The sequence below is a fragment of the Bombina bombina genome, chromosome 3 (genome assembly GCF_027579735.1).
Source record: "Bombina bombina isolate aBomBom1 chromosome 3, aBomBom1.pri, whole genome shotgun sequence".
Classification (NCBI taxonomy): Eukaryota; Metazoa; Chordata; class Amphibia; order Anura; family Bombinatoridae; genus Bombina; species Bombina bombina.
Genome location: NC_069501.1, coordinates 741,382,983 through 741,527,161, shown reverse-complemented (window position 1 = coordinate 741,527,161; position 144,179 = coordinate 741,382,983).

Below are 144,179 nucleotides of genomic sequence, written 5' to 3'. Positions count from 1 at the left end.
TTTTCACTCGAGTTACAGGTTGAAAGTAAACGCGATAGCTTGAGCGTAATTGAAGTCAATTGTAATCTGAAATATTCATATTTTCATGAAGGGTTATAGCACTTGAGAATATGCAGTCGTGTGCGTGAATAGGGTGTTAGGTTTTTGTTCCAATTTTTTGCTCCATTGACCTCTATGAAGGAATAAGTTATAGAGCGGGTGATATTTTAAGTTTGGCTTTTTTATGTTCCGCGGGTTAGTGCGCAATTGAAAATTGTTTACTTTTAATACAAGTGCTACCCGACGTGCGCAAAAAGCTTACTTCTAGCACAGTTAACGCTTGAGCGGGAGCGTTAAATAACGCTTCACTTGTAATCTGACCCTGAGTGTGGTATCTTTGTAGCTGAATCTTTTAATGAAAGTAAGATTTAAACATATCTAGATGTGGAGAATAGTAATACCTAAACTCATCTTAGATAAAGGGAATTAAATTATCCATTAACTTATTTATTAGTCTTTTAGTCTTCACTAACTAGTTGATTTATATTTCATTTTAATATGAAACTAGTAATCTTATAGCTTCACATCTAGCTGTGAGCTTCTGTGTGTGTGACTGCAACAAGCGTACCAATATCTGTTTAGCAGGCATTTAAGCCTTTACCTTATGCATTCTCTTTGACAGATTTGATTTTTAACACTAATCGCTATTTCTTCTTTGCATACGTTGCAAGTATAGTTCTTTTTTTATATATATATATTTTTCTGTTTAAGAAATGCAAAAATAGGAAAAGAAAAGGGAACGTACTATACTCTGTTATATCCAAAAAGAGGAACATAATGTAACTGTTAATACGGTATATGAATATCTCTAGCTTGCTTTATAAATCTATGTATGTAAAAAGCAATTGAAAATAATTATACGAGTAAACTGAACTAAAGGGCTATATTACTAGTGGAACACTATTTTCCGCTCACTTGTTTACTTCGCTAGACAGAGGATTTTTGTTGCACATGTTGGGTAGCACTTGTATTATGAGTTGAAAGTAAAAAGTTAGCACCCAAGTGAATAATCCGGTGTGCAAAAAAAGTATTCTCCTATAAACTTCAATGGAGCATGCAAACTGCAAAAAAAAAAAAAAACTAACACCAATACTCACACGCTAACCCGATCGCTTTTATTTAAAGGCGCTAAACCAGACATGAATTATGAAAATTCCCCATTCCAATGTTTTTCCCATAGAAGAAAAATAGCAATGAAATGCACTCTCAGGATTTTTGGACAAAGAAAAGGTCAAATATTTATTATTCTATTATTATTTATTTTCTTTGTCCAAAAATCCTGAGTGTGCATTTCATTGCTATTATTTATTTATTTCATAATTGCACCCAGGTAGATGACACTTATTGAGTAGATCTGCTAATTGGATATATATATATATATATATATATATATATATATATATATATATATATATATATATATATATATATATATATATATATATATCTTAGGGGGTTTAGATGTTAGTAGATTACTTTGTGATGGGGGTGTGGTGGTTTAGGGGTTAATATTAAGTGGGTTACTTTGAGATGGGGTGTTTGACCCAGAGTGTGTTATCATTCATCTTAAATCTCCCAGTCACTTGTGAGAAGTTGTTTTCCAAAGATCTTCATTATTTTTTATAGGATTCAGTTGGAGGGGAACCAGAATGGAGTTGGAGGTCCTGTCCCCTTTTCAATTACATTGCATGGTGAGTGGCTTTGAAGTCTGTATTGTATTTGTATTGCAGGTTGGCTATGATATCAAGTTGAGGAATGGTTATACATAAGGATTTTATTTTATTTTATTAATTTGAGGTAGACATTAATATCACTTGCAAGTGATCAGGGGCCAGTGTTAAACCTTAACTAGATTACTTCCTGATCATAGCAGGAAACAAAAACATAAAATTAAATAGTAAATGATAAGGCAAACTTTAAAATGAACTTCCAAATGCATGTAATGAATAATGTAAGAGAGAAACACCAAGGGTATACAGGGACTGTTTGAAAATAGTCCCTGCAAAATGTAAATAAAATGCACTGAAAGTCTAATATATTTACTCATCTGCAAAGGAATCAGCACTTTGTAACTAGAACCAAAATAAAAATAAAAGGTTAGATATAATCTAAATAGTGAACCCAGCTTGAAACAACAAAGAGAAAACATTAAGTAAAACATTAAGAAGTATGTAGCTGTAACCCGCTAAAAATATAGGAATAGGTTTAAATGGAGCGCATTCGATAGCACAGGGTCTTGCTCTATGTACAATGTAATTATTGTATTACAAGTAGATGGTTAAATAATTTAACCAGAGCAACTTAACGCAACTGAAGATTTTTTTTAGTGAACCCTATACTGTTCATGGATAGTGGCTGAAGCACTATTAACTTACAAAGGGCTATATTATGAGTGGAACACTTTTTAGCACTCCCGCTCGGGCACTGTGTTTGACTTCAGCTTTTTGCGTGCGTCAGATAATGCATGTTTTACAAGTTGAAAGGGACCCATGGTTAGGTTCCCAGAGGCGGTTGCGGTGCCCAAGGCTCTAATTATAACAGAGCACTCTGGAGCATATCTGTCCTCGGCCAACCTCGGGAAACACAGTCTCTTGGACATATGTCTGACGGACAAATGGGCTTTGGCATTCTGTCCATCGGCATTCTGTCTGTCTGCATTTTGGCCGAGCACCGGAAATTGCATGCTCTAGTGAACGTACATCATGTAATAATAGGCATAAAAATATCCCTTTGTATTACATAAATCATTATAAGAGAACTTATCGTGCTATTGGAATATGTGTGTGAATACGAAAATGTGTGAGAATGCACACAGATATTATCATTGTATATTCACTGGAGAACATAAATGACATTGAAAGGCTTCCTTATTTTATTTGAGGATGCACCCAAGGAGGGCCCATCAAACACTCCCTTTAAGCCCTACAAAATGTAAAGCAAACAGCATGAAAAATTGATAATAGGAGTCAATTAGAAAGTTGCTTAAAATGCTCTATTTAAATCATGAAAGAAACAAATTGGGTTTCATATCCCTTTAAAGGGACATGAAATCCAAAAATCTTCTTTTATGGTTCAGACACAACATATAATTAAAACTTAAAAAAACATTTACTTTTATGATCTAATTTGCTTAGTTCTTTTGGTATATTTTGTTGCAAATCATACCTAGCCTCAGGAGCTTGCACCTAGCTGCTGATGGTTGGCTGCACATATATGCCTCATGTTATTGGCTTATCAATGTGTTCAGCTAGCTCCCTGTAGTGCATTGATCCTACTAATGGTACCAAATGAATGATTGATAATAGAAATAAATTGGAAAGTTGTTAACAAATGCCTGCTCTATCTGAATCATAAAGGTAAAATTGTGGGGTTCATGTTCCTTTAAGTTAATGTTCAGCCTGAATTCTTATGTTACTGTTAGAAAACATTGTGCAAATCTGTAATATTTATTATTGCTATTATTATTATTATTATTATTATTATTATAACCATGTTTAATAAAATAACATTAACTAGAAAAAAAAGTAACACATTAAATAACAGATAAAATTACATTTGTGGCACAACGTAACTAAACTGTGAAAAAAGTTTGTTTCCAGATCTAAAGTTAATTTACTTTGCACATGTTATAAAGAGATATGTTGTTTTTTAACCCCATAAAAACGGTGTTACACCCTTACGTCTGCCATCTGTGGCACTTCCTAAGCTATTGATTCACAGGTCACACTAGCAGCTGCAAGAGGTTTGCCAAAATAGAGCAGTCATACAGCCCTGGAAGCTCTATAGATGGCCATTGTACAGTGTACTTCAGTCGTCTATAAGGGGTTAATTTAGTCATGTTTATTCTTTTCAATTTAAAAATTTTTCCTCTAAGAAGTGAATTTTAAAAAAAGTATGTGGGAGAAATCACCATAAAATTGTTTATAAAATTAAGTTATGAAATTAAATACATTTTAAAAAAAAATGTTTTACATGCAAAGTTTATTTCATAAGGAAGGTGCCAAAATCAAAATTAAAATACTTATGACAATTAGTGATGTCGCGAACTGTTCGCTGGAGAACAGTTCCCGGCGATCTTAGCTTGTTCGCGTTCGCCGCGGCGGGCGAACATATGCGATGTTCGATCCGCCCCCTATTCGTCATAATTGAGGAAACTTTGACCCTGTATCTCACAGCCTGCAGATACATTTGAGCCAATCAGCAGCAGACACTCCCTCACAGACCCTCCCATCTCCTGGGCAGCAGCCATTTTAGATTCATTACGATCCTGCTTTCTTAGTGAGAGGAGGGTTAGTGCTGCTGCTCGTGATTTTATAGGGAAATAGATAGCTAGGCTAATGTATTTAGTGTCCACTACAGTCCAGAAGGACTCATCTAATCTCTGCTGTAAGGACAGCACCCCAAAAAGCCCTTTTTAGGGCTAGAACTTCAGCCCAAAAAGCCCTTTTTAGGGCTAGAACTTCAGTCTTTTTTTTTTTTTTTAATTTGTAATTTTATTTGCATTTGCCTGGCTGTCAGCCTGTGTGTGAGGCTCACAGCATATACTGTGATTAGTGCCATCACTGATATCTGCTTAACATTAGTGTAAATTTTTTAAAAAAACTTTTAAATCATTTTGCTAGTGTAATCTAATTTAATTTTCTATCAGGCCTGTGTGTCAGGCCCACATCATATACTGTGATTAATTGCTCTGTGCCACCACTGATATCTGGTGTAATATTAGTGTAAAATTAAAAAAATAAAACTTTTACTTTTTTTTGCTAGTATAATCTAATTTCATTTTCTATCAGGCCTGTGTGTCAGGCTCACAGCATATACTGTGGTTAATTGCTCTGTGCCACCACTGATATCTGCTTAACAATTATTAGTGTAAAATTAAAAAAAAAACTTTTACATCATTTTGCTAGTGTAATCTAATTTCATTTTCTATCAGGCCTGTGTGTCAGGCCCACATCATATACTGTGATTAATTGCTCTGTGCCACCACTGATATCTGGTGTAACATTAGTGTAAAATTAAAAAAATAAACTTTTACATCATTTTGCTAGTGTAATCTAATTTCATTTTATATCAGGCCTGTGTGTCAGGCTCACATCATATACTGTGATTAATTCTTCTGTGCCACCACTGATATCTGGTTAACATTATTTTAAATTTAAAAAAAAACAAACTTTTATATCATTTTGCTAGTGTAATCTAATTTCATTTTCCATCAGGCCTGTGTGTCAGGCCCACATCATATAATGTGATTAATAGCTCTCGTGGGTGGGCAAATGGACTGTTTGCAGTTGTTTGTGGTGTGTTACACGGGGAGTTTGGTCTGTCACTGTGAAGTGGGCGTAACCCTTACACTACCTGATCGATACAACATCATACCTGATGTTTTAAAGCACGTTATTCAAAAAAATTTTAGGAATGTTAGGTGATTAAGGCCCTTTATGGGTTAAAACCAGACTCTGCATCAACTATGTAATTTTCCTTGGGAGTTTTGCCATGGATCCCCCTCCGGCATGCCACAGTCCAGGTGTTAGTCCCCTTGAAACAACTTTTCCATCACTATTGTGGCCAGAAAGAGTACTTGTGGGTTTTAAAGTTCACCTGCCTATTGAAGTCAATGGCGGTTCGCGCAGTTCGCCGGTTCGCGAACAGTCGCGGAAGTTCGAGTCCGCCGTTCGCAAACTGAAATTTTAAGGTTCGCGACATCACTAATGACAATTTATGACAGTTGAGCGGTATTTAATGCTCCTGCTCAAGCGCTAACTCCGCTAGAAGTAAGCTTTTTGTGCTTGTCAGTAGCTCCTATTACAAGTTGAAAGTAAACAGTTTTCACTTGTGTGCTAACCCGATGTGCGTAAAAAGCTGAGTTTAGAATACTGTGAGTGCAATAACGTATTCTCCCATAGTAGTCAATGGAGTAACACAAGTGGGAAAAAACTAGCATGAATATTTCACATTCCAGTGTTCTTCTAGAAGAATATATTCTATTTATTCCTAAATACATATTTCTACAAATATCTGAAGGTATTTTGGTACATGGTTATAAATAGGTATAGATATATAAATACATAGAACATATTCTGCTATGTGCAGAACATTGGAATGTGAAATATTTACAGTAAATACATAGGTGCCGATTTATTAAGCTGTTAACCAGCTTATTCTGTGTGAGCCTTCAAGCTCATCGGAATCAGGAATTAAGAAGCAGCGGTCATAAGACTTGTCCTCCACCTCTAAGGCGGTGGGCAGCATTCAGCCCGATCGGGCTAATGGCTGATTGGCTGCGAATGTGCAGGGGCGGCATTGCACAAGCATTTAACTAGAAATGCTTGTGCAATGATAAATGCAGACAGCGTATGCTGTCGGCATTTATCGATCTGCAGTGGACATATACTGCTACATTTGATAAATCTACCCCATAATTAACACCTTTCTTAAATATGAATATTGCATAATTATGCTTTTTAATGTTTCATCTACTTAACTGCAAAGGGCTCCAATGCACTTGTACATATGTGTATTTATATCTATAAATACATAACTATATATATATATATATATATATATATATATATATATATATATATATATATATATATATATATACATAAATACATATTTACATACTTGTAAACATGTATCTATACATACATATACATATTTAGAGATTAATATGTATGCATATCTATGTTAAAGTCCTTTGCCTGTTTTGTTTTTTTCTAACATCGAAGACCTCATATCTTTGAGCCCTTATAACTTTTTTGCGCTATATGTTTTTAAAATAATTTTTATTAGATAGTGTTATTTTAAGTGTAACTGTACTATGTTATATATTTTTTATGTGAAAACAGAAAAAGTGCTGCGCTAGACTGTACACCCACTGCCTCTCCTAGGGGATCCCTCCACAGGGATAACCAGAATTTTAATATAGAACAGAAGAAAGAAGGGCGCTCTAGCGGAGTGTAATAGAGAACACTTAAAGGGACAGTAAACCTTAAAAATAATGTTATATAATTCTGCACATATTTAAGTGCTATAGCTATAAATGGCTTTTTTACCTTTTAATATGTTAAAAATATGGTGCTTTTACAGACCCGCTCTCTGCTCTCTGCTGAGCGGGTCTGTTATATTTAGTCAGCGCATCGGGCCAGCTGTCACAGGAGCGAGCTGCACTTAGTCTTATGGTGCGGTCGGGTCGGGCTGTGGCTATACAGCTGGCCCGATGCTCTGACTAAATATAACAGACCCGCTCAGCAGAGAGCAGAGAGCGGGTCTGTAAAAGCGCCATATTTTTAACATATTAAAAGGTAAAAAAGGCATTTATAACTATAGCACTTAAAGTGAATGTCAAGTTTTCAAATCCTGAAGCCTCCTAACACTAGTTTAGCACTTCGCTATTCCAACCGCTAACTTTTTAAAATAAATAAATAAACAATTTGTATAATAGTTTAAAAAACAACTTATCTCCGGTTTGAGATTGAACTCCTCCCATCCGGCACTTCCTTGAAAGCGCGCACCCGTGGAGCTCTTACTATGCGGCCTTACTATACGCATGCGTTCCAAACTTATGTATGCTTTTAACGCATGCGCATATTGTGTACAACAAACCCGAAGTATGTGTTTCCGACGTTTCCAGGGCAACAGGCAGCTGCAGCTTTGTGCTGACGTCACCAGAATTCCTCAACATGACAGCGCTGCCATGCTCAAAATGACAGCGCTGCCATGTCTGCCGATGAGATCTCCTTATCTGACAGGGAGCCCTACACCTGGGAGCGCTGGGCTCCGGTTGGTGCAGTGGCTGAAGATGCCGAGGAGCAGGCCTCAAACCTGGCAGATGTGCTGAAGGGTGAAGTCGGTGGTAGGTCTGTTGGTCTGCTAGCGGTGACCGGGGAGATGGCGGAGAAGCTGAGAAAGCTGGAGGAAGAGCAGGACCTGCTCAACTCGTCGCTGCTGGCCCTAACATCTCACTTCGCTCAGGTACAGATCTCGGGCGGAGGGCAGCGAGAAAGAGTCTGCTGGCTGAGCTGGAGGATTTTGCATTCAAGGGTAGCCCTCTTCTGTATATCCCCCATAACAGGCAGCCTACTGTGTTAAATCCCCCGGCAGGCAGAGCTGAAAGTATACTCTATGAGACACGCATGCTCTATCGATACAACATAGACTATGTTGTATCGATAGAGCATGCGTGTCTCGTGGACACGCATTGCTTCCAAAAAGGAGATTCCCATGTAACGCATGCGCAGAAGAAGTGCATGACGTTGTAAAAAAGGGGCTGGACGCCACAGGGTGGGAAACACTATTGGAAATCCTTGATGTCAATCAACCACAAAAAAAGGAACTAAATGGCGGGTGGAGGAAGCGCGATTGAAAAAACAATAGTATAAGGTATTTTTCAACTTACAATTTTAAGACCTGCAAAAACGATGAATGAAAGTCCCCCTAAATTGTTTTGATTAAACATATGGCGTAAACAGGTATGGTTGAGTTGACATTCACTTTAAATAATGTTATATAATTCTGCACTATGTGCAGAATTATATAACATTATTTTTAAGGTTTACTGTCCCTTAAATGTAATGTGAAGTGTACGCACAATATGCTTGAGTGTTATAATTGAAAGTTAAGAAAGAAAATACGAGTGTATATAGTACTCAGTAGTGGTCTGCTATTGAACAGTGATTTGCACAGATCGGAAACCGAAACTCTGTGTATATATAAACAGTGTTTTAATAGTTACAAGTAACATAAAAACATAAAATCTTAATGAAAGCTAATAATCTGAATTAGATAAAAAAAAACTGTTGCGTATAGATACTTCTTAGCATACTAAATATGGAATAAACTTGGTTACATATAGGTTGAGAAGACGCTAAATTGGATCATAGAAAGCAATATTTTCTTTCTTTTTTTTCCAACAACTTTATTGAAAATAATGAAGTAACATACAAGAAATGGGAGACGCAGCTCCTCCAGTATACATGTTCAATAGTTGTCTTATATTTTCATAAATTTGCATAAACGAACAAAAACTTCTGGTCATATGAATTTATAACATTAGTTTAAAGGGGAAAGGAAAAAGGAATAAAGGGATTTTCAAAAAAAAGGTAAAGGAAGAGATAGTGATGGACGAGTCCTGTCCCGCCCGCAACCAGTTGGAGGTATATTTATAGGATTACTTTGTGTGTATGTAAGTTTCCCAGGTTTGGGATATTTCTGCATAAGTGTCCATTTTTGCATTCTTGAGGTAATAATATTCTTCAAGCTCTAAAAGGTCTGTAACTTTTTCAACCCACATACCCAATGAAGGGCCTTTATTACTTTTCCAATTTTTGGCTATTAGTAGTTTCGCTCCGTTTGTCATTATCGTAAATAATCTTAAATAAGGTTTATGTTTAATGTTTGGGGGTTTATTTAGAAGCCATATCATGGGGTCCAGAGGGAGCACAATCTCCAGAATGGTTTCTATTTCTTTAATTACGTGTCGCCAGAAATTTTGAATGTCATTACACCACCACCACATATGTGCATCATTACTATTTACGTGTCCGCATCTCCAACATGTGTTTGGATGGGAGCGAAATAACCTGTGTAGCTTCTTTGGGGTAAAATACCATCTATGTAGTAGTTTGAAATTGAGTTCTAGGATAGAGGATGAAACAGAGGATTTTCTAGTGGCCTGTAGAATGGAGTAGAAAGCAATATTTTCTAAGCATATATGGAAGGAACTATTGGTGCAGCTGCAAAAATTAAATCTTAGAGAAATCAAACTCAGATATCGAACATAAAAAAAGAATAAAATCTACAATTAAAATAAATACATAGACAGCTTAAATGTAATAAATTGTAGGACCATTGTCATCAAAAGTCCACAATAATCCAAAATAATGAAAATGTCCAAAAGAGAGAGAAAAAATTCCAGGTTAGTCTCCCAAAAGCGCCAAAACAAATACCACCTTAAAAATACGGCCTAAAAATACTCTAATTAAAAAGATAGCCTTGAGAATAAAGCCAAAAGTTTAAGGGATAATACTATGTGTTCAAACTGAAAAAAGGTGTTGATTATTGGCGATATTGCAGTTGATATTGAATCACCTAAATATATCTGAATAGACAGCGTCACTATACATGTTACTCCTGGTACACAAAACAGGTTACAACTGCAGTTGCATATGTGGTTAGTGGTAACAACCCTTACTCACTATTCTGTGACAGATGGAAAGTCTCCTCCGGACAACATGATGTAAACCCACACAGTGCAATATTGCACGCAGGTAGCATTTTACTTTTTAGCCGCCTCAGGCAGATGATATTACCGATTGGCGTTCAGGTCAAAATGGGCAGTTTCCTCCCGATTTCAGATACGGTCCTGCACTTAGTGCAATTTGCACGCAGGTAACTTGTCAGTTCACAGGTAGATCTTTTTCTCAGAAGTGGATATTATTAATATGTGACATACAAGTCACGAGTTTGGCCAAATTCTTATAACAAAGTTGCAACCCACTATTAGCTCTTCTATAAATAATTTGTTTTAAAGGTGTTATTTTTGTCCCCAATAATGGGGTCAGATTTGATGAGGTGCCAATGTCTACTGATAATTTTTCTTATTGTTCTACAATCACTATTGTATTGTGTAATAAAGGGTACATTTATGGTTTCTTGATTGTCTCTAATAGGGGGGTCTTTTTATAATTTATGAGAGTATCTCTCTCTATCTGACCTGCCCTTGTTTTTGCTATATCTATATTATTTTGTTCATAACTTCTTTCTTGAAATCTTTTTTCAAGTATTGCTACTTGAGTATCATAGTCACTTATTTTTTAACAATTTTTCTTAATCCTAAGGAATTGACCGAAGGGAATATTGTCAATCCATTTCTTTAAATGGCCACTTTTTGCATGTATGTGATTGTTTGAATCAACAGGTTTAAAAAACATTTTTGTTTCAAATTTATTTTCTTCTATAGAAATTTCCAAATCTAAAAATGTGAAAGTATTAGCACTATACTGATAGGTAAATTTAAGGCCTCTATTGCTCATGTTTATGGTATCAAATAGGTTTATGAGTTCTAACTCACTCCCCTGCCATACAATAAGGATATCGTCTATATATCTCTTAAATAGGACACAATTCGCGCCAAGCTCAACCAACGGGATGAAACTTTCTTCCCAATAACCCATAAATAGGTTGGCATAGCTTGGTGTGAATCTCGTCCCCATAGTGGTTCCCTCTATTTGGAGGAAATGGTTTCCATTAAATGAGAAATAATTATGTTCCAGTATAAAAAAGTATACTATCAAGTAGGAACTTTTTCTGATCTGTGTGGTTATCTGGATCTTTTTCTGGATAGCTATTTATTGCCTCAATACCTAATTTATGATCAATAGAGGTATAAATAGAGGAGCCAGGATGCCAAAATAATATTTTCACTAATTGGGATACCTTTTAGTATTCTTAATACGTGTGTGGAATGCCTGAAATGATTGGCCTTCCTGGGGGGTTGTTTAGATCTTTGTGTATCTTAGGCAAAAAATAGAATATTGGCATTTTGGGATATTCTGGGACTAAGAAAGACTATTCTTTTTTATTTAAGATATCATTGTTTTGCCTATATATAATAATTTAGTCAATTTTGAAGAAAAAGCATTGGTAGGATCAAGACTAAGTTTTTTATAAGCTCTCTTTTCTCCCAACAATCTATCTGCTTCTTTGACATATTTATCTTTGTGCATTACCACAATACCTTATCAGCTGGTTTTATGATGATCTTATCTTTCCTCTTTAGGGTATCTAGAGTATCTCTCTCTTTTTATTTAAATTATAGTGTACTTTCCTGACAGTGTTATCTTTTTGGATGTCTCTTAATACAGCTCTTTCAAAAATATCTAGATTACTACCCTTATCTTGGATGGGGTAAAACTTAGACCTAGTTTTAAGATCAGTATGTTTTATTATCCCAGTGGAATTGGGGTGTGTATAGGTTGGGTATAGATTAAGTTGAGTTGGATGCTTCAAAAAATATATTTTTAATGTAAGTTTCCTTACGAATTGTTTTACATTAATATGTGTTTTGAATTTATTGAGCCTAGTAGTAGGTGCAAAAGTTAGACCTAGGCCAAGTACTCTTGATTCATCCTCACTGAGGGGTTCTGAACTTATATTAAAAACTCCTGATTTTACTATAGCTATTTGTGTCTTTTGGGCTCTTGTCCTAGTTCTTCCTCCTCTCTTCCCTCAAATCTTCTTTTTCTTCCATTCACCCCTTTTCTCTCTGATCCTTTGAGATCTCTGGATGTGCCCTCTTTGAGAGGGCTGTTGGCAGAAACAGAATTCTCTTCTGTTGTAAGTTATCTTTTCTCTGAATCAAGCAGTAGAAATCTATTCTGTGTATCAATATGCCACTCATTAATTTCTCTTTCTGTATGTCTATTGTTTATGAATTCATTATGGTGTCAGTATATGCATTCATCTGATATCTATTGGACTGGTATTTATTATTAAAATGATCAGTTGAATGAAATCTGTTTGGTTGGGACCTATGATTATAATAATAATCATTCGATTGATACCCGAATTGATTAGGATAATTTGATCTTTGTTGTTTGTTATATTGTTGGTCACGTCTATAAGATATTGGTCTATCTTCATATCTTGAGTTGTAAGATGGATTCCCATCTCTAAATCTATCCTGTTGGTTGAATCTTCCTATATCATGTTTTTTGTAAGTCCTATTTGTATTCTCACTACCATATCTATCACCTAATGGTTGTCTAAAACCTCCTTGTCTATTGAAACTTGGGGTTTCATCATACTGTTGGTAATTCCTATGTTCTATTTTGTTCCAATCTTGGTTTCTTTCCTGTCTATGATTATAGTTATAATTATAGTTCTTTCTTTTGTGATTAACATTAGTACCATTAGCCTCTCGTGTGTTTCCTATATGGTCACTCTTGTCCATATTATCATTATTCTCTATGTTATCATTATGTCTTTTTCATCTCTCTATAATTTCTTCCATTTAGTGGCTAGAATATCTTTTTTGAGATTATCAAGTCTCGCAATCATAAGTTTTTGTCTTTCTTTAAATTCCTTTTCTTCTCTTTTTTTTCCATTAGTTATTGGATATTTATGCATTAATTTCTTGTATTGTTTCCTTTCTGGATTTTTTCAAAATTTCTATAAATCCCTCTGAGGCTTTTTGTAATACCCCTTCCCATTGTTTTTGTAGAGCCGAGCTCAAATTAAAAGTACAGTTTTTCTTAAATTTTAGCCCACGTGGTATGAGCCCTTTATTGTATATTTATCTAAAAATGCTAACTCTATATTTTGTTTGACTTCTTTAGTCATAGCCTTCTCCAATTCTGAAACTAAGATATTAATATTTATCATGTAATTTGTGATAATATGTGAAGTAGAGATTTTAAGTTCATCAGATAACTCTGCAGAAATGATATCTCTAAAAGAGAATGATAAGATCATCATAAAACCAGCTAATAAGGGAGGGGGGTGGTGGTTGTGGTAATGGACAAAAATAAATATGTCAAAGAAGCAGATAGATTGTTGGGAGAGAAGAGAACATATAAAAAACTTACGGCTAGATTACGAGTTTTGCTTTATGAGTGAAAAAGCCTCATAACGTTGCTTTTTCACTACAGCTGCTATTATGAGTCTTGTAGGTATAGGTGTACCGCACACTTTTTTGGCCATCACGCAACGTAACTACCGCACTTTTATAAAGTCCTTTTTCAATGGGACATCCACAGTGCCGGTATTATGAGTTTGCCTGTCCAGCCAAAAAGTGAGCGGTACAGCCTATAACTACAACATTCATACCGTAAACTGAAAGTCAGTAGTTATGAGTTTTACGTTACAAAGCTGTACCATAAAACTCATAACTAAAGTGTTACAAAGTACACTAACACCCATAAAGTACCTATTAACCCCTAAACCAAAGCCCTCCAGCATTGCTAACACTAAAATAAACTCATTAACCCCTAATCTGCCACTCCAGACATCGCCACCACTATAATAAACATATTAACCCCTAAACCGCCGCACTCCCGCATCATAAACACTAGTTAAATATTATTAACCCCTAATCTGCTGCCCACAAAATTGCCACCACCTAACTACACTTATTAACCCCTAATCTGCTGCCCCCAATGTCGCCGCCACTATACTAAAGTTATTAACCCATAAACCTCTGGCTTCCCACATCACTAACACTAAAAAAATATATTAACTCCTAAACCTAACCCTAAGTCTAACCCTAACCCTAACACCCCTAACTTTAATATAATTAAAATAAATCTAAATACAAATTACTATTATTAGCTAAATAATACCTATTTAAGACTAAATACTTACCTGTAAAATAAACCCTAAGCTAGCTACAATACAACTAATAGTTATATTGTAGCTATCTTATGTTTTATTTTTATTTTACAGGCAAGTTTGAATTTATTTTAACTAGGTAGACTAGTTAGTAAATAGTTATTAACTATTTACTAGCTACCTAGTTAAAATAAATACAAATTTACCTGTAAAGTAAAACCTAACTTGCCTTACACTAAAACCTAACATTTCACTAAAATTAAATAAATTAAATTAACAAAATACATTTATCTAAATTACAAAAAATAATAAACACTAAATTGCACAAAATAAAAAAAGAAATTATAAAATAGTTAAACTAATTACACCTAATCTAATAGCCCTATAAAAATAAAAAAGCCCTCCAAAATAAAAATAAAAAACCCTAGCCTACACTAAACTGCCAATGGCCGTTAAAAGGGCCTTTTTGTGGGGTATTGCCCCAAAGAAATCAGCTCTTTTATTTGTAAAATAAAATAGAAACACCCCTCCAACAGTAAAACCCACCACCCACACAACCAAACCCCCCAAATAAAAACATATCTAAAAAAACCTAAGCTCCCCATTGCCCTGAAAAGGGCATTTGGATGGACATTGCCCTTAAAAGGGCATTTAGCTCTTTTACGTTGCCCAAAGTCCCTAATCTAAAAATAAAACCCACCCAATAAACCCTTAAAAAAACCTAACACTAACCCCAGAAGATCCACTTACAGTTTTTGAAGACCGGACATCCATCCTCATCCAGTAGGGAGAAGTCTTCATCCAAGCGGCATGAAGTCCTCAATGAAGCCGGGAGAAGTTTTCATCCAAGCGGTAAGAAGTCATCCTCCGGATGGGCAGAAGTCTTCATCCAGATGGCATCTTCTATCTTCATCATTTCCGATGCGGAGCGGCTCTATCTTCAAGACATCCGGCGCGAAGCATCCTCTTCTTTCGATGGGTCTTGAAGAATGAAGTTTCCTTTAAATGACGTCATCCAAGATGGTGTCCCTTAAATTCTGATAGAACTCTATCAGCCAATCGGAATTAAAGGGTAAAAAATCCTATTGGCTGATGCAATCAGCCAATAGGATTGAGCTCACATTCTATTGGCTGTTCCAATCAGCCAATAGAATGCAAGCTCAATCCTATTGGCTGATTGGATGAAGACTTCTGCCCACCTTGAGGACGTCTTCTTGCCGCTTGGATGAAGACTTCTCCCGACTTCGTTGAAGACTTCTGCCCACTTGGATGAAGACTTCTTCCGACTGGATGAGGATGGATATCCGGTCCTTACAAATTGTAAGTGGATCTTCGGGGGTGTTATTAAGGGTTTATTGGGTGGGCTTTATTTTTAGATTAGGGTTTTGGGCACAGAAAAAGAGCTAAATGCCCTTTTAATGGCAATGCCCATCCAAATGCCCTTTTCAGGGCAATGGGGAGCTTAGGTTTTTTAGGTAGGTTTTTTTTGCGTGGGTTTTACTGTTGGGGGTTGTTTGTATTTGTTTGTTTTACAGGTAAAAGAGCTGATTTCTTTGGGGCAATGCCCCGCAAAAGGCCCTTTTAAGGGTCATTGGCAGTTTAGTGTAGGCAAGAGTTTTTTTTATTTTGGGGGGGCTTTTTATTTTGATAGGGCTATTAGATTAGGTGTAATTAGTTTAAATATTTGATAATTTCCTTATTATTTTGTGTAATTTAGTGTTTATTTTTTTGTAATTTAGTTAATTGTATTTAATTAATGTAATTTATTTTATTTTATGTAAGCTTAGGTGTTAGTGTAACTTAGGTTAGGTTTTATTTTACAGGTAAATTTGTACTTATTTTGACTAGGTTGCTAGTAAATAGTTAATAACTATTTACTAACTAGTCTACCTAGTTAAAATAAATACAAACTTAGCTGTGAAATAAAAATAAAACCAAAGATAGCTACAATGTAACTATTAGTTATATTGTAACTAGCTTAGGGTTTATTTTATAGGTAAGTATTTAGTTTTAAATAGGAATTATTTAGGTAATAATAGTAAGTTTTATTTTGATTTATTTTAATTATATTAAAGTTAGGGGTGTTAGGGTTAGGGTTAGACTTAGGGTTATTTTTAGGGGTTAATATATTTATTTAGTGTTAGTGATGTGGGAGGCCAGAGGTTTAGGGGTTAATAACTTTAGTATAGTGGTGGCGGCAACATTGGGGCGGCAGATTAGGGGTTAATAAATTTATGTAGATGGCGATAACATTGGGGCAGCAGATTAGGGGTTAATACATTTATGTAGGTGGTGACAACATTGGGGGCAGCAGATTAGGGGTTAATAAGTGTAATATAGGTGTTGGCGATGTCGGGGGCAGCAGATTAGGGGTGTTTAGACTCAGGGTTTATGTTAGGGTGTTAGGTTTAAACATAAATTTTCTTTCCCCATAGGAATCAATGGGACTGCATTACGGAGCTTTACGGTCCTTTATTGCAGGTGTTAGGCTTTTTTTCAGCCGGCACAAGCATGTAAAACCAGCTCAAAGCAGCGCTGGTATTTGTGTGCGGTATGGAGCTCAACGCTGCCATATTGCCCGCTAACGCAGGTTTTTGGAAAACCTGTAATAGCAGCACTATTAAAGGTGAGCAGTGGCAATAACTTGCAAGTTATTACCGAGTCGCTCATAACGCAAAACTCGCAATCTGGCCGTTAGTCTTGATCCTACCAATGCTTTTTCTTCAAAATTGACTAAATTATTAGATATAGGCAAAAACAATATCTTAAATAAAAAAGAATACTCTTTCTTAGTCCCAGAATATCTCAAAATTCCAATGTTCTATTTTTTACCTAAGATACACAAAGATCTAAACAACCCCTCAGGAAGGCCAATCATATCAGGCATTAACTCTTTAACATCAAACCTGTCGCAATATGTTGACCGGTTTTTGCAAAAATATGTACAGAAACTCAATTTCTCTCAATTAAAGATTCCACACACATATTAAGAATACTAAAAGATATCCCAATTAGTGAAAATATTATTTTGGCATCCTGTGATGTCTCCTCTATTTATACCTCTATTGATCATAAATTAGGTATTGAAGCAATAAATAGCTATCTAGAAAAAGATCCAAATAACCACACAGATCAGAAGAAGTTCCTACTTGATAGTATACTTTATATTCTGGAACATAATAATTTCTCATTTAATGGAAACTATTTCCTCCAAATAGTGGGAACCGCTATGGGGACGAGATTCGAACCAAGCTATGCCAACCTTTTTATGGGCTATTGGGAAGAAAGTTTCTTCCCATTGATCGAGCTTGGCACGAATCGCATCCTATTTAAGAGATATATAGACGATATCCTTATTGTATGGCAGGGGAGTGAGTTAGAACACATAAACCTATTTGATACCATGAACATGAACAATAGGGCCTTAAATTCACCTACCAGTATAGTGCTAATACTAACAATTTTTTAGATTTGGAAATTTCTATAGAAGAAAATAAATTTGAAACAAAAACGTTTTTTAAACCTGTTGATTCAACCAATTACATTCATGGAAAATTGTGCCATTTAAAGAAATGGATTGACAATATTCCCTTCGGTCGATTCCTTAGGATTAAGAAAAATTGTTAAAAAATAAGTGACTATGATACTCAAGTAGCAATACTTGAAAAAAGATTTCAAGAAAGAAGTTATGAACAAAATAATATTGATATAGCAAAAACAAGTGCAGGTCAGATAGAGAGAGATACTCTCATAAATTATAAAAGACCCGCTATTAGAGACAATTAAGAAACCTTAAATGCACCCTTTATTAATCAATACAATAGTGATTATAGAACAATAAGAAAAATTATCAGTAGACTGGCACCTCATCAAATCTGACCCCATTATTGGGGACAAAATAACACCTTTTCCACAAATTATTTATCGAATGGCTAATAATCTATAGTCAAATTTAGCACCCAGTGAGTTTAAAAAGAGTCAAAATAGACTAAGAGATGTTGATCTAAATGGACATGATGTAAGAGGTTTTTACCCTTGCATAACATGTAGAGCATGTAGATTTAGTACGAAACGTAAGAAATTCCTGGTCATGTAACCTTATTTATTTTGGCGAAACCACCAGAAGCCTCAGAGACAGAATTCGCAAGCACCTCTACTGTATAGAGAAGGGGAATCTTGATACACATTTATATAGTCACTTCCAGGAGTGGTCCATAAAAATAATCCTAAAGACCTACAATATTGGGGTATTTGTATAGTATGCCCAGATTGGAGAGGGGGGATTACAAATTAAAATTATTAAGAAAAGAAGCTGAGTTGATTTATTACATGGATACATTGTACCCAAATGGGCTCTACTCCAAGTTAGATCTCTCACCTTTTCTTTGAGGCTAAACTAGAAGTTGCTTTCCTAATTAAGATCTAACACGAAAATATTTTGAATAACAGAATCATTCTCTGTATATTAAATAATTATAGGTGCAGACCCAGCCTTCATATTATATATGGTAGTATAATCAACCTGTTTGCTCCCATGTATTTCTATTATATTCAGTATATAATTATATAATTATGAAATATACGGTGACATTTTATTTATTTTGAAAAAATAGTTTATTATAAACTTTAAGAGTGTATGAAGAAGACCAATATGAGTCTCATTCAAAACTCAAAAATATAAATTATTAAGACACAGAAAATTCTTATATTTTCAGTTTTTTAAATATGTTCTCTAAATTAAAACTGGTAGAATATGCAGTGCAAATATATTAATTAGACCATTAACACCGAAGTTGTCTATTCAATTTTTGAATTTTGACTGAAAAACTATCTTCCAAATAAATTTATAACATCTCAGAGTTTGGATATTGACAGTGTAATTCTTACACAAACTAATGTATTGAAAATATTCAGATATATAACTTTAATTTTAGAAATTATTGTAGAATAATATAGTTTTTTTCTATATATTTATATTATCTGTATTTTATACATTACTATACTCTATTTACTGTATGCCAAAACCACCTATAAGTGAAAATACCACCTTTAGATTGTATACTCTAATAACCAAGGATTACAAGTGCCGAAAATAAAGAAACAATTCAAATGGGATCATTTTGATTACCTCCTTAAACCACTCAAGTAAAATACCACCTTTATCCTCTGTATTTGAGATCAACCAATAGAAAGAAGAGCACAGGTACAAGAGAACAATCATGGACAGCTGGTTAAACTATCTTGAGTAAGCCCAACAGAAGGGTGAAACGCATTGAAGCTTAGCAGCTTGTTTGTATCCATATATACCCTGTCCCGCGAGCATAGTGGGTTGCAGCTTTGTTATAAGAGTTTGGCCAAACTCGTGACTTGTATGTCACCTATTAATAATATCCACTTCAGAAAAAAAGCTACCTGTGAACTGACAAGTTACCTGCGTGCAAATTGCACTAAGTGCAGGATAACCACACAGATCAGAAGAAGTTCCTACTTGATAGTATACTTTATATTCTGGAACATAATAATTTCTCATTTAATGGAAACTATTTCCTCCAAATAGAGGGAACCACTATGGGGACGAGATTCGAACCAAGCTATGCCAACCTTTTTATGGGCTATTGGGAAGAAAGTAAATTTATAACATCTCAGAGTTTGGATATTGACAGTGTAATTCTTACACAAACTAATGTATTGAAAATATTCAGATATATAACTTTAATTTTAGAAATTATTGTAGAATAATATAGTTTTTTTCTATATATTTATATTATCTGTATTTTATACATTACTATACTCTATTTACCGTATGCCAAAACCACCTATAAGTGAAAATACCACCTTTAGATTGTATACTCTAATAAACAAGTATTACAAGTGCCGAAAATAAAGAAACAATTCAAATGGGATCATTTTGATTACCTCCTTAAACCACTCAAGTAAAATACCACCTTTATCCTCTGTATTTGAGATCAACCAATAGAAAGAAGAGCACAGGTACAAGAGAACAATCATGGACAGCTGGTTAAACTATCTTGAGAAAGCCCAACAGAAGGGTGAAACGCATTGAAGCTTACCAGCTTATTAGTATCCATATATACCCTGTCCCGCGAGCATAGTGGGTTGCAGCTTTGTTATAAGAGTTTGGCCAAACTCGTGACTTGTATGTCACCAATTAATAATATCCACTTCAGAAAAAGAGCTACCTGTGAACTGACAAGTTACCTGCGTGCAAATTGCACTAAGTGCAGGACCGTATCTGGAATCTGGAGGAAACCGCCCATTGTGACCTGAACGCCAATCGGTAATATCATCTTCCTGAGGCAGCTAAGAAGTAACAGGTTACCTGCGTTCAATATTGCACTAGGTGCAGGTTTGAATCATCTTGTCCGGAGGAGACTTTCCATCTGTTACAGAATAGTGAGTACGGGTTGTTACCACTAGCCACTTATGCAACTGCAAAAGTGCTTTCATCTTTATGAACATTATACACACTTGTAACCTGTTTTGTGTACCAGGAGTAACATATGTATAGTGACGCTGTCTATTCACATATATTTAGGAGGTGATTCAATATCAACTGCGATATCGCCAATAATCAACACCTTTTTTCAGCTTGAACACATAATATTATCCCTTAAAGGTTTGGCTTTATTCTCAAGGCTATCTTTTTAAATAGAGTATTTTTTAGGCAATATTTTTAAGGTGGTATTTGTTTTGGCGCTTTAGGGAGACGTCCCTGGAATTTTTTCTCTCTTTTGGACATTTTCATTATTTTGGATTATTGTGGACTTTTGATGACAATGGTCCTACAATTTATTACATTTAAGTTGTCTATGTTATGTATTTTAATTGTAGATTTTATTATTTTTTATGTTCGATATCCGAGTTTGATTTCTCTAAGATTTAATTTTTGCAGCTGCAACAATAGTTCCTTCCATATATGCTTAGAAAATATTGCTTTAATATATCTGTTACAAAGTAATTTCATGCTACCAGCTTTCTATGATCCAATTTAGCGTCTTCTCAACCTATATGTAATCAAGTTTATTCCATATTTAGTATGCTTAGAAGTATCTATACGCAACAGGTTTTTTTTTATCAAATTCAGATTATTAGCTTTCATTAAGATTTTATGTTTTTTTCTAAAAACAAAGTGACAATTACTTGCAAGGATGGCAAAATTGTACATATTATATGATCAATACTAATGTGTTGGCAATTAATACCAATAGTGTAACAATATACTTTATATGATAGAAGTTCCAAAATAATATCTTTCTCTAACATCTGTATAATTGCGTATAAATAGAGTCAGCTTTTTATGCTGACCAATACTATTAGTCTAAGGGCATTATTACAGGTAACACTCAATGATGTGGCTTCTAAGTAACTTGTAATATTGTATAAATCGAAGGACTAATTTATCCTGACTGAAGTATATATAATAGTGTGCTATTATTGTTATTCTTATTATTCCACATAATACCGCATGTCCCATTCTAAATTCATGCCTAACGGTGATTTGGTTCTTAATTTATAGATCCAAAAAAGTTCTTTTTTTATCAAGTATTTTAACTAAATCACCTCCTCTCTGTTGGATTCTAGATAGGTCAATGATTTTTATTTTAAAATTAGGAACATTGGTAAAATGGAATAGATTAAAATGTTTAGCCACAGCTGAATCCTTATTGTAATTTATTAAGTTTCTCAGATGTTCTCTGGCACGTGATCTAAGGGCCCTGGTTGATTGTCCTACATATTGTGCTGCACAGAGTTGTCAATCCAACAGATACACAATGTGATCCGTGAGACAGGTTGCATAGAAATCAATGTTGAAATTTTCCCCTGTAACTTTACTAACAAATATACTAGTGAAGTCCATACTGTAACACGTTATGCAATTAGTTAAATGTGATCTAAAATTTCCTTTGCCTCTAAGCCATGTATCTTTGGCTTTATCTTTTGAGGTAACCATACTGGGAGAAAGTTTTGTAGCCAAAGTAGGTGGTTTTCTGGCTACAAACTCTACAATTCTTTACATATACTTGTAGAGTGTCATCACCTTTTAGTACACTAATATGCTTCTTAATAATATTACAAATTGTGTTGTAGTGTAAGGAGTATTATGTTGAAAAAAACAATGCTGTTTTCATCAAGATACTCTTTAGCCTTACCCCTATTAAATGTGTCATCCTTGGCTTCCCACACTTTTATTTCCTCAAAAGTCTTTTGTAGAGCACTCTCACTATGGCCTCTGGCTTTAAGCCTACCTATTAGTTCTTGACCCCCCTGTATATAGTTTTGTAATGTACTGGCATTACGCCTTAGTCTGATGAATTGACTTCTTGGGATTGACCTGACTAGGTCCTTTGGGTGGCAGGAAGTGGCGTGCAATATAGTGTTGCCAGCCGTGTCTTTTCTATAAGTTCTAGAGATGATCCTATGCGTGATGGGATCTCCCTGTAGGTTTAAATCCAGAAAATTGACCTCATCATGATGTGATTCACCAGTAAATCTAAGATTTATATAATTATTATTGATATGGATTAAAAAAAATTCAAATGAAAAGGTGTCTTTCACAATGAAAATGAGATTGTCAATATACCTCATGTACATAAGTATATCAGACCTGAAGATCTCATCTATGATGTGGTGGAGCTCCCACTCACCCACAAACAAATTTGCATAAGAGGGGGTGAATTTTGCCCCCATTGCTGTACCTTGGTTTTGTAAATAAAACTCTGAATCAAAAATAAAATAATTGTGGGTAAGTAAGAACTCCACCACATCCAGGATGAGTTATTTAATATCATAACCAAATGTGGTTTCATTAGTCATACAAAACTCCAGGGCCCGACAACCATGCACATGAGGTATTGAGGAAAAGAGTGAAAAGAGTGAAATCATGTCAACCACTACCCATTTATATCCCTCCTGCCATTGAAAATCTTTCAAAATATCTAAAAGATTATTTGAATCTCTCAGATAGCTATATAAGTTTTTCACCATGTCAATCCATTCGGACACAGGCTCCAAAAGTTAACCTATGCCCAAAATGATTGGTCACCCAGGTGGAGATACAAGGCTCTTGTGTGTTTTAGGCAGGTAGTGAAAAAGGGAATAGTGACATGTGTGGATAAAAGTTGTCTGGACTGTTCCATGGTCATAATTCCCAAGGTGACGGCTCCATCAAGAAATTTACTGAGTTGTTTAGTAAATGTAATTGTGGGGTCACTTAGTAATTTACGATATATAGTATTATCCGATAATTGTCTGTTGGCTTCAGCCAGGTGATCTATCTTATTGAGAACAACAACATTGCCACCCTTGTCAGAGTCCCTAATGACAATGTTGTTGTTCTCAGCAAGTTCCCTTAGTGCCAGTCTCTCTGTTCCAGTAAGATTGTCTTTATGCTTTACAGTTATAGTTGTCTCTTTCAATTTTAGTATATCTTCCTCCACATTATGGAAGGAATTAATAAAACTCCCTCTGAAATGTCTTGGGTAAAAATTAGATCCCAATCTCTTAATTGGGGGAATTCAGGTTTTTAATAGTTTCAACTAAACATAAATCTTAAAAGCAGAATATCTTATTCCAATCAGTGACATGGCTATTATCATGTACCATAGGATCATATGTATCATAGGTAACATTACGCTCTGTGGAGTGAAAAAATCTTTTTAAAGTCAGTTTTCTAACAAACTTATTTATATCTATTAGTGTCCTGAAAGCAGAAAACTTATGAGTAGGGGCAAACCCTAAACCTTTTTTCAGGACTTTTTCATGTGTAGGTGTCAAATCAAAGTCCGACAAATTAATGATATTTAATGTCCCTTCTTCTTGTATGATTTCAGCTGTTTCACCGGTACCCCTTCTCTTCTTCCTTCTTGATCTTCTGGTACATCTTCTAAAGGGACACTCGATTGATTACGTGTTTTAGGTCGCACTGACATCTGTGCTTCTCCTTTATTTCTCTTGGATGTAACCTGTAAAGATAAGGAAACAGAAGAGGGAGGGGGAGACACTGGAGCCAGTGGATCATCGCTGGATCCTAATGAATCAGAGTCATGGTCTGATTATATACATATATATTTATGTGTTAATTTATGTATATACACATATTAATAAAATGAAAGAACGGGGATATGCCAGAATAGGACCTCTACTATAAACTTGGGTCCAGTATATAATAAGAATATAGTACAATGCATACCCAGCTGTAGTGGTTTATATCAAATGTAAAGACATCCGTCAACTCTACTCCCCACCAGCCTGTCAAAGTGTATCAGTCTTTCATAAATGATTTACAAATCAAAGTAAACAGGAGTACATCAACCCCAGGAGTACATCAACCCCAACATACTATGCGTCTGCTTCAGGTGGGAAACAGCCGGCTAAAAGGATTACCCCAACGCTATCTCAGAGTATACCGATAAGCCAGGTACACTTACCACATTAAGGCCGCATGCTGTCTCGCTGCACCACAAATAAAATGTTCCATAGTCCGTAGTCCTGAGCCGTGGCTGGCCAAATAAGGGGAGGAGGTTTGTCAGGAAATGTAAACAGAAAAGCCTGTCCGACAAGCCAAATATATTCCAAACTACTTCGGTATACAAAGCTTTGATAGTGCAATATGCCAATGATCTGTCCTGCTGGTGTGTAGCAAGATAATGAAAGAGGTTTGGACAGTCCATTTATAAAAAATCTAAATCTTTATTTTTCCAGTTTAAAATGAGAACAAGTAGTGTCCAAAGGGAGCAGGCATAACACCTAGACTGGCTTACGCGTTTCAGCGTTTGCCATAATCATAGCCATAGGTGTCAGGACTCCTCCCAATCCTTATAAAGCACACACTAAAAACCAATTGGTCAATATTAACTTAATTAATAAAAAATCACGCCTACTCTGTATATATTAGACCATGTATACCTCACGCTACCTATTAATGTTAAAGAATATATATCGAAAGAAAGGACACCTACAAAATAATTCAAAACGAATAACTCAAAGAATATGTTAGGAAAATAACAGGACATGCTATTACTTATACAAATATTTACAGGTGAATAGAAAAATAGCGTAAAACGTATGTATAAATGCATACAAAATGTTTATACTGTGTTATGTAAAAGTTTATTACAAACTGTAACAATGTACTTGATACACATAATTGTTTCTCGATGTTACATATGTATCATATATTAATTAATGCACAAAGTGCACTTGTATATTACAATATGCAAATATACTAATACGTAAAACACTACTTTCCTGTACAAAGAACCAGATATCACTTTTTCATGTAAAGAGAGAGTAAAATAAGGAAAGCAGATGCAATGAATGCATGAATAATCACCAACTTATCACGATATCGCATTATTTACAGAAAACTCACCACATTAAGTAGAATGAAATACAAAATATCCTATAAAGTTAATATGAAAATATATGCAAAAAACAGGATAATGTAATATGCGGTGCTTATACAAAACATATAAAAAACCATTCAAAAAATCTATAAAGAGCCAAACATTTGTAAAGGGAGGAGAGATGGACTGAGTTAATAGATAGAGGATAGAGTATCAGGTAGTATAGACCAATTAAATACTCTATTCCCAGTAATTAATAAGGTCATATTTAGAATTAAAACCTCTAGGGATCCGCGTCCCCAATCTAAAAATGCAGTCCATCTCTCGTTTTGCCAAAATCTGTTCTAAATCTCCACCTAAAGTTACGTGATGTACACTGCACTAAAAGAGCACAGTACTGGCCAACTCACTAATTGCACTACTCACAATGTGCAATCAAAGATACAAGGGAATACTACAATGGTCTGTGGGTGGCACCTCGGGGCTGACTGTGTGTTGTGAAATTGAATTTCAAACCTAAATGTCTGAAAATGAAATACAGACCTAAATAATTAAATACTTAATAATATTAATATTAAGATTATATAGTCTCAAATAAGTTGTTCCAAAGAGCTTCAAACTTCAATTAAATGGCTATCTCAATAAAATAATCACTATTAGTGTGGTCCAAATAAATGATTTTAATTAATATGATGCAAAATACATATGATATAAAAACATTGCCTAAATCTAAAACATATATTATAAATTGATATAAAAATTGATATAAAAATTAATGACACCGGTGTCCTAATACATTCTAGTACCTATAATAAATAAAACAAGATTCTATGAGTACACTTGATGCAATTAAACAAACTTATAGTGATAAAACACCTCTAATGATAATAGCGGCTAGTACTGTCTATGCAAATATAAGTTACTGCAGGCAAATAATATAGTACACAATTAACATATTTGTTGATCTCAAATATAGAATCTAAGCGTTGGTGGATTCATCCTTTAGCAGAGGCAGTTCTTAATAAGTGTAAGTTTGTCAAGGTAACTGCATAATTTTGTATACAAAGTTTATATCCGGAACATATAAGTTAGACACTGCTGATACAAATTGCATCAAGTGTACACATAGAATCTTGTTTTATTTATTATAGGTACTAGAATGTATTAGGACACCGGTGTCATTAATTTTTATATAAATTTTTATATAAATTTATAATATATGTTTTAGATTTAGGCAGTGTTTTTATATCATATGTTTTTTGCATCATATTAATTAAAATCATTTATTTGGACTGTACTAATAGTGATTATTTTATTGAGATAGACATTTAATTGAATTTTGAAGCTCTTTGGGACAACTTATTTGAGACTATATAATCTTAATATTAATATTATTATGTATTTGATTATTTAGGTCTGTATTTCATTTTCAGACATTTAGGTTTGAAATTCAGTTTCACAACACACAGTCAGCCCCGAGGCACCACCCACATCCCATTGTAGTATTCCCTAAATCTCCACCTCTCTTGGGTGGCTTGACTTTTTCTATAGCAAACCATATAAGCGAATCTATCTTACTCTAATGCTTAATGGCAAAATGCTGCACTAATGGAGTAGTCACTTTTCCCTGTGAAAGTGTGGAAAGATGCTCTTGAATCCGTGAATTCACATCTCTGCTAGTGAGACCAACATATTGAACTCGGCAAAGTGTACACTCCAATAGATATATAACTGAGTTTGCAGTACAATTTAAACAAGATTGGATGTCAAAAGTCTCTCCTGTCACATACGAAGTGAAATTATTGGTGATAAAAACATGGGCCTGCATTTCCTATGCCTACATCTAAACATACCAAGGTGCTTTAACCACGAACTAGAAGAATTTCCAGTCGGCTTGAGTTGGGTAGGTGATAGCCGTGACCCCAATGTATGACTTTTACGGTAAGAACATCTAATGCCTTTTTTGACTATATCCTGAAACCCATCATCAGCTGCCAAAAGGGCAAAATGTTTTTGACAATTGCACAAATTTACGAATATTAGGAGCTATAGCCAGTTACAATATATAAACCCTCAGTTTGTGAGTGATTATCTTTTGGTTTATTATCAGTAATTTACAGCTGCCTATCCGTGGAGTCTACATCTTTGCGGGCTCTTTTAATCTCTCTCTTCGGATATTTCCTATCAAGTAACCTCCTTTCAAGATCATCAGCTGCCAACGAGTAGTCAGAAGATACACTGCAATTACGTTTAAGTCTAGTAAACTGGCCTTTGGCCACTGCAAATCTGACATGCTCCGGGTGGCAGCTGGTGGCATGTAGGAGGGTATTTCCTGATATGGGTTTACGGTACACACCCGAGACAATTGTACCATCCTCATTACCCGTTAGGGTCAAATCCAAGAAATTTATGGATTTGGGATTGTACTCAAATGTAAAACGCAAACCCATATCATTGTTATTGAGATAGCAAACAAAGTCAGGGATCAAATGTTCCAGTCCGGACCGTATCAATAACAGATCATCAATGAAACGCTTAAAGATCCTAATATAAGGCCCTTTAGATACTACTTGTTCTCATTTTAAACTGAAAAAATAAAGATTTAGTTTTTTATAAACGGACTGTCCGAACCTCTTTCATTATCTTTATACACATATTAACACATAAATTTATACGTATATATTCATATACATATATATTAAAAAATGCTGCCCATCGCTGGGATACATACCTCCTCTGATGTGCGAGGTTCTGATGCCGTCTGTCCTATAGAAGCCTATGGAAGCATGCTCTCATGAGCGCAATGCTTCCTAGAAATGCAAATGCGAGCTCACATTCGCATTGCGATTAATTTGTAATACCAGCGCACATTATTGTGCGCTTGTCTTACAAAGTGGAGCTCTAATATCTCTTGCATTTAAGCGATATTTAGTGCTCCACTTGTAATCTGGCCCAAAGTGATTAACCTTGGTAATTCACATGTTAGTAAACTTGGTTTCAGTCATGAAGAACATTTTGCTTCTAATTTTATATTTGTGTTACTATGTTCATCTCATATGCTGTATGTCCCTGCTTTAAAAACTAACCAATTGATAAATATAAAAAATAATATATTGTATATGCAAACATTAACCTATTTTTCATTAGACTTTATTATAATTGACTGGATTATTTATTATAATTTAAGATTACTTTAAGATTAATAGGTGTTATCAAATTGATACTAAGATTAATATATAAGGAAAATTCAAATGTATACAGGGATTCTAATAAATTGATTATTGCAAAAATAATTGTAAATGTGTTGAATAATTGTGTTTACAGTTGAAAAATAAGAATAGTAGTATGAATTATATTTGTTAATTTGGGTTGAAAAACTAATATGCATTTATGAATTATTCCTTGTATTTATATATTAGTTTGGAAGATTGATGACTAGATTATGAGTATTGCACTACAGTTTGCATGCAATTTAAATTCCTCTTGTATTACAAATTAAAAGTAAATGCGAACGCCTGAGCACAATCACGATTTACGCTAGAATGATTACCGCGACTTCAGAGCTCTGTTTAACTGTTCCACGAGTCAAATAAGTGTCACAAAACACATCAAAAATACATTTAAAAGTACAGTTACACTCATTATAACACTATTTACTAAAAAATATTTTTTAAAAATTGCAATAAAATATTATATCCCTTTTCAGCCATATCAGTCTTTTTAGTTGCAATATTTCCCAGTGTGACAAATCTAGTGAATTTTTATTTTTTTATTTTGATAAACGCACAGTTTTTTTTTGTGTAAACACGCTTTAATGACAGAGATCCCGCCTACATTGCAGATGTACAGCAAAAGTCTGTCAATATCGACAGACTTTTGCTGTAATTGTGAACCCCATTATATCCTATGGGAGTCACATTGCCATTTGTCAGCTTATTGAGGTTCAGCCCAATATATTTAGAAAACGAGTCAGGCGAACCAAACAGGCAATTTCTCGTCGGTCTGACGATGTTTAAATTTCAGGGCCAAAGTCTCTTAGATCTTTATTTACATGATTTAAAAATATATTTCACTTTGGTGAAAATTGTTTGTCTGGATTCATAATGACACTATCTCAAGCCATATTAATAACATTAATTTGGTTGGCCAGATATTAACACAATAGGCTTTTTTTTAAATAATTATCATGTTTCTGACTTCCCTGCACATAATGATTTAAAAAATATGGGAGAAGAGAGACATTTTTTTTTGATCCAAGTAAATAGAGAAAATAAAATAATCTCACTAGCAGTATATGTATCTGTGTAATCTCAAGCTATACAAGAAATGTACCATTCATTCATGTACTGTACATTCTGTACACATTTACAATCAACTCAATTAAAACTGTATTATGCTGCTTTATTTATGAAGTGCCAGTATATTCTGCTGCTGTATGAATGAGTGACAAAAAACACATTTTGTGTTATTTGTACACCACCTACTAAAAATGTGAAAAGGTGATTATAATGTAAAGTAACAAATGGCATTAAGGTTATAAACACATGAAGCCAATTAGTAAGGAATGCCGGTGACATGTACCTAATGTTTCCTGATAGCATTAGCATTTGAATATAAAAAATTCGTATTTAAAGAGATATGGAAGTAATAAAATGTCTTGAGCAGCAACAATGTTATGTATATAGTGTTCGAGACAGATGCACACTTCTGAGCATACCACAGTATGCTCTGATGGAAACAAGCTGTTTTAGCAAATTATACAGAGAAAAATAGGTAAATTGGGCAATAAAAGTAAACTGTAAAGCCTTTTTTTAAATTAATAAATATTAATCATAAAATGTAATATTTAATTCTATTTCCCACCGTTGAATACAAATTTTATTGGCATTTTTTTCTAGTTGATGGGAAAATTCAAATATAGCAGAGAAAAATTATTAAATAGGGCATTCTACTTGTAAAGTTATTACTGCTTCAGTAATACATTTCACTATGCACTAAGCAGAATTACATATGCACCCTAGTTCATAGATTATTCACCTGTTCAGAGATTCAGTGGTAGTTGTCAGTAATGATGAAAATTAAACTAGTATATACTTTCTGAGCACTCCTGGTGTTTGATGGCTGTTGCACTATTTTTTTGCCTTTAACTATATATTTAACCCCTCAAAGATAAAGATAGTTCAAGACCAGCAACTCATTGCTGTTCCTGAGCCAATTAGCTAACTTTAACTATGTGTTTAACCCTGTTTGTGGGGCCACAACATAACTAATAATACAATAAGAATATACTATAACGCATTAGAGTATTTGTTTGTTCCTTTATGTCCCTTTAAGTTTAAAGGATAGAAAGACAATTTATTACTGCAACTTCCGCCCCTATTCATTTTGACTCTGAGCCACAGAGAATCACCAGTTAAATGAAACCCTGGATCGTCATGTTCCCTGACCCTGCAGGCTTTATTGCATAGGCCATTGATTTTGTCATAAACTTGATTGATTTAATGCATAATGAATAAAACGCTGTATCCAGATCTGCTACAATTGTTTCTGATAATTATTTTGACCAGATATTTTCCTGTTAAGTGGGTCTCTAAACATTGCGGGTTGCCAAAAAGCAATCTACAAGGAAATGAGTTTCCTGCAGCCACACCATGTCAATCAATGTGAAATAGTTACATTTACATATAGAGTCAGCACATTATCTTGTTACTATATAAATCCTGCATTGGTGAGATATGTAACGTATTAAAAGAGCTGGGTTCCTGAACCCCCAAAAGCTAAACAAATAAGCCATAAATAGTATTATGCTTTATATATAATGGCTGATGGAACAGGATTAGAATTAAAAGTGCCAGTAATTTTCATACTTTGGGTAAATTTATTTCTTACACATTAATAAATATCTGTTTTAAATTTTGTATTTTATTGCCCCCTTAGTGAATGACACTACCCCTGAGAAAGCAGCCACTTGTTTTAAATGCTTATTCGTCTCACTCCAAACCTGTGTTTCCTGGCTTAATGTGTTTTTAATTTAGTCATTATTAATTTGTTTTGTGTATATAATAAGGCTAATAAAATCAATCAAAAAAGTCCCCTTTAATAACTTGCATTTATTGTTTCGAGTAAAAAAAGGGGTTTCTTTCACTGTAAAAGTTCCTTATAAAAACTGTCCCATTAAAATCTAATAAATAAAAATCTTTTACCATTTTGCTTCCAAAATGGCTTTTGGCTTTTCGACCAAATTGGTCATCGAGTTTCTTGGGTAATCACAATGCAAAATGGTTTAGTATGTTAAACGCCTACAGCCTCAAATGCCTTTTCAGCCTAAAATCCTTATCATTGTTTCACAGTCTCGAAGGAGCATTACAGTTTAAAAATAGTGATGTCATGAATTGTTTGACGGCGAATAGTTCCCAGCGAACATAGCATGTTCGCGTTCGCCTCTGCGGGCAAACATATGCGATGTTCGATCCGCCCCCTATTCGTCATCATTGAGTAAACTTTGACCCTGTACCTCACAGTCAGAATACACATTACAGCCAATCAGCAGCAGACCCTTTCTCCCAGACCCTCCCACCTCCTAGACAGCATCCATTTTAGATTCATTTGGAAGCTGCATTCTTAGTGAGAGGAGGGACAGTGTAGCTGCTGCTGATTTAATAGGGAAATCGATAGCTAGGCTAGTGTATTCAGTGTCCACTACAGTCCTGAAGGACTCATCTGATCTCTGCTGTAAGGACAGCACCCCAAAAAGCCCTTTTTAGGGCTAGAACATCAGTCTGCTTTTTTTTTTTTTCCTGTGTAATCTAATTGCAGTTGCCTGCCTGCCAGCGTGTGTGTCAGACGCAGCGTATACTGTGCCCACTTGCCCAGTGCCACCACTCATATCTGGTGTAACAGTAGTGTACATTTAAAAAAAAAAACTTTTTTGACTGTGAAATAATAGCAGACAGCTGCCAGTACCCAAGATGGCCGCCAATAAGGCAGATGGGGAGGGTTAGAGAGCTGTTTTGGGGGGGATCAGGGAGGTTGGGGGCTAAGGGGGGATGCTACACCACAGCATATGTAAATATGCTAAAAAAAATAAAAAAATGTATTTTAGTACTGGCAGACTTTCTGCCAGTACTTAAGATGGCGGGGACAATTGTGGGGTGGGGGAGGGAAGGGAGCTGTTTGGGAGGGATCAGGGGGTCTGGTGTGTCAGGTGGGAGGCTGATCTCTACACTAAAGCTAAAATTAACTCTGCAAGCTCCCTACAAACTACCTAATTAACCCCTTTACTGCTAGCCATAATACACGTGTGATGCGCAGCAGCATTTAGCGGCCTTCTAATTACCAGAAAGCAACGCCAAAGTCATATATGTCAGCTATTTCTGAACAAAGGGGATCCCAGAGAAGCATTTACAACCATTTGTGCCATAAATGCACAAGCTGTTTGTAAATAATTTCTGTGAGAAACCTAAAATTGCGAAAAAATTTAAGTTTTTTTTAAATTTGATCGCATTTGGCGGTGAAATGGTGGCATGAAATATACCAAAATGTGCCTAGATCAATACTTTGGGTTGTCTACTACACTACACTTAAGCTAAAATTAACTCTACAAGCTGCCTACATGCTCCCTTATTAACCCCTTCACTGCTGGGCATAAAACACGTGTGGTGCGCAGTGGCATTTAGCAGCATTCTAATTACCAAAAAGCAACGCCAAAGCCATATAAGTTTGCTATTTCTGAACAAAGGGGATCCCACAGAAGCATTTACAACCATTTATCCCATAATTGCATAAGTTGTTTGTAAATAATTTCTGTGAGAAACCTAAAGTTTGTGAAAAAGTGAACAATTTTTTTTTATTTGATCGCATTTGGCGGTGAAATGGTGGCATGAAATATACCAAAATGGGCCCAAGATCAATACTTTGGGTTGTCTACTACACTACACTTAAGCTAAAATTAACTCTAGAAGCTCCCTACCTGCTCCCTAATTAACCCCTTCACTGTTGGGCATAAAACACGTGTGGTGCGCAGTGGCATTTAGCAGCCTTCTAATTACCAAAAAGCAACGCCAAAGCCATATAAGTCTGCTATAATGGCATGTCTGGCACACAGTGTTGAGGCAAGGGTCCATCTGACCACTGATACCTGGTCTGCAAAGCATGGTCACAGGGCAGGTATATCACCTACACTGAGCACTGTGAAGTGGGCGTAACCCTTATGCTACCTGATCGATACAACATCATACCTGATGTTTTAAAGCACGTTATTCCAAACAATTTAGCAATGTTAGGTGATTTATGCCCTTTATGGATTAAAACCAGACTCTGCATCAACTATTTAATTTTCCATGGGAGTTTTGCCATGGATCCCCATCCGGCATGCCAGAGTCCAGGTGTTAGTGCCCTTGAAACAACTTTTCCATCACTATTGTGGCCAGAAAGAGTCCCTGTGGGTTTTTATTGAAGTCTATGGCGGTTCGCCCGGTTCACCGGTTCGCAAACTTTTGTTGAAGTTCGAGTTCTCTGTTCGCGAACCCAAATTTTTAGGTTTGCAACATCACTATTTAAAAATGTGCAGGCACTTAGAAAGCACTCTCATGACATAGCATATATGGTAGCACGTACCCCATAACAATTTGTTCACAAAGACATACCTATAAATACTAAAACCAGAGAAACTGATAATTTTGCAGTGGTCACTATATATATATATATATATATATATATATATATATATATATATATATATATATATATATATATATATATATAAATAAAACAAAAATATATATATTATATATATATTTAACAACTATATATATATATATATATATATATATGCAAAAAGTCCCGGGAAGCCAGCACATGCTCATCAATACAGCCTCCAGGGTGCCTGCCATATATTCATACAGCCAAGTTCCAAAAAGGCAAGCACTCTCTGGTTTTTTGCAAAAACAGATTTTACTGTGTATAACACATACAGTAGTTAACGTTTTTGGGCAAACGTCCGTCCTCAGACATGCCATGGTTAACTACTGTATGTGTTATACACAGTAAAATCTGTTTTTGCAAAAAACAGAGAGTGCTTGCCTTTTTGGAACTTGGCTATATATATATATATATATATATATATATATATATATATATATATATATATATATATATATATATTTAAAAACTAAATAGAACATTTGTTGTGAAGAACTTTGGAATATAAAATGTTCATAATTACCTCTAGTTTGAGCTCTCCATTGAAGTCTACGGGGAGAAGAAGTTAGCACAGTCTCAATATCCAAAGTTCTGAAGTTAGCGTGCATTGATTTTCGCTCACGTGCAAACATTTACTTTCAACTTGTAATACAAACGATAACCTGCATGCATTAAAAGTTTACTTCTGGCGGTATATGCGTGAGAGTGAAAGCGCTAAATAGAGCTCTATTTGTAATCAAGCCCAGTGTTAGAAAAATGATGTACAGTCTGCTCTTCATGACAACAGTAAAAAGCATTCTGGTCGTTTAGCAGTAGTGTGGAAGGAAACTCATTACAATAGTTTCATATTAAATTTGCAATTGCATGATCCCCTTTAAAAACTCAATTTTAAAGATGCCAGTAGTTAGTAACAATCACTACTGTGTGAGTATAACTTTCAATCAAATATTAATATACAAAAATAAAACACATCATTTGTGGATGTTAGGGTACTGAAATGGCTTTTCATGCAGATCCCCTTATCTGTACAGGATATCACGTAGTCAACACATAGACATATGTATATGTACCTATACTTATGTAAATGTGTGCCTTGCCCTCTGTATACAGCTTCTACACTAGGGATAGATGGAGCATTAATGATTCGATACCATTTATGAGTTTTGCACATGTGTGAAATAATAAACTGTTTCCAAATAGCTTTAAAATATTTTAACGATGTCCAAAAAGTCCTTTTGCAGACTATTGGTGTTGAATTTGAAAAAGTTAAAACTGGCCTCGAAAAGGTGTTGAAAGGTGAATGAAAAATGGATTATTTGATTTATATATAACTACAATTTTATGCAAAACTCACAATTCATTTTTATTCACCCCAGATAATTCATAACACCAAATCCAAATAATTTTAACCATTTTTCAGTCATTATTCTTAAACATGTTTCTAGAGCACAGGTATAAAAAAATGTAAGATTTTTAAGTATAATGTTCTTGATTAGTTTTTTTCAATGCAATACAGAAAAAAACTAATAAGGATTAGGCTTTGTTTAAGAGTGTGCAAATACTGTAACTTAAGAACAAGGACATTGTCAAAGTAGGCCCATAATCATACAAGAAAAGAAATTCACTGGTGTACTATACAATAGCAACGCATCTGGGTATTTGAAATCTAAAAATTTATATTAAAATATTGGAGTATAGAAAATGTGGTTTGGGGCATTCATAATGTTACCAATAATATTTTTATTTAAAGGGACACTGAACCCAAATTTTTTTCTTTTATGATTCAGATAGAGCATGACATTTTAAGTAACTTTCTAATTTACTCCTATTATCAAATTTTCTTCATTCTCTTGGTATCTTTATTTGAAATGCAAGAATGTAAGTTTAGATGCTGGTCCATTTTTGGTGAACAACCTGGGTTGTTCTTGTTGATTGGTGGATAAATTCATCCACCAATATAAAGTGCTGTCCAGAGTTCTGAACACCCCAAAAAAGCTTAGATGCCTTCTTTTTCAAATAAAGATAGCAAGAGATCGAAAAAAAAAATGATAATAGGAGTAAATTAGAAAGTTGCTTAAAATTTCTTGCTCTGTCTGAATCACAAAAGAAAAAAATGTTGGTTTAGTGTCTCTTTAAGTTACATAAAGTTTTAACATCAACAGAGATAATTAACTACATTGACCTCTTTAACATATTTTTTATTTTATGTAACGGTTAGAAGTTAATGCAACCAAAGAAAATATACAAAAAATCATGACATACAGTGACAATATCAAGTTCCCTATCAAATTGACATACGTTTACCTTTTATTACAAAGAAAGAGAGAAAATAATATTACTTTCCTTAGCTTCAAATTGATCACATTGTTCTATGTCTAGCATTGGCCAGATATTCCAAATTTACATAAGGCAAAAGAATCTGGCGTGGAACAGATAAAGTTGGACATTTTTGAATAAAAGATTGTACTCCTTTCCTATCCTGTAGTATATGTGTCAAATTGGTCAATTAGTATTCGTGTTAGGGTTTTATATGTCATAGTTGTTATTTTTTATAATAGAACCAAATATATCTGACGAATCAGTCAATAATGTTTTAACTATAATTTTTGAGGTAGGCCTTATCAACGTCTTCTAACTGTTACAAACTAGGGGTGAGGCTTTTTCTAAAAAAAAGAAAAAAAGATACACGGGAAAGGAAATATTACAGAGCTTTAAAAAAAAAAAGTCCAAGATTTTAGCTAATGATATAACTTGAAAAACAACTTAAAATAAATATATTTAACTTTCCACTGCAGCATTATAATGTTTACATTAAAGGGACACTAAACCCCATTTTTCCTTTATTGATTCAGATAGAGCATGCAATTTTAAGCAGCTTTCTAATTTACTCCTATTATCAATTTTTCTTTGTTCTCTTGCTATCTTATTTTAAAAAGCAAGAATTTAGAGCTTAGGAGCTGGCCCATTTTTGGCTAAGAACCTGGGTTACGCTTGCTTATTGGTGAATAAATGTAGCCACCAATAAGCAAGCGCTATCCAGGGTGCTGAGCTTAAAATGGGTCAGGTCCTAAGCTTACATTCTTGCTTTTTAAATAAAGATAGCAAGAGAACGTAGAAAATTTGAAAATAGGAGAAAATTAGAAAGTTGCTTAAAATTGCCTGCTCTATCTAAATCATGAAAGAAAACAAATTGGTTTAGTAAACTCTGACTGCTACTGGTTCATCCCAGATTATCTGAAGTTAAACTAATGTAATGTAATATTCTTACAAATTTTAAGGAATTCCCTGCAGCTTTTTCTAAATTCTGTTTAATTAAAAAGTATTTTGAGAAAACCATCCATTTGTTTTGTTTTTCTGCTTTAGTTTTAAAGCCTTGTGTGCTGTTTATTATACATTCAACATTACATATGGTCAATTTTAATGATTCTCAATAGCTATAGCTACTGTACAAGAGGTACCTAATAAGGCAGTTTTATTGTGCTGGGAAATCAGTCAATCTCAATTATTACAATAGATTGAAAAGATCTGTACGTGGAAGATCATAACTTATCTGGTACATTATTGCAAGCTACTTATAATGGCAGATGGTCAATGCCTTTCTTTAGCCTCCCATGAAAAAGATAGCTTTTTTCTCACACACTGGCTCGATAAAAATTGGGTTTGTCACCCCATGTGAAATAGACTGAAAACTTTTCTTTAAGCTCTTCCCAGTTATTTCAATATTAGCATATCAGAGGTGGAACTCTTGTGGGAAATGTCAAAGGCAACAATAGGCTTTACTTGGTTTCATTGTCTCATTAGAACACGGAAAAGCAGAAAGAATGATGATTGCATTGTGTCTACACACTAACAGGCAGATGTTCATATTTCTCAATAGCCCCTGCCTAATGTGTTAGTGGAGGCTTCAGCAAGGGTGATCCTTGTGTTCAAATTACGTAGAAGAATTTAAATCTAAAGACACTAAACTGATAAAGGAAAGAGAAAAATAAAATTAAAACTATTTTTTTTAACATTTACGTAATAAACACTAATCTGTAGAATTAATTCAGTTTCTTTATTCTACAAAGCTTAATAAAAAAAAGTATCAAGCCACAAAATGTTAAACTTGTTGAGTTATTTACCAAACAAAAGGTAATGTATTATAATAAATGTGACAAATTGCAAGAGTGCAGACAATTTAATTATTTAAACAGAAAACAAAATTAAATTTTAAAAAAAAAAGTTTACTAAAAGATTTTTGATTTGGCGAAAAGAACTAGAGAATAGCAATTATACAATGTTCCAAAATTGGAAATTCTAGGATATTTGTGTTGCTCTTCCCAGATATGATTGTTTAACATGAACATCTTCTTGTAGTTGCAATATGAAACCCACATTTTTCTTTAATAATTCAGACAGAGCCTACAATTTTAGGTGCATTTCCTATTTACTTCTATTATCACATTTGTATGATTTGTTAAAGGAGCACCAATGCAATACTGAGAGCTCACTGAATACATTGGCCTCTATTTATCAAGGTCTGTCGGACCTGATCCGACAGTGCGGATCAGGTCCGACAGACCTCGCTGAATACGGCGAGCAATACGCTCGCCGTATTCAGCATTGCACCAGCAGCTCACAAGAGCCAATGGGCCGCCAGCAGGGGGGTGTCAATCAACCCGATCGTACTTGATCAGGTTGATTTCCGGCGATGTCTGTCCGCCTGCTCAGAGCAGACAGACAGGTTATGGAGCAGCGGTCTTTGTGACCGCTGCTTCATAACTGCTGTTTCTGGCAAGCCTACAGGCTCGCCAGAAACACGGGGCATCAAGCTCCATTCGGAGCTTGATAGAAAGGCCCCAGTGAGTGAGCTAATGATAACAGGTATATGTGTGCAGCTACCAATCAGCAGCTAGCTACCAGTAATGCATTGCTTTTCCAGAGCCTACCTAGGTATGCTTTTCAACAAAGGATACCAAGAGAACAAAGCAAATTAGATGGTCAATTCTATTTATTTTCAGCTTGTTAGTTTATTATCAAGGAATTATTAACAAGAAATGCTCATATTACTATAGGTTGATATCTTTATAAACAATTTATATGAAAACTCTAATGCAATGGCAAAGTAGAACAAAGAGTAACATCACATCATCAAGATATAAATACTGATGTTTCTATACTCCTTTTAAAAGCTGTTTTATTTAATAGTGCACTGCTAGTGAATACATTTCGTCCCCGGATTACTAGTGGCTCGTTAATGTTAGCGTGGGTTGTGCCACGCATTTGAATTTAACGTGATAGTACAAGTCCAAGGAAAATGCCATTTACCAGAGAAGGTTTAGTGCAACCTATACTTTCAATGGATATTTTGACCGTGCTAATTAGCGTACATATTATAAAGCTGAAAGTTATAGTTTGCCCTCAAGTGAAAGCTGAAACTGCACTGGAAGAAATTGGGTTAAAAAAAACCCCAGAAAGAACATCTAAAACATATCAAAATAAACTATTACACTTTCTAATAAAAAAAATATCATTTTAATATTATTAAAAATATTTTAAAAGGGAAATGGTATATGGCAATGTGTATATATATATATATATAATATATATGTCTAAATTTGTGCATGTGTTTATATATGCATGTGAATATATATATATATATATATATATATATATATATATATATATATATACAGGGAGTGCAGAATTATTAGGCAAGTTGTATTTTTGAGGATTAATTTTATTATTGAACAACAACCATGTTCTCAATGAACCCAAAAAACTAATTAATATCAAAGCTGAATATTTTTGGAAGTAGTTTTTAGTTTGTTTTTAGTTTTAGCTATTTTAGGGGGATATCTGTGTGTGCAGGTGACTATTACTGTGCATAATTATTAGGCAACTTAACAAAAAACAAATATATACCCATTTCAATTATTTATTTTTACCAGTGAAACCAATATAACATCTCAACATTCACAAATATACATTTCTGACATTCAAAAACAAAACAAAAACAAATCAGTGACCAATATAGCCACCTTTCTTTGCAAGGACACTCAAAAGCCTGCCATCCATGGATTCTGTCAGTGTTTTGATCTGTTCACCATCAACATTGCGTGCAGCAGCAACCACAGCCTCCCAGACACTGTTCAGAGAGGTGTACGGTTTTCCCTCCTTGTAAATCTCACATTTGATGATGGACCACAGGTTCTCAATGGGGTTCAGATCAGGTGAACAAGGAGGCCATGTCATTAGATTTTCTTCTTTTATACCCTTTCTTGCCAGCCACGCTGTGGAGTACTTGGACGCATGTGATGGAGCATTGTCCTGCATGAAAATCATGTTTTTCTTGAAGGATGCAGACTTCTTCCTGTACCACTGCTTGAAGAAGGTGTCTTCCAGAAACTGGCAGTAGGACTGGGAGTTGAGCTTGACTCCATCCTCAACCCGAAAAGGCCCCACAAGCTCATCTTTCATGATACCAGCCCAAACCAGTACTCCACCTCCACCTTGCTGGCGTCTGGGTCGGACTGGAGCTCTCTGCCCTTTACCAATCCAGCCACGGGCCCATCCATCTGGCCCATCAAGACTCACTCTCATTTCATCAGTCCATAAAACCTTAGAAAAATCAGTCTTGAGATATTTCTTGGCCCAGTCTTGACGTTTCAGCTTGTGTGTCTTGTTCAGTGGTGGTCGTCTTTCAGCCTTTCTTACCTTGGCCATGTCTCTGAGTATTGCACACCTTGTGCTTTTGGGCACTCCAGTGATGTTGCAGCTCTGAAATATGGCCAAACTGGTGGCAAGTGGCATCTTGGCAGCTGCACGCTTGACTTTTCTCAGTTCATGGGCAGTTATTTTGCGCCTTGGTTTTTCCACACGCTTCTTGCGACCCTGTTGACTATTTTGAATGAAACACTTGATTGTTTGATGATCACGCTTCAGAAGCTTTGCAATTTTAAGAGTGCTGCATCCCTCTGCAAGATATCTCACTATTTTTGACTTTTCTGAGCCTGTCAAGTCCTTCTTTTGACCCATTTTGCCAAAGGAAAGGAAGTTGCCTAATAATTATGCACACCTGATATAGGGTGTTGATGTCATTAGACCACACCCCTTCTCATTACAGAGATGCACATCACCTAATATGCTTAATTGGTAGTAGGCTTTCGAGCCTATACAGCTTGGAGTAAGACAACATGCATAAAGAGGATGATGTGGTCAAAATACTCATTTGCCTAATAATTCTGCACTCCCTGTATATATATATGTGTGTGTGTGTGTGTATGTAAGTAATTGGAAACCTAAAAGGAAAAAACTATTTTACAGTATACTGTCCCTTTAAAGGGACAGTCCCACAGCTCGGCCCACATATTGCATGTATGTTTTGGTATGTTAAGTTTCTCCAATCACAATCGATTCTTAAATGCATTTTCCTAATTGCACATGTACAATTTGAAATAGCTAACTGAAACATATTAAACGAGCACTGCTAAACTCTCATACAATAAAAAAGCTAATTGGACTAGCAATTCCCTGAGGTTGTGGCATTGACGGATAATGACCAGTCACCACAGAATAGGGAGGGCCGGAGCAGGAGTGGCAGCAGCAGGCAGCATACTAGGTAGGTAGGCCTGACAGTACATAATCCATAAAAATACACCTCCATAAGAGGAGGAGGGCAACATGTTCCTAGAGCCCCTTGGACATAGTGGCAAGCAGTTCCCTAAGGGTTTTGCACTGATGGAAAATGACCACCACAGAGCAAGGAGGGTAAGAGCAGGAGTGGCACCAGCAGGCAGCAGCAGCAGACTTACTGAACTAGGTAGTTAGGCCTGACAGTACATAAAGCTCATATATACACCACCATGGGAGGAAGAGGTCAACATGTTCCTAGAGCCCCTCGGACAAAGCAACCAGCAGTTCCCTGAGTATTTGTCATTTACAAATGATGATCACCACAGAGCAGGAGAGGGAGTGGCAGCTGCAGTTGAGTTACAGAACTAGGTTGATAGGCCTGAAAGTGCATAAACCTCACAAATACACCTTCAGGAGAGGAGGAGGCCTAGAGCCCCCTTGGATACAGCAACCAACAGTTCCATGAGAATTTTGCATTGATGGATGATGACCACTGCAGAGCAAGTAGGGCAGGAGCAGGAGTGACAGCAGTTAATGCCAGAGCTGGTAAGATTACCCAACACCCATGGCTAACCTCTTTGCCACACAATTTGCACTTAGCAATGCGGCCACATCCAATGCAAACAAAGTTTTTCCACACCTTTTGAGTGACATGAAAAAGTTACTGGGTCTGCCTTCCCTTCCAGGGAGGGTAGAGAGAATTAGGGTTACCAAACCTCAAAGTTCCAACTCTGAGACCTCAACACCTTTTAAGCAATGTGAAGAAGTCGCTGCCTCTGCCTTCCTTTCTACCCCTGTTGAGGTATTCCTGCTAGAATTTTTAGATATGTTAATGCTAATTCTCTCTGCCCTCCCTGGCACACTTTTTCCTGTCCTGTTGGTGGTGGTTGTGGTAGTGTTGGTGGTGGAACTGCCAGCGACTCTACTACTGACAGAGATTGCACTACTACTGGAACTAGCAACATAGGTAGTAGATGAGGTTGTAGGAACCTGCTACTCCACAATAAAGGATAATGGTGGTGATGGAGAGGGAGAGAATACAGGAGAAGATTGTTGGTCTAAAAGTGGGGAAGAAGTTATGCTGCTGCCACCCATCGCACATGGATTCTGTAATGTAATATCTTTCGCATCCACCATCTCTTCAGATGGTTCATAATCAAGTTCTGGGCTAGAGTAAAGGCTATAGTAGACATGCTGGGAGTTGCACTAAGATCCTAAGCACCTGAAACACAGACTGTGGAAGAACATGTTCAATACTTCCCTCTTCTCCCTGACTACTTAGAACAATGATATCATCTACATCTACCCCTAGCCCTAATGCTGCTGCACTTGCTGAGAGATAGCCTATAAAACATAAAGGGAATCAGGAAAGTGGCAGAACTGGCAGTGGTAGAACTGATGGTGGCATTGGAGTGTGCACTGGTGCAGGTGGTTTCAGGAGTAGACTGTGAAAAAAGCTGACATATACACGGAGACTGCTTGGTTACCTCAGACCCATCCCAATCCTAGTACTAGACTTTGAGCCAAATTATGTCAATTCAGCACCTTCAGTCCCTCTCACTGTCCACTTCTGTTTTAGGGGTGGGCTTACACAACCCTTACTGATACTCATGCTGCTGCTGCTACTAGTAGTGGTAGCGGTGGGCACTTATCTCCTACTCCTGTTGGACATGGGAATGCATGCTACAGCTAATGCTGAAGAAGATAACCCTGTTGCTTCTGCAACTGCCACTGCTCCTTTAGTTGATTGAGCTGGAGGAGAAGACAATGGCCTTTAAAATGGTATTTGACTCTGTGAAACAGAACCAAAAGTGCTTGTCCCACTTACAGAAGTAAAAGCAGACATGAGCAAGCCCAACCCAGGTGCTGAGCCAAAAATGGGCCGGCTCCTAAGCTTACATTACTGCTTTTAAAATAAAAGATACCAAGAGAATGAAGAAAAATTGATAATAGGAGTAACTTAGAAAGTTGCTTAAAATTGCATGTTCTATCTGAAACATGAAATAAAAAATGGAGTTTCCTTTCCCTTTAAACTGGAAGTAAGAAAATAGGAATATTTCTGCACACAAAGAGACAAACTTTAATAGAACAGTCAAAATTAAACTTACATGATTCAGATAGGGCATGCAATTTTAAATAACTTTCAAATGTACTTTTATCCTCAAATTTGCTTGGTTCTCTTGGTATTCATTGTTGAAAACTAAACCTAGGTAGACTCATATGCTAATTTCTAAGCCCTTGAAGGCTGCCTCTTATCTCAGTGCATTTTGACAGTTTTTCACAGCTATACAGCTATAAAAGAACTAAAATAAGGGGGCTTAGATAAAAGGTAATCACAGAATTAAAAAGTGTATTAATATAACAGAGTTGGTTATGCAAAACTGAGGAATGGGTATTAAGGGGATTATCTATCTTTTTAAATAATAAAAAATTCTGGAGTAGACTGTCCTTTTAATGTAAATTTGTTTTTGCCCAAATAAAGGCAGCAGGCCTACCTATTTGTCACATTTGTCTTACATCAATCATTTAGTGATGCTCTGTGAGAATTGGATAGGGGAAGTTGTACACATGAATGGTCAGACCCCATATACATCACTGCAAATGAAGAAGTTTATTTCTCAAACGATCTCAGCTCCTTCCCACTCTCCTGTGTTCTCTGCCCCTTTCTTTGACGCCAAAAATGCCAAACTAAAAATAAAACAAATGTCACTAATGGACATGTAAAATTGTGTTGCTGTTCAAATTTGGGCCTTTTTCTATTTCACTTGGTATATCGCCGAATGAACGAATTGGCCATAATATGTATTCATACAAAAATGGATGCATATCTGGATATTATATATATATATATATATATATATATATATATATATATATATATATATATATATATATATATATATATATATATATATATATATATATATATATATATATATATATATATAAGATGCTCAAAAAACAAAGTATTGCAGTATGCAGTGATACCTGTTTTATTGGACTAACATAATATTTCAAAGACAAGCTTTCGAGAGTTTTCCTCTCTTCCTCAGGTCTGAAACAATACTGATCAATCTGATATAGATACACATCACATACAACAAATGGAAGGGAGGGAGGGGGGTGAGAGGGGTGTCATAAAAAGCAGAGAATGTGTCTGAAGGAGAAAATAGCTGAGAATAGCCAGAAAGCATAAATAAACAGAGGAGAGTAAATAGGCAAGATGAGAGGAAAAACAAAAGGAAAAAGATGTGTGGCAGCAACCAGGTGAGGAGTACAAAGACAAGTGTGTCTTGCCTACAGTCAAGCATGGTGGTGGGAGTGTCATGGTCTAGGCCTGCATGAGTGCTGCCAGCACTGGGGAGCTACTCTTCATTGAGGGAACCATGAATGCCAACATGTACTGTGACATACTGAAGCAGAGCATGATCCCTTCCCTTTGGAGACTGGGCCGCAGGGCAGTATTCAAACATGATAATGACCCCAAACACACCTCTAAGACGACCACTGCCTTGCTAAAGAAGCTGATGGTAAAGGTGATGGACTGGCCAAGCATGTCTCCAGACCTAAACCCTATTTAGCATCTGTGGGGCATAAACAAACGGAAGGTGGGGGAGTGCAAGGTCTATATCATCCACCAGCTCCTTGATGTCATCATGGAGGAGTAGAAGAGGACTCCAGTGGCAACCTGTGAAGCTTTGGTGAACTCCATGCCCAAGAGGGTTAAGGCAGTGTTGGAAAATAATGGTGGCCACACAAAATATTGATACTTTGGGCCCTATTTGGACATTTTCACTTAGGAGTGTACTTACTTTTGTTGCCAACGATTTAGACATTAATGGCTGTGTGTTGAGTTATTTTGAGGGGACAGCAAATTTACACTGTCATACAGGCTGTACACTCACTACTTTACATTGTAGCAAAGTGTAATTTGTTCAGTTTTGTCACATAAAAAGATATAATAAAATATTTACAAAAATGTGAAGGGTGTACTCACATTTGTGAGATACTGTATAAATTTAAAAATAAAAAGAACATTTTCTTCTATATGAAGAATATTGGAATGTAATTTATTCCTAACTCATTTTTCGGCTTTAGCACGATTGGTCTAGTGCAGTATCGGGTTTTGTAACGCACCCCACAGAAGAGCTGATTATCATTTTTTTGCTCATTCTAAATATGATAGATACATACATAGAAGTTTTGAGAATTTTTGTTTCCATGGTTACTTTATATTAAAATAAAGACGAGAACTTTTTATTCTTATTTAAAATGTTGCTGTTATTGTTTTTTTATTTCTTTATTTTTTTACCATAAATACGCAAATATTTATTTCTTCAGTTTGTAACACAAATAATAAATGCTGAACAAGTAGCCTACTTATTTTTCTTTTTTAAAAGTTTTTAGGCTCACAGTATGCAAAGAGCAGATAAGCAGCAGGATAGATTGTAAGGAACTTCAGCAACACTTGCAGTACAGATACAGTATTTTGAATGAAGGAATTTTTAAATCAGAAATTGCTTGTCATAAAACAACATGGGAGTTAGATATATGAGTCCAGTATGTACTAGACAAGTAGATATCACTTGCATATACTGTTGTTGTACCTAAAAGCAATTGTATGAAAACTAAAGCAGCTGAAATACTGCTCTTAGGACTCTCTATGGAAGAGGAGTCAGTTGTACACTATACCAACAGTCTTAGGATATTGTCACTATTACGTCATAGAAATTAAAAGCCATAATTTTTATGTTGCTTTTCAACCTGCTACACTGTTGCAAAACTGTTGTTATTAATAAGGGTCCTGAATCTATCCAACTCTAAGCCTGGGTTAAAAAAAGAGTTTATGAGGCCTATTTCTCAAGCTCTGTATGGAGCTTGTGGTCCCGTGTTTCTGGCAAGTCTTCCGACTCGCCAGAAATTGTAGCGATTGTAGGAATTGCTACAATTCAACCCGATCGAGTACGATTGGGTTGATTGACACCTCCCTGCTGGCGGTCCATTGGCAGCGAGTCTGCTCTTGTGAGCTGCTGGTGCAATGCTTAATACGGAGAGCGTATTGCTCTCCGCATTCAGTGAGGTCTTGCAGACCTGATCCGAACTGTCGGATCAGGTCTGCAAGACCGTTGTTAAATAGGCCTCTATGCATTTATTTATTTATGCTTTTAAACCATAAATGTAGTCTAGAGCTTCCCTACATAAATAATTCACTGGAAGCAGCATATACTGAAAGTGTATATTATTGGGTACTTATTTGTCTGATATTTCCTCTTTCTCCATATGTTATCTGTTAACATATAGCCAAGCTTGGAACTTGGAAGAGAAAGAAAGAGAATTTGCCCAGTAATGACTCATGAAAAAGTTTACAAATATTATAATGCTTGTCTTGTACACATTTCCATTCATATGCTTTCAGTTTAAATAAATATATATATTGGGCTTCATGTACAAGACAAGGACACAGCTTTACACAGCCACAAGTTAAAAAGCAGCAATATGTTGCTTCCTATACTCTTCAGCACCTCGGAGGTTGCAGACTTAAAACATCCTGGAGTGTCTGCAATGTTTGACAAGCTCTGCTCTCTCAATTGGTTGCATTATACAGCAGGGGGTGGGGCTGCATTAGTGATTGCTGATGAACAAGGGTGGGGAGCTCATTGATTGATCTTATATATAAACACTGGGCCCCATTTGCTATCTGAAAGATGCACAATTCCCCCAAGAAGGCAAGCTGTCTGCCTGTCATTCTGCTGGGCCACCAGATGATGTACAGCTGCTCATTCACTGCCAGCAGTTATCATTGTATCATTGCAGAAGGATTTTATTGTACAGTGCTGCCCCCTTGCATGACCACCACCTCATACAACTGCTGTTTTTTTTAACTTGTGGTAAGTAGGCTCACTGCAAGGGTGCAAAACATCCTCTGCAGTTTAGCGCATGTCTTTTCTCATATTCTTGTCACTATATATATATATATATATATATATATATATATATATATATATATATATATATATATATATATATATATATACTGTATATATATATATATATATATATATATATAAAAGAAAAGAGAGAGACGCACTCAGCTGAGACAGAACAAAAGCTAGAATAACTTCCATGCCTTTTTATTTTCATTGCCACTCAAGGTGCATACTCTTTTAGCACACAATGGGGTATATTTAACAATGTGCGAGCGGACATGATACGAAGTAGCGTATCATGTCCGCTGCATATTGATAAATGCCGACAGCATACGCTGTTGTCATTTATCATTGCACCAGCAGTTCTTGTGAACTGCTCGTGCAATGCTGCCCCCTGCAGATTCACGGCCAATCGGCCTCTAGCAGGGGGTATCAATCAAACTGATCTTATTCGGTCTGACCCTATTTATGTATACAGTCCCTGATTATCACTATTATGTTTACATACACAGTAATAATAATGTTGTTATAAATACATGTTGATCTATTTGTTTGGTTGCTATGAGAACCTTTTTGGTGTTTTTTTTTCTACATGGGTTTGGGGTTACTTACTATAACATTTTCACTTGTTCATTGTATGAGTTGGTCTGGTGATTGGGTGAATGCCCCAAAACCTCATTAATAAATAAGGATTATCACCTTTATGTTAAATCCAGTGAGTACAGTCTTCTATTTGATATATATATATATATATATATATATATATATATATATATATATATATATATATATATATAAACATCTTTTAATCCTCTTCAGAAGAAAAAATGCTGCACTCACCGGTCTTGAGAATGATACATTTTATTCAAAATCTCATCAGCTCATAGCCACATGAATACCCCCAGACGTTTCGGTACCAAGCTGGTACCTTTTTCAATGGGTAGTGTCAAAGTCTGCAAATGTTCCCTAACAATAAAACACACCCGTTCCCTATTTATACCCTAATGTGCTCTACATTTCCGGGTCAGCCAAACCCATGTGATTACACCACATAGACTCTGACGTACATCCGATACTTCTCTGCCAATCACATGGCTAATTATCATAGCCTCTCCCACTCATGACGAGTAGCTGCTACGTCACCATTGGAGTAATCCAGCAGTGAAACCGGACTGGTTTAAAAACATTACACCTCCACTATACAATCAAGTCACTAAAAAAATACTTAATGCCTGTCCCTATATCACGGACAAGACTACAAAACCTATAACATGCACTAATCGAATTAGAACAAAAAATTTCATCGTGCCTGACACCGCATGGTAGAAACTTATAAAGGTGGATAACACACTCATCTGTTGCAATCACATATTCTGGTATATATGAATTCTGTAGTTGTCCATCTTCAACCAGGGATCATATTCACTTTATGTTCAATTAGGATGAGACCTAGATGGTCCAAACATAGCCACATTGGGCTAAAGGAACACTTTATAATCCAGCTGGACATTTAAACCTCTTGGGGCTACAGTATCCAAATGATAGATTCATGAAGCCTCCAACTGAAAGAGCTTCTTGTGCCTATACCCACCTCGACTCAGTGGTGGCACATAGTCAATTAACATGGTCCTTAGGCTGGCTGCTATATGTCCTGCTAGCATAAAATGCCTAGCTACAGGTTGATCTGATTCTTGTTTGTTGATAGCCACCCTTATCACGTGGCAATGATTGTCCATCCTCTCCCTAAATGTAGTAGTGGTCTATCCTACATATACTAAGGAGCACAGACACGGCAAAATATAAACCACAAAGCTGGTTGTACAGGTCAATCTATGGAAGATTTTATAGCTTCTCCCCATTTGGGGGTGGTTGAATTGGGTACCAGTCAACATTCTGTTGCAAGTGGTACAATCCCCACACTTAAAACAACCCATTTTTCTTCTGGTATCCATCCAGGTATCCTTATGATAACATTTCACTGGATCGTTGTGGACCAGAATATCCTTTGGGTTCGGAGCCTTCTTGTAGACAATGCGGGGTGCATCTGTCTGTGTAAAAGGGAGTGACCTATCAGTCTTCACTAAATCCCAATTGGTCCAAATGTATTTCTCAAGTACCTTATGCAGGGGGGTAAATGTAGTAATGAGATTAACTTTATTGGTGTTATCATTCTCATTTTTTGTTTTAGTAAAGAGTGCCCTTTGATCGTGTAGTGACATTTGTTCTTGTATCTTATCAATGTCCAAAGTTCTATAGCCTCTCTCCTTCAGTTTCAACTTCATTTCAATTTCTTGGGTGTCTCTAGTCTCTGTGAGTGTGTTGTTGCGTGCTACTCGCATGAGCTGTGAGAAGATCACACTCCTTTTCTGATGTTCAGGATGAAAACTAATTGATAAGAGTAAAGAATTCTTATCAGTTGGTTTAGAATACAAACAAGAATCAGATCAACCTGTAGCTAGGCATTTTATGCTAGCAGGACATACTGCAGCCATCCTCTGGACCATGTTTATTGACTATGTGCCACCACTGAGTCGAGGTGGGGATAGGCACAAGAAGCTCCTTCAGTTGGAGGCTTCATGGATCTATCGTTTGGATACTGTAGCCCCAAGAGGTTTAAATGTCCAGCTGTATTATAAGGTGTTCCTTTAGCCTGATGTGGCTATGATTGGATGATCTAGGTCTCATCCTAATTGAACATAAAGTGAATATGATCCCTGGTTGAAGATGGACAACTACAGAATTCATATATACCAGAATATGTGATTACAACAGATGAGTGTGTTATCGGCCTTTATAAGTTTCTACCATTCTGTGTCAGGCACGATGACATTTTTTGTTCTAATTCGATTAGTGTATGTTTTATGTTTTGTAGCCTTGTCCATGATATAGGGACAGGCTTTAAGTATTTTTTTAGTGACTTGATTGTATAGTGGAGGTGTAATGTTTTTAAACCAGTCCGGTTTCACTGCTGGATTACTCCAATGGTGACGTAGCAGCTACTCGTCATGAGTGGGAGAGGCTATGATAATTAGCCATGTGATTGGCAGAGAAGTATCGGATGTACGTCGGAGTCTACGTGGTGTAATCACATGGGTTTGGCTGACCCGGAAATGTAGAGCACATTAGGGTATAAATAGGGAACGGGTGTGTTTTATTGTTAGGGAACATTTGCAGACTTTGACACTACCCATTGAAAATGGTACCAGCTTGGTACCGAAACGTCTGGGGGTATTCATGTGGCTATGAGTTGATGAGATTTTAAATAAAATGTTTCATTCTCAAGACCGGTGAGTGCAGCGTTTTTTCTTTTGAAGAGGATTAAAGGATTTTTGTATGCTTTGTACGCAGCACCTAGGCCGTTGCTAAATAAGTTATAGGGAGTGCACCTGGAATTGGACTTAAATATAACATGCTGAGGTGGCACCCTTCATATTTACTATGAATTGAAGATATCGTGATGAAGATGTTTGAAATTATATTGTGACTAACAACATAGACTTGCCTTTTTTTTCTCTCCTTAAAGTGTACAATTTTGTTTTCGTTTACTAATGTAGACTTGTTTGTTTGTATGCAACATTAAAGTGTGGATTTTAAAGTGGAAATTTGGCAATCCTAATACACTGATTTTGAAGCAGGACTTAGATGTTTTTGTGGTCTGATTACAGCAGCTGAATTATATCATCATAATGGATGCTCAACAGATTCAGTTCAATACTTATGATGACTCTTTTAACAAGGAATCTTTCATGTTCACAGAGGAGGACACGGAGAGGATTTGTGTAATGGTGGACTTACATGAGCTGAGAGGGGACATACCCCTAGATGTGTATCATAAGCTCCTAAACTTACAAAAGAGGGAGATTGACCATCATTTACATACAGTTTACTTGTCCAACTACCATAAAAACAAATTTATACCGAGAGGTTTCCGCATTAAAAATATCCCTACAATAGGGAGATCCAATCCTGATTTCTGCAGGAAATGGTGTTCAGTTTTGAACACGTGCTCGTATGATTTGATTTTATTGGTGGTGGAGGAATCAAATAGATTGTATAATTTGATCAAATTAGAAATAAATGAGGTTAAAGAACAGAGTTATAATGTCTTGGTCAATGATGTGAGTGAGAATTGGATTGAGAAACTGGAGACGCAAGTGAATAAATACTGCAATGATTTACTTTCATTCAAAAATAACAAACTGATTACAGTTGAGGCAGATTATAGGGAGAAAGGGGTATATAGGTGGCTATATGGGAAAGACGACTCTAATTTTCCATCTAGACGTAGAAGACAATTTAGAAACAGATGTAACCTTGACACAGTGGACAGTGGTGGTGGGGATTCTTCAGAAGTAGATACAGAGATACCTAGTGGCGCAATTGGTAGTGAACTCCCTTTAGGAGGTGTTATAACAAGGTCTACAAACAAACTCCCCCTACCAAGTGTAAAAAAGAAACGACACCGGAAATATATCAGAAGGGGAGGGTAAAAAGGGAAATCCCCCCAAAAAGAAATAGACATCATATATAACCTCAGTGACCATCCCCTAAGTGAAATGGAAAATAAGTTGCTAAATAAGGGCTTGTCTTTTGTCCCGACTCCTAAAGTTGACAAATTCCACATGAATGTGGATGTTTATAAATTGCAGAGACAATTAAGGATAAGGGATTTTTTTAAGGACAAACCACAAGCCATTACTGGCAAGTTCAAATCCCCAAGTAATTTTGATCCAGTTAACCATAATCCTTCCATCAAGAGTTTCACTAGAATGGTCACAAATTCTTTTGAACAAACTATACCTGATAGACATTTCTCTAATCTTAGCAATGAAGAAAAAAAGAGCCCTACAAAGTTTAAAGGATGAATATTCCATTATCATCCACGCTGCTGATAAAGGGGGATCAATAGTAATTCAGAATTATTCTGATTATCACAATGAAGCCTACAGGCAGTTATATGATAGTACCACCTACTGTAGACCTATGAGGTAATCCTACAATGTCTTTTAAAAAATCTTTAGACCTCATTTTAAAATGTGGTTTTGAGGCAAGTATGATTAATGATGGTGAATATGAATTTTTGACTGTTTCCTTTCCTGTCACTCCAGTTCTATATCTACTCCCCAAAATTCACAAGACTCTGATCAATCCCCCGGGCAGACCTATTGTGTCTGCCAGGGGCTTACTATGTTCGAAAGTGGCAGAATTTATCGATAACCATCTACAACCTGTAGTCAAGGAATCATTTTCCTATCTCTTAGATTTCCCCTCCCTCATTGAAAGGTTGTTGGATCTGGATTAGTTTGATGAGAGTGATCTATTGGTTACCATGGACGTTGACAGCCTGTATGCCGTTATCCCACACGTCGGAGGTGTGCAGGCTGTTACGTCCATGGTAGTCTTATCATTGGCATATGCGGGACCCCCCCATAGAGTTCCTGCTTGAATTACTTACCTTTTGCTTGGAGAAGAATTATTTTAAATTTGAAAAGGAATATTTTCTTCAAATAGCAGGGACTGCTATGGGATCAAATATGGCTCCCGCATATGCCAACATCTATATGTTGTGGTATGAAACATTTATCATGATGACCTTGTCTGTACCTAACATAAAGTTTTATGTTAGATACATTGATGATGTGTTTTTGGTATGGAGGGGCACACCAGACTCACTTAGGAATTGGATTGACAATTTAAATAAGTTGGAATCACCAATTCGCTTTAAATATGAGTTCAACACTACAACCATACCTTTTTTAGACTTAAATAGTACCAAATATACAGTTGATGATGGTTTTAGATTTGCTACATCATTGTATTCTAAACCAACTGATAAGAATTCTTTACTCTTATCAACTAGTTTTCATCCTGAACATCAGAAAAGGAGTGTGAGCTCCTCACAGCTCATGCGAGTAGCACGCATTTACACACTCACAGAGACTAGAGACACCCAAGAAATTGAAATGAAGTTGAAACTGAAGGAGAGAGGCTATAGAACTTTGGACATTGATAAGAAAAAATGTCACTACATGATCAAAGGGCACTTTTAACTAAAACAAAAAATGAGAATGATAACACCAATAAAGTTAATCTCATTACTACATTTACCCCCATACATAAGGTACTTGAGAAATCCATTCAGACCAATTGGGATTTAGTGAAGACTGATAGGTCACTCCCATTTACACAGACAGATGCACCCCGCATTGTCTACAAGAAGGCTCCGAACCTAAAGGATATTCTGGTCCACAACGATCCAGCGAAATGTTATCATAAGGATACCTGGATGGATAAATGTTATCATAAGGATACCTGGATGGATACCAGAAGAAAAATGGGCTGTTTTAAGTGTGGGGATTGTACCACTTGCAACAGCATGTTGATGGGTACCCAAATCCACCACCCCCGAACGGGGAGAAGCTATAAAATTTTCCATAGATTGACCTGTACAACCAGCTTTGTGGTTTATATTTTGCCGTGTCTGTGCTCCTTAGTATATGTAGGAAAGACCACTACTACATTTAGGGAGAGGATGGCCAATCATCGCCACGCGATAAGAGTGGCTATCAACAAACAAGAATCAGATCAACCTAGGAATTTTATGCTAACAGGACATACTGCAGCCAGCGTAAGGACCATGTTAATTGACTATGTGTCACCACTGAGTCGAGGTGGGGATAGGCACAAGAAGCTCCTTCAGTTGGAGGCTTCATGGATCTATCGTTTGGATACTGTAGCCCCAAGAAGTTTAAATGTCCAGCTGGATTATAAGGTGTTCCTTTAGCCTGATGTGGCTATGATTGGATGATCTAGGTCTCATTCTAATTGAACATATAGTGAATATGATCCCTGGTTGAAGATGGACAACTGCAGAATTCATATATACCAGAATATGTGATTGCAACAGATGAGTGTGTTATCCACCTTTATAAGTTTCTACCATGCTGTGTCAGGCACGATAACATTTTTTGTTCTAATTCGATTAGTGTATGTTTTAGATTTTGTAGCCTTGTCCATGATATAGGGACAGGCTTTAAGTATTTTTTTAGTGACTTGATTGTATAGTGGAGGTGTAATGTTTTTAAACCAGTCCGGGTTCAGTCACTCCATTGTGTTTCACTGCTGGATTACTCCAATGGTGACGTAGCAGCTACTCGTCATGAGTGGGAGAGGCTATGATAATTAGCTATGTGTTTGGCGGAGAAGTATTGGAAGTACGTCGGAGTCTACGTGGTGTAATCACATGAGTTTGGCTGTCCTGGAAATGTAGAGCACATTAGGGTATAAATAGGGAACGGGTGTGTTTTATTGTTAGGGAACATTTGCAAACTTTGACACTACCCATTGAAAAAGGTACCAGCTTGGTATCGAAACGTCTGGGGGTATTCATGTGGCTATGAGCTGATGAGATTTTGAATAAAATGTATCATTCTCAAGACCGGTGAGTGCAGCGTTTTTTCTTCTGAAGAGGATTAAAGGATGTTTGTATGTTTTGTACGCAGCACCCTGGCCGTTGCTAAATAAGTTATAGGGAGTGCACCTGGAATTGGACTTATATATATATATAGGGCTTAAAATTTCCAGTCCTAACCTACTAGCCAGGCCAAAATGTCATTCGCAACTTTTGATCCCACCCACACCACCTCATCTTTGAATATGTTTAGCCATTGTAGAACACCTTATTGTGCAGTCATTTTTATTTTATTCCATAACAAATTAAATAATGCCACTGAGAGAGTGTAGAAAGAGAGTACTGACAGTCATTGAAGGTCACAGTAGAGATGGAGATTTTGTTCTTATAATTTCTTATAATTATCATCTCTCCCTTCCCTCTCTTAACTCTCTCCACTCCCTCCTCTCTTCATTTTCTCTTTTTATCCTTTCCCTTCTCTATCATGCCATATCTTCTATTTACATTCTTTTTTTCACCACTTTTCCTAAAATTGAAGTCTGGAAATTTGGGGTTTTCCCATTCTGATAAATTACTGTGCACATTGTAGACTTCACAAGCTTAACCCTGTTACACATCTGTCCCTAACTGACCTCAACAGGAAAATAGATAAGATGCTGACAAACAACGTATATTTTTCTAAAAAAAAATGACACTCCACTAACAAGTCTAGATTGGCTGGATTAGCTCCTCCCAAAAATTTAAATTGTAGGTGGGGCTTAGCCATTAAAAACAAATTGCATTTATGCTGGCATTCTGTATTAACTTACTATAATACAGCACAAAATATTTTATATACAAGATGTTTTATGTCCCTTTAAAGTGCCATGAAACTCTAAACATCTATTATGCACATAAAAAAGCACTATTTACACACGTGAAAAAAAAGGTTAGGTGAATGCTGATTATTTTCATTTAGAATATCGAATAGAATAGTAGCTTAATAGCTGATAAGCAAAACTCTCACAGCCCTATCGGTGGATTTTGACACATCAACAGACTTAAAAACAAAAATGTGTTTTTTCAGTACAGGAACATTTGCTTTGCAAATATAAATAAATGCCTTTTCTTAAAGGGACATTAAAGACTAAATAAATGCTAGACAGAATGATGTATTCAAAGGAAAGATTAGTCTGAAAATAACATGTAGATGTCGGCTGTCGGCATTTAACATTGCAGAAGCATTTCTTGTGAAATGCTTGTGCAATGCCGCCCCCTGCTCATTGCACAATCATCCCGATCGGGGGGGGGGGGGGGTCAATCATCCCTAAAAGGTGGTGAAGTTAAAGGGACATGAAACCCAATTTTTTTCTTTCATGATTTAGAAAGTGCATGCAATTTTATACAACTTTCTAATTTACTTCTATTATCTAATTTGCTTCATTTTCTTGATATTCTTTGCTGAAAAGCATATCTAGATAGACTCAATAGCTGCTGATTGGTGACTGCACATAGATGCCTTGTCTGATTGGCTCACCCATGTGCATTGCCATTTCTTCAACAAAAGAAATTTAACAAATGAAGCAAATTAGATAATAGAAGTAAATTGGAATGTTCTTTAAAATTGTATTCTCTATCGGAATCATGAAAGAAAAAAATTGGGTTTAGTGTCCCTTTAAGGAGCAGCGGTCTTACAACTGCTGCTTCTTAACTTACGTTTCAGTGAGACTGAGACAATGGGCGTAGAAAGCAGCATCAGCTGCTTATTAAACTTACCCCAAAGGGGCATACGCTGTCGGCATTTATCATTGCACCAGCAGTTCGGAGCTTGATAAATTGACCCCTTAGTGTCTATAAAACAATGGGAGCTGCAATTGTAACTTAGGTTACCTTTTCTGCTGTGGCCAATTAGGGACAGTTATAAATAGGTCACTAGTGTGTGCATCCAAAGGCTGTGGGGAATATAACCATGTTCTGCACTTTCATTTCCAACAGGAAATTAAAAAAAACTCACAATTTCAGAATGGAATTACAGGAAAAGAGGACAAAATAAATAATGATTCATCATTTTATATTACCATCTCAAAGTGATTAATTTGTTGACAGCACATAAATAAGGAATATTTGTAAATGATAATTCAAGGGCCATTGCTCTTTTCAAAGTACTGGTTTAATTTTTATTGGAATAGCTTTTTCATAAAACAGACTTATTTCAATGTAAATTTCAACCCCAATATTCTGTTTCAGTTTGATACATTTGGGCAACAGTGCACTGAAATAAGATGCTTTAGATTATGAGACATTTATAGTGATCGCCTATTGCGCTGTTCACGTTATGCAGCTGCATGCAAAATGCATAAATTATTTTCTTTAGAGAGAAAGAGTGAAAATTAAAAGCTATTGTACAGTGTACAGCCAGGTTAATGTTCTATAAAGAAAACAGAGCCCCAGACATGACAGCTCCACTTAAACAATTCATCTAAAAGCTAAGGTGATCTAACAGATGAAACAACCACTGACCTGTTATTATCAAACAAGGCATGAGCAAAATGTGTCTCTTGGTCTAGCATGTGTTTAGCCAAGCATGCTATTAACTGCAATACGTGTTAGGACAGGGAGCATATTATTGTGTTTAGTCCACTGTCTACAATTATATATAAGTACCGTCTTCCCTCTCGGCTAGTATAGTAACTTGTAACCTCTGAATAGTAAATCATAGTGATATTTGTCAACCCCTGTATGTATATATATATATATATATATATATACAGTATATATATATATATATATATATATATATATATATATATATATATATATTCAAGTTATAACACAAGCACTCACTGGACTTGATACAGGTGAAATACAAAGTGTTTTATTCCTTATAAACCAGTGACGTTTCGGGGTGTTCACCCCTTCATCAGACTAGGGTGAAATTTACTGTTCGTGGGAGTGCACTTATTTTAGTGGATTATATACAGTATATAATGATTCCAATATATATTCTGATTCTGGTTTGAACTTCAGCAAGTCGTCTTCACCTTGTCTAGATGGCTAAATGCATTAAGTTGCTGCCATGTGATTGGCTGATTAGCTATTTGCGTTACCAAGCAATTGAACAGGTGTACCTAATAAAGTGGCCGGTAAGTGTGTGTGTGTCTATATATATATTAGACCTTATTTATCATCTGAGGTTAAAAATGGACTTAAAGGGACAGTAAACACCTTATAATTACAAGACATTTCTGTTATGTTGCTATAGAATAACATATCAGCCATGTCAACATTTTTAAAAAGAAAATAACATCATTTTTACTGCAATTGTTTATAAATAGCCTAACTCCACCTACCATTTGACTTTATTTGGAGGAATCAGTCTGGGCTTTAGTCTGCAGACAATAAGGCTAATTACAGTAATTAAAGGGACACTGAACCCAATTTTTTTCTTTCGTGATTCAGATAGAGCATGAAATTTTAAGCAACTTTCTAATCTACTTCTATTATAACATTTTCTTGATTCTCTTGGTATCTTTATTTGAAATGCAAGAATGTAAGTTTAGATGCCGGTCCATTTTTGGTGAACAACTTGTGTTGTTCTTGCTGATTGGTCGATAAATTCATCCAATAATAAAAAGAGTGCTGTCCAGAGTACTGAACCAAAAAAAAAAAAAAAAGCTTAGATGCCTTCTTTTTCAAATAAAGATAGCAAGAGAAAGAAGAAAAATTGATAATAGGAGTAAATTAGAAAGTTGCTTAAAATTGCTTGCTCCATCTGAATTACGAAAGAAAAATTTGGGTTCAGTGTTTCTTTAAGTTAGTAAAAAAAAATTGTTTTGAACTTACTAGTTAAAACAAATTATGGAAAGATATCTAGAAGGGTTGTCCTTCAAAAGTCAGCAGGTCACAGGTGCATTTCCAACCTTTATTTTTTTTTATTTATGTTTTTTATTTTAATATTGGACATGGTCTTGCTTCATTTTACCATATTTATTCTGCTGTTTTCTAAATTAACCTCTTGCCATGCTGTTGATCATTATGAGAGTAATGTTCTGGAATTATCTTCATATATACTTGTATATGCTTGAATTGAATGTTATATACAGTATATTCTGTTCTTTTTTATTATAAATGTTTAACAGCTTTGTATCAACATACATCTAAATGTTGATACATATTATATTATATTTATAGACTGCTAACCATTTCTCTATATTTCATAGCACTATGTTAAATATGCAAGTGTGGTCTATTGTATCTCTTTTGCAATACCTTTATATATTAGCTCACTGAATGGTTTTTAATGGTCTGTTTTGTTTCATTTAACCAGAAGTTCTCAACTTTTGGAAATAAAGTACCACGTGGAACCAAGTACTGCTTCAAAAAAAATCAAGACTAACAAACACTGAAAGCTCCTGCTATGATTTTACTGAGGCCGCATTTGACAAAATGCAATGATAGGGATTGAGGTTGCACAGTTTGGCAAAGGCACATGGAAGGTAAAAAGACTGGGGGCTGATATTCAAAAGCTTGCGGGCATGGAGAGAGATCATGCAAAATCTTTGGGATTTTATTTTTAGAACTTATATTGTAATGTAGGTGTCTTTCCTTCACATATAAAACCCTGTATAGTGAGATAAACATCTTTCAAATTCAAATTTATGTTTCTAACATTTTTTAGGGACCTCTTCATACTGACGAGAAGTCTTTGATCATCTCACCTGAGCGGCGAGATTTTGAATATTATGCCCTGGTTGACAGCTAATGATGTCAAGCCAGTTGAAGTAGAAAAAAGCCACTTTCTGAATAAAGTCACAATAAACTGGTTTGTTTTAATTATTTAGTATATGTTTGTGTGCTTACAGATTTTCTGCCAAAAAAGAAATTTTGTGACCAGTGTCAGCATTATTGCTGTATTTCCCTTTTTTGTCTTTTTGAAGAGGGAGGAGAAAAGGAATTGCTGTTTTATTTCATTCCTTCTTTATTTTCAATGTATTAGTAACTAAATGCTACCTGTTAATTACATTTTATGCAGAGCACATAAGCAATTTAAATTAGTAGATCACTACTACCAACTGGAAAATGGAAGCTTATTTGTGTCTGGAGCAAAACACATGCACATTCTTTTTTCTTGTTAGCCTGTGGCACAACAATGTTTATGAAAGTGCTTACTATAGTCATCTGTTTGTGTTAACTTTATTTTTGTTAATCTTAAATATTTATAATTTAATATGGTTACCATTACAATATGTATGGGAATTTACAAAATAATTTTGGTAGCCACTGGGTATAAGCCCACTCTGATTTAATTTTTTTTTTAACAAGACAATTTTTGTGTAGTATTGCAAGTAAGCTATATACCAATTAAGGGCTAGATTACAATTGATGCGCCACTGGTAGCGTGGGACACGATGACTAATATGCATATTACAAGTTGAAAGTAAATGGTTGCCCTCAAGCACTAACAAAATCTATGCTCAAAGTATTAGCGCGATTGGAGACCATTTGACATATAGTAAATCGAACCCCAAGTGTTAAGTGTACGGGTTAAAAAAAAGTTGCTTAAAACACATCACAAACACATTAAAATAAACTAGATATGTGCATGTATATATTTTATATGTGTGTGTGTGTGCGTGTGTTTTTTTGTGTTTATATGTGTACACATATACACATACTGTATATACACGTGTGTGTATATATGTGTAGTGTATATATATATATATATATATATATATATATATATATAGTGTATATATATATATATATACAGTATATATATATCAATACATTATTTTTGCATAGGAAATTAGCACATTTAGGCAAGTATCCCGCCTGCTGTTCCCAATTTAAACTCCATATACATTGTTATCAATTCACAAGAGGATTCTGGGTACGATATGCAAATTAGATATGCAAAATCTCAGACTTTTTGCTTCAAATACTGTTTTAACACAGCAATCCCTTAATAGGATGATTGCAACAAATACAGAAATCACTGCTAGACAGCCTGTTTTGTTCTTATTAGAACTTTTCAGTAGCAGATAGATTTCTGATTGCTGCTTAGGTAAAGCTCATTTCAGGGTTAAATCAAAATTCATTAAAATTATGGTGGAGATAAAAGCAATCAGAAATCTATCTGCTACTGAAGAGTTCTAATAAGAACAAACTTTTTTTTTTAATAGTGAGCCCGATTAAAATCTATCAGGAGAAGAAGTTAATATAGTCCCTATATCTGTAGTCCTTAACTTAACACTCGTCATTTCGCTTGCGTGCTAACTTTGAGTGCGAGTGAAAATATTCTTTAGCGAGCCACTTGTAATCTGGCCATAAATGTGAAAATAGTTTCAACTTTTTGCTGCAATTTTTTTTCTTCAATGGCCAAACTCCCCAATCACTTGTAATGAGGAACCAATCGGAACTTGTAAACGGAGTAGACAAGGCTTGGAAATGTTATTTTATTAGCAAAACGTCATCTCTGCTGAGGCCAATTAGGTGCAGATAAGCAGGTGATTAGACTAGTGAAGTCTGCAAGTCATTTCTAGAACATAATGTCCAGATTTTAATTACATGGAAAAAAACAAATAAATAAAGTATATTACAAACTTTCTTTTTTGTTCCAATGCCTAATTAAACATTTTCTATTACAATCTCAAAATGTTTCATATGGATTTCCCAAGATGCATGCCACCAGTTAGTGATGAAGCTGCACATGTGAAATAACGCACAGTATTTCTTCTTTCTGGTGGCCACCTGTAGCAGTATTTGTTGAGGGATGGGGCGATGGTTCAGCACGAAGAAGGGAAGACAAGTAAGAAACATTACCAGTAGAATAGTGTGGGCATAAAATCTGTTACTGGAGCACACACAGATAACTCAATGCTGTGTTATCTGCTCAAAAAAGAGAAAGCATGACTCCATGTGTGCCACTGGCTCAAAGGGATTGAATTGAAGTTCTCTTAATGTCTTTTTATGTATTATTACATGAATAAAATTAAAGGGACATAAAACCCAACATTTTTCTTTTTTGAATGAGATAGAGGATACAAATTTAAACAACATTACAATTTACTTCTATTATTTAATTTGCTTCATTCTTCAGATATCTTTTGTTGAAGAAATAGCAATGCACATGGGTGAGCCAATCACACAACACATCTATTTGAAGCCTCCAATCAGCAGTTACTTAGCATATTTAGATATGCTTTTGAACAAAGTATATCAAGAAAATGAAGCAAATTAGATAATAGAAGTAAATTAGAAAGTAAATTGCATGCTCAATCTGAATCATGAAAGAGAATTTTTGGGTTTCATGTCCCTTTAAGACAATCACTATTAGTTGGATGTTATTGGGACAAATGAGTTAAACCAATGTTCTGTGTGTTACTAGCCACCCTATCTTCTGTCTGATGAGTGTGCACTTATTTGTGAATTCCAAGACAACAAGCTATTTGTAGATCTTTTGTGCAGATATGCAATTGACAGCCAATCAGATAAAAGTACTTATTGATACCCACCTAAAGTCATTACCATCAGTCACACTCCATCACACTGTATTAAACATTTCAGATTTTGTTATTAATTGTTTATGAAAATGTTAGGAATACTAGCGATATTCGGTAAAACAGTTGATACCATTGATTTATTTTTGGGCCATTCTAGGATAACACACTTTTTTATATATTTCAAATTAACCTATAACTATGTAGTGAAGTCATATGACTGCTAAGCATTATATTTAATTTACTTCTAGGAATGGTATCATCATTAGGGATATATTGAGTTAGAAAGTGGAAAATGATTTTTTTTTTTCTAGCTTAGCAATCAATCCTAAACACCAGTTTAGCTGTCTGAACACCAAGCTGTGTATCACAGGAAATTAAGTCTGGAGGTGGTTAAAGAGGATAGAGGACCTTAAGGGGCTACAGTTTATGAATAAATGAAGAGTGATAATGGCTGATCAACAACTGGACAAACAGCATGTGATTAAAAAACGGTAGGTGTAGTCATGATTAGATGTAGATTAGATTCTATGGCCTTACATCTCCTTCCAGAGTAACTGAGGCCTCATATTATACCTATTTGCCTGCAGTCAGGGCCACCACTAGAAATTTTGGGGCCCCTAACTTAACCAATGATCAGGGCCCCCCCCACCACCTTTGACGTGTGCAATTTTCGACCAAGTGACTAAAACGTATATGCACTTTATTCTTAAGTGTAGTCAAACTTGGAAATGTTATGAAGGTAGTAACACACAAACACAGGACTCAGTAGTAAGGTTAAAATGTTCTAAAAAGGAACAGACAATGGACACACACAAACTCAAACACAAACTTGCACATACACCCAAGGAAACACCCACATAGACAGCCTCAGAAAACACACAAAGTCATACACACTCACAAGACACCCACAGAAAACACACAAATACATACCTACACACACACACACACCCTCACAGAGACTTCCACAGAAAATGCACAAAGACAGACACATAAACCCTCACAGAGAGACCAACAGAAAATAAATAGATGCACACTCATAGAGACACCAACAAAAGCACAAAGACATAAACACACACACCCACAGAAACACTCACAGGAGGTAAAATGTCTGCACATTGCTATCCCCTAAATCAACAGTGTGTGACATGCATGATAAAAAAATAGCAGATATTAAGAAATCACTTTTTAAAGAATCATATTTGTAAATGAGCAAACAAAAATACTTATGTGAATTCAAAATCGTACATTATTGATTTTTTAGAAGGGGTAGATGAAGAAAAGTACTTTTGAAAGGTTGACATATGTTTGGGTTTCCACCCCCCGCCCTATTTTTCCCAACGAAGAGCACCACTTAAAATCTGTCAGCTGTACTTATGGATTTTGAAAATGCTGTACTCTATTAGGTCTTAGTGGAATCATAAGCTGTGGTACTCAGTCTCATACCATTAGATCTAGTTAATTGCAGGATTTAGGCATGTTTGTATATATTTCAAAATTAAGTCAGCTGTAGTGTAAATTGAACAATGTTAAGTTAACCTGTCTCATTTCAAACACTGAGCAATCTTAGCCTGAGAGTACAATATTTTATGCAGATGTAAAAATCTTAGATAAAATGACTCATGGCATTTGGAAAGTCCTCGCATAAAGGGGCAGTAAACTGGAATGTAATTAAAATATATATATAAATATAAAAAATCATATCTGCCGAAAGGGCACCTACCATTTGTGTATTTAGGAGCAAACATTTTAGCATAGTTTTAAATATATAATTTCGACAGCATTGTCGAATAATCATAAATACACTGCTGCATATTGCTAAAAAAAAAGTGTTTTTATCGACCCCTGGCCACACCATACAACTACCACACTGAATTTACAATCTGAAATTGCACAAATAAATAAAAAAAACATATACTAAGTAAGTCCTACTTACTCTGCAAATGAAAGTGATCTGCCATCTGACTCAGGCACACACTGTACAAACTGAAGTGCCAAGTCTGTCTCACACTGTGCATAGTGGTTTAGTGCACACTCAGAAATCCTCTCAAATGCTAATGCTTTACTCCTTGTAATGATATTTGCCCATGCTTGACAGCACTCTGCTGTATTTTTTAAATAATAGTTGTGCTTGCCTCATGGGGCCCCCCTGGCCCACTGGGCCCCTGACAGGAGTCACCCTATTCACCCCCTGATGGCGGCCCTGCCTGATTAGTCTGACGTATATCCACATGGGATCTCATATTGGATCCCATCGCATGCAGTGCAATTCATATTACCATATTGTACCTTATCAGACACCCAATCAATTTAGTGTCCAGTTTCTTTATATTAAATTTACTTACCAAGCCGATAAACTATTGGACACCTGGAAACTCTAACAATGTATACAATCTGGGAGGAATTTTACAGTATTTAAAGTGTTTTTCAAGCAATGAAAGATAGCAAAAACATAATGATGGACAGTTTTGTTAAAAGACAAAGCCAACAATTATTAAAAAATAAACTAGCAAATTAAGCCTTGCACTATTTGTAGAATGATAATTTAATCCATTTATTACAAAACTTGGTCAACTAGACTAATGAAAACAATATCTTTCACTGGTGTATTCCAATCTTCATAATGAGTTTTTTTCTGTGTGATTTGAGATTTTCAAATTTTGAGACATTTTAAAAAAATTACTTTTTAATGATTGTCAAATGAATTTGCTCTTGGTTAATTTCTCATGTAAATATATCCACAGCCCCACACATTCTACAAGAGTATTGGAAACCCATTTTGATTATTAGAGCATTTCACATATATGCTTATTTCCCCCTTCCTCTTATTTTGGTTTGTCTCACAATTTCACCCATGCTCAGTCTATTTCACAGCATCAATAGCACATTAATAGTGAACACATTTAATCTATGCAACATAGGACCAATACAATATTTACATGTGAATGTTTATTCATTATTGAAATAAAGTAGATGCTATAAATTTAAGCAAATATTGATGCAAAATAGATATGTTCAGTGAATAATCTATTGCGGCCAAATTAATCGTAATAAATATTGTGAAAAATTAGTTTTCCGAATTTTTATTTTCTGCCCAATTTGTACTTGTTAAGTTTAAAACTAAATAAATACTAAATATTCGGTTACATTTACATTCATTTTGTTTAAAATGAATGTAAATGTTACTTTGTGGCCGGCTTATACTTACCTCTAGCTCACTGCACTAATCCTGAGCCTTCTTCACTGAGCCCAGGGCCGCAGTAATAGGAGACAGGGCGGAGGATCCAAGAGACTGCACTAAAGGACCCTCTCATTTACCACAGGCTCTGGGATCTGCCACACTAAGCCTGTAGCATTAAAATGACCCTTCACTGGAACTAAGGGTCCTTGCCCAAACCCTTAAAAACAGCTCCAAACTAATATCCCTCCTCTATTAAACCTTAAAGAATGTGCATTCCAGTAGGTAGTATTCTCCTGGCATTTGCCACACCCAGTGGTTTACACCTTTCAATGATGCTTGGTATTACCCTTGTTGATGTGAGGATTGTGTACAGCTGCTAGGCTATAGAAACCCATATCATGAAGCTCCTGACATACAATTCTTGTACTGATGTTGCTACTAGAGGTAGTTTACAATTCTGTAGTGATTGATGCAACAGATGATAGGCATTTTTACACACCACATGCTTCAGCACATGGCAGCCCTGCTCTGTGAGTTTCCATGGTCTTCACTTCACGGCTTGGCTCCTAGACCCTTCCACTTCACAATAATATCACATACAGTTGATCCAGTGGTGCAGCTAGTGCTGCTGATTGGATCAGCTGCAGTTTCCTCTCTGGACCAGCAGTGTTCTGATATCTTGAAGGACTGCTACTATTAAAGGGTCACTTAATTAAAAGATTCTTCTGCTGTCTTGCAATAGCTTAACTTACACAATCAGTGTGAAAATGTTCAAATACGTTTACACCTTGTTTGCTACAATTGTTTTTCAATAACTAAACTCCACCCACCACTTGCCTTATTAAAGGGAGTCAATCCAAATTTGTTGAAAAGACAAGGCTAGTCACTTTTTGTTAACAAAATAAATATTGTTTTGCCGTTCCCTATCTTATACCTCTAATGGGGGCAATTATGGCCTATTATGTAGCTCAGTGGCTTGTGATTTCTGCCGTCCGCACTTCTGATCCTCAGAACTAAAAATCCAGGAAAAGGGGGCAAAATAAACAAGAAAGTAAATTCCAAAGATTCTTTACTATGCATAATTTAACATTTTAGCTCACAACTCAAAATGTTTCATGTCTCTTCAAATACAAGGAGCTGAATGGCTAACTTCTTAGTAATATGACCCAGAAGTGAAACTAGCACTGATAATTTTATCAGCCGCGGTTTCGGCTCAGGAACAGCAGTGCTCCACAGGTCCCAAGCAGCACCTTTTGTGGGGGTTAAACACACACTTTTTTAGTGTCAATAGTCTAAAAATTACATGCTGTAATCTAGACCATGTCATTTTTTAACTATTATGGCCATTTGACCAACCCCTTTAACATGAAGCTTTCCTAACCATGATTAACCCTGATAGCTTTAGCTGTGAATAACCAAGGGCCCCCTAATTGCAAGTATTACAGTTTTGTTACCTAAATTAAACATACCTCCTGGTTATGTGAGACAAAGGGGCCGATTTAGCAATTTGTGTCCTACATTATACGCTGTAGCGTATCATGTGCGACAGACACCGCTGAATGCCGACAGCATACGCTGTTGGCATTTAACATTGCACAAGCAGTTCACCAGAACTGCTTGTGCAATGCCGCCCTCTGCAGATTTGCGGCCAATCACCCGCTAGCAGGGGGTGTCAATCAGCCCGATGGAGCAGCGGAAACAGGGGCATCAAGCTCCATTCATAGCTTGATAATTCGGCCCCTATAACTCAAACTACAAGCCATAATGAACTCTGGGTATCCTTAACCCCCTTGCAGATAGACTAATCTCATCTCCCTAACCACAATATCCCAAAATCATTACTTGCAAACAATATAATGCAGAAAATCCCATAATTAAAAGGACATAATAGTCAAAACTGAAATGCACCTGAGTATTATTCAAATTCTTTAACTCTTTTATTTTTTGTATTTTCTTTGCTGGAATAATAATTCTTACCTTTCACTCTTGAATCTGTTTCAGGGTTCGATATTTTTGTATGTACACAGGAAATGAAACTCAGCTAAAAATAATTTTTCCATTAACAGTGACAGCCTGTTTTATAGGTCACTTTAATCTTTTATGCAGACACAAATATTTATTTGCCTAAAATGGGTATTGGCTTTATCGTGTGAAATGCAACTGTATAAAAAAAAAAATTTCAGTCAAGTAATACAAAAAAGACATAATAATGTGTGCACATCAATGACAGGAAACCAGTAAAATTAAAGGAATTTAGGGCTAGATTACAAGTGGAGCGCTAATTTATTGTGTGCCAGCAGACACAAGCAAGCTTGCGGTAGCAGTTAGCAGATCTCTGGTTAATTTTCTAAAATTATGAGTGGTTAAAGTGAGCAGGTGTGGGGTTGAAAAAAAAAACAGCACTGAAAAGTGCCTTTACATTGCGGTCTATGTGTATTGTCTATAAATAAATATGTATATGCTTATATACCTATATATTTATATGTTCACATATACACATATTAGTATATAAATATATATTTATATAAACATATAAATATATATTTAAATCTCCTGCCCATCGCTGAGGGATTACCCCTTTGCTGATCTAGGTTCTCATGCCGCGTCTGACGGAATTAGAATGAGGCTTCCATTGAAGCCTATGGAAGTGAGCTCTTGTGAGTGCAAAGCTTCTGTGCAATGCAAATCAGGGGCGCGATCCGATATAGATCGCAGTTTGCGGCGCAAGCGAGGGAACCGGTGTCGCCCGCAGTTTCAGCTCGCAACTCGAGCTATCCCATATATGGCGCCGTCAGATGCTAACGTGCCGTAAGTCTGACAAACCAGCGATGTCCAGAAATCTGCGCAAGTACAAATTTCTGGCGTCGCCAGTGACTTGCGGCACGTTAGAAACTGCCGGCGCCTATAAAACCTGACTAAAGTCTAAATCACCCGCACTGTCTAACACGCCTCCCTAACATAGCCCGACACGTCTAACACGCCTCCCTAACATAGCCCGACACGTCTAACCCTCTATCCGCTATCCCCCCTCACTAGCCTAACAATAAAATATGTATTAACCCCTAAACCGCCGCTACCTAATAAAGTTATTAACCCCTAAACCGGCGCCAGCTATATTAAATCTAAAACCCCCTAAAGTGAGCCAATCAGATTCAAGTTCAATCCGATTGGCTGATTGGTTCAGCCAATCGGATTGAACTTGAATCTGATTGGCTGATTCAATCAGCCAATCAGATTTTTCTAACTTAATTCCGATTGGCTGATAGAATCCTATCAGCCAATCGGAATTCGGCGGACGCCATCTTGGATGACGTCATTTAAAGGTACCTCATTCGTCGTTCAGTCGTCGGCCGGGATGGATGCTCCGCGGTGGCGGAGCGAAGAAAGAAGATTGAAGATGCTGCTTCATGGAAGATGCTGCAGGAAGGAAGAAGACTTTGCTGCCGCTTGGAGGAAGACGTCGCCGGAGGAAGAATTCTTCTTTGCCGCTTGGAGCAAGACATCGCCCGAATCGGATGAGGAGTTCGGCCCGGTGTGGTGAAGACAAGGTAGGGAGATCTTCAGGGGGGTAGTGTTAGGCTTTTTTAAGGGGGGTTTGGGTGGGTTTAGAATAGGGGTATGTGGGTGGTGGGTTGTAATGGGGGGGGTATTGTATATGTTTTTAAATGCAAAAGTGCTGAATTCTTAGGGGCATGCCCCACAAAAGGCCCTTTTAAGGGCCGGTAAGGTAAAGAGCTTTGAACTTTTTTTAATTTAGAATAGGGCAGGGAATTTTTTTTATTTTGGGGGGCTTTATTATTTTATTAGGGGGCTTAGAATAGGTGTAATTAGCTTAAACATCTTGTAATCTTTTTTTTATTTTTTGTAATTTAGTCTTTGTTTTTTTTTGTAATTTAGTTTAGTTTATTTAATTGTATTTTTAGATAGATATTTGTAGTTTATTTAATTTATTGATAGTGTAGGTGTATTTGTAACTTAGGTTAGGATTTATTTTACAGGTAAATTGGTAATTATTTTAACTAGGTAGATATTAAATAGGTAATAACTATTTAATAGCTATTAGACCTAGTTAAAATAATTAACAATTTACCTGTAAAATAAATATTAACCCTAACATAGCTACAATGTAATTATTAATTATATTGTAGCTATCTTAGGGTTTATTTTATAGGTAAGTATTTAGATTTAAATAGGAATATTTTAGTTTATAATATGAATTAGATTAATTTAATATAAATTTAGTTAGGGGTGTTAGGGTTAGATAGAGTTAATATAGTTAATATAAATACTATAGTAACTATATTAACTATATTAACCCTAATATAATTAGGGTTAATATAGTTAATATATATAATGTAATAACTATATTAACTATAATATACTTAGGGTTAATATAGATAATATAGCTGGCGGCGGGGGTAGGTAGATTAAATTAGGGGTTAATAATTTTAATATAGATGGCGGCGGTGTAAGGGGCTTACATTAGGGGTTAATAATATTAATATAGCTGGCGGCGGTATAGGGGGATTAGATTAGTGGTTAATAATTTTTATATAGGTGGCGGCGGTGTAAGGGGTCAGATTAGGGGATAGATAAGGTAGATGGCTGCGGTTTTAGGGGTTCACATTAGGCGATAGATAAGGTAGATTGCGGCGGTTTTAGGGGCTCACAGTAGGGGGTTAGTTTATGTAGATGGCGGCGGGGTCCGGGAGCGGCGGTTTAGGGGTTAATAAGTTTATTAGGGATTTCGGGGGGGGGGGGGGGGGATCTCGGTTGACAGGTAGCTAGACATTGCACATGCGTTAGGTGTTAGGTTTTATTTAGCAGATCGCGGTTGACAGGTAGAAAGACATTGCGCATGCGTTAGGTGTTAGGTTTCTTTTCTAGTTAGTTTAGGGAGTTACGGGGCTCCAATAGTCAGCGTAAGGCTTCTTACGGCTGCTTTTTGTGGCGAGGTGAAAATGGAGTAAGATTTCTCCATTTTCGCCACGTAAATCCTTACGCTGCATATTGGATACCAAACTGCGCTGGTTTGGTATACCTGCCTATGGCCCAAAAAACTACGGGCGACGGCAGAAATATACGGGCGTAACTTCTAGGTTACGCCGTATATGTGATACCAAACCAGCGTAAATATTGGCGTCGCCGGCTTTTGCGGGCGACGATTTTTATCGGATCGACCCCCAGAGGTCTCAGTCACGTTGCACCTAATTTGTAATGCCAGCGCACGTTTGCCCTCGCAAAAGCGATATTTTGCACTTCACTAGTAATCTAGCACTTAGTTGAGTATTTTTGACAATATTTTTAAGTATTAAAAAAGCTACTTTTCCCTATATCTTAACATTGAATTATTAGTCTAACCTACAGCAAAAACTGTTGTACCAATATTAATGAAATTAGGTATGCAGATAGATTTTATTGTCAGACTGTGTTTTTTATGTGTGAGTCAAAAAAATCATCAGTGGTTGCTGAGATATAAATGTTTAGAATCCTTTATTTTAATATATATTTAATGCATGCTCAGCAGAAGCAAACAGCTAAAAAAAGAACTGCAGACATGCTCAGTAGAGATTTGACAGCAGAGGGTAGAGGGCAGTAAAATCCTACAAAGGACCAGATTATAACTGACGTGGTATTGTTAGCACAAACCTGACACACACTACATTTGTTTGCACTTATGTGAATACCTTTAATTTCAACTTGTAATATGCATGCAACTTACCACCACCCTAACTTGCGTGCATATTACAAGTTGAAAGTAAAGGTGTTCACTCAAGTGCAAACACATTAAGTTTATTTCGACCACTCTAACTTGTGTGCATATTACAAGTTGAAAGTAAAGGTGTTCACTCAAGTGCAAACACATTTAGTTTATTGCGACCACACTAGCTTGTGTGCATATTACAAGTTGAAAGTAAAGGCGTTTGCTCAAGTGCAAACAAATTCGGGTTTGCACAAGTGGGGACATGGGGGTCTATTTATGAAGCAGCAAAGGCTGCCTTAGATGATAGATCCACTCCGCTTCAGTTCCGGCTGAAGCGGAAGTTAAGAAGCAGCGGTCCTAAGACCGCTGCTCCTTAAATCGTACGCCACCTCTGAGGTGGCGGACAGCAATCCGCCCGATCAGATACGATCGGGCTGATTGACATCCCCTGCTAGCGGCTGATTGGCCGCGAATCTGCAGGGGGTAGTATTGCACCAGCAGTTGATAAAAATTATTCATATAAATATTAATATTAAATGAATATAAGGGATTAAAGGTATATGGTATATGACAAGGTATTTGAATGGAAAGGGCTATAATGCATGTATATACAGTATATATACATATATATATAAAATTCTTTGCACCCGAAAAGTCACCTATGAAATAAACAACAGTTTTTTTTTGTTTGCTAAATCCAGTGAGTGCGGTCAGTCTGTTTCCTGCATTATTCTATTAACTTCACCTTGGTTGCGGTCGCATTTGTTTCTGAGAGTGCAGATGAACCCACTAATGATATATATACTGTCTAAATATGTATATGGGTGTTTTTATATATATATATATATATATATATATATATATATATATATATATATATATATACATACACATATATATATGTGTATTTATGTAATTATATACTTATGTATATACATCAATATATACACATATAAACACATATAGACACATGTATACATACACACACACACATATATATATATACAGCCACCTGTGCACCCCTTCTTTGTTCTCAGTTTGTTTGGCTTTGTGAGCTTGCATGATGGTGTGGCTGTGTTAGGGACTCAGGCAATGGAAAGGACCTTGACGTGGTGCCTGAGCTTTCCCATTTGGCCAGATGCGGTGACTAACCTTTCCAGTTGTGATTTTATCTTAGCTGTGAGCTAGCCGGTGAGTGCTGGGTGTTTTTATGTGTTGTATTACTTTTTATTTATAATCTCCCTTGTTTCTTGCACCCATTCCAGACTGGGATTAACTGCCTGTGGCTCTGGTGACATCACAGCTTTTTTGGAGTGCTATTTAGCACCCAGGGCTGGATGTTGCTGAGTCACAGGATGTGTACCTGATCCGGTCTTGGAGTGCAGTTCCCTTCCATGTTTTGTATTTTCTATGGGTGATTACAGCCACCTGTGCACCCCTTCTTTGTTCTCAGTTTGTTTGGCTTTGTGAGCTCGCATGATGGTGTGGCTGTGTTAGGGACTCAGGCAATGGAAAGGACCTTGACGTGGTGCCTGAGCTTTCCCATTTGGCCAGATGCGGTGACTAACCTTTCCAGTTGTGATTTTATCTTAGCTGTGAGCTAGCTGGTGAGTGCTGGGTGTTTTTATGTGTTCTATTACTTTTTATTTGTAATCTCCCTTGTTTCTTGCACCCATTCCGGACTGGGGTTAATTGCCTGTGGCTCTGGTGACATCACAGCTTTTTTGGAGTGCTATTTAGCACCCAGGGCTGGATGTTGCTGAGTCACAGGATGCGTACCTGATCCGGTCTTGGAGTGCAGTTCCCTTCCATGTTTTGTATTTTCTATGGGTGATTACAGCCACCTGTGCACCCCTTCTTTGTTTTCAGTTTGTTTGGCTTTGTGAGCTCGCATGATGGTGTGGCTGTGTTAGGGACTCAGGCAATGGAAAGGACCTTGACGTGGTGACTGAGCTTTCCCATTTGGCCAGATGCGGTGATTAACCTTTCCAGTTGTGATTTTATCTTAGCTGTGAGCTAGCTGATGAGTGCTGGGTGTTTTTATGTGTTGTATTACTTTTTATTTGTAATCTCCCTTGTTTCTTGCACCAATTCCGGACTGGGGTTAACTGCCTGTGGCTCTGGTGACATCACAGCTTTTTTGGAGTGCTATTTAGCACCCAGGGCTGGATGTTGCTGAGTCACAGGATGTGTACCTGATCCGGTCTTGGAGTGCAGTTCCCTTCCATGTTTTGTATTTTCTATGGGTGATTATAGCCACCTGTGCACCCCTTCTTTGTTCTCAGTTTGTTTGGCTTTGTGAGCTCGCATGATGGTGTGGCTGTGTTAGGGACTCAGGCAATGGAAAGGACCTTGACGTGGTGCCTGAGCTTTCCCATTTGGCCAGATGCGGTGACTAACCTTTCCAGTTGTGATTTTATCTTAGCTGTGAGCTAGCTGGTGAGTGCTGGGTGTTTTTATGTGTTGTATTACTTTTTATTTGTAATCTCCCTTGTTTCTTGCACCCATTCCGGACTGGGGTTAACTGCCTGTGGCTCTGGTGACATCACAGCTTTTTTGGAATGCTATTTAGCACCCAGGGCTGGATGTTCCTGAGTCACAGGATGTGTACCTGATCTGGTCTTGGAGTGCACTTCCCTTCCATGTTTTGTATTTTCTATGGGTGATTATAGCCACCTGTGCACCCCTTCTTTGTTCTCAGTTTGTTTGGCTTTGTGAGCTCGCATGATGGTGTGGCTGTGTTAGGGACTCAGGCAATGGAAAGGACCTTGACGTGGTGCCTGAGCTTTCCCATTTGGCCAGATGCGGTGACTAACCTTTCCAGTTGTGATTTTATCTTAGCTGTGAGCTAGCTGGTGAGTGCTGGGTGTTTTTATGTGTTGTATTACTTTTTATTTGTAATCTCCCTTGTTTCTTGCACCCATTCCGGACTGGGGTTAACTGCCTGTGGCTCTGGTGACATCACAGCTTTTTTGGAGTGCTATTTAGCACCCAGGGCTGGATGTTGCTGAGTCACAGGATGTGTACCTGATCCGGTCTTGGAGTGCAGTTCCCTTCCATGTTTTGTATTTTCTATGGGTGATTACATCCACCTGTGCACCCCTTCTTTGTTCTCAGTTTGTTTGGCTTTGTGAGCTCGCATGATGGTGTGGCTGTGTTAGGGACTCAGGCAATGGAAAGGACCTTGACGTGGTGCCTGAGCTTTCCCATTTGGCCAGATGCGGTGACTAACCTTTCCAGTTGTGATTTTATCTTAGCTGTGAGCTAGCTGGTGAGTGCTGGGTGTTTTTTATGTGTTGTATTACTTTTTATTTGTAATCTCCCTTGTTTCTTGCACCCATTCCGGACTGGGGTTAACTGCCTGTGGCTCTGGTGACATCACAGCTTTTTTGGAATGCTATTTAGCACCCAGGGCTGGATGTTCCTGAGTCACAGGATGTGTACCTGATCCGGTCTTGGAGTGCACTTCCCTTCCATGTTTTGTATTTTCTATGGGTGATTATAGCCACCTGTGCACCCCTTCTTTGTTCTCAGTTTGTTTGGCTTTGTGAGCTCGCATGATGGTGTGGCTGTGTTAGGGACTCAGGCAATGGAAAGGACCTTGACGTGGTGCCTGAGCTTTCCCATTTGGCCAGATGCGGTGACTAACTTTTCCAGTTGTGATTTTATCTTAGCTGTGAGCTAGCTGGTGAGTGCTGGGTGTTTTTATGTGTTGTATTACTTTTTATTTGTAATCTCCCTTGTTTCTTGCACCCATTCCAGACTGGGATTAACTGCCTGTGGCTCTGGTGACATCACAGCTTTTTTGGAGTGCTATTTAGCACCCAGGGCTGGATGTTGCTGAGTCACAGGATGTGTACCTGATCCGGTCTTGGAGTGCAGTTCCCTTCCATGTTTTGCATTTTCTATGGGTGATTACAGCCACCTGTGCACCCCTTCTTTGTTCTCAGTTTGTTTGGCTTTGTGAGCTCGCATGATGGTGTGGCTATGTTAGGGACTCAGGCAATGGAAAGGACCTTGACGTGGTGCCTGAGCTTTCCCATTTGGCCAGATGCGGTGACTAACCTTTCCAGTTGTGATTTTATCTTAGCTGTGAGCTAGCTGGTGAGTGCTGGGTGTTTTTATGTGTTGTATTACTTTTTATTTGTAATCTCCCTTGTTTCTTGCACCAATTCCGGACTGGGGTTAACTGCCTGTGGCTCTGGTGACATCACAGCTTTTTTGGAGTGCTATTTAGCACCCAGGGCTGGATGTTGCTGAGTCACAGGATGTGTACCTGATCCGGTCTTGGAGTGCAGTTCCCTTCCATGTTTTGTATTTTCTATGGGTGATTATAGCCACCTGTGCACCCCTTCTTTGTTCTCAGTTTGTTTGGCTTTGTGAGCTCGCATGATGGTGTGGCTGTGTTAGGGACTCAGGCAATGGAAAGGACCTTGACGTGGTGCCTGAGCTTTCCCATTTGGCCAGATGCGGTGACTAACCTTTCCAGTTGTGATTTTATCTTAGCTGTGAGCTAGCTGGTGAGTGCTGGGTGTTTTTATGTGTTGTATTACTTTTTATTTGTAATCTCCCTTGTTTCTTGCACCCATTCCGGACTGGGGTTAACTGCCTGTGGCTCTGGTGACATCACAGCTTTTTTGGAATGCTATTTAGCACCCAGGGCTGGATGTTCCTGAGTCACAGGATGTGTACCTGATCCGGTCTTGGAGTGCACTTCCCTTCCATGTTTTGTATTTTCTATGGGTGATTATAGCCACCTGTGCACCCCTTCTTTGTTCTCAGTTTGTTTGGCTTTGTGAGCTCGCATGATGGTGTGGCTGTGTTAGGGACTCAGGCAATGGAAAGGACCTTGACGTGGTGCCTGAGCTTTCCCATTTGGCCAGATGCGGTGACTAACCTTTCCAGTTGTGATTTTATCTTAGCTGTGAGCTAGCTGGTGAGTGCTGGGTGTTTTTATGTGTTGTATTACTTTTTATTTGTAATCTCCCTTGTTTCTTGCACCCATTCCGGACTGGGGTTAACTGCCTGTGGCTCTGGTGACATCACAGCTTTTTTGGAGTGCTATTTAGCACCCAGGGCTGGATGTTCCTGAGTCACAGGATGTGTACCTGATCCGGTCTTGGAGTGCACTTCCCTTCCATGTTTTGTATTTTCTATGGGTGATTATAGCCACCTGTGCACCCCTTCTTTGTTCTCAGTTTGTTTGGCTTTGTGAGCTCGCATGATGGTGTGGCTGTGTTAGGGACTCAGGCAATGGAAAGGACCTTGACGTGGTGCCTGAGCTTTCCCATTTGGCCAGATGCGGTGACTAACCTTTCCAGTTGTGATTTTATCTTAGCTGTGAGCTAGCTGGTGAGTGCTGGGTGTTTTTCTGTGTTGTATTACTTTTTATTTGTAATCTCCCTTGTTTCTTGCACCCATTCCGGACTGGGGTTAACTGCCTGTGGCTCTGGTGACATCACAGCTCTTTTGGAGTGCTATTTAGCACCCAGGGCTGGATGTTCCTGAGTCACAGGATGTGTACCTGATCCGGTCTTGGAGTGCAGTTCCCTTCCATGTTTTGTATTTTCTATGGGTGATTATAGCCACCTGTGCACCCCTTCTTTGTTCTCAGTTTGTTTGGCTTTGTGAGCTCGCATGATGGTGTGGCTGTGTTAGGGACTCAGGCAATGGAAAGGACCTTGACGTGGTGCCTGAGCTTTCCCATTTGGCCAGATGCGGTGACTAACCTTTCCAGTTGTGATTTTATCTTAGCTGTGAGCTAGCTGGTGAGTGCTGGGTGTTTTTATGTGTTGTATTACTTTTTATTTGTAATCTCCCTTGTTTCTTGCACCCATTCCGGACTGGGGTTAACTGCCTGTGGCTCTGGTGACATCACAGCTTTTTTGGAGTGCTATTTAGCACCCAGGGCTGGATGTTGCTGAGTCACAGGATGTGTACCTGATCCGGTCTTGGAGTGCAGTTCCCTTCCATGTTTTGTATTTTCTATGGGTGATTACATCCACCTGTGCACCCCTTCTTTGTTCTCAGTTTGTTTGGCGTTGTGAGCTCGCATGATGGTGTGGCTGTGTTAGGGACTCAGGCAATGGAAAGGACCTTGACGTGGTGCCTGAGCTTTCCCATTTGGCCAGATGCGGTGACTAACCTTTCCAGTTGTGATTTTATCTTAGCTGTGAGCTAGCTGGTGAGTGCTGGGTGTTTTTATGTGTTGTATTACTTTTTATTTGTAATCTCCCTTGTTTCTTGCACCCATTCCGGACTGGGGTTAACTGCCTGTGGCTCTGGTGACATCACAGCTTTTTTGGAGTGCTATTTAGCACCCAGGGCTGGATGTTGCTGAGTCACAGGATGTGTACCTGATCCGGTCTTGGAGTGCAGTTCCCTTCCATGTTTTGTATTTTCTATGGGTGATTACAGCCACCTGTGCACCCCTTCTTTGTTCTCTGTTTGTTTGGCTTTGTGAGCTTGCATGATGGTGTGGCTGTGTTAGGGACTCAGGCAATGGAAAGGACCTTGACGTGGTGCCTGAGCTTTCCCATTTGGCCAGATGCGGTGTCTAACCTTTCCAGTTGTGATTTTATCTTAGCTGTGAGCAAGCTGGTGAGTGCTGGGTGTTTTTATGTGTTGTATTACTTTTTATTTGTAATCTCCCTTGTTTCTTGCACCCATTCCGGACTGGGGTTAACTGCCTGTGGCTCTGGTGACATCACAGCTTTTTTGGAGTGCTATTTAGCACCCAGGGCTGGATGTTGCTGAGTTACAGGATGTGTACCTGATCCGGTCTTGGAGTGCAGTTCCCTTCCATGTTTTGTATTTTCTATGGGTGATTACAGCCACCTGTGCACCCCTTCTTTGTTCTCAGTTTGTTTGGCTTTGTGAGCTCGCATGATGGTGTGGCTGTGTTAGGGACTCAGGCAATGGAAAGGACCTTGACGTGGTGCCTGAGCTTTCCCATTTGGCCAGATGCGGTGACTAACCTTTCCAGTTGTGATTTTATCTTAGCTGTGAGCTAGCTGGTGAGTGCTGGGTGTTTTTATGTGTTGTATTACTTTTTATTTGTAATCTCCCTTGTTTCTTGCACCCATTCCGGACTGGGGTTAACTGCCTGTGGCTCTGGTGACATCACAGCTTTTTTGGAGTGCTATTTAGCACCCAGGGCTGGATGTTGCTGAGTCACAGGATGTGTACCTGATCCGATCTTGGAGTGCAGTTCCCTTCCATGTTTTGTATTTTCTATGGGTGATTATAGCCACCTGTGCACCCCTTCTTTGTTCTCAGTTTGTTTGGCTTTGTGAGCTCGCATGATGGTGTGGCTGTGTTAGGGACTCAGGCAAACGAAAGGACCTTGACGTGGTGCCTGAGCTTTCCCATTTGGCCAGATGCGGTGACTAACCTTTCCAGTTGTGATTTTATCTTAGCTGTGAGCTAGCTGGTGAGTGCTGGGTGTTTTTATGTGTTGTATTACTTTTTATTTGTAATCTCCCTTGTTTCTTGCACCAATTCCGGACTGGGGTTAACTGCCTGTGGCTCTGGTGACATCACAGCTTTTTTGGAGTGCTATTTAGCACCCAGGGCTGGATGTTGCTGAGTCACAGGATGTGTACCTGATCCGGTCTTGGAGTGCAGTTCCCTTCCATGTTTTATATATATATATATATATATATATATATATATATATATATATATATATATATATATATATATATATATATATATATATATATATATATATATATATATATATATATATATATATATATGTGTGTGTGTGTGTGTGTATAACATATTGGAGCCCTTTCCATTCAATTACCTTAAAACATGAAAAATTAATTTTATTCAATTTTAATATTTTGCATACCAATGTACTTCACATAGTAGAAAATGTTATTATTTTTTAATATATATTTCTATATATTTGTATATAGCTATACATGTATATATTCAGGTAAATGTATAGGTATATATTTGTTATATATTTCAAAAACTATTTTTTTTTTTAAAGTGCGCTTCTGAAGTAAGTCCACATCGGGTTTCGCTCTTGTTCAAACACTTTACCGTTAACGCGTAATACACGTGCTACCCTGCGCATTAAACGTTTTTTTCCAGCAGGCGTGAGCAAAAGCTCTAAATAGCATGCCACTTGTAATATGGCCCAGAGGTGGCCTGTAGCATGTATATACCTTTTTGAAATAGAAAAAAAAGGAATTTTAAGTTTACATTCCCTTGTTAAAAAGGAGTGAAATGAGATTAAACTCCCCGACATCGCCGACACAAAATAAAGTTTTGAACCCCTATTCTGCCGCTCCCTGACATCACAGACACTAATAAAAATTATTAACCCGGACATCCATCTTTATCTAAGCAGCGAAAAATCTTCATCCAGGCGGCGACACCTTTATCCATCTCGGGAATGTCTTCTATCTTCATCCCGGCAGCTAGTAGCGGAGTTATCCTGGAGGGCGATGACATCCTGTGCAGAGCATCCTCTTCATACGGTCACCACCGTACACTGAAGTTGAATGCAAGGTGCCCCTTTCAAAATGGCGTACCTTGCATTCCTATTGGATGATTTGATTTTTCAAATTTAAATCAGCCAATAGGATTAGAGCTACTGAAATCATATTGGCTGATTCGAACAGTGTTAGCGATGTGGGGGCGGGGGTTTAGGGGTTAATAGGTTTATTTAGGTGTCGTCGATGTCTGGGGTGGTGAATTAGGGGCTAATAACTTTTATTAGTGTTGGTGATGTCGGGGAGCGGCAGATTAGGGTTTAATAACTTTGATTAGTGTCTGGGGTGTCGGGGAGCGGTGGATTAGGGGTTAATAATTATATTTAGTGACGGCGATGTCGGGGGTGGTGGATTAGGGTTATTTAGACTTGGGGTTTATGTTAGGTTTAAAAGTAACTTTCCTTCCCCATTGACATTAATGGGGTTGCGTTACGGAGATCTCCATTCAGTGATTGCAGGTGTTTGTTTTTTTCCTAACACCTTCTCCCCATTGATGTCTATGGGGCAAAGTGTGTACAAGCACATAAACTCAGCCCTTGGCTTTTGCGTGATATGGAGCTTAATGCACCATAACGCACAGCACAAGGAGGCTTTTCAGTAACTCGTAATGGCAGCGCTATTTAAAAGTCTAAATATTTTTTTAGTAAAATAAATATTTAAAAAGTGTTTAAAATGGATATAGTATATGACAAAGTGTTGGCCTAGAAAAAGGAGTATATATGTGTGGATTTATATGTGTGTATGTATGCATGTGTTTGTATTATTATCAGTGACGTGCAGTGAGGTCAGTGGCTGGGGAGGCACTGGCTAGTATCAGAGACAGAGTGCTGAGATATTAGATACACTATAAAATGATACACACAGAGGGACACACATGCAGAGGCACACACACACAAAGGGACACACACACACAGACACACACACACACGGACACACACACAGGGACATACATACATAGGGACACACATACATAGGGACAAACACACACATGGACACACATAAAGAAAGGGACACAAACATACAGAGGGACACACACACAGGGACATGCACATACAGAGGGACACACACATACAGAGGGACACACACAGGGACACACACATACATAGGGACACACACACTTACTCACTCACTCACTCACATAGAGGGACACACACAAATATAGAGGAACACACACACAGGGACACACACATACAGAGGGATACACACATGAAACACAGGGACACGCACATACAGAGGGACACACAGACAGGGAAACACACATATACTGTAGAAGGACACACACACAAGGGGCGCAAACATACAGAGGGACACACACACAGGGACACACACATACAGAGGGATACACACACACAGGGACACAAATATACAGAGGGACACACAAACACAGGGACACACACATACAGAGGGACACACACACAGGGATACACACATACAGATGAAACCACATACACAACCACATACATTGAGAAATTACAAAAAATTATAAACACTAAATTATGAAAAATAAAAAACTCTAAGATTACAAAAAATAATAAACAAAATTATCAAAAATAAAAACAATTACACCTAATCTAAAAGCCCTATAAAAATAAAAAAGCCCCCCTGAAAATAAAAACACCCCTAACCTACAATAAACTACCAATAGCCCATAAAAGGGCCTTTTGTAGGGCATTGCCCTAAGTTAAACAGCTATTTTACCTTAAAAAATTACTAAATCCCACCTAAAAGTAAACCCCCCATCAAACCAAACCCCCCCCCCAAAAAAAACTAAAAAATCCTAAACTACCTATTGCTCCTAAAGGGGCATTTGTATGGGCATTGCCCTTAAAAGGGCATTAATCTCTTTTACAAGTGCCCATCCCTAATCTAAAAAAAAAACACCCATAAAAATTAAAACGAACCCCATAAAATCTACTCAAGGTTTTTGAAGTCCGGACATCCATCTTCATCCAGGCGGCGAGAAGTCTTCACCCAGGCGGCGACACCTTCATCCATCTCGGGGATGTCTTCTATATTCATCCTGGCAGCACGGAGCAGAGCTATTCTGGAAGGCGATGACATCCTGTGCAGAGCGTCCTCTTCATACGGTCACCGCCATACACTGAAGTTGAATGCAAGGTACTTGTTTCAAAATGGCGTACCTTGCATTCTTATTGGCTGATTTAATTATTCAAATTTAAATCAGCCAATAGGATGAGAGCTATTGAAATCCTATTGGCTGATTTGAACAGTGTTAGCTATGTGGGGGGGGGGGATGCGGCGATTTAGGGGTCAATAGGTTTATTTAGGTGGCGGCGATGTCAGGGGTGGCGGATTAGGGGTTAATAACTTTAATTAGTGTTGGTGATTTCAGGGAGCGGCGGATTAGGGGTTAATAACTTTGATTAGTGTCACAAGGAAGCTTTTCAGTAACTCGTAATGGCAGCGCTATGGAGAGTGCAATAATTTTTTTGGTGTTATTTTCGCACCCTGTTTAGCACAAAACTCATAATCTAGGTGAATGTTAGCTACTTTCAATGGATAGCGCAGCAGTGCTAAACACCACTAACATTACAAGTAGTAAATGATGTACTGAGCTTGAGTGCAACACATAAAATCTTTAAAAAATGAGTGCTACTGGAGACCTGAAATTAAGTATTGTGCTACAATAAAAGTACAAAAAAATATGTAAAGCATTAAAATAAAGTATTTCATTAATACATATTAAAAGTCAAAATATTTTTTTATTAAAATAAATATTTAAAACGTGTTTAAAATGGATATAGTATATGACAAAGTGCTGGCCTAGAAAGAGTAGTATATACAGGGAGTGCAGAATTATTAGGCAAATGAGTATTTTGACCACATCATCCTCTTTATGCATGTTGTCTTACTCCAAGCTGTATAGGCTCAAAAGCCTACTACCAATTAAGCATATTAGGTGATGTGCATCTCTGTAATGAGAAGGGGTGTGGTCTAATGACATCAACACCCTATATCAGGTGTGCATAATTATTAGGCAACTTCCTTTCCTTTGGCAAAATGGGTCAAAAGAGGACTTGACAGGCTCAGAAAAGTCAAAAATAGTGAGATATCTTGCAGAGGGATGCAGCACTCTTAAAATTGCAAAGCTTCTGAAGCGTGATCATCGAACAATCAAGCGTTTCATTCAAAATAGTCAACAGGGTCGCAAGAAGCGTGTGGAAAAACCAAGGCGCAAAATAACTGCCCATGAACTGAGAAAAGTCAAGCGTGCAGCTGCCAAGATGCCACTTGCCACCAGTTTGGCCATATTTCAGAGCTGCAACATCACTGGAGTGCCCAAAAGCAGAGACATGGCCAAGGTAAGAAAGGCTGAAAGACGACCACCACTGAACAAGACACACAAGCTGAAATGTCAAGACTGGGCCAAGAAATATCTCAAGACTGATTTTTCTAAGGTTTTATGGACTGATGAAATGAGAGTGAGTCTTGATGGGCCAGATGGATGGGCCCGTGGCTGGATTGGTAAAGGGCAGAGAGCTCCAGTCCGACTCAGACGCCAGCAAGGTGGAGGTGGAGTACTGGTTTGGGCTGGTATCATGAAAGATGAGCTTGTGGGGCCTTTTTGGGTTGAGGATGGAGTCAAGCTCAACTCCCAGTCCTACTGCCAGTTTCTGGAAGACACCTTCTTCAAGCAGTGGTACAGGAAGAAGTCTGCATCCTTCAAGAAAAACATGATTTTCATGCAGGACAATGCTCCATCACACGCGTCCAAGTACTCCACAGCGTGGCTGGCAAGAAAGGGTATATAAGAAGAAAATCTAATGACATGGCCTCCTTGTTCACCTGATCTGAACCCCATTGAGAACCTGTGGTCCATCATCAAATGTGAGATTTACAAGGAGGGAAAACAGTACACCTCTCTGAACAGTGTCTGGGAGGCTGTGGTTGCTGCTGCACGCAATGTTGATGGTGAACAGATCAAAACACTGACAGAATCCATGGATGGCAGGCTTTTGAGTGTCCTTGCAAAGAAAGGTGGCTATATTGGTCACTGATTTGTTTTTGTTTTGTTTTTGAATGTCAGAAATGTATATTTGTGAATGTTGAGATGTTATATTGGTTTCACTGGTAAAAATAAATAATTGAAATGGGTATATATTTGTTTTTTGTTAAGTTGCCTAATATTTATGCACAGTAATAGTCACCTGCACACACAGATATCCCCCTAAAATAGCTATAACTGAAAACAAACTAAAAACTACTTCCAAAACTATTCAGCTTTGATATTAATGAGTTTTTTGGGTTCATTGAGAACATGGTTGTTGTTCAATAATAAAATTAATCCTCAAAAATACAACTTGCTTAATAATTCTGCACTCCCTGTATGTGTGGATTTATAAGTGTGTATGTATGTATGTGTTTGTATTTTTATCAGTGATGTGCGGTGAGGTCAGTGGCTGGGGAGGTACTGACTAGTATCAGAGAGTGCTGAGATATTAGATACACTATAAAATGATACTCACAGAGGGACACACACAGAGACACACACATATAGACACACACACGTAGGGACATACATACATAGGGACACATATACAGAGGGACAACACACACATGGATACACACATAGAGAGGGACACACACATAGAGAGGGACACACACACAGGGACACACACATACAGAGGGACATGCACATACAGAGGGACACACACACACAGAGGGACACACACACAGGGACACACACATACAGAGGGACACACACATGAAACACAGGGACACACACATACAGAGGGACACACACACAGGGACACACACACACAGAGGGAAAAACACACAAGGGACACAAACATACAGAGGGACACACACATACAGAGAAATACACATACAGGGACACAAACATACAGAGGAACACACACACAGGGACACACACATACAGAGGGACACACACACAGGGACACACACATACAGAAGGAACCACATACACAGGGACACAAACATACAGAGGGAGACACATACACAGGGACACACACATACATAGGGACATACATGCAGTGGGACACACACATGCAGTGGGACACACACATACATAGGGACATACATGCAGTGGGACACACACATGCAGTGGGACACACACACAGGGACACACACATACACAGGGACACACACACAGAAGGGGCACACACACTCACATACACACAAAGACACAGACACACAGGGACATACACAAGACTTGTACAATTTCCCAAGTATTTTCAAAAAAAGACAATGAGGGAAATTACAAGTTGTGCGGTATAGCCATAACGTACACACAGCGCAAAATGGGGCCGTACCGCTATTACCATACCGCCACCATTACAAGTCACCCTAAAACCTTCTTTAGTTAGGCAGTATGGTGCGGTAAGCCCCATACTGCACCAAAAAAGGTTTCGACTTTGCGTGCTCGTGCACATTTTCCCCCATAGAGATCAATAGAGAAAAAATTTGATTGCGAAATGTCGATCGCATCAACGCATTCCCCATTGAAATCTATGGAGAAAAGAAACATACATAACATGAACCCCTAGTCTAATAACCCCTAAACCGCTGTCCCCCCACGTCGCCAACACTAAATAAAGCTATTAACCTCTAACTGCTGGCTACCCATATCGCAACAAAATAAATTAAACTATTAACCCATAAACCTAACACCTGCTCACTTAAAATTAGCTGTTCAAATCAGTCAATATGATTTAAGCAGCTCTTATCCTATTGGCTGATTTGAAATTTTCAGCTGATAGGAATGCAAGGTACTTAAATATAAAACGGGTACCTTGCATTCAATCTTCAGTGTACGGTGGACAATCGCAAGAAGAGGAGCCTCCACGTTGGATGTCTGCGCCATCGCCGATCCTGCTCCTCTCCATCCCGCATCAGCTAAGCGACCCATGGATGAAGACTAAAAATAGCTCTACGACACCGGGAAGAAGATTGAAGATGAAGCCGCCTGGACGAAGACCTTCACCACCGGACTTCAAAAATGGTAAGTATCTATTACTTCGTCTTTTCTTTTTTTAATAGTCAGTAAAAGAGCTGATTGCCCTTTTAAGGGCAATGCCCGTACAAATGCCCATTATGGGGCAATGGGTAGCTTAGGTTTTATTTTTTTTATTTTTTGGGGGTTGGCTTTTTTGGTTTTATTTTCTGGATAATTTCATTAGAATCGTCTTAGATTTTGTTATTTTTCGTAATTTTAGATTTTGTTATTTTGTGTAATGTTAGGTTTTGTTTGTGTTTTTGTAGTGTTAGGATTTTTTAATTTTGTAATTTAGGATTTTAATTTTTGGTGTAATTTTTTTTTTTAAATAGTAATGTTAGGTTTATTTATAGTTTAAGATTTATTTCACAGGTAAGTTTTTATTTATTTTAAGGTAGTTATAATGTAACTTTAATTTAAAGTTAGCGAGCGTTAGGTTTAGGGGTTAATAGTTTCATTTAGTTTGTCACGATGTGAGGGGGCGGCGGTTTAGGGGTCAATAGGTTTATTTAGTGTTGGCGATGGGGTTAATAGGTTTATTTAGTGTTGGCGATGTGGGGGGACGGTGGTTTAGAGGTTAATAGGTTTATTTAGTGTTAGCGATGCAGGGGGTGGCGGATTAGGGGTTAATACTTCAATTTAGATAGGCCCTATGTGGGTGGGTGGCGGATTAAGGGTTAATAGGTTTATTATAGTGTTTGCAATGCGGGGGGATAGTTTATGGGTGTTAGTGTACTTTGTAACATTTTTTATGAGTTTTGTGAAACATTTTTGTTTCTCAAAATCCATAACTACTGGTCTTTGATTGTGGAATGGATTGTTGCGGTATAGGCTATAACAATCACAATAAAGACATACGATATGACTTGTAATACAGGTGAGCTGATCATTCCGCACTCAAAGGCAATTTTTTTAGCAGTAAAGCCGTACCGCACAACTTGTAATCTCCCTCAATATTTGTTTTTCATTTATTTTGTTTAGTTACAAATGTGAAATGGTTGCTAATTCTAAAGTTGTTTTTATTAATAAGTAATAATTAAGTAATAATGTATACAGTTTATAAAATTAGAGTGTGTGGTTGCTCCTCAATTCATGTGACATTCTCTGGGTCTCATTCACTGAGAAAAAGTGAGATGATTAATTAGTTAATGAATCTAGTCCATAATGTGGTTGTTTATGTGAAAGAGAGCAGAGCCAGAGTATTCATTTTACTGATTTTGTGGTGTATCATAACATCATGAGATGAACACAATGTCCCTTCTTATTAATGTTTAAATTAGGATATTTAATGGCTAGCATTGTTACATAAATGAAATGAAAATAATACTAATAATGGTATTTTTAAATAATCATATAGCACTGCTAGATATGTTAAATGTGCATTTAGATGAGTGTTTTATAGTTGCATTTTTTGCACACAAGTGCACATTTGTATATAAATTCAGGCCTGCATAAGTCAGTATACCAGATCTATTTGTATATGTTTTCTAGTTCATATAAATAAATATCAGCTAGATTACGAGTTGTGCGTTACGGTTTTAACGCTTAAAAAAATGGCAATTTCAGCTTAAAAATAGTAACGTCATTACGAGTCTTGTCGGTATAGCTATACAGCAAGCATTTTAGCCCGTAACGCAACGTCAATCTTGCACTCAAAAAAATTAAGTTTTTGCGTGGGATTTCCATAGCACTGGTATTAGAGGTTGTGCGGTGAGGCTAACATGCTTACGTTACAGCCTATACCGACACGATCCATACCGCTTTCTGAGAGCAGTAATTATGGATATTGTGTAACAATAATGTTTCACAAAACTCATAACTAAAGTGTTACAAAGTACACTAACACCCATAAATTACCTATTAACCCCTAAACCGAGGCCCTCCAGCATTGCAAACACTATATTACATTTATTAACCCCTATTCTGCCGCCCGCCCACATCCCGCCACTATAATAAAGTTATTAACCCCTATCCCGCTGCTCCCTGACACCGCCACCACTAACTAAACCTATTAACCCCTAAACCGCCAGCCCCCCACATCGCCACTACTAAATAAACCTATTAACCCCTAAACCGCCAGCCCCCCCACATCACCACCAATAAATTAAACTATTAACCCCTAAACCTATCACCCCTTTAATTTAAAATATAATTACAATATCCCTATCTTAAAATAAATAAAAACTTACCAGTGAAATTAAAAACAACTAACACTACTAAAAATATTTAAGTCTAAAATTACAAAAAATAAAAAATACAAAATTACGAAAAATAACAAACACTAAATTACAAAAAATAACAAACAAAATTATCAAAAACAAAAACAATTATACCTAATCTAATAGCCCTATAAAAATAAAAAGCCCCCCAAAATAAAAATACCCCCATGCCAACAAAAAACTACCAATAGCCCTTAAAAGGGCCTTTTGTAGCGCATTGCCCTAAAGAAATCAGCTATTTTACCTTGAAAAAAATACAAAAAAAAACAATAGTAAAACCTATCACCCAACTACCACCCAAAAATAAAAAAACTAACTCTAACAAAAACCTAAGCTACCCATTGCCCTGAAAAGGGCATTTGTATGGGCATTGCCCTTAAAAGGGCATTCAGCTCTTTTACATTGCCCTGAAAATGGCATTCAACTCTTTTAAAAAAAAAAAAACACCCAAAAAAAGTAAAAAAAAAACAATAACCCCCGAAGATCCACTCACAGTTTCTGAAGTCCGGACATTCATCCTTATCCAGGTGGCGAGAAGTATTCATCCAAGCGGCATCTTCTATCTTCATCCAGACGGCATCTTCTATCTTCATCCCGGCGGCGACTTCTATCTTCATCCCGGCGGTGCGGAGTGGATTCATTCTTGAAGACATCCGGTGCAGAGCGTCCTCTTCATACGGTCATCGCCGTACACTGGATCTTCAATCCAAGGGAGCCTTTTCAAAATGGCGTCCCTTGCATTCCTATTGGCTGATTTGATACTTGATATTCAAATCAGCCAATAGGATGAGAGCTACTGAAATCCTATTGGCTGTTCAAAACAGCCAATAGGATGAGAGCTTATGAAATTCTATTGGCTATTTGTACCTGATGCTGATAACAGCTTGGATGCTCCTTTTTCCTCTTTGGCACAGAGAACACAATGACTGTTTTTTCCAAAACATATTTGAAATGTTGACTCGCCAGACCACAAATCACGATTCAACTGTTCTACTGTCCATCTCAGATGAGACCGAGTCCAGAGAAGTCAGCGTCGCTTCTGGACAATGAGTTTCTTACACCTCTTTACTGGAATTTTGGACCACTCTTCTTTTGCTAACTGCTCCTGGTCTCTAAGATTGGAAGGGTTCCTTTTCCCAACTGCTGTTTTGAGATCTCTCCACATGTGCTCTATGGGATTGAGATCTGGACTTATTGCTTGCCAGTTCAGTACTCTTCAGCCCTTTGTCTTAAACCATTTCTGGGTGCTTTTTAACGTGTGCTTTGGGTCATTGTCCTGCTGTATGACCTCTGATGGAGACCCAGCTTTCTGATACTGGACCCTACATTGCACCACAGAATAATTTGGTAGTCTTAAGATTGCAAAATGCCATCCACACAGTCAAGACATCCAGTGCCTGAAGCAACAAAGCACCCCCAAACATCAGTAAACCTCCCCAATATTTGACTATAGGGACTGTATTCTTTTCTTTAAAAGCCTAATTTCTTTTTCTGAAAACAGTAGAATGTAGGGCTTTACCAAAAAGCTGTTATTTTGTTTCATCTTTTCACAGCACTTTCTCCCAAAAGGATTTTGGCTTCCTCAGGTATGTTTTGGCAAACTCCAATCTGGCTTTTTTATGTATCTGTGTCAGCAGTGGGGTCCTCCTGTGTCTCCTACCATAGCGTCCCTTTTTATTCAGAAGGCGACGTGTAGTGTGAGCTGACACATGTGTACCCTGTGCCTGAAGGTCAGCTTGAAAATATTTGGAAGTTGATCAAGGTACTTTATCCACCATTCGAACAATCCTTTGTGGCAATCTTTGATCAATTGTTCTCTTTCGTCCACGTCCAGGGAGATTAGCTACAGTGCCATGGGCTGTAAACTTCTTGACAATGTTGTGCACAGTGGACACAGGAACATTAAGATCTCTGGAGATGGACTTGAGATTGTCCATGCTTTTCCCCAATTTTTGTTCTCAAATCCTCAGACAATTATTTGCTGTTCTTTCTCTTCTCCATGCTCAGTGTGGCACACAGAGACACACAACAGCAGTTGAGCAAATTTTTAACAATTTTAACTGGTTGCCGGTGTGATTTCTATATTGTCAGCACCTGTAAATTGATACAGGTGAGTTTAATTACAAATTACAGGAGCATCAAAAACTTGGAATGCAATTATTTCTTACAATTTTTAGAAGGTGCCAATCATTTTGTCCAGTCCATTTTTTTGAGTTTTGCTTCGAATGTGTCAGATTTGGCTTTTTTTCTCTCCACTTTTTTGTGTCATACCAATACAACCAAAAGAAATAAACATGAGAGTGCCTAAACATTTGTAATTGCAGCAATTTTCTGGGCGAAGTGGTGCAATATCTGACAGAAATGCAGGGGTGCCAATATTTTTGGCCATGACTGTTTATGTTTTACAAAAAATCAATATATATATATATATATATATATATATATATATATATCTTAACAAAAAACTGTCACTCTCTGGTCTTTCCATGAAAAATCTTTTACTGTGAAAGTACTACTTTCACAGTAAAAGATTTTTCATGGAAAATATATATATTTAAAAATAAAAAGAATATGGAAAATATATATATTTAAAAATAAAAAGAATATTTTTTCTAAGTGAAGGACAATAGAATGTAAAATATTTAACTACCTTCGGGTTTAGGTCTAATGCAATGTCGGGTTAGTGCACGAGCAACAAGTGTTAGGGTTTTTTTTATCAGCGCACTCCATTGAAGTCTATGGGGAGAAGTTAACGCAGTCACAATATCCAAAGTCCTGAAGTTAGCCTGCATTGCGAGTAAAAAAGAAATGAGTGCCCCACTTGTAATCTGGCCTATAGTCAGTCAGTTGTGGGATCTATAACGTATGCTCATATGCCTGTCTTCCAAGGTGTTCACTAAGCTGTCACAAAACTGTTAAACTCTTATTTGAATGTTTATACGATAACTGATAATGTAGAAAACAGCTTCTTATAAAAGTGAGTTTAATATAAAATATAAGTATATAATCAACTGGTATGTAACACTATGATACAAAAAACCTATAGTTTTAAATAAATTACCTCACTTTGCCAATGAGACATAAATAAAATAACATAAATGAAGCTTAATAGATCACAGGGGACCCACCCCTTGATATTTCATATCTCTTTGCTCTTATCCAAAGCCAACTGTAAATACATGTGGTAATACTAAGAAGCAGCTGTAATGTGTGACAGGTGGACACAACAGCTACATTTCTGCTATGTGATGTGGTATTTTGATATGATGTAGTACTATTATGAGTATTTAAAGGGTTATTAAGAAGGGCAGCATATGTTATGCCAGTTGTTTTAATACTAGTCACCATTCCATTGCACTTACTTGGGCTACTTGAGATTTACATTTTAAAATTAGCAACCAAAGAGATCTACCCTTCTTAATTATCATTCCAGAAACCTATATAGAGAGTACAGACATAATTCCTTCAGTGATTTAAGTTTATATGTGAGATTATTTGGTTTCCTCTTGATCTCAGAGAAAACTAACTTCTCTAGGTAAGACAATATTAAAGCTAATGAGCACTGGTAGGTGCATGTTGACTGCCAGGTCACTCAGACTTTACATGACTGGGAGGGAGAGCTTATGTTAGATTTAAATATTCTGCCCCTTATTCCTGATAAAGGGTGTTTTATGTTATCCAATGTCAAGACATTTAACCAGCTAAAAGATGGGTGTGAACATAGTCAAAGTCCTTATGTAGGTGGGAGTTTCATTCAGTTCAAGTAAGTTACAAAAATGCATTAGAAGAAATATAATAGTCATATATACTTATGTACTAATTATATATAATTAATGTTCAACTGTAAAATCTGGAAGAAGTGAAACTTGCTTTAAATGGAAAACATAACACAAAATAAAAAGTACATACATTATTGATTGCTCATTCCTGAGCTTTGCCAGATGGCTATATGCATAATAGGGATATCTGGCAGCTATTAAACATCAACCACATTCGATATCAATTAATTTTAATAAAAGATTATAGGAAGCTACAGGGACACAACTATATGGGTCTCAAAGGTCTCAGCTGAGACTGGGTTCACAACTCTTGTGGGATCATGTGGGTCCTGCAATCGGCAGCGGCATCATGTCTTGCCCCCACAAATAAGTTGCTGTCCTCTGCACTAAGCTGACAATGTGTAGGACAAAATGTAATTTTCGGGGGTTGCACTGCAGCAGACCAAGAAGACTACAGTCTTGATCCCCATATCCAACTGAGGTTGGTACTCTCCATAATGTTCCCACATGCATGCATGATGACATAACAGAGAAAAGACAAGAAACCCCTCATTTAAAAGGGCTCTAATTTGAGGCCCCTGTATGAAAGAGAGAATTTGTATGGCCCAGCCATGCCCCCTCCGGATTAGCCCCACCCCTCCGGCTCATGGCCCAATCTGGCCCTGTATAGTGCCCATGTGAGTGAAGTTTCAAGGAGTATGGTGCCCATGTGAGTAAAGTTTAGGAAAAATGGTGCCCATGTGAGTATAGTTTAGGGAGAATGGTGGTGCCCATGTGAGTATAGTTTAGGGAGTATAGTGCCCATGTAAAATAGGATTAGGGATTTCAGTGCCCATGTAAAGGAGACTTAGTGAGTATGGTGCGCATGTAAAGGAGACTTAGTGAGTATAATGCCCATGTAAAGGAGACTTAATGAGTATGGTGCCCATGGATGTGAGACTCAGTGGCTTTTGTACACATGGAGACAGTGACCACATATGCCAGTCAGATTTAGTGATTAGGGTGCTCATGTAAATCAGGTATAGTAATTATTAGTGAGGCTCAGAGATTAAATGCTGATACCATGTAAGTGAGATTTACTGTGTACATTATCAGTAAGGAGCCTCCGATATTTCTCACATCTGTATGCAATTTGCCCTCTAAAACACATGGAGCTCAAGCTATCACCTTCCCATCTCACCTCTCTCTAAGCGCATAAGTTCTTCGGCTGCATCTTCCACTATAATAGACAGGAAGGAGCTGCCTCGACCCTCTGGAGTGACTGTGATGGATTATGGGGGGCCTGGGTGGGGAGGAGCCATCCGAGTACCCATGTCGGTGGGGGAGTCACCCGGGGCCAAAAAGTAAAGGCACTAATTGAGGGAACCGGTGGCGCACTGACTTGCCCTTTGCACTCACAACTGTGCTTTGCTGCTGCCTGCTCTCCATACACTGCAGCTGCCCCTGCTGGCCCACCGGCTGCTGGCCCACCAGGATTTTTCCTGGTATCCCTGCAGCCCAATCCGATTCTGGAATTCTCTTCAATAAAATGAAAGTTCACCCCCCTTTTTAATGTTTCCAATTTACATGTAGGGCTAGTCCTTTTAAGCTACCTTGGTTAGCATTGGCTACCATTTTGCTGTGGCTGGTAAATTAAAAATTTAAAGCATTTTAAAATAACAAATAACCTGTAAATTTGCCAATAATTCTACATAGAATTAATAAAAGGGATATGAAACCCACATTTTTCTAAATGATTTAGATAGAGCATGTGATTTACTTATATTCTTTAATTTGTTTTGTTCTCGATATCCTTTGTAGGAAAAGATACCTACAGTAGGTAAGTTTAAAAGCTGCTTAATGGTGGATGCAAATAAATGTATCATGTTATTGGCTCCCACAGTCCATTCAGCTAGTTCCCAGTAGTGCATTGCTGCTTCTTCAACATAGGATACCAAGAGAATGCAACAAATTAAATAACAGAAGTAAATTAGAAAGTTGTTTAAAATAGTTTTCTCTATCTGAATAATGAAAGAAAGAAATTTGGGTTTCATGTCCCTTTAAGGTCATGCAGATGTTAGCCCACCCTAGACTATTGTTTGAGCTCAATCAGAAATGCTAAGTGAATCAGGATATGGTGAACAATCTAGAAACTTGATGTATAATATGTACTTGTTTATATGGTGTACTAGAACCTTATCCAGCATATACGAAATATTTTACTGCTAGAACATATACTACAAGCTGTGCATGAAACAAAAAATATTGTGAGCATGTGGTATCTAGCACTTACTATACATTCAATAATGTGCGCAATATGGAAACTCACACTTGGAATACAAGTCCATGGTTAACTCTGTACTCGAACAATGTTAACATTAATGCTGGAAACATTAACACCTCAATGACCACAGACATACCCTATACGTCGGTGGTCATTAACCAAGCTATCTTATCTGGCCTGTTTATAGCGTGTCTTGCCGATGTTGGCAATACCGAGCTTTATCTTCATGTCTCTGGAAGTGAGGCATACAGTACTAGCACAGCTTTGTCGCTTTAAGGAAAAAAGGTGTGATAGAAAACCACTTAACAACCACGAGACATACAGGGTACGTTGGTCATTAAGGGGTTAACCAAAGTTAAAATATTTGGTAAAGTAATTGTCACTGCTCATACTTGACTTCATAAACCCCAAAACTGGCCTCCTAGGTATTATTTTTTACCCTTTTTAATATTTTGTACAAAGAACATTGCTTTTGTGCAAAGACTAAACACATATGTTCTGTAAAATAATTTCCCCCTTGATATGTTTACAATAATTTGTTATACCTGCTGATCCAATCAGCCAATAGGATTGAGCTGGAATTCTATTGGCTGATTGGAACAGCCAATAGAATGCCAGCTCAATCCTATTGGCTGATTGGATCAGCCAATAGGATTGAACTTCAATCCTATTGGCTGATCCAATCAGCCAATAGGATTTTTTCTACCTTAATTCCGAATGGCTGATAGAATTCTATCAGCCAATCGGAATTGAAGGGACGCCATCTTGGATGACGTCATTTAAAGGAACCTTCATTCAGTCGTAGCCGTCGGAAAAAGAGGATGCTCCGCGTCGGATGTCTTGAAGATGGACCCGCTCCGCGCCGGATGGATGAAGATAGAAGATGCTGTCTGGATGAAGACTTCTACCCATCTGGAAGACCACTTCTGCCCGGTTTGATGAAGACTTCTGCCGTCTGGAGGACCACTTCTGCCCGGTTGGGTGAAGACTTCTCCCGGTAATGATCTTCAAGGGGTTAGTATTAGGTTTTTCTAAGGGGGTATTGAGTTTGTTTTAGAGTAGGGTTGGTTGTGTGGGTGGTGTGTTTTAATGTTGGGGGGATTTGTAATTTTTTTTCAGGTAAAAGAGCTGATTACTTTGGGCAATGCCCGCAAAAGGCCCTTTTAAGTTCTATTTGTAATTTGGTGTAGGGTAGGGCTTTTTTTATTTTGGGGGCTTTTTTATTTTGTTAGGGGGATTAGATTAGTTGTAATTAGTTTAAAAATCTTGTCATTTGTTATTATTTTCGGTAATTTGGTGTGTTTTTTGTACTTTAGATAATATTATTTAATTGTATTTAATTGGTTTTATTTTAGAGAAATAATTTAATTATAGTGTAGTGTTAGGTGTAATTGTAACTTAGGTTAGGTTTTATTTTAGAGGTACTTTTGTATTTATTTTAACTAGGTAGTTATTAAATAGTTAATAACTATTGAAATAACTATTGTACCTAGTTAAAATAAATACAAACTTGCCTGTAAAATAAAAATAAACCCTAAGCTAGCTACAATGTAACTATTAGTTATATATTAGCTAGCTTAGGGTTTATTTTATATTTAAGTATTTAGTTTTAAATAGGAATTAGGTAATGATAGTAATTTTTATTTGATTTATTTAAATTATATTTGAGTTATGGGGTGTTAGGGTTAGACTTAGGTTTAGGGGTTAATATGTTTATTATAGTGGTGGCGACATTGGGGGCAGCAGATTAGGGGTTAATAAATGTAGGTAGGTTGCAGCGACATTGGGGAAGGCAGATTAGGGCTTAATAAATATAATGTAGGTGTCGGCGATGTTGGGGCAGCAGATTAGGGGTTAATAAGTATACTGTAGGTGGCAGCGGTGTCCGGAGCGGCAGATTAGGGGTTAATAATATAATGTAGTGGTCGGTGATATTGGGGGCGGCAGATTAGGGGTCAATAAATTTAAAATTAGGGGTGTTTAAACTCGGGGTTCATGTTAGGGTGTTAGGTGTAAATATAACTTTTATTTCCCCATAGGAATCAATGGGCTGCGTTAGGAGCAAAACGCTGCTTTTTGCAGGTGTTAGTTTTTTTTCAGTCGGCTCTCCCCGTTGATTCCTATGGGGAAATCGTGCACGAGCATGTTACACCAGCTCACCGCTGACTTAAGCAGCGCTTGTATTAGATTGAGATGTGGAGCAAAATTTTGCTCTACGCTCACTTTTTTGCGGTTAACGCCGGGTTTGTAAAAATAGCCAATAAGATTAAAGCTCAATCCTATTGGCTGATTGCATCAGCCAATATGATTTTTTACCCTTTAATTCCGATTGGCTGATAGAATTCTATCAGCCAATCAGAATTCAAGGGACGCCATCTTGGATGACGTCATTTAAAAAAACCTCATTCTTCAAGAGACATCGAAAGAAAAGGATGCTCCGCGACGGATGTCTTGAAGATGGAGCTGCTCCGCGTCGGAAGGATGAAGATAGAAGATGCCGTCTGGATGAAGACTTCTGCCCGCCTGGAGGATGACTTCTTGCCGCTTGGATGAAGACTCCTCCTGGATTCATTGAGGACTTCTTGCCGCTTGGATGAAGACTTCTCCCGGCTGATGAGGATGGATGTCCGGTCTTCCAAAACTGTAAGTGGATATCAGGGTTTGTGTTTTTAAAGGGTTTATTGAGTGGTTTTAATTTTAGATTAGGAACTTTGGGCAATGTAAAAGAGCTAAATGCACATCCAAAGCAGAGCAATGGGAGCTTAGGTTTTTTAGGTAGGTTTTTTTTATGGGGGGTTAGTTGTGTGGGTGGTGGGTTTTACTGTTGGGGGTGTATTTTTTTTACAGGTAAAAGAGCTGATTTCTTTGGGGCAATGCCCCACAAAAGGCCCTTTTAAGGGCCATTGGCAGTTTAGTGTAGGCTAGGGTTTTTTATTTTGGGGGGGATTTTTATTTTGATAGGGCTATTAGATTAGGTGTAATTAGTTTAAATATTTGATCATTTCTTTTTATTTTGTGTAATTTAGTGTTTATTATTTTTTGTAATTTAGATAAATGTATTTTGTTAATTTAATTTATTTAATTTTAGTGTTATGTTAGGTTTTAGTGTAAGACAGGTTAGGTGTTATTTTACAGGTAAACTTTAATTTATTAGGTAGCTAGTAAATAGTTAATAACTATTTACTAACTAGTCTACCTAGTTAAAATAAATACAAACTTACCTGTGAAATAAAAATAAAACATAAGCTAGCTACAATATATCTATTAGTTATATTGTAGCTATCTTACCGCTAGATTTGGAGTTTTGTCGGTAACGACTCGAAAAACTAACGCCGGCTTTTTTCTGGCCGCACCATAAAAATAACTCTGGTATTGAGAGTCCATATAAAGGCTGCGTTAGGCTCCAAAAAAGGAGCGTAGAGCATTTTTAACGCAGCTTCAACTCTCAATACCAGAGTTGCTTACGGATGCGGCCAGCCTCAAAAACGTGCTCGTGCACGATTCCCCCATAGGAAACAATGGGGCTGTTTGAGCTGAAAAAAAACCTAACACCTGCAAAAAAAGCCGCGTTCAGCTCTTAACGCAGCCCCATTGTTTGCTATGGGGAAACACTTCCTACGTCTGCACCTAACACTCTAACATGTACCCCGAGTCTAAACACCCCTAACCTTACACTTATTAACCCCTAATCTGCCGCCCCCGCTATCGCTGACACCTGCATTTTATTTTTAACCCCTAATCTGCCGCTCCGTAAACCGCCGCTACTTACATTATCCCTATGTACCCCTAATCTGCTGCCCCTAACACCGCCGACCTCTATATTATATTAATTAACCCCTAATCTGCCCCCACAACATCGCCTCCACCTGCACACTTATTAACCCCTAATCTGCCGACCGGAGCTCACCGCTATTCTAATAAATGTATTAACCCCTAAAGCTAAGTCTAACCCTAACACTAACACCCCCCTAAGTTAAATATAATTTTACATCTAACGAAATTAATTAACTCTTATTAAATAAATTATTCCGATTTAAAGATAAATACTTACCTGTAAAATAAATCCTAATATAGCTACAATATAAATTATAATTATATTGTAGCTATTTTAGGATTAATATTTATTTTACAGGCAACTTTGTAATTATTTTAAACAGGTACAATAGCTATTAAATAGTTAAGAACTATTTAATAGCTAAAATAGTTAAAATAATTACAAAATTACCTGTAAAATAAATACTAACCTAAGTTACAATTAAACCTAACACTACACTATCAATAAATTAATTAAATAAACTACCTACAATTACCTACAATTAACCTAACACTACACTATCAATAAATTAATTAAATACAATTCCTATAAATAAATACAATTAAATAAACTAGCTAAAGTACAAAAAATAAAAAAGAACTAAGTTACAAAAAATAAAAAAATATTTACAAACATAGAAAAATATTACAACAATTTTAAACTAATTACACCTACTCTAAGCCCCCTAATAAAACAACAAAGCCCCCAAAATAAAAAATGCCCTACCCTATTCTAAATTAATAAAGTTAAAAGCTCTTTTACCTTACCAGCCCTGAACAGGGCCCTTTGCGGGGCATGCCCCAAGAAGTTCAGCTCTTTTGCCTGTAAAAAAAACCATACAATACCCCCCCCAACATTACAACCCACCACCCACATACCCCTAATCTAACCCAAACCCCCCCTTAAATAAACCTAACACTAAGCCCCTGAAGATCATCCTACCTTGTCTTCACCTCACCGGTATCACCGATCGGTCCTGGCTCCGATATCTTCATCCAACCCAAGCGGGGGCTAGACATCCACTGAAGAGTCCAGAAGAGGGTCCAAAGTCTTCATCCTATCCGGGAAGAAGAGGCGATCCGGACCGGCAACCATCTTGATCCAAGCGGCATCTTCTATCTTCATCCGATGACGACCGGCTCCATCCTGAAGACCTCCACCGCGGACCCATCTTCTTCCGGCGACGTCCAACTGAAGAATGACGGTTCAGAATCAAGTTCAATCCGATTGGCTGATCCAATCAGCCAATCAGATTGAGCTTGCATTCTATTGGCTGTTCCGATCAGCCAATAGAATGCAGCTCAATCTGATTGGCTGATTGGATCAGCCAATCGGATTGAAATTGATTCTGATTGGCTGATTCCATCAGCCAATCAGAATATTCCTACCTTAATTCCGATTGGCTGATAGAATCCTATCAGCCAATCGGAATTCGAGGGACGCCATCTTGGATGATGTCCCTTAAAGGAACCGTCATTCTTCAGTTGGACGTCGCCGGAAGAAGATGGGTCCGCGGTGGAGGTCTTCAGGATGGAGCCGGTCGTCATCGGATGAAGATAGAAGATGCCGCTTGGATCAAGATGGTTGCCGGTCCGGATCGCCTCTTCTTCCCGGATAGGATGAAGACTTTGGACCCTCTTCTGGACTTCTTCAGTGGATGTCTAGCCCCCGCTTGGGTTGGATGTAGATATCGGAGCCAGGACGATCGGTGATACCCAGTGAGGTGAAGACAAGGTAGGAAGATCTTCAGGGGCTTAGTGTTAGGTTTATTTAAGGGGGGTTTGGGTTAGATTAGGGTATGTGGGTGGTGGGTTGTAATGTTGGGGGGGTATTGTATGTTTTTTTTTTACAGGCAAAAGAGCTGAACTTCTTGGGGCATGCCCCGCAAAGGGCCCTGTTCAGGGCTGGTAAGGTAAAAGAGCTTTGAACTTTAGTAATTTAGAATAGGGTAGGGCATTTTTATTTTGGGGGGCTTTGTTGTTTTATTAGGGGGCTTAGAGTAGGTGTAATTAGTTTAAAATTGTTGTAATATTTTTCTTATGTTTGTAAATATTTTTTTATTTTTTGTAACTTAGTTCTTTTTTATTTTTTGTACTTTAGCTAGTTTATTTAATTGTATTTATTTGTAGGAATTGTATTTAATTAATTTATTGATAGTGTAGTGTTAGGTTAATTGTAGGTAATTGTAGGTAGTTTATTTAATTAATTTATTGATAGTGTAGTGTTAGGTTTAATTGTAACTTAGGTTAGGATTTATTTTACAGGTAATTTTGTAATTATTTTAACTATTTTAGCTATTAAATAGTTCTTAACTATTTAATAGCTATTGTACCTGTTTAAAATAATACAAAGTTGCCTGTAAAATAAATATTAATCCTAAAATAGCTACAATATTATTATAATTTATATTGTAGCTATATTAGGATTTATTTTACAGGTAAGTATTTATCTTTAAATCAGAATAATTTATTTAATAAGAGTTAATTAATTTTGTTAGATGTAAATTATATTTAACTTAGGGGGGTGTTAGTGTTAGGGTTAGACTTAGCTTTAGGGGTTAATACATTTATTAGAATAGCGGTGAGCTCCGGTCGGCAGATTAGGGGTTAATAAGTGTAGGCAGGTGGAGGCGACGTTGTGGGGGGCAGATTAGGGTGAATAAATATAATATAGGGGTCGACGGTGTTAGGGGCAGCAGATTAGGGGTACATAAGGATAACTATGTTGGCGGCGCTTTGCAGTCGGCAGATTAGGGGTTAATAAGTGTAGGCAGATTGAGGTGACGTTGAGGGGGGCAGATTAGGGGTTAATAAATATAATACAGGGGTCGGCGGTGTTAGGGGGAGCAGATTAGGGGTACATAAGGATAACGTAGGTGGCGGTCGGCAGATTAGGGGTTAAAAAAAATTATTCGAGTGTCGGCGATGTGGGGGGACCTCGGTTTAGGGGTACATAGGTAGTTTATGGGTGTTAGTGTACTTTAGAGTACAGTAGTTAAGAGCTTTATAAACCGGCGTTAGCCCAGAAAGCTCTTAACTACTGACTTTTTTCCTGCGGCTGGAGTTTTGTCGTTAGATGTCTAACGCTCACTTCAGAAACGACTCTAAATACCGGAGTTATAAAAATCCCATTGAAAAGATAGGATACGCAATTTACGTAAGGGGATCTGCGGTATGGAAAAGTCGCGGCTGAAAAGTGAGCGTTAGACCCTATTTTGAGTGACTCCAAATACCGGCGGTAGCCTAAAACCAGCGTTAAGATTTTATTTTACAGGTAAGTATTTATTTTTGCATAGGAATAATTTAGGTATTAATTGTAATTTTTGGGGGGATTATTTTAATTATGTTAAAGTTAGTGGGTGTTAGGGTTAGGTTTATGGGTTCATAACTTTAGTATAGTGGCGGCGACATTTGGGGGCAGCAGATTAGGGGTTAATAACAGTAAATGTAGGTTGCGACGATGTTAGGGACAGCATATTAGGGGTTAATAAGTGTATGTTGGGTGGCGTCGGACATTGGGGCAGTAGATTATTGGTTAATAATATTTAACTCGTTTTTATGATGCGGGAGTACGGCGGTTTAGGGCTTAATATGTTTATTATAGTGGAGGCAATGTCTGGCAGATTAGGGGTTAATAATTTTTATTTTTAGTTTTTTGCAATGCAGGAGGGCCTCGGTTTAGAGGGGTTAATAGGTAGTTTATGGGTGATAGTGTACTTTGTAACACTTTAGTTATGAGTTTTATTTTACAGCTTTGGTAATGTAAAACACCCAAACTACTGACTTTCAGTTTACGGTACGGATCTTGTAGTTATAGGCTGTATCGCTCACTTTTTGGGCTGGACAGGGCAAACTCTTAATACTGGCGCTGTGGAAGTCTCATTGAAAAAGGACTTTTTAAAAAGTGCGGTAGTTATGTTGTTGTGACAGCCAAAAATGTGTGCGGTACAGCGTATACCTACAAGACTTGTAATAGCAGCTGTAGTGAAAAAGCAGCGTTATGAGGCTTTTTCACTCATAACGCAAAACTCGTAATCTAGCCAACAGTATTTAAAAGAACAATGGAAAATGAAGATTTAATTATCTCACTGTCCCACCCACACGGGGGAGGTTAATATCTTCTAACATTCTTTTTTAAAACCTAGTTCTTAAGTATTGAAAGTTATATTATAGCTGGGACACATTAGGCAAAAACAGTATATTTTCAGATGATAAAATAAATTAAAACAATGTAACACCCATTGGGAACACGTTAAAAGGAGAATAAAATAAAAAAAACACACAGTACATTATCCCTGTAATATACAATGGTCTAAAATAAGGATATTTTTAAAGTACATTTGGTACTGTAAAATATCACTGTACCAACTGGTTAGCAGGGAACAAGATCAGTACAGTGAGATATTACCTTTTCCAAGAAAGAAGCAGCTCCTTAGTTTCAATGGTAGACATGGCGCCTTTTTACAAAACACTTTTTACAGTGTGACAAATGTTTAAAAGCCCACTCATTGAGACAAGTAAACGCTGCAGACATTTTTATGTGAGATATTAATATCCTTTACTTGTTTCTAAACCATAGCCATGCAAAATCAATAAACATGTTTTTTTTTTTTTTTTACAATAAACAAACTTAAAAAGAGTGGACTAATGAACAATCATACTATATAATAGCATATAAATTACACATCATACACACATGTACTTTATACCCATAATTGCCTCAGCTTGTGTATGACTAATTCATTTACAGATTTTGTTAATCTTTATTGAAGCATTGTCATGGGTTGGAGCTTTGACCGACTGTCCCACCCACTACTTCCACTTCCGGCCAAAATTTCCCATTTCCCAAGCTTATTCTGCTGAAAAGTAAGTCTATAATAATTATAATAATTGGATACTTGGTATAGCGCACAACCTCGAACTTAATCGACTTGCGGCACTGATAACAGGTATTATTATGATGCGAACTATTTCACTTTCAGTAGAGGAGACTGCATGAGATAAAGGCCAGAAGTGGAAAAAAAACATATCAACATGTGCAGAGACCAGAGGACTAGAATTATGATAATATAGGTGGCATAATGTTTTATATACTGTATAAACAATATGATTAAACAAATAAATGGTATATTTATCTTCTTCTTGTAGTTTTATTTAGTGCTGAATTATCATAATGTCTACTAGATGCCCAACTAGATCCTTATAAGATTTTGTAAAGGATGTGTTGCTTGCATGTCTTATTTTGTAGAGTTAACTTGCATTTAGGAGAGATAAAGGCAATAATATTTGAATCTCATATGCAAAGTTTATGACATCAGGAAAAACTATTAGTATCCCCCAAGCAGAACATGCTGTGATCTGAGATGTCATCGCAGGAAAATGCAGCATCTATGCAGAAAGAATGGGACACATGCAGGAGCTGTTAGGCACTTTCACTTAGCAGCACTGCTCTACATTAGACTGTTCTCTTCTAGCAGAGCTTTGCTCTGGCTGCACTGTGTTTTCCTTAACACTATGGGGCCTAATTATCATGCCGTCAACCGCAAATACGCTGTAATTCCGCAGCGTAATTGTGGCAAGCTTGATTCATCCCTTTTTTATCAAAGCCTACAGACCGTCAAAAGTTAGAAATTTGTGACATAACATACGATCCGCCAGTTTCAGTCCGACACAGATCGATGCTTACGTCACTGCAAATGTTCCGAATGCAAATTCGGCACTATCTGACTACTTTTGCAAGTTATCAAATAACTACCAGGTATACTCTCCACTATTCCGGCCCAGTGTACCTGGTTTTCAATCCGCTGCCCTGGAGGCGGCGGATGCCATATGGAATCTATGGGAGTCTGAAAACAGCGAAAGCTTATGTTCGCTGCTGCTCCGATATCCATTGATTCCTATGGGAGAATAAAATTTAAGTTTACACCTAACACCCTAACATGTACCCCGAGGTTTAAACACCCCTAATCTGCCGCCCCTACATCGCAGCCACCTACATTATACTTATTAACCCCCTAATCTGCCGCCCAATACACCGCCGCCACCTACATAAAGTTATTAACCCTTATCCCGCCGCTCCACCCGGACCCCACCGCAACTAAATAAATGAATTATCCCCTAAACCCCTGGCCTCCCACATCACTAGCACTTACTAAACCAATTAACCCCTAAACCGCCAGCCCCCCACATCGCCATAAACTAAATTAAACTATTAACCCCTAAACCTAACACCCGCTAACTTTATTTAATTATTAACTCATCTCTATCTTATTAAACTACTAATTAATTTAATCTACCCTAACTATTATACTAAATTACATTAAACTATATTAAATTAATAATAACCTACCCTAACTTTTATACTAAAATTACATTATACTACAAATTAAATTAACTCTATTATATATTTAAACACCTAACCCTACTCAAATAATTAAAATCTACACTAAAAAATTACTAATTTACAAAAAACTAACAACTAAATTACAAAAAATTAACAAAACACTAAGTTACAAAAAATAAAAAAACAAATTATCAAAGGATTTAAACTAATTACACCTAATCTAATAGCCCTATGAAAAAAGCCCCCCCCCCAAATAAAAAAAACCCTAACCTACAATAAACTACAGCTCTTGCTGCCCCAAAGAATCAGCTCATTTTACCTGTAAATAAAAAAATACAAATACCCCCCAACAGTAAAACCCACCACCCACACAACCAACCCCCCCAAATAAAATCCTAATCTAAAAACCTAAGATCCCCATTGCCCTAGAAAGGGCATTTGGATGGGCCATTGCCCTTAAAAGGGCAATTTAGCTCTATTGCTGCCCTAACACTAAAAATAAAACCCAACCCAATACACCCTTAAAAAAATCCTAACACTAACCCCAGAAGATTCACTTACAGTTTGAAGATCCGGACATCCGTCCTCCAAGAGCCGGCAGAAGTCTTCATCCAAGCGGCTGAAGTCTTCCTTCAGGTCCGCAGAAGTCTTCACCCCAGACGGCGATCTTCTATCTTCATCCATCCAGTGCCGAGCGGCTCCATCTTCAAGACATCTTGACGCGGAGCATCCTCTTTAATCGACAGCTTCTTCAGAATGAAGGTTCCTTTAAAATGTACTTCATCCAGATGGCGTTCCCTTAGATTCCGATTGGCTGATAGAATTCTATCAAGCCCAATCGAATTAAGTTGTAAAAAATCCTATTGGCTGTTGCAATCAGCCAATAGGATTGAGCTGGCATTCTACCTGGCTGATTGGAACAGCAATAGAATGCGAGCTCAATCCTATTGGCTCATTGGATCAGCCAATAGGATTGAAGTTCAATCCCTATTGGCGGATTGCAGACAGACAATAGGATTTTTTTCAAGCTTAATTCCGGATTGGCTGATAGAATTCTATCAGCCAATCAGAATCTAAGGGGACGCCATCTTTATTTGGGGGGGCTTTTTTTATTTTCATAGGGCCCTTAGTATTAGGGTGTAATTAGGTGTTAAATCTTTGATAATTTCTTTTTTATTTTTTTGTAACTTAGTGTGTTTTTTTTTTTGTAACTTAATGTTTGTTATTTTTTTTAACTAGTTGTTAGTTTTTTTGTAACTTAGTAATTTTTTAGTGTAGATTTTAATTATTGTGAGTAGGTAAGTGTTTAAATATATAATATAGTTAATTTAAATTGTAGTTTAATGTAATTTTAGTAATAAAAGTTTAGGGTAGATTAATTATTAATTTAATATAGTTTATTGTAATTTTTAGTATAAAAGTTAGGGTAGAATAATTATTAATTTAATATAGATTAATGTTTAAAGGTAAGTTTAAATTTATTATAAGAAAGGGATGAGTTTAATATTAATATAAAGTTATGCGGGTTGTTAGGTTTAGTGGTAATAGGTTATTTTAGTTTATGGCGATGTGGGGGGCTGGTGCTTTAGGGGTTAATAACATTTTTTATTATTTAGTTGCGGTGGGTCCGGGAGCGGGCGGGATAGGGGTTAATAACATAATGTAGGTGGTGGCGGTGTAGGGGGCAGCAGATTAAGGGTTAATAACATAATGTAGGTGGCGGTGGGCTCCGGGAGCGACGGAATAGGGGTTAATAACTTTATTAGAGTGGCGGTGGGCTCCGGGAGTGGCGGGATAGGGGTTAAACAGTTTAGTATAGTGGCAGTGCGTAGTGACAGTATACAAATAAAGCAGGTAAAAAGCCGAATAGCAGCGAGATCGATGACTGTTCATCGCCCCATACTTGGTGCGCGGCTCTCAGGGATTTTTTTCAACCCAGCCGCCTTCTAAGTGTAAGATGTTCTTGTGAGCAATGCACTCTTTTTTATTACTACGAGAGAAAAGGAAAAAGATTTATTTGAGACATTTTAAAAACTTTACTGCTTTACTCTCCAGTTAATCAACACATTGCAATTGAGCTGGTGCTTTAGTATAACTGCCTCATTTAAAATTTAATTTTATTTCAAAATGACCTGCAGAAAAATTTTCACACAAAAAAAATCGCATTGCAGAAAGTAAATAAAAGTTCTGCTCTGGGGTTAGTATCTCATAGCATGTTACATTTATTAAGGACATTGATTTTTTCTTTTAGGGTATTTTTTTGTGGTCATAAAAATATAGAATACTGAAACCTAATACTAAGTAGGATTCCATTACCTCGTACTTACTAATTATCAAGGCTCTATTGTATCAGTGCAAAGTTTATTGTAAATTCAATTTAGAGGCTTAGCAAATTCATCATCAGTTGCTGAGAAATGAATTTTTCAAAGAAACAACAATGTTGTTCCTATGGCAGGGAAGGGTAACAATGTAGATTGTCCTCTTTACTTTGAGTATCTGGTTATATAGTATTAACTTATATATGTTTTAGATATATGTGATCCTATGTTACAACATCTAAGTAAAGGCAAAATTTTAGTCAAACTGATGGATTATTTATATCAGCAAATATTATACACTGCCCAGAGCGCAGTCTATATATTTTTTCAAGCTACAGATGTAGCAACCCCCCTCTTTTGTAAGTCTGCTTTTAATATAAATATTTAAGTTACAGGTGTAGCAATACTGTAATTTTTATGGACTGCTGTCCTAAAATATATAAAAATATTTTATATATAATAAACTACAGGTCTAGAAATACCTTATTTGGTCACACTTATTTTTAAATATATAAGCTACAGGTGTAGCGACACCCTATTTGGACGTACTACTGTCCTAAATATATCCAAAATTGCCTTGCTCTTCAATTATATCTACTTTGAGTATATTTCTTTGTAAACAACATTTTAGTAAAACAGGCATCACTTCCGGTTAATAAGTAGCCTTGTTCTTTGTCCGTCTATGACTTTAAATTTTACCATTAGCAGAGCTTTTACTTGAGACAAAGATACATATAGCTGTCTCATGGGCTGAAAACAGGCTCAGGCAAATTGATGCCAACTCTATCTAAAGTTTGACCTTGAGACTTGTTAATAGTCATAGCGAATGCCAATTTAACTGGAAATTGTCTTTTTTGTAATACAAAGGAAGATCTGTATTACTTGGGGCTAAGTCTATTCGAGGAATAAAGACATTTTGCCCTTCATCTGTACCAGTTAATACTTGGCAATAATTACATTATTGACGGCAAAGCTTTCAACAACGAACCTGGTACCATAAAAGATCTCTTTTGGTGTTAAGGTTACGCAAAGCATATAACATTGCCAATTTTAAGATTGAGTTTATGAACTGGCATTCCAGAAGGAGCTAATTACAAATTCAACTGGATAATTATCCCTATCTTCCTGTGATTCATCATCAATAGAAACAGTGCTTAAATAAGTATGAGTTTCACCTTCTAACAAACTAGAACTCTCTTCATTGATCTTGTCAACATCACTAGTTTTTTGGAAAAAAAATTGCCTATTTGGCAAACTTAAAAGCACCAGAATCTTTTTAACTGTTCACCAAAAATATCCTCAAATGGAATCTTTGCAGATCATTTGAGATGGATTTTCAAAGATATCTTCATGAAACCCATTCTCGTTTGTCAGTAGTCCATCTCCAAGCTTTAAAAGCCAAGAGCTAAACTCAGGATCAACAGATCTTACATTATTTGACAGCTTCAAAAGCTTAAACATATGCCAGAGTGGATTGAATTTTATTGCTGGCTTCAACTATAGCTGATCTACTTCCATGTGCAACAACAGGAAGAGTTTGTCTGAAATCACCACCAAGCAGAGTTGTTTTTCCTCAAAAGGTTTGTTGTTATTCATCAACTTCATGAAGGAGTTTGTTGACGCATCTGAGTGCATCATTGGAAGACATGGTAGTTTGCATACCAATAATAATCTTTGCAGTACGGATCATTTGCGCATCATTAGAGGTTTGCCTCATGGAAAAGGTTGAAGTATCCAACAAAGGAACTGGCAACTTAAACTGCAAGTGGTATGCTAGTCCACCTTCAAGCAAATTTGCCACAATACCTGTAGAAGCAACTGGTAATGCTGCCTCACTATTTCCTCAAAATGTCCTCAACAAAGTCTTGTATAGGTAGGTTTTACACTACCACCAGGCCCATCAAGTGAAATTAACACCTTGTGATAAAGTGTCATGTTTCTGTTGCAGCAATGATTTCTTCAAAACTTTCTCTTTGAAGGTCAATAAATAATGCCTTCATTTGGACTCCAGTATAACTTTCAAAAGAAGCATCAGAGAGGTCTCTGGGATTTTTCTGGTAAATTGTTTGGAGGGATTTTGGGTAAACCAAAATCCTGACAATTTTTTCCCATTAATAATCAAGATATCGTGAATATATCTAAGTGCATAATTTAAACAACTTTGACAACTCTGGTGTGGTGACTAGAGTGTCTTGAAAAGTCTTCAAAGAGTTTTTCTTTGTACTTTTCAAAAAGCTCTTTAGCATTTGGTGTGAGATGCTAAAGCACAAATATGAGCAAAAAGCTCTCTAAGCAGTCGAGGCATCATTTCACTTGCAGCTTTATGAAGAGTAAAGTCCATGATTGATCATCTTCAAAAGACAAATGTTTTTTGAGCTGCTTATTCAAATGTGTAAAATTGAATACCATTAACTGATTCCGGTATCTTTAAAGAAGTTGCTCCTTTAAACATGAAGTAAAAAGCATTAGTAAACTAAATCTATCAACATCTGAAGTTAAATTACAGGAGTACATGCAACTAATAGTGTTATTTGCTCGATCTTGTACTCTTTTTTCTTGGTCTTTTGATGAAAAACAAAATACTGAGGTATATCAGTGTATAGATGTGCAGCTGACAAATCTTCTTGTTTAACTTAAACCAAGCAGTCAAAGTTGTGTTTCTTAATTGTGTTCTTTCTATAGCAGTTTCAATATTATCTTCAGTAATATATACTGACTGTTCTCCAGGAAGGTGACCTTGTAATCACACAATGGTATGCAATTGATGGTGGATAAGGAAACCAAAAGCTGCCATGCTGCTTCTGGAGCACTAACATATCTGGAATCCATTAAAGAAGTTATCTCAATATGAAGAAAAGTTTCATGTTCTTTAATTGCAATATTAGCACAGTCATGCCCTTTATAAAATATTTGAATATGTACTTTACACTTTTTATGGAAGCACAGCTTTCTATATAATATGGCAGTGTATTTTAATGTCAAGTATGGGTTGTATGTACAACCCAAGAGTTATCAATTTTTTTACCATTTATTTCAATAAAGTTTTTTTGGTTCTCTTGTAACGTGGATAACCATCTACATTCATCAAAGTTTCTTCTGGAAGGATTTGGAAATTGCTTAGAGCAAACCCCATCAACCATACATGGAGATCTTAGATTATCTCCCCACAGGGCCCATGTATCATGTGCTTGGTAACAATTGCATGTAACCAGGGATTGACTTGAATATCAGATATTTCTGCAGAAATAAAGCTATCAATTGCTTCAGCATTTTTAGGCTTATCTTCTGCAGATAAAATAAGCAAAATATGTGCATGAGGTAATCCACGTTTCTGAAATTCAATAACATGAACTTTGGCAGCTGGTTTTCCCAAAACACGTTTATTTTGTGATATCATCAAGAAGTTCTTGATGTTTTAAAATGAAAAACTCTTGCACTAAATCAGGATGAAATTCAACTGCTTGACCTTCTTTCAGATTAACGAACAATTTCAGTCCATTTTGGGTTACTTGTCATGGTATGAAAAAATCAGGCCTTCCCATACTTTCTAACAATAGCTATGGCAATCTTGCTAAGTATGTACCATGTTTCTTGGACTGCCTTGGAATGTAGATGAAAGTATAGACTGCTTTGCTTGGAAGTAAGACCCTGGTCTGCAAGCTACATTTTGAAGATGGTCCATGAGGACTTGTATACTTTTCAACCCTCAATTTTGACTCATTTTGTCTAACATAGTTTATAAACAATTACCTTCTGTCTTAACATATGCATCACAAAGTAATTCGTGGGTCAATTTGCCAGCACTCAGAAATGGGTTAAACTTGTCTTGGATGGAAAGTTTGTACCCTTAAAATTGCATTTGTGTGACCCTTCTCTTGGCTTTGCTAAGGTTTGGAGTATACTTATATTCTAACAGTAGTAGGGTTGTTAATTAAGTTTCATTTAGGTGACTAACTTTGGTCCCCAAAAAGGAAAAGAAGTGGATACGAACATTGGCTCCAAATTTTGGATCTTAAATACTTATCCTTTCTGGGTTTTTGCATTGTTAGGACTTCGACAATTAATAATAAGATCTTGCTCAGAGGAGGTTGACCATCTGCATTTTGAAAAATAATAGCTACCTCATTACACCAAGGAGCATTATATTCTACGTTGATCTTGTACATTATACCATTGTCACAGTTGCAGGTGTAACACCATTTGAGATGCATCTTCTCAACATCTTCATAACAACATTTTGCATGCTTCAGCAAAGGGATTGTGTTAATGCTATAAATTAACATCAACTCAGTCTTAATTCAGGGTTGCAATTTGTAGTTTCATTAATCATAAGGCGCTATTACTCATTGGAAGGATGAAGTGATCCAGTTCTGTGAGTAAATTTGTCCATTAATTCTAAAACAGTAAGGGCCATAACTAAGAGGATGAGTAATATCGCACCCATTAAAGCAAATGCTAAAGAATTATTTAAAGATCTAATATTTTTGTGAAAGTTTTTTGAATGTTTATGAGTTCCTGTCATTAGGTTTTTTATTAAAGGAGCGACTTTAATAGGTTCAATAATTACTTTACCTTTCCTGCATTGACTGAATAGTTTGTCTGATGGCTGCTCTTTTGGAAAATGTACAGCATCACAGTTGGTGCATATAACATTTAACTCTCCTCAGTTATGATGATCAAATGAATCATCATATCTCGCAATTGCTGCAATGTGTTGAGTATGTTTTGCAAAATATGTATGATGGCATTGAACACGACTTGCACTCTTTGCTTTTATGTTCCCTTTCTGTATTGCTTATGGTGTGCTGTTATTTTGTTGTTAGTTTTTTGGATTTGGAGATCTTCAAGGATGGCCCTAAAGTAGGGACCATTCTATATTAAAAATCGACAGATCGTAACTCCATTCTCAGAGCAGACATTTGCCCCCCTCCCACATTATTTCAAGGTATTGTTAAATCACAGATGGTCAGAACCATCCGTAACACACATCATACCTGGGGGGGTTTCCCAACTGGAAGAGTCTAGGAGCAAGTTCCCCCAGAGAGGATATAAACAGAAAAATGTGGGACCAATTCTTGATATGGTACAGCAATAAACTTAGGATGAGTTGATTAACAAAGAGAAGTAAAAAATCAAGATCAAAACAAGATGATTATGGTGACTGACCTACACCCCAGGTACCATCAACACGGGTAGGATTCTAAGAAGACATTGGGCAATTATGTCATTCAGACCCCAAAACTTCGATTCACTAAAGAACTTACCCCGATAGTGGGCTATAAAAGGGGCACCAAACCTTTGTGACCTGTTGGTACATACGGATCCCAAACAGTGCTATCAGAATAAGCAGAAGGTTAATATCAAGGGGAAGCTACCGGCTGTGTGGGTTGGCACGACATGTTTCTGGACTTATCTCAACAAAGAAATTCCATCATCCCCACACAAATAAAGTGTACACTATCAGATATTCAATCACGTGTACTACCACACATGTGGTCTATTTGCTTATTGTCCTTGCTCAAAGTTCTATGTGGGCAAGACAAAGGGCACCCTGAGAGGACGTATGGTCAACCACAGACTGGCTATATGCCAGGTGCTGGTAAAGGGCTCATCAGATCAACCTGTTGGCACATGCATTGTGCGGACAGAGATCTTTCGGTAGCATCAATCAGATATACTCTGATAGACCATGTATTGAAACCGGACCGAGGTGAGATTGGGACAAGACCCTATTGTACAGATCTATAGATTGGGTACCATTGCTCCAGGGGGATTGAATTCGGTACCAGACTTCAAGGGGTTAATTTGATATGAACCCAGTGTGCGGATATATAGCATGGTATGATGTGTACTTGATGGGCTGGTGGCACCGTGGGGTGCTACCCGCACATTTGGGGAATCACATGGGAACCTTGAGTCCAGGGGAGAGGATCCGTGGATGGGGTACCCCTATTACCTGCTATATGAAGTCACCCAATAATACAGAGAAAAACCACATGACCTGAAGTCTGGAAGGTAAACCTGAAAAGGTCTACTCATATATACACACATATCTGAGTATGCCATCCACCTATGCCACATCAATGGATGTATAATATTGGTAACTCAGGAAATGTCACCATAAAGGAATAACAGAGTATGATTGAAGTTGAACAGTCTATAAGAGGAGATTCAGTGTTATCTGTTTTTATGTGTTTCTATGTTTATTTTTATTTTTTCACCTATAATTTTGAGAAATAGGTTTAAATACTTTAGCACACTATCTGGTTGGTATACCACAAAACTGGACTTGTAAATCCTGGGGAGAGAGACATATATATGGGTGCAATATATAATGCTGCACCAGAGTTAGCTATGGCTATTGAATAGAGAGTGTAAAGTTAGAAACCAGACACTGTACATACCACACAGGTTCAATATTGTATACTATAAGTAGCCACACAATCACTGTACATATACACCCTCCACCCAATAGAGGGAGCTCACAATATTTGCTTAATATGTGACAGGAAGACATCCTGACTGATTATTTGATGCACATAAGAAACCGGAAGCGACGTCACTTTTAACTTCCTGGTTGACGTTTTTGTGAAATTCAAGTTGCTATAAAGGTAGATGCCTTTTTTAGGTAAAATTGATGTGTGTTGTAAAAACATATTTCACTTGTTTGTTATATAGAATATACACTTGGGATTTACTTGTTGTAAATAAGTACCTGGCAAAACCGGAAGTGGGGAACCGTTACACTTCCGGTCTGGGTCTGATTGGAACACAGAGATGCGTTCCAATATACTGTTTGGCATTTTTTTATTTGGAATGGGAGGTATATGTTTGCTGTGTTGTATATATGTGCTGCTGTTAACACATTTGTTCCTCTATTTTTTTATTTGATGAAAGGGACTTGAGTTCCCTGAAACGTCATCTATTAAAGCTGACCTTTTTTTTCATGCAAATCCTGAGAGTGCAGTATTTATTGGAACTATTATTGGCTATATTTGCACCCAGGTAGCTGCACCTGGTGGGAGGATTCAATCTAGCTGGAATATATATATATATATATATATATATATATATATATATATATATATATATATATATATATATATATATATATATATATACAGTATATATATATACAGTATATATATATATATATATATATATATACATACATATATACAGTATATATATATATATATATATATATATATAACTGTATATATATACACAGTATATATATATATACACATATATATATATATATATATATATATATATAAAAACCGACAGGTATACTGACAACCTTATTTGGATAGACTGCTGTCCTAAATATATCCAAAATATATTATATATAATAAAGCTACAGGTGTAGCAACAATATTTATTTCTATAATAAAGCTACAGATGTAGCAACACTGTGTTTAAAAAAATCTGCTTGATCTAGAGATAAATTTAGCTACAGGTGTAGTGACACCCTATTTGGATGAACTGCTGTCCTATATTATGTTATATACTTTATTTCTTGTTTGAGTGTTCACTATAGACAGTGAAACATACAGGGTTTCTTATAGCAATCAGTATGATATATTACAAGCATGTGTAGTGTAACAGATTGGGTAACGAATTAAGGCTTTGGCTATGTTAACCTATCTGTATTAATATAATGCCAGACAGATAGTTTGAACTACAGACACTGTAGTCTGCAGGGAACTAATATGGCAGGTGTAAAGATCAGGGTTCACAGCAGCAGTACAGTTCAGAGACACAGTGATATTAGTACTAGGTATGATAAGTAAGACAATGTAACTTTAGGTAATCATGTAGTAGTATGGAAATTATACGACCATGTAAATCAGTGCTGTAAGCAAAGGTCCCGCAGAGTTAATGTAGGAGCAGCGGAAGTTGCGGCTTGCAGCGTGGAGCTGTGAGAAATGCTTCCAGGCGGTAGCTGATGACGTCAGCGGTAAGCAGCCGAATCTCCTCTGAGACTGACTGAAGTGTAGAGGCTGCGGTTAGGAGATAGAGCGAGAGAGCCACTCAGAGATGCTGGGGAAAACAGGAGGAGCCGGATTGGCTCAGCTTCACACACGCTATGGTGAGTATTGCAGATAATCCAGCATAGAAGAGGGGCAAAGGTGTGCCTTAAATAGGCAGGTAATTTAATTAAAGGGCCAGTGAGCAGAGGGAAAAGGAAGAGTCTGACATATCCCCCCCCCAAGAAACACCCACAGCGAGGGTTCTAAAGGACAGGGCCTATCCGGATATACGGCGATGGGAAAAGTGAAACACACCTGGGGGCTGAAACTGAAGTAGCAGGTTCCCAGGAATCTCTTCAGAATGATCATACCCCTTCCAATGTACTAGATATTCCAGTAACACCCCGTCGCCGCTCTGGAGTCAAGAATAGCTTCATACCTCATTTTCCAAATCCTGGAAAGAGTATGGGTAACTGAATCCACGGCAATTCTGTTGGAGAGACAGGGCTTGACCAAGGAGACGGTGGAAAGTCGGGTGTTATCCTATATGAGTCATGGAGTTGTAGAGTGACAGTGGCCGGATTCCTAACGGCAATAATAGGAGAAAGGTCCTATAAAGAGCTTACTCATTTCTTGGAGGGTGTATGTAAGCGCAAATTCTTGGTTGACAATCCAGACCAGTTGTCCAACCTGGTAGACGGGTTGGGCTTATGCCGTAAGTCATAATATCGTTTAGAGAGGCTTGTGCATGTTTTATGTTGTCCTGAGGCAACAGACAAGGTCTGGGTAGATGTCATTCACAGTGTCGTTGACTTTAGGACATGGAGATGGTGAATAAGGAAGGAAGCTGATTCTGGGATGGAGTCCCATGGTTGAGGAAAGAAAGGGGCTAAAACCAGTTGAGGAATTCTTGGCATTATTGTAGGCGAATCCGCAGAGCTGAGATGGTCAGCCCATTGATCCTGTTGGTTAGAGCAAAAACAGCGGGAGGTACTGCTCCAACCACTGATTGGTGCGCTCTGTGTTGTCCATTCGTTTGTGGATGATATCAAGTTGTGAGCTTTTGAGTAACATGCAAAGATTGACTTTGATGTCTCCAAAAACGAGAGGTGAATTGTGATCCTCTGTCCGAAAGGAGAACCACAGGAAACCGTGTAACCTAACCACGTTCCGGATAAACAATGTCGCAAAGTTTGTTGGCAGTGGGTACTCTCCTATAGCTGGTATGAAATGTGCCATTTTCGTGGGTAGCAAATCAACTACTACAAAAATGAGGCAGTAAGATGAAGATCTTGGTAGATCAACAATAAAATCCAGTTGCGAGATGAGACCAAGGGGTATCTGGAACTGGATATGGTTGTAGATGTCCCATCGGAGATTGATGCGTTGGTTTACACGTGGCACAAATTCGCACATTTGGATAGTATAGGTCTTGAACGGAAGAGAGCATAGTTGGCCACCAGTAATTACGTTGAAGCAGCTGTAGAGTTTTTTGTATGCCCAAATGTCCCGTGAGTGGGGAATCATGATGTGTTTGTAGAAGAGAAAATCTATACTGAGGTGGTATGTATAAATGTTTACCATGGAAATATAAACCGTCTGGATTCCTTTGCAGAAGATGAGTAGGTTTTGTGGAATCCTGAATTTGATCTCTCTGAAACTGAGGGTCGTTATGGACGAGTAGCCCTACAAATTTTGAAGAGGGTATAACTGTAGATGGGGTTTCCAAGTTAAGAGGTCTAGTAACTCTGCTGAGAGTGGTCTGCTTTGCCGTTCTGACTTCCCAGGTCTGTAGGAGATGAGATAGTTGAAACGTGAGAAATAGAGGTTCAGCAAAGTTGTCTGGAAGAGAGAGTCCTACTTTGCTGTATATATTGTAGTTTTTTGTGATCTGTAATAACAATAATGGGGTGCAAAGCTCCCTCTAAGAGATGTCGCCATTGCTCAAATGCAGTTTTGATGGCAAAGCAATTCCTTTTCCCCTATGGGGTAATTTCGTTCGGCTGGTAGCATGAGCCTGGAAAGGTAGGCGACAGGATGCATTACATCAGTAAGGGATTGTTTCTGTGACAACACTGCACCCAGAGCATAATCCGACGCATCAACCTCTACAATAAACTGTAAATCTGGGTCAGGGAAGTTAAGTATAGGTGCTGTGGTGAAGTCATTCTTTAACTGTTGGAAAACCCTCTGACAGTCAGTTGTCCAATTAAAAGTGTTTGTGTGTTTAGTTAAATCAGTAAGGGGTTTAGCAGTCTGGGCGAAATTACGAATAAACTTACGATAGAAATTCGCAAATCCAAGGAATCTTTGTACTTGTTTGCGATTTTTTGGGGTAGGCCACTGGGTGATAGCGTGGATCTTAGAGTCATCCATCTTAATACCAGTGTTTGAGATAATGTAGCCTAAGAATGTGACTTGACCACAATGAAATTCACACTTTTCTAATTTAGCGTATAACTTATGTTGACGAAGTCTTGCTAATACTGTTCTTACGTGTGTCACATGTTGTTGTTGTGTTTCAGAACAGATTAAGATGTGCGTCAAGATAAACTACTATGAAGGTGTCTAAGATGTCTTTAAAATGTCATTTATGAAACACTGGAATGTAGCTGGAGCGTTACATAACCCGAAAGGCATAACAGTATACTCATAAAGGCCAGTATACGAGTTCTGAAAGCTGGTAACCATTCATCTCCAGCTCTCATTCTTATGAGATTGTAAGCACCCCTGAGGTCCAATTTGTGAAGACTTTGGCAGTGCGCAATCTTTCTATCAACTCAGGGATGAGGGGTAATGGGTAGCGATTTTTCTTAGTTCGTTTGTTTAGCTCCCTGTAGTCTATAATGGTCTGAGTGACAGATCTTTGTTTTTAACAAAAAATATACCTGCACCAGCAGGGAGGTGGATGGTCTAATAAAGCCCTTTGCTAGAATTTCCTGTAAGTATAGTTTTAAGTGAACTAGTTCGGGTTTAGAAAGGGGGTATATGTGTCCCACTGGTATTGTGGTGCCGGTAAGAGGTCGATAGGACAGTCTAAGTCCTGTGTGGTGGATAGTGTTCTGAGCATCAGTTTTTGTTAATACGTCCTGAAAGTCTATGTATTCAGATGGCAACTGGGTAGTGGATGAGAGAAGAATGTTATTGAGAGGGAAACAAGTCTGAGAGCAGTAAGGTGCAGTTAGGTCTATAGTCAATTTGTGCCAGTCAAAGACAGGTTTATGGATTTGTAGCCATGTAAGTCCTAATATAACAGGATAGAGAGGACTAGGTATAATGTCAAAGCTGATAGATTCTCTATGTCCTGAAGTAGTGCACATAAGTAAGGGAGTGGTTTCAAGAGTCACAGGACCAAAGGATAAGAAGACCCATCAACCAAATTTATAGAAACAGGAGAATTTTTGCTTGCTGAGGGTTATTTTATTACTATTTACAAAATCACAATCAATGTAATTTCCTGAAGCGCCTGTATCAATTGATCGCATCAATCTTTAAGCAGTGCAGATCCCACTGTAAAGTAAAAGACATAGAACTATGTGGTTGTTTTGGTCTGTTTAATGATAGGCTAAGAATGTTGAAGAAGTCTTACCGTTTTTTTGTTTTTTTAGGAGAGGACTTTGCAGTCACATCATGCTCTGGGGCAGCGCAGTACATACCACAAACGATGAGTGCGTCTTCTGCCTTTATCCCTCAGGGGACAGGGGACCTCTGATGAATCCAATATCCCATTGGAGTCTCAGTTTCCTAAAGGGTACTGGTAGGAGTACTGTGTCGTTTGTATGGAGTTTGGAGTGTTAGCCCTTTCTTGTTTGCGTTCCCGTATACGCCTATCGATGGTAGTGCAATGAGTGAAAAGATCCTCCAAACGCTCTGGTAGCCAGTACGGGAGAGCTCATCCTTGATGTCTCGGAGAGGCCCCGATCCTGAACTGTGTCTAAGCGAGGGCTCATTCCACTTAGATTCTATTGGCATAGATCTTAAATTGTGATATATAACCTTTCCACAGGTTGCCTGCCCTGTCTCAAAGCCCTGAGAGAGGTTTCGGCTGATTCCTGTTTGAAAGGATCATCGTATAGAGAGGATAAAGGCCTTTAGAAAATCCTGTATAGAGTTCAGAATGGGATTCTGGTTTGTCGAACAAACTATCCGCCCAAAACACGGGGTTCACCCCTTAAATAAGAGATAGTCGTCAACACTTTAATTCTATCTGTGCTATAAGTTCTGGGGTTTCAGTTCATACATCAAAAGACAAGGCATTTCTAAATTCCTTGAAAGTTGCCCTGTTTCTCACTGAACTTGTCAGGGTAAAGACACCTGTGGCTCTGGGAAGACATCTGAATGTGCAGTTTTAGCAGAGTACATATTTCTAAGGCAATCCTTAAGACCTAATTTTCAGTTTGTACTTCCTGAGTGTTAAATTTACAGAATCCATACGTTGAGTTAAAGAGGCAATTTGGTTTGCAATCTCTGTCATATCCATATTGCTATACCTGTATTTAGAGGCTGGATTATACTGTTATAACTTTATTTTTTGTTTGAGTGTTCACTATAGACAGTGAAACATACAGGGTTTCTTATAGCAATCAGTATGATATATTACAACTGAGTATGTGTAGTGTAACAGATTGGGTTAACGAATTAGGCTTTTGCTATGTTAACCATTCTGTAGTTAATATATGCCAGACAGTTAGTTTGAACTACAGACACTGTAGTCTGCAGGGAACTAATATGGCAGGTGTAAAGATCAGGGTCACGCAGCAGTACAGTTCTGAGACACAGTGATATATAGTGTCTAGGTTGATAAGTAAGACAATGTAACTTTAGGTAATCATGTAAGTAGTATTGAATTATACGACCTGTAAATCAGTGCTGTAAGCAAAGGTCCGCAGAGTTAATGTGGAGCAGCGAAGGTTGCGGCTTGCAGCGTGGAGCTGTGAGAAATGCTTCCAGGCGGTAGCTGATGACGTCAGCGGTAAGCAGCCGAATCTCTCTGAGACTGACTGAAGTGTAGAGGCTGCGGTTAGGAGATAGAGCGAGAGAGACCGCTCAGAGATGCTGGGGAAAACAGGAGGAGCCGGATTGGCTCAGCTTCACACATGCTATGGTGAGTATTGCAGATAATCCAGCATAGAAGAGGGGCAAAGGTGTGCCCTTAAATAGGCAGGTAATTTAATTAAAGGGCCAGTGAGCAGAGGGAAAAATGAAGAGTCTGACAATTATAGAATGAATCTACATGTGTAGCAAAACCCTATTTAGCCAAACTTATTATATAGTCACGTTGATTGGAGTAGCCGTGTTAGTCCAGAGATTTAGATATCAAAAATAACAAGAGTATTGGACTAACTATTCATTTATAAGTTGACAAGCTTTCGGGGAGTTTCCTTCCTTTATCAAGTCTAAAGCCAGTCACTTCATTAACAAAATCGACTCCATCAGACATGAAATCAGCTCTCAAACACAATTCCATTCTCTACCCCCTCAAATCACTCTCACCCAACCCACAACCCTCATAACCTGAAACTTAGTTCATTCTCCCCTGTTACTGAGGATGAAGTTTCAGCACTTATACTGCGCTCTCCCTCACTACCTGTCCCCCTCGACCCTATCCCCTCACAGCTGCTCCCTCTCTCTCTGCTACCCTTACCCCCTATACTAACACACATTTTCAACCTCTCCCTCAGCACTGGTACATTTCCCTCATCAATGAAACATGCGCTGGTCACACCTATCCTCAAAAAACCCTTCCCTTGATCCTACCTCCCCATCCAACTACCGCCCAATTTCCCTCCTCCCCTCTTGCTTCAAAGCTTCTCGAAAAAACTAGTATATGCACGCCTATCCCATTTCCTTTCGTTAAACACCCTTCTTGACCCGCTGCAATCTGGATTTTGTCCCTATCACTCCACAGAGACAGCTATTGTTAAGGTCACCAACGACCTACTTACAGCTAAACTCAAAAGGCCACTTCTCTCTGCTTATCCTCCTTGATCTGTCCGCAGCCTTTGACACTGTCGACCACCTCTTCTGCTCCAAACCCTCCAATCCTTCGGCATCTGTGACACAGCCCTTTCGTGGCTCTCTTCCTATCTGTCAAACCGTACCTCAGTGTAGCCTTCTCTGGGGCCTCCTCTGCCCCGTCACCACTTTCTGTCGAGAGAACCACAAGGCTCTGTCCTCGGTCCCCTTCTCTTCTCAATCTATACATCATCACTAGGTTCCCTAATTAAGTCCCCCACAGTTTCCAATATCATTTTGTATGCCGATGACACCCAAATCTACCTTCTCTACACCAGAACTATCTCACTTCCTTGCTAAACCGTGTCACTAACTGTCTTTCTCACATCTCTTCCGGATGTCCTCTCACTACCTCAAGCTAAATCTCTCCAAAACTGAGCTCCTCATTTTCCACACCTTCTTCCAAAATCTCCACCCCCAATATCTCTTAACTGTCGACAAATCCATCATTACCCTACCACCGCACGCCCCGATGTCTCGGGGTCACATTCGACTCAGATCTTTCCTTCACTCCTCACACTTCAGTCATTGCTAAAGCCTGCCGCTTTCACCTTAAAAACATCTCTAAAATTAGACCACTTCCTTACACAAGACACAACTAAGATTTTAATCCACTCTCTCAATTCTTTCCCGCCTTGATTACTGCAACTGTGTGCTCTCTGTCTCCCCACCCTGCCGCCTAGCTCCTTTACAATCCATAATAATGCCTCTGCCAGACTCATCTTCCTTACACATCGCTCTTCATCTGCTGCGCCTCTCTGCCAATCCCTTCACTGGCTTCCTCTTGCCTCTAGGATAAAACACAAAACCCTCACTCTGACATACAAAGCCCTCAACTGCACTGCTCCCCCTACATCCCAGACCTCGTCTCCAGATACTCTCCCTCCCGTCCCCTTCGCTCTGCTCATGACCTCCTACTCTCCTCCTCTCTTGTCACCTCATCACACTCCCGTTTACAGGACTTCTCCAGACTGGCTCCCATCTTGTTGAACTCTCTGCCTCGCTCCATAAGACTCTCTTCTAGTTTTAAAAGCTCTCCAAGTGCTCCCTAAAGACTCTACTGTTCAGGGACGCATACAACCTACGCTAACCTTTCCTAATACCAGTTCCTCTCCTCCACTGCAATCCCCAGAACCCTCTTAGAATGTAAGCCTAACAGTTCCAGCTGTTGTGGATCACCGTTCTTAAGAGCTGACTACAAAAGTGCAACTCTTGGCAGGCCCTCTACCATATAATTGTTTTGTTGTACTCCCCCTTTTTTTTGGAATCTGTTGGCGCTCTACAAATAACCGATAATAATAATAATAAAGCAATACTGACCAATTCCAATGGAATTTACAAGATTATATCTTAATACACAGAATAGCTAAGAAGACAGAAAGTGCAGGGAGAGGAGGAGGTGTCGTAAAAATCATAGAGGGGGCTTAGGTAACAGGCAGACAGTGGTCCCAGTGTAGGAGAACAGACAGTGGAAATATATTTATTTATTTATAAAATATTTACCAGGAAGGATACATTGAGATTTCTCTCGTTTTCAAGTATTTCCTGGGACCACAAAAACATTGCATTGATACAATAGTAGCAACAATAAATACAAAAAACAATAATAATACACAAATATATGCAAACATTTAACATAGAACTGTAGGAAATATTTAATCAACCATGACAGGCACATTCTGTTTTGAGATATGTAGCATATACATAGAGCATATACTGACATAAAGTTATATATCAACATTGAATCAATATCTATAAAGATGTAAAATTGTATATACAGGGGGAATACCAAAGTTAAAAAAGACAAAAGTGTGAACATAGGCCTGTGTACCTATGTATAAAGAATGTGGAATATACAATGTAATTGACTAAATGAAAGTACATTACAAAATTTTTGATAATGTGTTAAGAATCCAGAGCCCACATTTAGTCCAGAATTAAACAAGTTGAAGTGCATTATCATTTTCATTTCAAAGGTTTTTCTTTCCATGGTGTTTTGAAGTTGCCTCTGAGAATTTTGATTTTGAGGTTTTTGGATAGAGTGGGATCACCCCGAAACCGCCAACCCTAGGTACTGGGATAATGTGGGGACTGTGGCTCCTATGGAGGTGCCCAGGCTGGTCTGGAGGGTGGGAATGGCGGGAAAATTGTGGGATTGTCCACTGTTTTATCAAGATGAGCTGTGTGTATAAAAGGAGTGTATGTTTTACAATAAAATCAGTTCTTGTTTCACCTGAATGCTAGTCTGTCTAGTTATTTGGATGAGCTCCAGCTAAAATCACTTTCCTGGGCTACATAGAAATCACTTTCCCTGGGCTACTTAGCAGCCTGTTCCAGGCAGAGGAAGGACACTCTGGAGGAGCTACCTAGTCTGGGTAGCTGGAGTCGTGCCACAGGGTGGGACCCTGAGTGCTGGGGTGCTGTTGGCATCAGGGGTGGCTACAGGCTGTGGTCACTTGTCAGGCTACATAGCTGCAGTCGGCAGGGAGGAAGCAGGACCCGTTTGGCGGAGCTACCCAGTCGGTGTAGCCGGGGTATCCGTCACAAGGGGGCTTAGTGATTAGTTATTTGCGTTGTGGGGTTTGGCGGTTTTAGGGGTTTAATAAGGGGGGGGATGTATTATGTTAATTGAGATGTGGATTAATGGTGGTTAGGGGTTTAATAGGATTTATTAGGCTAATTAGCGATGTGGCTAATGACGGGGTTTTAGGGGTTTATAGATGTATTAGGTATTTTGCGATGTTGGGGTTGGCGGATTTAGGGGTTAATAATTTATTAGGTATTTGGTTTGTTTGTTTATTTTTATACTTATTGAGCGGGCTGGTATTTTTTTTTTTAATTCTTATTACGGGTGGGATAGTTTTTTCTTTTAAATGCTTATAGCGGGCGGTTAGTTTTTTTTAATGCTAATTGCGGGGGCGGTTAGTAGTTTTTTTTAATGCTTATTGCGGGCGGTTATTTTTTTTTTTTTAAATGCTTTTTGCAGACGGTTATTTTTTTTTTTAATGCTTATTGCGGGCAGTTGATTTTTTTTTAATGCTAATTGCGGGCGGTTATGTTGTTTTTTTTAATGCTTTTTTTTTTTAATGCTTATCGCTGCAACTCAGGTGAATTCTTTTGCCTCTCGCTGCCAAAATTCCTTTGAGGATGTGTGCGCAACAGGCGACACCGACGGACACATTACAAGCGCGATTATAGTATAGATATTTAATTTCATATTCTTGCTCATAGCTCTCCCTGCAAATTGTAATCGTCACAATCCTTACTCAATTCTCATCTGTCAAGACACATTATGCAAATTGTGTTCTATACCTCTGATCCTGAAGTAGGTGTGGCCCCATCACTACATAATGTATCAGTCCCCTAACAATGGGTTGTGGCATTTATCTACACATATATCTGTGTTTTGTATATGTAAAATATTTATTGATCATTATATATAGTTTGAGTCATATGCTGAGGCTAAATAAATACATGTAATTATATATGTAGTGCCATGTTAGTTTTAGTAAAAGTAAAAAAAAAAGAGATTCATAAATGTTCCAAACAACAGAAAATACAAGAGGGAACCTGCTGCTAATATAACACATTATTGCATTCTAGGAAGCTGAACATAGGTAGGTCTCTGGGGTCTAATCTGCCCAGGCTCCTTCCTACAACCACTGCTGAAATCTGCTTGCTGCCTGGAACCCCTTGTTGACATGCAAAGATATCAGTCACTTCCTGGGTGTGTGTCACTCGCATTGTCCCACTTATAGATGTCACATGAAGGGAGTAGTGTCATCAACAGTTTGTTCTGCTTGTTTACTAATAACTTTTCCCTTGTAAGCTTTACCCAGCACCTCTACAGTAACCTGATGAAATAATGCATGGATCTTTTTTTATTTAATTTTTGTACATTCAACAAAAAAGGAATCTGCTGCACATTATAAAGTATAGGAGGAATGCCATTGATTAAAATGTAGACTCTATGACTACTCTCTGTAAGCTATTGATTTGCAAAATTTTAAACCCAGTAATGACATGGACGTGCCCTGTACAACGCGTGTCCCTCAAGGGGCTTTTGGCCCTGTAAGAGCGTATAGACGGATCCGACTATAGTGCGATTTTGCTGTTGCTGGTGGTGGGAACAGCACTATTTAACCCCTTCACAGAAAACAACAGCTGATCTACAGTGTACAGTGTTAAAGGGTTAAAAAAAACCTGGTCTACATTATTTGCTTTTTGATCTATCTACGTAGTATGGGACAGGCACAATTTTAAACAATAACAACAGGTATTTTAGATCCCTTTAAAACAAAGCAAACCAGTAAGTAACCTGTAAGTAACCTGTATAAGGGAAATGCTTAAATTCCAAGAAAGAAACTAATACAGATAGGATGTTAGCTTTTCATTTAACATAAAATATATATATGAAACAAGGAAGTTATGTGACCAATTGCTATGATAAAAACAGCCTCGATCCTTCAGGCTAGATGGCGTGACTTGGAACAGGCTTCCCTCCCAGCTCATGTCAACCTCAAAGACCTCCTTTGGACAGCAGCCCATGGTCTCCAGCAGCTAACCATATCCAATCTGATAGTGAGGGATTGCAGGAAAGCATGGATACATTTACGCAATTGTAACAAGATTGCTCCTCATCCATCCCCAATCCACCCAGTCGTGAGTCTTCTCTTAACTCTCCCCAACTTACATACGGGTGTCTGGAGGACATTGCAACTACAAAAGATCAGCGACTTCTACAACAATGGCAGATTATTGAACCAGATGGTCACTTTGACCTGACCAGACTGAGATCCCTATTGCGAGCTTTGGGATTTCTCACAGAGATACCTAGGTACCTGACTATCTGGGAAACCAGATGGGAGGCTAGACTTCAACTCCACCGACCCCTGTCCTCCCACTATCAATGCCTATTAGATGAGGATTCACCCCTCAAAACCACCCACATTTTGGCTTGGAAGAGTGAGTGGGGTCAGGAGTTCACACCTCAACAATGGTTGCAGGCTATTGCAATTACCAGGACCGCCATACACTGTGTGATGCTATAGAGCTCTTCTATAAACTCTTGACAAGATGGCACTTAGTACCCTCTAAGTTGCAGAAGTTCTACCCCTCGTGACCGTGGGTTGTGCTGGAGGGGATGTGGTGAGAGGGGCAGCCCTATACATATTTGGTGGGAGTGCCCTCTTCTGGAGAATTACTGGTCCAGGACGAGTCTCCTCTGTATTAGCTTGGTCTCCCGGATGTCACCCTCCCCTCTTTGGGCCTGCTCCATCTTGATATCCCACCGATCCCCCCCCCAGAGACAGTGCCTATTCATCTGCATCTTACTCTCCACCAAGCTCCTGATAGCTAGAAACTGGAAAAAGCACTAGCCCCCGAGATGGAGAGGAGTGCTGGATTTAGTTGAGTATCTCAGATCTATGGAGGAGGGGGTGTACCTAGCTAGGAAACAGATGGGCGCATATGCCCAGATTTGAGAACCCTGGAAGTCTCTCATGAAATCCAAAGTATTCTGCCCTCTGGAGACATAATCACACCCTGGCCAATGGGAGACTGGGAGGGCTGAGGTCTCTGCATGCTACCCCATGTCTGGCCTTACTCCTTTGACTCTGAGTGTGGTAGACTCTCGCTTCCCCCCCCTCCTGACCCCCCCCCCTGGGAGGTGGGGAACAAAGGTGGTGACCCTGACCCCTTCCCATACAGCTCAGGCAGGTTCCCCCCCCTAGCTATACTCATAGTCATAGACATACTGATAGCGCCAGACGTTACCGCTACTGATACCTACCTCACCTACTCTCTTATAACAACCCTTCCGGGGGCTGCAGGGACTCTGTTCCGGTCCTCCGTAGTTGGCCCCCCGATCCCTACTTATGAGGGCCCTTCCAGATGTTGTTCTACACTGCCCCTCCCCCAGACTGTGAGAGCGGTGTTACACCGGATGATAAAAGTATACTCTTGACCAACCCTTTGATCTATGCTCATAGTTACCTTGTCATTGAGCTTTTAGGAGCAGATGTTTGAAGTTAGCACATTGAACAACAGATTGTCCCCCTTAAAGGGAACCTTACAGCAGGTATGATTTTCAGTGGAGCTCTTCCATTATCCTACTTCCCCTTCCCCTCTCATTTAGGAACTCATTTGTATTCACTCCTATGCCAAATGTTGAAAGGATATTATTTCTGCGCCTATTCGCGACCGACCTCTGTAACCCTTAGGTCGGGTTTGGTGGCTTGTTTTGTACTTATCGAAATTATTTACAAAATAAAAAACATTTATTATAAAAATAAAAAAACAGCCTCGAAAAAAGATCAGAAGCCTTAATTAACTGTGAAGCTCTTAGCAGGGGGATGATACTCAAAAGTGTTGCAAAACTTTGGCAAAGAAAAATTAACACTTTATCTATGCACATGTGAATAACAAGTGTCAGGCCAATGCAACACAGAGACATCTGGATTACTCACATAATAGACTTGATGGGGCACAGTACCCACTCATATCAGCTATTGCTGAAGAACTAAACTGAAAGTGCACTAAACTACTAAGCCAAAGGTCAAACAGTGTATTTCTTAACTAACTTTTAGACTATGACTTTCTTTTGAAATATATGTTTAAAACACTTCGCACATATATACATATGTACACATAAATACACATATATACATATGTACACAAATACAGTATGTTTGTATGCAAATATGTGTATGTATGTGTATATGTATGTGTATGTATGTAGATATACAGTATGTTTGTATGTATATATGTGTATGTATGTGTATATCTATACAGATACAAATACACACATACATATACACCTTTGAGCCCTTCCCAGTCCAGCACCTTGTCATATACCATATCCCTTTAAATAAACATTTATTTTACAGTCAATATGTATAAATATGGGTGGAATAATGTATCTTAATATATTAAACATCTGCTTTTGGAGAACTGATATATACACAAAACACTACATTTTCCAGCACTAATTTGTGTTGCGCTTGAGAGCAACACCTAATTCACAACTTGTAACAAAAGTGATAATAGCATCCTTAGCTATCCATTTAAAGTATGGGGCACACTAAGAAAATGTCAGCCACATTAGGATTCTCTGGTAAACCTTTTTTACCATTAACTTGTAATAAATGATTCTGTTTTATTTATAGTGCAAAGATGTGCTAAGGATAATGTACCCTGCAGTATTGATTGTGCTCCACTTGTAATCTCACCTAGAGGGGTTAACAATAGGGGTTAAAGAATTCTGCAACCAAACACTCGCATTAGTAAAGAGGTTCACAAAATATAAAGATGCAACTATCCCACACACCCCCTTATTTATATTTATAAAGTGATCCCTAAGGTAGAACATGCTGCAATCTCATCCCAGTATGAGGAATAGACTTGATCAATGAATCAAATACAAATTTATTAAAAGTACAATTATGAGATTAATTAAAAACAGATGGTAAAGTTAAAATCAATACCATAAATAATGAACAGAAATTATGAACTCTAAATCAATTTGTAAACAATGTGAAGGAGGTTAATATAAAACTAGTTAATGATAAATCAATGTGAAATTCCTATGAGTTTGACTAGCTCCAATCACAGTCTAGAACTTTGGATTATAATGAATGGGCTTAGACCCCATATGGAGTGTAATAAGTGTTAAACAGGTATAACAACCAGTTAAGCGTACAATCATAAACAATATACGTAAGGTACAAACAGTTAATAGAGTGCTTCAACACAAAAATCCAGTGCTAAACACAGAAAAACAAAAAATGTAAAAATATATAAAAAATATAAGAATGTGAAAAATATATAAAGGTTACCACGAAAAGCAATGTGAATAATGTGTGATACTATAAAGCATAAACCATGATAATAAAAAGGGAAAGGAAGTAGCTACAAAATCAATAAAGAGTGCCGGCACACCTTTAAATTAAACAGATTAAAAGTCTCTTTGCAATGATAAAAACATCCGTGGGCCAACAAGATATCCTAATAGTGGGAAAAAGGAGTCCCAATGTTTGAAACAGAGTCCCAATGATGATGAAGAAGATCCTGTTCCAAGATTATCCTATGTAGAAAGTTATCCTTAATGAAGTGATCACCTAAAATATAAACAAAAAAAAAAAAAAAAAAAAAAAAGGACCTCTACAAAATGTGTCTGCGAGGGAGTTCTCTAAGGCCTAGATTTGGAGTTTGGCGGTAGCCGTGAAAACCAGCGTTAGAGGCTCCTAACGCTGGTTTTAGGCTACCGCCGGTATTTGGAGTAATTCAAAAAAGGGTCTAACGCTCACTTTTCAGCCGCGACTTTTCCATACCGCAGATCCCCTTACGTCAATTGCGTATCCTATCTTTTCAATGGGATCTTTCTAACTCCGGTATTTAGAGTCGTGTCTGAAGTGAGCGTTAGAAATCTAACGACAAAACTCCAGCCGCAGAAAAAAGTCAGTAGTTAAGAGCTTTCTGGGCTAACGCCGGTTTATAAAGCTCTTAACTACTGTGCTCTAAAGTACACTAACACCCATAAACTACCTATGTACCCCTAAACCGAGGTCCCCCCATATCGCCGACACTCGATTAAATTTTTTTAACCCCTAATCTGCCGACCGCCACCTACGTTATACTTATGTACCCCTAATCTGCTGCCCCTAACACCGCCGACCCCTATATTATATTTATTAACCCCTAACCTGCCCCCCACAACGTCGCAGCCAGCTACCTACAATAATTAACCCCTAATCTGCCGACCGCAAAGAGCCGCCACCTACATTATAGCTATGTAACCCTAATCTGCTGCCCCTAACACCGCCGACCCCTATATTATATTTATTAACCCCTAATCTGCCCCCCTCAACGTCGCCTCATCCTGCCTACACTTATTAACCCCTAATCTGCCGAGCGGACCGCACCGCTACTATAATAAAGTTATTAACCCCTAATCCGCCTCACTAACCCTATAATAAATAGTATTAACCCCTAATCTGCCCTCCCTAACATCGCCGACACCTAACTTCAATTATTAACCCCTAATCTGCCGACTGGAGCTCACCGCTATTCTAATAAATGTATTAACCCCTAAAGCTAAGTCTAAAGCTAACACTAACACCCCCCTAAGTTAAATATAATTTAAATCTAACGAAATTAATTAACTCTTCTTAAATAAATTATTCCTATTTAAAGCTAAATACTTACCTGTAAAATAAATCCTAATATAGCTACAATATAAATTATCTTTATATTATAGCTATTTTAGGATTAATATTTATTTTACAGGTAACTTTGTATTTATTTTAACCAGGTACAATAGCTATTAAATAGTTAAGAACTATTTAATAGCTAAAATAGTTAAAATAATTACAAATTTACCTGTAAAATAAATCCTAACCTAAGTTACAATTAAACCTAACACTACACTATCAATAAATAAATTAAATAAAATACCTATAATTATCTACAATTAAACCTAACACTACACTATCAATAAATAAATTAAATACAATTCCTACAAATAAATACAATGAAATAAACTAACTAAAGTACAAAAAATAAAAAAGAACTAAGTTACAAAAAATAAAAAAATATTTACAAACATTAGAAATATATTACAACAATTTTAAACTAATTACACCTACTCTAAGCCCCCCTAATAAAATAACAAAGCCCCCCAAAATAAAAAAATGCCCTACCCAATTCTAAATTACTAAAGTTCAAAGCTCTTTTACCTTACCAGCCCTGAACAGGGCCCTTTGCGGGGCATGCCCCAAGAAGTTCAGCTCTTTTGCCTGTAAAAAAAAACATACAATACCCCCCCCCCAACACTACACCCCCCCACCCACAGACCCCTAATCTAACCCAAACCCCCCTTAAATAAACCTAACACTAAGCCCCTGAAGATCTCCCTACCTTGAGTCGTCTTCACCCAGCCGAGCCAAATTCTTCATCCAAGCGGAGCAAGAAGAGGTCCTCCATCCGGTAGAAGTCTTCATCCAAGCGGGGCAGAAGAGGTCTTCCATCCGATTGAAGTCTTCATCCAAGCGGAATCTTCTATCGTCATCCATCCGGAGCGGCAGCATCCTGAAGACCTCCGACGCGGAACATCCATCCTGGCCGACGACTGAACGACGAATGACGGTTCCTTTAAATGACGTCATCCAAGATGGCGTCCCTAGAATTCCGATTGGCTGATAGGATTCTATCAGCCAATCGGAATTAAGGTAGGAATATTCTGATTGGCTGATGGAATCAGCCAATCAGAATCAAGTTCAATCCGATTGGCTGATCCAATCAGCCAATCAGATTGAGCTCGCATTCTATTGGCTGTTCCGATCAGCCAATAGAATGCGAGCTAAATAAACATAAATAGATAATTATGGGCAGAAAATACTGTGCTATGTAAAATAAACATTGTGTATTTGTTTAAATCTTAGCAATTTTTATTAAATGGTTTTCCTTACAGTTTTAATTATTTTACAGTTTACGGTACAAAATGTTTTATTTGTATGTTTAGTTGCAAACAGCTAAAGCCAACATTACTAAATGTTTATTTACAAGTATCTATACATTTTAAATCTAAGTAATTTGTTATATGGTTATATTGTCTTATACTGCCTAATAATAGATTCCGTATTCATAAGAAAGATATGTAATTTGTGTATAATAATGATTCAGCAATGAAACAACCATGGAACAACCATGTAACTGACCGTTTTATTCTGTATCTTTAGACATGCATATGTACAGTATGTATCTTTAGACATGTATCTGTATGTATCTTTAGACATGTATGTGTCTTTAGACATGTATATGTATGTATCTTTAGACATGTATCTGTATGTATCTTTAGACATGTATATGTATGTATCTTTAGACATGTATATGTAGGTATCTTTAGACATGTATATGTATGTATCTTTAGACATGTATCTGTATGTATCTTTAGACATGTATATGTATGTATCTTTAGACATGTATCTGTATGTATCTTTAGACATGTATATGTATGTATCTTTAGACATGTATCTGTATGTATCTTTAGACATGTACCTGTATGTATCTTTAGACATGTATATGTAGGTATCTTTAGACATGTATATGTAGGTATCTTTAGACATGTATATGTAAGTATCTTTAGACATGTATCTGTATGTATCTTTAGACATGTATCTGTATGTATCTTTAGACATGTATATGTATGTATCTTTAGACATGTATATGTATGTATCTTTAGACATGTATATGTATGTATCTTTAGACATGTATCTGTATGTATCTTTAGACATGTATATGTATGTATCTTTAGACATGTATCTGTATGTATCTTTAGACATGTATCTGTATGTATCTTTAGACATGTATATGTATGTATCTTTAGACATGTATATGTATGTATCTTTAGACATGTATATGTATGTAGACATGTATATGTATGTATCTTTAGACATGTATATGTATGTATCTTTAGACATGTATCTGTATGTATCTTTAGACATGTATATGTATGTAGACATGTATATGTATGTATCTTTAGACATGTATATGTATGTATCTTTAGACATGTATCTGTATGTATCTTTAGACATGTATATGTATGTATCTTTAGACATTTATATGTATGTATATTTAGACACGTATATATATGTATCTTTAGGCATGTATATGTATGTATCTGTAGACATGTACCTGTATGTATCTTTAGACATGTATCTGTATGTATCTTTAGACATGTATATGTATGTATCTTTAGACATTTATATGTATGTATCTTTAGACATTTATATGTATGTATCTTTAGACATGTATATGTATGTATCTGTAGACATGTACCTGTATGTATCTTTAGACATGTATCTGTATGTATCTTTAGACATGTATATGTATGTATCTTTAGACATTTATATGTATGTATCTTTAGACATGTATATGTATGTATCTTTAGGTATGTATATGTATGTATCTGTAGACATGTACCTGTATGTATCTTTAGACATGTATCTGTATGTATCTTTAGACATGTATATGTATGTATCTTTAGACATGTATATGTATGTATCTTTAGACATGTATCTGTATGTATCTTTAGACATGTATATGTATGTATCTTTAGACATGTATCTGTATGTATCTTTAGACATGTATCTGTATGTATATTTAGACATGTATCTGTATGTATCTTTAGGCATGTATCTGTATGTATATTTAGACATGTATCTGTATGTATCTTTAGACATGTATCTGTATGTGTCTTTAGACATGTATCTGTATGTATCTTTAGACATGTATATGTATGTGTAGATCAACACCATATAAAGGAACACCAGTTACTCCTGTATAAAAGCACCTGTGTTAATCCAAAGGCAGCACTTTACCTGTTTACAGCTCTTGAGAAAGACGAGACATCGTTGAAACGCGTAGAGCCTCTTAATATGAGCATTTACCTTTTTTGTCCATAGTGACATTTTAAAACAAATCTGTATTTTTACGAAACTTTTGCTTGCTGCCTTTTTGGATTTCTACCAACCACATCAGCGGGAGTGCTGTATAGGGAGCCGGATTCCGATTTTATCGGAGTAAGTATACTGCACATTTTGTATCAGTTACATACTGCTTTTTGAAGTACGACACTTTGTATCCACAGTTACAGTGGATTGGGAGAATAGCTTATCATTCAGACTAACTTATAAAGAAGAAGCTGGACTCTGAATTTTTCAGAGTAAGTATACTGAACAATTATATGGTGTTGATCTACACACACAGAAATAAAGTCCTCTCATTCTCAGGCAATTTTGTATGTATCTTTAGACATGTATCTGTGTGTATCTTTAGACATGTATATGTATGTATCTTTAGACATGTATATGTATGTGTCTTTAGAAATGTATATGTATGTATCTTTAGACATGTACAGGGAGTGCAGAATTATTAGGCAAATGAGTATTTTGACCACATCATCCTCTTTATGCATGTTGTCTTACTCCAAGCTGTATAGGCTCGAAAGCCTACTACCAATTAAGCATATTAGGTGATGTGCATCTCTGTAATGAGAAGGGGTGTGGTCTAATGACATCAACACCCTATATCAGGTGTGCATAATTATTAGGCAACTTCCTTTCCTTTGGCAAAATGGGTCAAAAGAAGGACTTGACAGGCTCAGAAAAGTCTAAAATAGTGAGATATCTTGCAGAGGGATGCAGCACTCTTAAAATTGTAAAGCTTCTGAAGCGTGATCATCGAACAATCAAGTGTTTCATTCAAAATAGTCAACAGGGTCGCAAGAAGCGTGTGGAAAAACCAAGGCGCAAAATAACTGCCCATGAACTGAGAAAAGTCAAGCGTGCAGCTGCCAAGATGCCACTTGCCACCAGTTTGGCCATATTTCAGAGCTGCAACATCACTGGAGTGCCCAAAAGCACAAGGTGTGCAATACTCAGAGACATGGCCAAGGTAAGAAAGGCTGAAAGACGACCACCACTGAACAAGACACACAAGCTGAAACGTCAAGACTGGGCCAAGAAATATCTCAAGACTGATTTTTCTAAGGTTTTATGGACTGATGAAATGAGAGTGAGTCTTGATGGGCCAGATGGATGGGCCCGTGGCTGGATTGGTAAAGGGCAGAGAGCTCCAGTCCGACTCAGACGCCAGCAAGGTGCAGGTGGAGTACTGGTTTGGGCTGGTATCATCAAAGATGAGCTTGTGGGGCATTTTCGGGTTGAGGATGGAGTCAAGCTCAACTCCCAGTCCTACTGTCAGTTTCTGGAAGACACCTTCTTCAAGCAGTGGTACAGGAAGAAGTCTGCATCCTTCAAGAAAAACATGATTTTCATGCAGGACAATGCTCCATCACACGCGTCCAAGTACTCCACAGCGTGGCTGGCAAGAAAGGGTATAAAAGAAGAAAATCTAATGGCATGGCCTCCTTGTTCACCTGATCTGAACCCCATTGAGAACCTGTGGTCCATCATCAAATGTGAGATTTACAAGGAGGGAAAACAGTACACCTCTCTGAACAGTGTCTGGGAGGCTGTGGTTGCTGCTGCACGCAATGTTGATGGTGAACAGATCAAAACACTGACAGAATCCATGGATGGCAGGCTTTTGAGTGTCCTTGCAATGAAAGGTGGCTATATTGGTCACTGATTTGTTTTTGTTTTGTTTTTGAATGTCAGAAATGTATATTTGTGAAAGTTGAGATGTTATATTGGTTTCACTGGTAAAAATAAATAATTGAAATGGGTATATATTTGTTTTTTGTTAAGTTGCCTAATAATTATGCACAGTAATAGTCACCTGCACACAGAGATATCCCCCTAAAATAGCTATAACTAAAAACAAACTAAAAACTACTTCCAAAACTATTCAGCTTTGATATGAATGAGTTTTTTGGGTTCATTGAGAACATGGTTGTTGTTCAATAATAAAATTAATCCTCAAAAATACAACTTGCCTAATAATTCTGCACTCCCTGTATCTGTGTGTATCTTTAGACATGTATATTTATGTGTCTTTAGAAATGTATATGTATGTATCTTTAGACATGTATCTGTATGTATCTTTAGACATGTATCTGTATGTTTCTTTAGACATGTATCTGTATGTATCTTTAGACATGTATATGTATGTAGACATGTATATGTATGTATCTTTAAACATGTATATGTATGTATCTTTAGACACGTATATGTATGTATCTTTAGGCATGTATATGTATGTATCTTTAGACACGTATATGTATGTATCTTTAGACATGTATATGTATGTATCTTTAGACATGTATATGTATGTATCTTTAAACATGTATATGTAGGTATCTTTAAACATGTATATGTATGTATCTTTAGACACGTACATGTATGTATCTTTAGACATGTATCTGTATGTATATTTAGACATGTATATGTATGTATCTTTAGACATGTATATGTATGTATATTTAGACATGTATCTGTATGTATCTTTAGACACGTATATGTATGTATCTTTAGACATGTATATGTATGTATCTATAGACATGTATATGTACAGTATGTATCTTTAGACATGTATATGTATGTATCTTTAGACATGTATATGTATGTATCTTTTGACATGTACAGTATGTATCTTTAGACATGTATATGTATGATTCTTTAGACATGTATATGTATTTATCTGTAGACATGTATATGTATGTATCTTTAGACATGTATATGTATGTATCTTTAGACATGTATATGTATGATTCTTTAGACATGTATGTGTATGTATCTTTAGACATGTATCTGTATGTATCTTTAGACATGTATATGTATGTATCTTTAGACATGTGGATGTATGTATCTTTAGACATGTATATGTACAGTATGTATCTTTAGACATGTATATGTATGTATCTTTAGACATGTATATGTATGTATCTTTAGACATGTATATGTATGTATCTTTAGACATGTATATGTATGTATCTTTAGACATGTATATGTATGTATCTTTAGACATGTATAAATATGTATCTTTAGACATGTATCTGTATGTATCTTTAGACATGTATATGTATGTATCTTTAGACATGTATCTGTATGTATCTTTAGACATGTATATGTATGTATCTTTAGGCATGTATATGTATGTATCTTTAGACATGTATATGTACAGTATGTATCTTTAGACATGTATATGTATGTATCTTTAGACATGTATATGTATGTATCTTTAGACATGTATATGTATGTATCTATAGACATGTATATATACAGTATGTATCTTTAGACATGTATATGTATGTATCTTTTGACATGTACAGTATGTGTCTTTAGACATGTATATGTATGTATCTTTAGACATGTATATGTATGTATCTTTTGACATGTACAGTATGTATCTTTAGACATGTATATGTATGATTCTTTAGACATGTATATGTATGTATCTGTAGACATGTATATGTATGTATCTTTAGACATGTATATGTATGTATCTTTAGACATGTATGATTCTTTAGACATGTATGAGTATGTATCTTTAGACATGTATATGTATGTATCTTTAGACATGTATCTGTATGTATCTTTATACATGTATATGTATGTATCTTTAGACATGTATCTGTATGTATCTTTAGACATGTATATGTATGTATCTTTAGACATGTATCTGTATGTATATTTAGACACGTATATGTATGTATCTTTAGACATGTATATGTATGTATCTTTAGACATGTATATGTATGTATATTTAGACATGTATCTGTATGTATCTTTAGACATGTATCTGTATGTATCTTTAGACACGTATATGTATATATCTTTAGACATGTATATGTATTTATCTTTAGACATGTATATGTATGTATATTTAGACATGTATCTGTATGTATCTTTAGACATGTATCTGTATGTATCTTTAGACACGTATATGTATGTATCTTTAGACATGTATATGTATGTATATTTAGGCATGTATCTGTATGTTGTTGCACAATTATCCCTCAAATCCACCAGGATTACATTCAATAAATCCACTTTGGATATGTTCTGGATAATATCCTCTGCGCTGTGTAATACTTATAATAACTCCTAGTGTGACCTCACTACACAGTAGCACACTTTACTAACAATTCCAGGTAAATATTGTATGTGTAGTTCTACAGAAATATAGCCAATATACTGTACTCATAGTAATTCCAGGCTAAATGATTTTCAGACACTCACGGCTAGATTTAGAGTTCTGCAGCCAAAGGGGTGCGTTAGCTACACGTGCTTTTTCCCCCCCGCACCTTTTAAATATCGCTGGTATTTAGAGTTCACAGAATGGCTGCGTTAGGCTCCAAAAAAGGGAGCGTATTTACCGCCACTGCAACTCTAAATACTAAACTCTAATTGTAGGTATTTTATTTAATTTATTTATTGATAGTGTAGTGTTAGGTTTAATTGTAACTTAGGTTAGGATTTATTTTACAGGTAATTTTGTAATTATTTTAACTAGGTAACTATTAAATAGTTATTAACTATTTAATAGCTATTGTACCTGGTTAATATAATTACAAAGTTGCCTGTAAAATAAATATTAATCCTAAAATAGCTACAATATAATTATAATTTATATTGTAGCTATATTAGGGTTTATTTTACAGGTAAGTATTTAGATTTAAATAGGAATAATTTATTTAATAATAGTTAATTTATTTAGTTAGATTTAAATTATATTTAAGTTAGGGGGGTGTTAGTGTTAGAGTTAGACTTAGCTTTAGGGGTTAATACATTTATTATAGTAGCGGTGAGATCCGGTCGGCAGATTAGGGGTTAATTATTGAAGGTAGTGGAGGCGACGTTGTGGGGGGCAGATTAGGGGTTAATAAATATAATATAGGGGTCGGCGGTGTTAGGGGCAGCAGATTAGGGGTACATAGGGATAACGTAGGTTGCTGCGGTGTACGGAGCGGCAGATTAGGGGTTAATAATAATATGCAGGTGTCAGCGATAGCGGGGGCGGCAGATTAGGGGTTAATAAATATAATATAGGTGTCGGCGATGTTAGGGGCAGCAGATTAGGGGTACATAGGGATAATGTAGGTTGCAGTGGTGTACGGAGCGGCAGATTAGGGGTTAATTGTGTAATGCAGGTGTCAGCGATAGCGGGGCGGCAGATTAGGGGTTAATAAGTGTAAGGTTAGGGGTGTTTAGACTCGGGGTACATGTTAGGGTGTTAGGTGCAGACTTAGGAAGTGTTTCCCCATAGAAAACAATGGGGCTGCGTTAGGAGCTGAACGCTGCTTTTTTGCAGGTGTTAGGTTTTTTTTCAGCTCAAACGGCCCCATTGTTTCCTATGGGGGAATCGTGCATGAGCACGTTTTTGAAGCTGGCTGATCGGAACAGCCAATAGAATGCGAGCTCAATCTGATTGGCTGATTGGATCAGCCAATCGGATTGAACTTGAATCTGATTGGCTGATTCCATCAGCCAATCAGAATATTCCTACCTTAATTCCGATTGGCTGATAGAATCCTATCAGCCAATCGGAATTCGAGGGACGCCATCTTGGATGACGTCATTTAAAGGAACCATCATTCGGCGAGTAGGCGTTGGTTGAAGAGGTTGGATCCGCGTCGGCTGGGAAGAAGATGGCTCCGCTCCGCTCCGGAAGAAAGAAGATTGAAGATGCCGCTTGATAGAAGAATTCATCCCGATGATGGACTTCCGACTTCAGCCTGATGATGGAGTTCTTCAGCCGCCGCTTGGATCAAGACTTCGGACCCTCTTCTGGACCGATCGCTGAACCCGGTGAGGTGAAGACAAGGTAGGGAGATCTTCAGGGGCTTAGTGTTAGGTTTATTTAAGGGGGGTTGGGTTAGATTAGGGGTATGTGGGTTGTGGGTTGTAATGTTGGGGGGGGTATTGTATGTGTTTTTTTTACAGGCAAAAGAGCTGAATTCTTTGGGGCATGCCCCGCAAAGGGCCCTTTTCAGGGCTGGTAAGGTAAAAGAGCTTTGAACTTTTTTAATTTAGAATAGGGTAGGACATTTTTTTATTTTGGGGGGCTTTGTTATTTTATTAGGGGGCTTAGAGTAGGTGTAATTAGTTAAAATTGTTGTAATATTTTTCTAATGTTTGTAAATATTTTTTTATTTTTTGTAACTTAGTTCTTTTTTATTTTTTGTACTTTAGTTAGTTTATTTCATTGTATTTATTTGTAGGTATTGTATTTAATTAACTTATTGATAGTGTAGTGTTAGGTTAAACTGTAGGTAATTGTAGGTATTTTATTTAATTTATTTATTGATAGTGTAGTGTTAGGTTTAATTGTAACTTAGGTTAGGATTTATTTTACAGGTAATTTTGTAATTATTTTAACTAGGTAACTATTAAATAGTTATTAACTATTTAATAGCTATTGTTCCTGGTTAATATAATTACAAAGTTGCCTGTAAAATAAATATTAATCCTAAAATAGCTACAATATAATTATAATTTATATTGTAGCTATATTAGGGTTTATTTTACAGGTAAGTATTTAGCTTTAAATAGGAATAATTTATTTAATAATAGTTAATTTATTTCGTTAGATAAAAATTATATTTATCTTAGGGGGGTGTTAGTTTTAGGGTTAGACTTAGCTTTAGGGGTTAATAAATTTATTAGAGTAGCGGTGAGCTCCGGTTGGCAGATTAGGGGTTAATGCTTTAAGTTAGGTGTCGGCGATGTTAGGGAGGGCAGATTAGGGGTTAATACTATTTATTATAGGGTTATTGAGGCGGGAGTGAGGCGGATTAGGGGTTAATAATTGTAGGTAGGTGGCGGCGACGTTGGGGGCGGCAGATTAGGGGTTAATAAATATAATATAGTGGTCGGCGGTGTTAGGGACAGCAGATTAGTGGTTCATAGGGATAACTTAGGTGGCAGCGGTGTGCGGTCGGCAGATTAGGGGTTAAAAATTTTTAATAGAGTGGCGGCGATGTGGGGGGACCTCGGTTTAGGGGTACATAGGTAGTTTATGGGTGTTAGTGTACTTTAGAGCACAGTAGTTAAGAGCTTTATAAACCGACGTTAGCCCAGAAAACTCTTAACTACTGACTTTTTTCTGGAGTTTTGTCGTTAGATTTCTAACGCTCACTTCAGCCAAGACTCTAAATACCGGCGTTAGAAAGATCCCATTGAAAAGATAGGATACGCAAATGGCGTAGGGGGATCTGCGGTATGGAAAAGTCGCGGCTGCAAAGTGAGCGTTAGACACTTTAATGACTGACTCCAAATACCAGCGGGCGGTAAAAACCAGCGTTAGGAGCCTCTAACGCTGGTTTTGACGGCTACCGCCCAACTCTAAATCTAGCCCATAGTTCTTTACCAGAGAGAGAGCTTTAATTAGGATCTGCCCAAATTACAGAAAGGTTACAGAGACAGTTACATAAAGATGTTTTCAGTCATACCCCTAAACACACAATTTATCCTATCTAACAGTTATTACAGGGTGGGTGTCTATCTGTGTGTGTGTACTTACCAAAACCCTTTCTTCCTATCTAGAATGACGGTGCGGTTGCATGTGTGTGTTTGTGTATGTGAATGCATGTGTGTGTAGAGTGTCAGTGTGTGTATACCTACCAACCTTCCATCCCAACTGCCCCATCCCTCTCAGCTGTCCTGTTTATATCCTGAGATCTTTCTTGTAAAGGGTGAAGTACTTTTCATATGTAAAGACCTTGTCTCTTTGTTGTTAGTTTTATCTACCTGTGTCAATAATCACATCCTTCCATAAAATGTAGACCTTTGTTACACATATATACAGACACACATATTGTATATACATTCTATATCAGTTCTATGCATATTTATACCTACATATGTATCTTTAGACATGTATCTGTATGTATCTGTAGACATGTATCTGTAAGTATCTTTAGACATGTATCTGTATGTAGACATGTATATGTATGTATCTTTAGACATGTATATGTACAGTATGTATCTTTAGACATGCATATGTACAGTATGTATCTTTAGACATGTATCTGTATGTATCTTTAGACATGTATCTGTATGTATCTTTAGACATGTATATGTATGTATCTTTAGACATGTATATGTATGTATCTTTAGACATGTATATGTATGTATCTTTAGACATGTATATGTATGTATCTTTAGACATGTATGATTCTTTAGACATGTATATGTATGTATCTGTAGACATGTACCTGTATGTATCTTTAGACATGTATCTGTGTGTATCTTTAGACATGTATATGTATGTATCTTTAGACATGTATCTGTGTGTATCTTTAGACATGTATATGTATGTATCTTTAGACATGTATCTGTATGTATCTTTAGACATGTATATGTATGTATCTTTAGACATGTATATGTATGTATCTTTAGACATGTATCTGTATGTATCTTTAGACATGTATCTGTATGTATCTTTAGACATGTATATGTATGTATCTTTAGACATGTATATGTATGTATCTTTAGACATGTATATGTATGTATCTTTAGACACGTATATGTATGTATCTTTAGACATGTATATGTATGTATCTTTAGACATGTATCTTTAAACATGTATATGTATGTATCTTTAAACATGTATATGTATGTATCTTTAGACATGTATCTGTGTGTATCTTTAAACATGTATATGTATGTATCTTTAGACATGTATCCGTGTGTATCTTTAGACATGTATATGTATGTGTCTTTAGAAATGTATATGTATGTATCTTTAGACATGTATCTGTGTGTATCTTTAGACATGTATATGTATGTGTCTTTAGACATGTATATGTATGTATCTTTAGACATGTATCTGTATGTATCTTTAGACATGTATATGTATGTATCTTTAGACATGTATATGTATGGATCTTTAGACATGTATATGTATGTATATTTAGACATGTATATGTATGTATCTTTAGACATGTATATGTATGTATCTTTAGACATGTATCTGTATGTATCTTTAGACATGTATATGTATGTATCTTTAGACATGTATCTGTATGTATCTTTAGACATGTATCTGTAAGTATCTTTAGACATGTATATGTATCTTTAGACATGTATCTGTATGTATCTTTAGACATGTATATGTATGTATCTTTAGACATGTATATGTATGTATCTTTAGACATGTATATGTATGTATCTTTAAACATGTATATGTATGTATCTTTAGACACGTATATGCATGTATCTTTAGACATGTATATGTATGTATCTTTAGACATGTATATGTATCTTTAAACATGTATATGTATGTATCTTTACACATGTATATGTATGTATCTTTAGACATGTATCTGTGTGTATCTTTAAACATGTATATGTATGTATCTTTAGACATGTATCTGTGTGTATCTTTAAACATGTATATGTATGTATCTTTAGACATGTATATGTATGTATCTTTAGACATGTATATGTATGTATCTTTAGACATGTATCGGTATGTATCTTTAGACATGTATATGTATGTATATTTAGACATGTGGATGTATCTTTAGACATGTATATGTATGTATCTTTAGACATGTATCTGTATGTATCTTTAGACACGTATATGTATGTATCTTTAGACATGTATATGTATGTATCTTTAGACATGTATATTTATGTATATTTAGACATGTATATGTATGTATCTTTAGACATGTATCTGTATGTATCTTTAGACATTTTATCTGTATGTATCTTTAGACATGTATATGTATGTATCTTTAGACATCTATATGTATGTATCTTTAGACATGTATATGTATGTATATTTAGACATGTATATGTATGTATCTTTAGACATGTATATGTATGTATCTTTAGGCATGTATATGTATGTATCTTTAGACATGTATATGTATGTATATTTAGACATGTATATGTATGTATCTTTAGACACGTATATGTATGCATCTTTAGGCATGTATATGTATGTATCTTTAGACATGTATATGTATGTATCTTTAGACATGTATATGTATGTATATTTAGACACGTATATGTATGTATCTTTAGGCATGTATATGTATGTATCTGGTTAGTTGGGGAAAAATTCAAAGGGTTTGTAGCATTTAAGCTAAGTGCTGAATTAGGCACTATTAAATTTAATGGAATCAGTTAAAATGTAACACTTTATTTAACATATATACAAAGACAGACAATTTTCTTAAATTGGATCACTATTGAGAAACAAATAATCACCAATTGTTTCTATGTGTGCGAAATTCTAGGTGATCCAACTAAAACATAATAAAACCAATAGGTAAAATATAAGGGCAAAGTGCTCTAGAAACTACTATTGTGGTGAAATTGATCAATAATAGTGATCTGAGAAATATTCATGTAGGAATCATGCAGAATACACACAGGCTATGCGCTCAAAGGCGTCCTCCTACCTGCGTACTGCTGAGATTTAACTCAGTCAGCCGATTTCTAGCTTGTCCCTATTATTCAGTATCACAACATTCATACAGTATCAAAGTGTCTGTTGGAATAACACTATTAAGCATATGTGCTCCAAAAATTATATATTGTTCAATTGTTCGACAATTGCAATGATATATAGCTAGTGATTATTCCTATGGTCAGCAATATAGTAATATGCAGGCAAGTTAGGCAAAATAATAGTGCTCCTATATCTAGAGACAATTCATTTAGGTTCCAAGTGCTTATCGTCACTAATAGAACAAATTCTCTAAAATATTGGCACCACTAGCCCTTTCATCCGGTACTGTTTA